This window comes from Sciurus carolinensis, chromosome 5 (assembly GCF_902686445.1).
Source record: "Sciurus carolinensis chromosome 5, mSciCar1.2, whole genome shotgun sequence".
Taxonomy (NCBI): domain Eukaryota; kingdom Metazoa; phylum Chordata; class Mammalia; order Rodentia; family Sciuridae; genus Sciurus; species Sciurus carolinensis.
The window spans coordinates 41052684-41174432 of record NC_062217.1 but is presented as its reverse complement, the minus strand read 5'-3'; the positions used below and the strand labels follow the sequence as shown (position 1 = coordinate 41174432).

General features: G+C 39.9%; 1 pseudogene; it reads right to left on the bottom strand.

The window, feature by feature from the left end:
* Positions 1-2333: 2333 nt before the first annotated feature.
* On the bottom strand, positions 2334-87298 carry LOC124985560 (5-hydroxytryptamine receptor 2A-like; annotated as a pseudogene).
* Between the last annotated feature and the right edge of the window lie 34451 nt (positions 87299-121749).

Genomic DNA, 121749 nt, shown 5'->3' with positions numbered 1-121749 from the left:
TTGCAGAGCATGCTTAGATTCTAAACCCAGGCGTAAGAAAAAGGATTTTTTTTTCCAGAAATGTCATTATTATAATGTCATTACCCCAAGATTGGGTCATTAGGGAATTGAGTGAGCTGTTGGTTCAGTGTGACTTGCTTCCTTATAAGGAGAGCAGGGTGGGATGATGGAACAGTTGCGCTTTTGTCCTTAGGGTGGGAAGCTGTTTCACTGGGACTTGTGTCCTTATAAGAATTGTGGTCCAGGCTGCGAGTTCACTGGAACTGGATCTTTACACAGAGAACAGTGCAATCTCTCAAATCCCTGTGACTTTCATCCTCCCATGATTATCTTCTCTCCTAACTAGTTCATTTGGTAGTGAAACATTTGAATTCCCATCCCCTGCATTTTGGTTATGTTCTCCAGGTATTTATTTTGTGGATCCCATGAGAGTCCCTTTAACTTGAGAAAGAGAAACCAGTCAGATGCGAACATATAGCAGTCTAACTTCAGTAACATGAAGAATGCTACTTCTATATATCTGCATTCATCTCCCATGGTTCTTGATGTCAGGAATATAACAAGTGTATGCCTTGTGCATGGAACCAACACTAAAGTGGCCTCTGAGGACCTCTGTACCTTTATATGTTGAAACAATATTTTAGGCATCCTCTGGGTCACTAGAGGATACCATGATCTTTATTTCAAGAAATATTCTCTTCTGTATCTTAGAGTAGGCCTCCTTGAGTATGATCTTTCAAATTCCTGAGATATTCTCAAGGCATTTCCCCTATAGGGTTTGTGCAATGAACTTAGCATCTCTTTAGGGTCTGTGATATCTTCAACCAGTACATCTAAGTAAGCCTCAGCTTTGTACGTGCTTTTCTGTCCAAACTGCAAGTTTCAAAAATGCTTTAGGTGTGTTTGCTGCCCTAAAAGTTTTCAGCAACATCCATGCCTGTGACTAAATGTGCTGTCTTGAAATTCCCCTCACCTGATTAATTTGTCCATTGCTTTAAATTCATACCTCAAGTCTCAGGATATGGGCAAAGTTCAAGCAAGTTCTCTGACCGAAAAAGATACAAGGGGCCTCTAGTCCAATTTCACATGGAGTATTTTCTTCCGAAAACTCATTATTAGTATGGTCTGCATTTCTGTTGGTATTCTGCTCTTCTGAGCTCCACCCAGAATTGCTCGTTAAGCTCTGCTTAATACATTCCAAAACTTTTCAGTCTTGCCTCTCTAAACTGTGAGAAATTCTTACTGTAAACCAGGTCCAAAAGTTTCTGATTCTTTGGTCCAGTTGTCCTAGCAATGACCCTAACTGTTGGCACTAATTTCTGTTTCAGCTAGCTTCATCTGGTGCAGTAACCACACTTCACAGCAAGAACAACATATGTAGGAAAATGTTAACTGAAGCTCAGGATTTCAGAGGTGTTAGTGCATAGATGACTGAAAACATTGCTCTGGGCCCAATATGAGGCCGCACATTATGGGGCAAGGGCCAAGCAAAGGAAAGCTACTCCCTTCATGGTAAAAGAGAGCAGAAAGAGAGGAAAAGAGACACAGAGAAGAATCACTCTTTCAGGGCATTACTGCAATGACCCACCTCCTCCAGTCTTATTGCAGTGTCTATAGTTTACACCCAGGTAGTCCACTGAAGCAAAGAAGGCCTGACTAGGTACAGCTCTTGCAATAAAGTCATTATACCTTTGAATATTCCTGCATGAATGCAGCAGCTTTGGGGGAACACCTCATATTTAAACCATATTGGCTCTAATGGTATTTGCCCCAGACACTGAGGTAGGGGCAATCACATGTTCAAGTCCTGCTTGAGCAACTTAGTGAGATCTTGTCTCACAATAAATAGGCTGAGGATGTACCTCAGTGGCAGAGCACTTGCTTAAAGTGTGAGAGGCTCTGGGTTGATGGGATGAGTTGCACGTGTGTTCAAAAAGTAAGTAAATAAATAAAAGGAAAAGAAAGAAAAATGTTGGGGGTTTCCTGAGGCAATGTATTCCACTCTTCTTCTCTACCATCGTGTGAGGACACAGCAACAAAGTGCTTTGACCTTGAACTTGCTAGTCTACAGAGCTGGGACTAGTTAATTTGTTAGTAAATTACCCAGTCTAACGTATTTCCTTAAAACAGCATTGAGGACCCAGTCATCTGAGAATGCCTCCATTTCTTCCCGTTCTGTGAAGGACACGCTATTGTTTCTAGGATTTTTGGTTTCCAGGCTTTTTCCTCTATCACCTTGACTATTTTCTCCCACTGTGTTTTATGCTCCAGGGTTTCTAATGAGAGATCTGATGAGACCTTATGGGGAAATTATGATGAACCCTTCCTCCCTCTCAACCCTGTAGGTGTGCATACCGTGTTCTAGAGTGTCTTAGGGAACAGTCTTCTGTTATATTATCACCATATGAGTGAGGTGCTGCCATCTTTTCGACACCTATATTCAGTGGTGGACGAAAGAAAAGGAAGTGGAATACCATCAGCATAGATTCGTTAAAGTCTGTCAAAGACTAAGTTATCGGAGACTCTCAGATTTCAAATGAAAAGTCCATGGAAGTACTGTTCAATTTTTAATATTTAAAAAATACATATCAGTTTCCATATGGCATTGAAGAAATAACTTTTGGAGTCGATTTTTATTCTTACTCTGAAAGTGGAAAAGGTCCTGTAGACCCAAAGGGAGATGGCCAGTGGGGGTGATGAGAGATGTGACTGTGTCATTACTTGCTCTGACCTCACAAGGAGCCATTGTGAGGGAATGTCAAACACCAGGTATATAACTGACTGGCTGAGGCTGGGTCTTTGTCCATAAGTACAGGAAGCTCTTGGTGGTGACCTGTCGGACTCCCAGATAGTTAGTGCGTTTGGTGGTTGGCGGTTGGTGGTTGGTGGCTGTGGACTTTGGAGATTGGTTCTTTGATTTGGGTTTTTTGTTTTGTTTTGTTCTGTTTTTTGCTTTTGGTTTGTTATTTTTTTTTTTAGCTAGCATCCTTAGTGGGTGTTCCTGCTTAGGATGGCTAGGAAGAGTAGAGAGACTAGTGTAGTGGTGCAGGAGGAGGCCTTCACAGACCGTTACCAGGTCTTGAGGGCCATTGGGCATGGGGCATTTAGTCAGGTGATCCTCGCCCGCCATCTGCTCACTGGGGCAGAGGTGGCGGTGAAAGTCCTGGAAAAGAGAATGTGGAAGAGTTTGGCCCGCTCTGAAAAACGGGCATTGATGACCCTGAACCACCCGAATGTGATCCAGCTCTTACAGGTTATTGAAACCGACCAACATGTCTACCTGGTGATGGAGCATGGAGGCAGGGGATCGCTATTTGACTTCATCCCAGATGGAGGCATGCAGGAGGAAGAGGAGGCCAGGAGACTATTTAGGCAGATCACGTGTGCAGTGTGCTACTGCCACAAGATGTGCATCGTGCATGGAGACCTGAAGCCCGAGAACATTGTGCTGGATGCCAGGGGAGACATCCGACTCATCGACTTTGGCTTAAGCACCGTTGTCAAGCCTGGGCAGCAGCAGAACGAGTCCTGGGGCTCTCTGGAGGGCCCCGCAGAGGACGTCTGGAAACTGGGTATCATTTTGTATTTTATGTTGACAGGCAACCGCCCGCTTATCATCTCCTACATTGAGTTGGAATTTCCCCAGCACGTGTCTGCTGAAGCACAAGAACTGGTCAAGAAAATCCTGGCAGAGGACCCTGAAAGCAGGCTCTCGGTAGGGGACATCTTGGAGGACCCCTGGCTGAGTCAGGGTGAGGAGAACTCATCTTCCCATGACGAGCCCCTCCCCAGCCTCTCAGACCCCACAGTACTGACGGTCCTCTTTGACATGGGCTTCGACCCATACACTACCTGGGTGTCTCTATCCAAGAGGAGGTTTGACGATGCCATGGCTGCGTATCTCCTAGTGCAGCAGCAGATAAGCCAGGGGACAGGCTGCATGAAGCCTGTGAGGCGGAGGCTGGTACCTCAGCCGTGCCCCAGGGATCCTTCCGTGTCCCCTGCCCTCCCAAAGAGGAGGGCGAGTGAGCCTGCCCTCCACACCTCCCCCTTGCCCTGTGAACCTCAGCCACCTGAGGAGGCCGAAGAGTCAGGGCAGAAGGTTGAGAGAAGCTCCAGCGTGCCTGCCATTAGACTCCGCTTCCTGCATGACAAGACCCCCACTCCCAGCCTAGCCTCCCAGCCTGACTCTGTGTGCGACAAACCCGGACCCTGCATATCAGCCGACAGCCACGTCTCCCAAGATGCCACCACAGCCCATCCCCAGGGCCACAGGAAGCGCTGGAAGCGGGTGAGGCAGAGGATCGCCACCTGCCTCCGCCGACTGTGCTCTTGCATACCCTCCTGTGTTAGCGAAGACGAGGCCGAGACACAGGGAGACCAGAGACCTGCTAAGTTTGGAAACCGGGTGGTTCCTATCTAATTCAGACCTCAGACGGACCAAACGAACACACAGCCAGCCAGAGGACACTTTGCTCTGTGGATGCTGTTGTCACTATGTGGACATTGGTCACATGGACTGAAACAGCTGCAGGACTGAGTGTGCTCACTGGCTCGGGCTTCTCCACGTGGGGTCCAGCCAGGAGCACATCTGGATCTACCTGGACATCAGGTGTCTCCCCTGCCCCTACCTGGGAGAGACATCAGATGAGACTATTTTCCCTGGGACATTTCCCCTGCCCTGCTCTTCTCTGTCCTTCCTCCCATGCTCCTGGGAGGGCAGAGATATTTATTAATAAATCTATTTCTCTCAAATGGCATAGTCACATTGATGTTTCAAAGATTAAAAAAAAAAAAAAGACTGATGTAAATAAGTGGGGGAGGGGGTTGTCCAAGTGAAGCTGGAGCCCACCAGGCGTCCTCTCCAGGCCTGGATCCCTGTGCCTCCCTCTCCTGTTAAGTGTAGATAGACTTGATCACCTTGAGCCAGTGTAGATGGGGCCTCAGTTGCCTTAGCTGGTGTAGAGGGTCTCTTTCCTCTAGCCAGTGTAGATGAGCACTCACTTGCTTTGACCTAGTGCCTTGGATACTTGCTCCCCTTAACCCAGTTGAATGGAGGTTTTGCCCTAGATCCAGTGTAGACATGACTGAGTTTGAAACAGTCAGTGGGCCCTGGCAGAAGGAATCCCTCCCTGAGGTCTGTGGAGAGGGTAGGTGGCCACTGTTGGAGGAACCACATCTGAGAAGGCATTGGAGACCCAGAGTGTTCTATGGCATCATCCCCTTCAACCTTTTTGCAGGTAAGGGAGAGAAGGGTCAGGGTGTACGGTGGACCTGCCTGCAGCAGGGACTGTGTGCCTCACCACCTGCCATGCTGCCTCACTACCCAAAGTCACTTAAGGGTCCCTGTTGAAGGTACAGAGAAGGGAGCACATGGGTTTGGGGAGTGGAGGTGACAAGTCATCTCATGGATCTAGTTATATAAAAGCAAAATGTACCCATTTTGGAATTGCTCTTTGCTTTAAGTTCTGGGGTTAGGTTGAACATCTCTTTTTGAGGGAAGGGTGATTACCCTACCTACCACACATGTCCACTTCTTTGTGGTTTCCTGTTGCCTGAGACATTGTAAGTTTTTCAAGATCTCGCCTTTCCTCCTTGGTTGGTTGAACTTGTGATTCAGCTATCTGTGGCGTTCATCACAGGCCATGTCTTTTATGGCTAATATCTCTGTGTGTGTTCTCTCAGTAGAAACTTCTCTCCTTTCTATGACTTAACCTTCAAGACTGGTCAGATGTGAGTGGCTTTGAAATCACAGGAGAGAGAGAAATGTTACTTCTGTTTCCATAGCACCATGATTACAGCACTTACTGCGTTGTACAAATGCTTTTGCTTCATGTTTGTTTTAACCACTAGTCTGTAATGCTTTCAGGGGCACAGTACATATTTTATTCAGTTTCACTTTTCTTCTATCTAGTGCAGCATCAAGCACACAGTGAGTCTTTTAAAAAACACTGACTGAATTTGTTATTGACCACTTGATTTTAGTGGTAATGAAGATGCACACTTTGAGCAGCAGTTACTCTCATTCTAAAGTGCAATGTAGGGAGGAATCCAGACTCATTGTGCTTGGGTCAGTATGGACACCAGTTCTGAAATCAGAATTGTCACTTTCAGCATCAAGGTGGAGACAGGCTCAGTAATACTGCCTAGAAGAAGTAAGTGTCCTATTATGACCTTTTCTACATTATGAAGTAAGAGCGTAGACCTGGGTGTCATATCTAGATGATCTTTCTAAGTGTCCTAGTAATCTCTCTTGGATGACCCTTTAGTCATTTATTTATTTACAGTGATAAATTCAAAAAATTCTTTTCATACATGTATATAGGGTAATAATGTCTGTCTCAGTCTACTCTTCTTCCTATTCCCACTTGAACCACACCTCCCCATGCTCCCCTCTGTACAATCTAAGGTTCCTTCATACTTCATACTTCCCTACCTAGCCCCAAGATGGATGACCATGTGCTTATCAGAGAAAACATTCCACCTTTGGTATTTTGGGATTGACTTATTACACTTTGCATGATAATCTCCAGTTCCATCCATTTACCTGGAAAAGCCCTAATTTTATTCATCATTAAGGCTGAGTAATATTCCACTGTGTATATGTACCACATTTTCTTTATCCAATCATCTGGTGAAGGGCATCTAGGATAGATCCATAGTTTTGCTATTGTGAATTGAGCTGGGGAAACATTGATGTGGCTGCATCACTGCAGTTTGTTGATTTTAAGTCCTTTGGGTATAAACCGGGGAGTGGGAGAGCTGGGTCAAATGGTGGTTCCATTCCAAGTTTTCTTAGACATCTCCATACTGCTTTCCAAAGTGGTTGCACCAATCTGCAATCCCACCAACAATGTGTGAGTGTACCTTTCTCCCCACATTGGATGGCCCTTTTATGACATACTAGACACAATAGGATTCAGTTTCTTTCTAAGCTATTTATTGAGTGCTTAGTCCACCCCAGTTCCTGGTTGAATAAGAAATGGCTCCTATCCTGAGAGAATTTCACTGGGTAGATTTGCTGTTACAGCTTGGTAGATTTAACCCAGCTCTTACAATCCATGATGCATTTGTCTTTTCCTTCCTATGAAGCACATTTGAGAAGATAGGTAACAACTTCAATCAACTTTGAAAAAATGTGGGAAGGTCATTGTTTGGGAAACATACTTGATAGAGATATGCTGCTTTGACCAGGAGGGAAATCTAAGTCTGGCTAATGTCTCCATTGCTCATTGAGTTGACTGGCTATATTTGCCTCCTAAAACCAATGAGATGTCAGAAACCACTTTACATACTTTTGATTTCATCCTGTGTCTCTGCAAGCAATAGCAGAATGTCGAAGACTAATCTACTTTCTAACATTCAAAGGTGGTTTGGATCTTGTGATTCTAGTCTTGCTCTTTGCTCTCTCCCCTTCTCTGTGTTTGCCTTTCTCTTTCTTTCCCTTTCTTTCTTTGGTTACCTCTTTGCCTCTTAGCCTGCATTGACACCCCTACTTGGAAGTGCAAGTTGATCATAGAAGTTTTCCTTAAAGTAATGAAGAAAGAGAAGAGTTTGATATGTCCTGTTACGGAAATTTAAGAGGCAGATTTTGTCCTGGCATGTTGCCTAAAATCCCAAAAAACTTGGCAAGCAGAGGTAGGAGGATCACAGTCTGAAGGGCAGCTGTAGCAAAATAGGGATCCCCTGTCTTAGACTAAAATCAAACAATAATAATAATGAAACAGACTGGGGATGCAGCTCAGCGGTGGAGGACCCTTGGGCTCAATCTCCAGTGTCTCTCTCTCTCTCTCTCTCTCTCTCTCTCTCTCTCTCTCTCTCACACACACACACACACACACACACACACACACACACATACACACAAACACACATAATTTTGTGTTAAATTAACATTTGCCACACTGTAGTTTGGTGTTTTCCAATACTAATGTCACACTGACCTCTGTCTTTGGTGTTTGTGAAGCAGCAGCAGCACAGGGCTCATCCCCCGTGGACACAGTTTGTAGGTAAACCACGTACTGTCTGATGGTTCTGTGCTGACAGAGAACTAAAGACTTTGTTTCCTAAAGGTGCATCATTTATTGATCAGTTGACAGCTTTTTATTTTCCTGCTTGTTTCTTACACTGAGGAAACTTTTTTACTTTTGTAGAAATCTATGAATTTCAATAAACCTCGGTTAGGACTGCAGACATGAGTGGTCTTTACAGCATTGCCCACCTCTCTGATTTTGTAAAATTCATTCCTAAAGTGAATCACATGACTGAAATATACAGAGATTTGGTCTAATGTCTCTTTACATGGAACCTTAAAGAGAATTAGTTTATATGTAATATACACGAGTAGGTGTAATAATGATTTTGATGATTCCTATTCTGTAGTTTAAAAGAGAGGTAGGTAGTAGGTTTAGAAATAGTTGATCAGAGACCTTCTATAGGTCCCATGATTGTAGTTATAATTTCTAAGTTAGAAGTGATACATTTTAAATAGCTATGTTGCATTATTAATTATTCATATCAGAAAACTTTACTGATTTACATGGATTGACAAGTTTTTAAATGTTCTAGTGGATCACAATAAGCCTATTAAGTGCAATACCATCTTTTGTTGCATTAACATAATTTAAAAGAACTTTGTATATTTTGGTGTAAGGCAGATTTGTGAATATTACTATGCACATTGAAGGTGGTAGCAATATTAATCATTCTAAATCATTTTTATTAGCCTTAGAATATCTGTATGAATATCCTTTGAATACAGAGTGGTTGAAAATATACTAGGAACACACTATTGAAGGCCTATTGGAAGTTCTACACAAGAGGGCTGAAGAGCACAGATTCTCCATGCACCTCAATGCTGACCAAGTTCACTCTCAAGTGATCCTGATATGTTTGATTTCAAGCTTCCCTGTTGCCTGTGAAATAAGAATAATACGGAATAGGATGTCAACAAGGCAACCAGTTAAGTGGATGCTTAGGTGTCCTCATGAGACATGAAAGCAAGATATGAAGTTCCTACAGGCAGTCTGTCTATGCTGGTAGTGGAGGGTAGACTCTTTGCTTTTGAAGTAACATCTTGATTGGAAAACAGTCACATCCATTTAACTGCTTTTAGCTATAATAGCAGGCAGGTTTCAGTCTTTTGGAGAGAGTATCTTTCCTATTTATGTGCATTCCTTATTTAGTTATCCTATGATTTTATTGGACAGAAAAGAGAAGTAGAAAATCATCTTGACAGGAGACTGCCAGTGTCAATGACAAAGATGGTTGCTTTCAGAATTTCTTTCCTCTTCGAAACATCAAGATAATGAAATTTTGTAAGTGGTTAGACTATTTCAGAGTGCAAATAAAGAAAATAGATTTTCATCAGTGTATGTTTGTACTTAAATTTATTTTTTCAAATGATATATAGGAACTTAAAAATCATACACACAATAGGGTGTCATGTGATATTTTGATACATGTGTGCATTGTGAAATGTTTAGATCAAGTTAAATATATCTATTTCCTAGACACATTCTTATAACTAAAAAAAACACATAATCTTCTTGACTTTTGCTGATACACTGTTCATAACTGTTGTCTGTAGTTACCCTGTACTACAAGAGCACATCAGGTGTCCTTGCTCCTACCTTAATTGTGACTTGGTGCCCTTTGATCAACACTCGTAAGCAGCATTCTATTTCCAACTTCTCTGAGATTAACTGTTCTAGATTCCTCATATCTGTGTGATCTCACAGCACTTGTCTTCTTGCATCTGGCTTCAACTAATCCTTAGTTTCATCAGTGTTGTCACAAGTGCCAGGATTTCATCCTTTCGGTGACTGAATGGTATTCCACTGTGTCTATTTACCACATTTTCTTTATCCACTCATCAGCTGATGGATCCTTAGATTGTTTCCCTATCTTGGTTGTTGTGAATAGTGCTGCAACAGTCATGGGGGTGCAGAGGTCTCTATGACACACAAATGTCATTTCTTTGGATACATACCAGTAGGGGGATGGCTGGATCATGTGGGAGTTCTGGTTTTGAAGTTTGAGGAACCTCCATACTGTTTCCATGACAACCGAGCTCACCAGCCACTCCCACCAACAGTGTGGAAGGTCCCCTTCACTCCACATCCTTGTCGGCACTTGCTGCTGTCTTTTTCATTCTAGCCATTGGTTCTAGAGTGAGGTGACATCTCACTGTGGATTTGACATGTACTTTCCTCATCATTAGTGATGTGGGACACTTTTTCTGTGTACTTGTTGACCATTTGTCGTCTTCTTTTGAGAAATCTCTATTTAGGTCTACTGCCCACTTTTCATTGGGTTGGGTTTTTGCCTTTGATTTCTGGGAGTTTTTTATAGATCCTGGACGTTAGCCCTTTTCCAGATGTAGAGTTTGCATATTTTCTCCCATTGTTTTAGGCTGGTTCTTCACTCTGCTCATTTTTTATTTTTCTGTGAAGAAGCTTTTGAGTTTGATGCAACCCCATTGTCTATTTTTAGTTTTTGTTTCCAGTGATTTATAGGTTCTTGTTCAGAAAATTTTTGCCCACTTCCATGTCCTGAAGCATTCTGTGTTTTCATGTAGTAGTTTCACAGTTTCAGGTCTTACATTTAGTCTTTAATCCAGTTGGAATTTATTTTTTTAAAAAACCTGGTGAGAGGTAGGAGTAGTTTCACTCTTCTGCATATGAATTCCCTGGTTTTCCCAGCAACATTTACTGAAAAGTCTGTCTTACCTGCACTGCATGTCTTAGCACTTTAGTTGAAAATGAGACAGTGATTGATTTTTTGGTTTACTGTAGGCCATTAATTCTGTCCTTCTGTCCTGTTTGTCTGCATGTCTGCTTTCATGAAAATATCATGCTGTTCCTACAGCTTTTACTCTTCTTTAGTTGGAAATATTTTACCTTACGTAACAAAAGTAATATTTTCTGATATGTGACTTAAGCTTGTTTTTTCTTTTTAATGTCCTCTTATTACTTGATGAAATTTTGTTTCTAACATCTTACTGTTCAAACTCTATATACAACATATGGAATCTTACATACAAACACATATAACATATATAAAGAACTACACACGTACGAATCCTGTTATAGCTTTCTCCCCTGTCAACAGTTTCAGAGACTGATTATTATCATTATATTATTTATTTGTCTAGGCTTCCAAATCACCAGTGAAATAGGGTATTCATTTTTATCAAGGTTTCTTCTTCTATGGTCAAGGTGAGCTGATGTCTAGTGGTAACAATGTCCTGCCAATTTAAACATCATGATCATATCAGTGTTTTTTATAGAACTGGTGTCATTTGGTCAGGATGGAAATATTCATTAAATGAAAAAAAAAAGAGAAACATTCATTAAACTTATTTTTTAGGCAACTGAACTCTGAAACCTAGGAAGTGCTTACCATTTAGTGAGTTGTAGTTTAGTAGTTTGGGAAATTCTCCTACAGCATCCCTTTTATGTTGATTAAATATTGTCAGTAATCTTTTTCTTTATCAATGTGCATCTTTCCTCAACACATCTTCATTTTTTTTGCCCATTTTTTACATTTTTAAATAGTTCAAGATGGGCTTATCCCGTGGTGTGCTGGTAAACGTTTTATAGTCAGATTCAGGTGGATGGTGGGTATAATCTGGTGGTTTTTGACAATTCCTGTGATCTAATAGTTATTTTGCTATGAATGACTTCAAGTCGCACACAAGATGCTACTGAAATGGAGTTTTTTTTTTTTTTAAATTCAAATAATTTTAAACTGTTTGCCTTCCTACTGCCACATGCTTCTTTGTGTACTTCTCCCTAGCAGGAACCCTTCTTCCTCCTTACTGAAAAGTTGGGTTCATTTGTTTTGTTGGAAATGTTGGAAAAATCAAAGATGATGACAATCTTTAACACTTCATTCATAACTGAAGAATAGATTTTGGACAGTCTTTCAATGCCCAGTTTTGAGGCGAAAACCAAATTCGTGTAAAATGACTCTCATTACAGGTCTTTTTGCTCTCATGTCCACCTGCCTGGATAGTACTCAGGACAGAGTGACTTGAAGATTGAGGAGTTGCTAAGTCAGAGATTAGTCCGCTGTTAGGGTGTTTCACGGAGGCAAGCCCTGTCTCCCCAAAACCATCACAGTGACAAATTATAAAATGTCACTGACAGAAGATCTTTAGGGCCTAGAATACCCCTTTCCCAAACCACTTTGTTGTACCCCTCTACAGGAAGTATTGTGCAAGTTGAATCATCCTGTAGTCTTGTTTTCCTCCTGAGAAAAATGCAGATGCTCAACCCCTTTCATCCGTATACAGGGCTCCCAGCAACCCTTCTCAGTGACTCTGAAAACCATTCAGTGCTTGGAGAGTCTCTCAACATTGATAAACAGATTATTCCCCGGAATGAAAGAGAAGTCCTGATGATACGATTCATTTAGTTCTGGGCAGCAAGGAGGAAAACGGGCATCAGCCACCAGGACGTGGATATTCCTAGGACCAGGGCATCTCAAATGGTAGCCAGGGAGCTTTCATTTTTCAGCAAATACCTGAGCCTGAAAGCATTTCCTGAGGCTGTAGGAATCAATCCCCTGGTTCTTCTTATTTGCACAAGATCTGCACATTTAGAAACACTTTCACATTCCCTTTCTCCTTAATGTTCTAATAGGTGATAATCCCAATTTAAGGGATGAGCAAATGCATGGCTGAGGCACAGCTAGTGAACAGAGAGCTGGAACTGGAATCCACTCTGATTCTTCTCTGTGTTCTTCTGTACTTGGGGTCTGCAGTTATGCCCTGTGGGTCAAATTCTGCCAGCTTCCTCTTCTTTTTGTTTTTATACTGGGTAAAGGACCCAGGTGCACTCAAACACTGAGCCACATCCTCAGCTCTTTTTTCCTTTACTCCGAGACTTGAACTTCCTAAGTTGTTTAGAGCCTCACTTTGTTGCTGAGGCTGTCCTTGAACTTGTGGTACTCCTCCCTCAGCCTCTAGAGTCACTGGGATTATGGGTGTGCAACACGGTGCCCTGTTAGCCTCCACTTTTTATTTTAAAAAGTTTTGTTTTCTCAATAGCTGCTTTCTGATTACAGTGCCACAGATACCTTAGAGCTCTCAAATCCTACAACATTCACTTTTCAAATCCTACAACATTCACTTACCTAGTCCTTCACCAAAACAAGTTCGCCAGCACCAGAAGGCCTTCTAAAGCCCAAAGGCTCCAGTTTTCCATGCATCATCCTCTTTCTTGAACAGAAGAAAGGCACTTGAGTGATCCCACTTGCCTCTGGTTGTCATCCTGAAGTGGATGATTAGCAGGACATTTGCAGCATTTTGTTCTCATTTAGTAGGTTGGGACACTCACTCTTGTGGCTGTCACAGAAACGTTTGCCTTCAGTGCCGCAGTAAGAAAGCACATGGCAGATGTGGTGCTTTGTTTGAGGCTGGTCACTGCCAGGAATGGAGGGGCTAAGGGTTGCAGAATGGATGATTCAGCAGGAGGTAACTTCTGTACCTTCTTCTCAGTTGTAACGGAGGAAGACCATTTTAGAGAAGCAATGCTGATCTTTTTCAGATGGTTTTGTGTATGTAGCAGGAAGTTGGGGTCAGTTGTGATAAGTCAAGATGTGAACCCGTAATTCTAGTTATGGCTCCTCTCCTCTTTCTACCCTCTTTGCCTCATTGTTCTCCACTCCAGTGGCTCTCCTGTGCTCTCTCTGGGGATTCCTCCCATTTCCTCCAGTTCCTCCAGTAGCCCCTCATTAAGATAAAACCTGCAAGAACTCCCACCACAAGGGTCCTTCTGCTGTTGTCCTCATTTATTATAGAATTGTTCTAGGTTTTATTTATTTATTTATTTGCAGTACTTAACACCTAAGCCCTAGGATTGTTTTGATTTCTTAATCTTTGAACTTCCTTTCCTCCATTCCCAATGACTTGCTGTATTGCAGGTGCTGTTCAAATCAGGGGAGGAGCCATTTCTTGGACTTCCTTCTCACCAGAGCCATTTGTGCTGCCTGCTGACATAGAAAAGGTGAATGCTTTCTTCTTCTGCCTCTCAGTTGCAGTCTCCCAAATTTGTGTTTTTCTGTCCTGCCTCTCTCTTCCACGTGTTGGCTCCATATGGCTGGGACCCACTGACCTTGTCCATCTGGTTGACCCTCAGAGCCTGTAACTTAGCACTTCATTTCTGGATGACTTGAAAGCACTTTACTATCTCATGGCTGATATAATCACAATGACATAGATAACCTCTCACAGAATATGTTAAATTAGTCATCTTATACTCCCTTACAACCTGCTTCCTTTCAAAAAAAAAAAAAAAAAATCAAAAACTGACGATTACTTTCCCACCATTACATCTGCAAAGACTCTTTTCAATAAAGCCACAACCACAGGTTCTAGGTGGACATGAATTTGGTTGGGACACTACTCAATCCAGTACAGTATTTACATCACTTATATGTTTGCCTTCCTGTGAAGCTGACAGTTTTTAACCCTCTTTCATATTTTTTTAAAACCTTATGTTACGAAAATTTCAAACATACTCAAAAGTAGGCAAATTATTATTAGGAACTCCAAAAGACAAGGTCTTTCACTTAATTGTTAATCTCTGAAGAATAGGAAAATGGCTTCCTGGTTTTTTATTCCTAGAACTGAATTTTTAAAAAAATTAATATCTTAGCTCTTTCACTCCTCACTTTCTGTTTAACTGGGTGTTACAGGTTGCAATTTGTTTTGTCGGTTGTTTTCTGTACTACTGGGATTGAACCCAGGGCCTCACCTGCTAGGAAAGTGCTCTACCATTGAGCTACATCCCCAATCCTTCTTTCTCTTTTTGATGGTGAAAATCCCCTTCCCTCCTTTCTCTAGGTTGTGCGGTGTTACAGGTCAGCCCGACTGTTGAAACGCCTTCTCACCATAATGTGGTGCACGAGGCCTACAGATGTGACTCTGATGGGTTCGTTATTGTAGGTAAGGTTTGGATCTCGTTGGCTCTGCTGGCTGCCACCCCCACACCCCTCTTCACACACTTACTAACACGTATTACACACAGCACCCCACTTAGGGACGTGCAAAGAAATGTCTCCCAAAATCAAATTATGTCTCTGATATTTTTAAAAGTTATTTGTCTTGTTGAATGTCTTCATAGCTAGTCCCTCATCCTGCTTGTAGATTGAATAAAAAGCAGATATTCATTAGGATCTAATGATCTCTCAATTGTATTCTGGTGAGATTTCAGATGAAATCCCATCTATGGTCATTGGCCGGAGTCTCATAACAGAAACTCAGAAGAAACTAAACTATGGAGACAGGGAATAATTGGTTCTTTCTGAGAAGCAGGGAGTTGTTCTTGTGTTCTTCTTGCTAAATTGACTATTATTAATTGAAACAGACTGAACTATCTGACTACTCTTTCTTTCATTTTCCCACAGAAGTTGGAGAGTTTAATGACATCCGAGAAACCTGTAGCTGTTCCTACAGGTCCTCTAAGAGGTAACTGTCCTCCATAGGCACTGAGGCCCCTGGCTGGATATCTTGGAGGCTCTGTGAACACTGGGTCTTAGACCAGTTTAGCCAGCTCTGAAGATGGGGGTTACCATCTAAATAAATCATCACCCCTCCCCACCACCCCAGTAGGGGCTTTGTGTTCCTACAGCAAAGCAGCCAAGTCAACTAACTTAGAAAACATTTACTTAACTCACAGTTTGAGAGGTGAAAGGCAGGGGAGCTGCACAGTCCTCTGGTGAGGAAGGTGGAAGGAGGGACAGCATGGTGGAAGTGTACGTCAGGGAGAACGTTCACAACTTAAGCCCAGGGCCCCACTCCCTTCTGAGGGCACACCCCAAGTGACCTAAGGACTTCCCAGTAGGCTCACCCTCCAAGAGTCCATGCCTCTGGACTGTAGTGCCACCCTGGGGGCCAAGGCCTTAGCCGTTGGAGGACTCTACATGTATTCAAATCATGCAAGTCCCAAAGTTTCCACGAGGTTTTACAGCATGTGTGAGGCTGTTGTGTACTTTCTCACTTGATCCTCATGAGCCAGCTTGCCAGGTTTCTTATTTTTAAACCTCATTTTATAGACATAGAAATTAAGGCCACAGAGGATGTGTCTCTGGTCACAGTGCTGCTATGTAGCTGAAGTGGGCTTCACTCAGGCCTTGTGACTTGAATTTAGTGTTTTCTTCACCTTCAATTCTTAGGATCCTCAATACATAAATGATGCTCTGCATGTCGTATGAATGATCTGTGTTGCTTAAGATACCCAGCCAGTGATTGATAGTGCTTTCACCCAACAACCTCCCTGGAGCTGCCGGTAGAGAGAACTGTTGGAACCTGAGGAAGACTCTGAGCCTGTGCCTCATGTCCATAGTCACCCAATTTTTACTTCTCTTACGTTTTAGTGTTTCTTATGAGACAGACTTCAATTCTGCCGAGTGTTAGCCAAGAGTTGTACCGAGTATTCCAGAAGTGCTGCATGTTGTCAGCAGTTAAGTGTCAGCGGGCAGATTCCCTGAATGCAAGTGACTCAGTAGTAAGTATTAAAGTAAACTGACCTTAAATCAAATGTTCCTAAATTCTCCATTTACGGAGCCCATTCATTTCAAATATTTATGTTTCCTTATATGTATCCCTCATGGGGGAGACTTGAAACCAAAGATGAAACCAGCATGTATGAGTGCTAATTGTGGCCCAGGGACTGTGCTTGTGAGTCACATTTTTAATCCCATGTGTCCTATCAGGTAGATGCTCTTATCTTTGTTATTTTAAAATGCTGGACCAGGACTCAGCAGGGCTGAGGGAGAATTTAATTTTATCAGGGAAACCTGGGAAGGCTGATTGGCAATTAGTAGTTCTGGAGCACACTATGGCAGGTAGGAACATGAGATGATGGGTATTTTTGGCAAGGGGCAGCAGTGGAGAGACCCGGTATCCTACTGAGCAGGGTGACTTGTGATTTGATAATTCATGTTTGTGTGCATCTGTGGGTCGGGGTAGAGGGGCGGTGATCTTATGGGAATAAGAATGGAATGGCTGTGGTCACATTGTGCAGGACTCAGGAGGCTAATCTGAGGAATGGCAGTGGGAAAGTGTAATGCTTCAGAGTGGAGCCACTGAACATTGATAGGGCAGGAGCATCTGAACAGAGCTGTGTCTAGGGAGACAGACCACAAGAGGGTGCTGATTGTCAGCACCTCCCAGTCTGTTGACTGAGGGAGGGAGGCTTCTGTGTCTTCTGAAAAGTATTCCAGGTCAAAATGACCTACATACAGTAAGTTCAAAGTCTGGAAAGAAACTAAAAGTACTACTAAGAAAAGTGAGCTTAGTAGGTGCTCTGGGTGTGAGGTGGATGTGGAGGGTCTTTGCCATGGTTCAGGTATAAAGTTCTAATTCTCAGGATACTTTTTAATATAGGAAAACATTTGAATGCTTTTTATTTAAACTCTTAAATATGCCTATTTAAGGTTTTCCTAAATTCTCTTATGTGGTATGCAGGTTGTAAATGAAAAAAAAGTCTGAAAAAACTTTGAATCCTGTATGGATATAGTATAGGACATTAAATTTAAGTCTAGGATCAAAGGGACTGAAGACTGGGACTCCCTAGTTTTTAAATCATACTTAATCTTCATCCGCCACTCAAGTAAGTATAGACTGCTGCCTGGATCCCAGTCCAAGAGAACAGATTGTGAGAGAACCCACCAATTGTTTTTTCTTTTCTTTTTCAATACCAGGGATTAAATTCGAGGGCACTTAACCATTGAGCCACATGTCCAGTCCTTTTTATTTCTTATTTTGTGACAGGTTCCCATTAAGTTGCTTACGGCCTCACTAGGTTGCTGAGCCTGGCCTTGAAATTGTGATCTTCCTGTCTCAGCCTCCAAAGTCAGTGGGATTATAGGCAAGTGCCACCATGCCTGGCTATGCCAATTCTTTAATGAAGTAGAGGAATGAAAAAATAATATGCTGAGGGACACAGGGAAATTTGGAAAAGGATAGTTGTGCATATTTACTGGTTTAATTTTTCTGACACATTCATTATGGGCTTTTGGGGCTCTACAGGTTTTGACAAATTGAAAATGAGACTATGCATCCTGAACTATCAGTATTCCATAGCAACTGAATATTAAATAGGCTAAAAGGATATTTTAAAGTGGTTAAAAAATCAAATATTATAATTTGAAAGATTGAACCATTTCATTTTTCCAGTGCAATTAGTGTGTCCTAAAAATGAATGACTAAGTTTTCAAAAAAGAAAAATTTAATCTTGAGGAGCACTCCTATAATTGAGAAATGTAGTAGAATATAAATAAAAATATCTTCATTCTTTAAGAAATAGTAAATTTGAAAAAGACTAAACATCTAGAATGATGCAGTAAATAAATCATACATTCATATGAGTGCACACACGTGCACGCACGTGTACACACACACATACACACACAGTAGTTGTAGGTTATTTCTAATTTGTTCTGAGAGTATATGATAGATTAGAGCCAAAGACAACAGAATAAACATTTTCACCAAGTCGTTTTCCCACTCCTCTTGCTTTGTGTTAAATTTGGCAAGCCCATTCCAGAGGGTCATAAAGGGACAATGGAGCCTCGTTGCCTTGGCCCCATGGAGGTGACTTATAGACTCATTCTGTAGTCTTTTTCTTTATACAGGATGGCAAGAAGGTATCTGGAGCTGCTTGGGCAGAGGAGCTCACTGGCTCTCAAGGCCTTGTGAGAGGTCATTTTTCCTTGGCATGGGTTATCTTTTCTGTAGGAATTCTCTAGGTCTTCTCTAAGGTAGATGGGCAGAGATTTAGGCATTAGCCATTTGCTGACCTTGAACTCAAATTCAATTTTAACCATTTTGTCTGTATTCCAATCCCAGTGAAATTATAGTTCAGCAGGAAGCATTTTGATGGAATAATTTTCATAAGAAATGTTTGATACCTTTTTCTTCCATTACCTCCTTTCATTGAATTTCTTTGGATCCATTTGTGACCATTCCAAAGACATCAATCATATTTTGGTTTCTTTCTTCCTGAGCTATCTTCCACTGTAATGTAGCATAGACTCCTGTGCATGGGTGGTGAGAAGTTCTTAAAGACCCTTGGGTAGAGTAGAATGTGTGATTCTGACTTCTACTTTAAGGACAGAAGAGAGTTTAAAGGGTTCCAGCTTTAAAAGATGCAGATAGTTCAATTAGAAAATTTTACTGAGTAAATCTAACTTTTTTCCAAATGAAGAGTGACAAAACTAAGGTCCCAAGCTAACAAACACATTATGAGGTCCATTGGTGAAAAATGTTCCATTGGCCACCTCTGAAATGTAATTTTAACCATTTTCTGTCCTCAGGAGGGAGCTGGTGATAGTAGTCCAGATTTTTTTTTCCGTGCTGGCTGTGGAACTCCAATAGAGCCTAGTAAGTATAGATAATGGATGGCTTGTCTATTAGGCGATGATAGAGCAACCACAAGGTTGCGTGACTGACCAGGAACCAGAAGGACCAGAGTCCTAGCTATCTCCCCACTAAGCATTTAGCTCCAATCACATGGCTTCCCTGTTGTACCTTCAAGGGGGCCAGCTCACTCTTAGTGATTTGTATTTCCAGATTTTCCCTCCAGCATCCACCCCACCCCACAACATACTTATGGCTGTGACATAAGTATGTTGCTCCACATACTTCTTTGTGACACCTTTGCTGAAAAATCTTGGGGTCTTCCCTGGCTGCCCTATGGAAATGCCCAGCTTTCCATACTGGCTATAAGCAATTCCATGAATACTTTGTATTAACTGTCATTATGTTTTATTCTAGCATGTTCTTCCTAGAATACTTTATTTCACTGATTTGTCTCATTAACTATCTCCATCACTACATTATAATCTGCAAGGAAGATATGTTGCAGAAGAGTGCTTGGCTCATAGCTGGTCCTCAAAGGTTTTCTGTTGACAGAATGAATGTCTTTCCAAGGAGCTGGCTAGCTTTTTGGAGAGAGTTGGGGAGGTAGTGTGAGGGAATCATTTCTGGATTGAGGTCTACAAAGTCAAGCTTTCCCCTGCTAAAAATGCAAGTTTCCCACTTGGGACTGGAAATTCCTTTCACCCCGTCAGGCGCTGTACCTTAAGAGATAAAAATAGAAAGCAGAAATCTGTCTGGACTTCCTCTACTCTATTGAATGACAGTGCTGACAGGCATCACAGTTATAAATGGTTTTCTTTAACTGACTAATTTAAGTCTAGCAGGGACCATGTCTGTTGGTTACCCTCTATGTCCTTGTGCCTCAGTAAATATCAGAGCCATGAGTCAAAAACTATAAACAGGTGACTATGAATCCCATTAACTCTTAAAGTACTTCCTGAGTTTGCTTACATTCAGAGCTGTGTGTCTACAGAACTGGCATGGTGGCGAATCTTAAACAGTCTTGCCTTCATGGAGTCCACATAATCATCAGCCATGCAAGGAAAACCAAGGGTGCTGTGTGGAAGGAAAGAGAAAGGCGAGACTATTCTGGGATTTACAGCAAAGGAACTATTATCTCACAGTTTTTAATTGGTGCATTATAATTGTACATCATGGTGAGATTGATTGTTACATATTTGTAAATGCACATGATATAACAGTATAATCTGGCCAATCACTCACCAGTATTTCTCCTTTTCCTCCCCTTCTGCCTCCTCCTGTTATCTTTCCCATCCTCTACAGATCTCCCTTTGATTTTTTATGAAATGCCCCCAGCCCTCACCTTTCTTTTACTTATTCCTCTGTCGCCTCCACATATGAAAGAAAACATAATGGCTCTTGACTTTCTGACTTTGGCTTAATTATCTCATAATTGTCTCCAGTTCCTTTCATTTCTGCCAAAGATATAATTTCATTCTTCTTTGTGTCTTAGTAAAACTCCATTACAGCAAGGAACTTATCTGGGCTTGGGGTGGTGGTGGTGCTGGGAATGAAAGGTTTTAAAGAAGGGATTGTCCTCTGGAAGGTGGGTGCTCATCACATGCAGAGTGTGTGTGGCAGCTGAAAAGAAGCCCTGCATGACAGGAGAGTGTGAATGAGAGAGAACACATGCTGGAGAGGTAGGCAGGAGCAGATCGTAGATGACTTTCACAACTATGGGCTTAGTTGCTAATGACCTTAACAATTTGGGACTTTTCCTGCAAACCTCCTCTAGCTTTTGGAATAATTTTTTAACTTCATATTTGGAGATTATTTTAGATATGTAAAGTATTGTAAGAATAGTAGAGAGTTCCCAAATTCCTTTTACCCAGCTTCCCCCAATGTCCACATCTTATGTAATCAGAATATAATTATTAAATCTGAGACATTAGTATTGGTGCAATCCCACTAATTATAGATTTTACGGATTTTTCTTCAGTTTTTTTACCACTGTCCTTATTTTTGCAGAAACTAATGCAGAATATCACATTGAATTTAGTTGTCATTCTTATAAGTCTCTTCCAATCTCACACTCTGACCCTGACATTTCACCCTTTACTACTTCAGCATATCCTAAAAATGAGGATGATAAATCAAAATGAATAATAATAATTCAGTGTTTTCTGTGAGTAGTCCATTTTTTTTGTGATGCTCCTAAGATATCAATTATGGCTAATTTTTCCATTCAGATTCCAGTGAATTTCACTCCATGTATTTAGTTATCTTTAAGTTAGCTGTATTCTAGAACTTCTGTACCCAATGTGGTAGCCACTTGCTCATGTGGATAAGTAAAATTAAATGTAAACTAAGTAAAATTTAAATCCAGTTCCTACTCACACTAACTGTATTCCAAGTGCTCAACTATCACATGAAACATGTGGCTAAGGTGTTGGAAAGCACAGATACAGAACATTTTCAGAAAGTTCTATTTGGACAATCCTGTTTTAGAATATTTCCCTCTTCGTTTTTTCTATGTCATTAACTTTTCATGATAGAATAGTTGTCTCTTCGAGCAGGATTTCTCTACTTCAGTGCTGTTGCCTTGGTTGTGGGGAATGTTCTGTGCCTTGTAGGATATTTTACCAGCATCACTTGACAGTAGAAGCCTCCAGTAGTGACAACTGAAATGTCTCCCAGCTATTTCCAATGTCCTGAGGACTGAGAGGCACCATTTTAGGACATTTTGTTCTGTTTTAATTAAAAGTCTTAGAAGAAGTCAGAAGAGATGAGCATAATTTATTCTGTATGGGTAGAATAACACTTGGTATGGATTCAATGAAGTTTGATGAATCAGCAAACAGTATGGAGATGTTAGGGTCTTGGATGGTAGGGGAAGATGAATTGTATGAGGAAAATCTATTGGTCCCTTGTTTCCTTTTTTCTCCCTCCATTCTTGCCAAGTTTGATCAGGAATGTAGAGTGCAGGAACCAGAAGATACCTTTTGTGGTTTACTTCCTGCCATGTTTGTAGCATTTTTGTGATTTGTTGTTGTTGCTGGTGATTTCACTGTTTAAAATGACCCCTGAGCATAGTGCTGAGGTGCTAAGTAGTGTTCCTAAGCAAAATAAGGTTATGACTATTCTTACAGAGAAAATGTGGTTTATAATGCTTTTGACCTGAATTCTATGTTATGAATCAACCAAATACATTAAGTAGGGTATCTTTAAACACAAATATACATGAAATAAGATTATAAATTGATCAGTTACTGGAGGCATAATTACCAGATATTTGTGGGTGCCTGACCTGTCTTCCCCAGGAGCAGTGGTTCAGCATTGGCAATTCAGCATCACGGCACCTTATGGAGCATAACTAGCTGGCAGGTTTGGAGCTTTAACGAGACTCTTTGGGTTCTTTTAAATTCACATCTCTATGGGTCTCTCACCTGGCCTTACACTTGGGGTCACTGTCTCTATCCGGATAACTGATGCTATTTCTAACACAAGGCTCAAATAGGTTTTTGTTTTGGTTCCTAAGTCCTGAGATCATGCAGGGTCTTTGTCAGGTTGGTTTCAGATGTGGACCCCTCCAACTCAGAAAAATGAACAAACAAATCCCCCTCCCAAACCAAAAGGAAAAATGAAAAGAAAACTGTTGTCACACAGATAAGCTAAATTCTTAATCAGATAGCATCCCTCCACACTACTTGGAGGTGTAGAGTGCAGAGACATGTTTGGGTAGCCCTAGGATGGCGGCTGGCATTGATTCAAGTGGTGGCGCATAGTTAGTGTTAACACAGCGTGATCTACTTTTGCCTGATTAGTTAATGTCTCCTCTGCGCTAGTGATCAACAGATGTTCCTCATTCTTTCTTAATTGGTACCGTGGGGCATGCTCAACCATGCTAATATACCGTGCTAAGCTGATGGCTGCCTTAGGTATATAAGACACACACCTATAGGAAGCACCTCTGATAAGCAGCACCTCTGATAGATCGCAGAACGCAGGACTAAGCAGACAACTCTAGGTTGCAGATCGCAGAATGAAGATGGCAGGACGCAGGACTAAGAATGCACCTCTAGCCCTCACCTCTAGGTCGCAGATCACAGATTGCAGAATGTGGACTAAGCACATATCTCTAGGTCGCAGGTTGCAGGACACAGGCCGCATGCCGCACCCCTCACCTCCAAGAAGCGACCCCACCTTTAAGAAGCAGTAGACCTTTGATAAGCGCGGCCTCTCTGAAACAGTAGCATTTCTAAAATTAAGCAAAGTCTTTCTTCCTCTAAGCAAAGTCTCTCTTCCTCTAAGCCAATTCTCTTTTCCTGATAAGTAAAGTCTCTCTTCCTCTCAAAGCCTCTCTTCCTCTAAACTAAAAGTAAGCAAAGCCTCTTTCCTCTATAAACTAGCGAACAAGCAAACAAGCAGGAAGTAGCCTGGATAAGGTAATAGAAGTAGTTCAGTTCCAGTACACCTCTGATAAATTACTGCGGGATTGTTGCTGCGGGCAGCAACAGTTAGAGCACCCCTAACTAGCAATTCCTTTTTCTAACCTGAGCTAAGCTTATCTCCCTCTTGTACTACTACTCTTTCTTTGCGCTCCTACGATTCTAGAAGCTTCTTTACAGTTTCTCCATTCATCACTCAACATCTGAGGCTTTCAGCTGAGGGAAACCTGAGATAAAGAGCTTTATGTTTTTATGTCTCACAAACTGTATTTGCAGCAAGCAGTACTAAAGCCCCTACTGAATGAAATTTCATTTACTCTGCCTTCTACAAAGTTCTATATACCTCAAAACATTAGTTCAAGGATTTGGAGGCAGAAAAAATTTTTTCACAACATTGGTGAAGTATTTTTGTGGTCTGATTTCTGTGTGTAAATTCTGTCTTCCCCAGTATAAGTAGGCTCTTAATTTTTCAGAAAAATGCACTGACTTCAGGCTAAACACACAGCTTTGATGGGAAAAGTTTATCTGGTTGCCATTGAAAGGATAGTTTATTGATATTTTTGAAGAGCCACAATAGAAATAGCTTAGTGTTTATTGAGTGAAGCAGCTTTTGACCGTTAATGAAACAAGATAGAGATATTAAATCCTGATTAAGTTTCTGCTGATAGGTAAAAAGTGGGAAAAAACCCACCTTTATTAAGAAGTGTCTTGACACTTTGCAGGTTCTCTACAACATGTTGGCAAATTTCATTGCCATAAGGAACTGATGAGGCAGGAATATTCATTTCCATTTTCCAGATGAAATTAAAGGAGGTTTTCAATATATTCTATTACTTTCTCTAGGGCCTTGTAGTTCATAAATAAATGAGTTAGGATTGAACCCAGTTCTGATTTTTTTCTTCTGTACCTTGTGATTTTAGGAACTTGACCTCATGAACTGTAGTTGAGTGCGTTTTTTTTTTTTTTAAACTACCCTATTGCCTTTCCATGCCTGTCATAAGGTGTTGTCATTCATTCTTTTTGCAAACGTGAGATCGATTATGTATCTTTTTTGATAGTTTTTATTTGCTATCTAATACTTTCAGATTGTAAGGATTAAGAGGTTTATTTGTGAAGAGCTTTGAGACACCTCTGAAAATCATGTGAGTCCTCATATCACTTAAACATGGCCCATAGGGACAGAAATGGGACACAGGAAGCAGAAACAAATAAGACCCCCAGGGGCAGCACATTGCCGTAGTAAGCAATGAACAGCTTAAATGTCCAGCTACCAACTTAGCCTCTCTGGTAGGCCTCTAGTGGGCATCCTGCTGTAGAAGTCTGGATTGCGACTTTGTCCCCATCTTCCTTATCCAGTAGATGGTACATCTAGACACACTACTTCTACTACTTCTGAAACACCAGTTTATGTTCAAATTCTCTTTCCCTATTCCCACCGCCACTCTGTAATCTAAGCCATTAAGATTCATGTCTTTCCATTCCCACTGCTTCTGATGGCTTCCACTCTTGCCTGTGTACCCCTGGCTTAAGGCTACCACAGACCCCAACTGTACATAAGGTCCAAACTCTCCATCCTGGTTCCAGCCCTCAGCGACTGGGCCTGGCCTCCCTCTCCTTCCTGACTCACTCTCTCCCCTTCTTACCATGCTACTCTCTTGTTCATCAACCCTGTAAGCTCATCCCCTCTCTGGGCACTTGGACTTGCTATTCCCCTGCCACAAACCTGTTCTCCATGATATTTCCAAGGCTGCCTCCTTTTTATTATCCAACATCCCAGGAAATTCCTCTCCTCAGGAGCTCTTCCCGACACTCCCACCTACATTGGCCTCTGAGACTCGAAATCCGTCCACAGCCATTGTCCTGATTTGTTTTCCCTTTGGCATTTGTCTCTATATGACATTATTTTGTTGATTCATTTATCGCTTGTTAGCTGTTCATCTCCATGAATGTGAGATGAACACCATCAAAGGAGAGACGTTTCCTAAGGTCATGTCTGGTACATAGTGTTTAAAATTAAACACTAAAACATACAGGTACAATAAATGTTGCGAGGATGTGGGAAAAGGCACAACTCATATGACACATTGCTGGTGGAACTGCAAATTGGGGCAACCACTATAGAAAGCAGTATGGAGATTCCTCAGAAAACTTGAAATGGGAACCACCATTTGACCCAGCTATCCCACTCCTCAGCTTATACCCCAAAGACTTAAAATCAGCATACTACAGTGATGCAGCCTATGAACGTTTATAGAAATTCAGTTCAGAATAGCCAAGCTATGGAACCAACTAGGTGCCCTTCAACAGATGAATGGATAAAGAAAATGTGGTATATATACATGATGGAATATTACTCAGTCTTAAAGAGAATGAGATTATTGCATTTGCAGGTAAATGGATGGAGTTGGAGAATACCATGCTAAGTGAAATAAACCAATTCCCCAAAACTGAAGGCCAAATATTTTCTCTGATATGTGAATGTTTATTCACAATATGGTGGTGGAAGCTAGGGAAGAATAGAGGTATGTTGGATTGGGCAGAGGGGAGTTAAGGGAGAGGAGGGGGTAGGGGGATAGGAAGGATAATCGAATGAATCAGACATTAATACCCTATGTGCATATATGACTACATGACTTGTGTGATCCTACACCATGTACAACCAGAAGAGAATGAGATATATACTCCATTTATGTATGATGTGTCAAAATGCATTCTACTGTCATGTATAACTAATTAGAACAAATTAGAAAAAGATGGTGGAATAAATGAAGAAGGAAACTGCAGAGGATTTTGAGAACCCATGCAACATAAAAGGAAGGGAAGAGAACACAATTACAATTTAAATAGTAGACTTACTCATTATCTTAGTTATAGAGCAAGGGCAAGGGATTGTCCAAATATAGGTCATTCGGGGAAATCAACAGATCTGAGAAATTTGGCATTTATAGAAAATGAAGGTAAAGATACTTAATTTGAGATCTCTCCACCACACCTGTCCTTTCTCTTAATCCTTGTTAATAACAATTTTTAAAAATTTCTACACCCTAGCACTGCACCATATATAGCAGTGGTAGTGATGATACTCAGAAAAATTATATTAGCAGCAAATACTTATACAAAGTTTACTAGTTCCAGAACTGTCTTAAGGGCTTTGCATAAATTAACCCACATAATCCTCACAGCAATTCTATGAAATAGCATTATGATTATTTCCATTGAGTGATGAGAAAACAGAGGCACATGTAGGTTAAGTAACTTGCCTAAGGTCACAAGCTGAGAAGTAGAAGTAGAATTTTGAGCCATAGTCAGTCTGGCTCTGTAGTCTGTACTCTTCTCTGGTCCTCAGCAGTTTAGCCATCAGGGCTCAGGGGTCAAATTCTCTCATTTCAGAAGAGATGCTGCTTAATAAGTCACCGTGCTCAGGCCTGATTCTTGGAGCCCGATTACCAGGCTTTGGACCCCAGAATTCCTGCTGGCCCATGCAATACCTCTATGAGAATAAGCCTCCTTTTGTCTGTGCTTGTGCCACAAGAGCTATTAAATTTCCCATTTACCCATAAAAGTGGGTTTTTCCCACTTTTTACCTATCAGCAGAAACTGAACAAGGATTTAAATTGGTTATGGGTTCCCACAGGAGAGATACAAAGTGGGTAAGATATGGACAGAAGAGATACAAAGTGGGTCAAGATAGGAACCTAGCTTTTAGGAACCTACTCTCTTTCTTTTTAGTTGTAGATGGAAACAATTACTTTATCTTATTTATTTTTATGTGATGCTGAGGATCGAACCCAGTGCCTCACACATGCCAGGCAAGAACTCTACTACTGAGACACAATCCCAGTCTGCAGGAGATTGATCTTAAGGAGCAATTATCTTTTACTGTAAGCCTTTAAGGCACAACTCCAAATCAACATTTTTTACTTTTTAGATTACCATTTCCTCCACTATCTTTTACAATACTGCTTTCTTTGATGAGTCCAGCTAATTGGAACACCATATCTGGCTGATGGTGAATGTTTTTCCTCAACTTGACCTTCAGATGATGTCCAGATGGAATGGGGAGGGGTAGACAACCCTTAACAATGAATGAAAAAGTTTTAGTTCACGTGACTATACATTTTCCAGGAAGGCCTAATTTCTCCCAATTCTTTGTAACACATGGAAGATTCTGGATCCACTGGACCTGGATGTACAAAGGCTATGTCTAGAGTATGTGCCTGTGTTTCCTATTAAAATCATAGCTTTATAGCTTATAGTCTCCACTTCTTCTGGAGAGTACTTTTTTCTGAAAATAGGAAGAAATTATAATTTCAAAAAAAATCACAACATGAAGAAACAAAAGTCACCGTCAAAATGTAATGAGTCAGAGAGTTTGTAAGGAAATGGAGCAAAATTAAAGAGGATGAGCTCCTTGCTGAATTGTGTATCTGGTCCAAATTCACAAGTGCACTGAAGCACACATCACATGTTCAATTTAACATGCTGGGGAGAGTTCAATTTGCTGGGTTACGTACACATGTATTAACATTGAAGTGCTGATTGAATAAGCCAGGCCAGGGAAAACACTTTAACATGAAAATCTGTAGAACTGCAAATAGAAATTTCTGAAAAATCACTTCAGGTCCTGTGTAAGGACAAGATGGGTTTAGATTAACTGGAGAGCAGTGCTACTTCTAGCAATATCCTGGGCACCTGGGGCAGTTGCAGATACAGCTAAATGAGGGGCAAACTTCTTGATAATACGTGCCATTTTTCTAGACCTTGTGATAGTAAAACGGGAGCTGTTTACTGAACTCTGATCTGCTGAACATTTGAACCTGATATATTTTATAGTAGGTAGAACAATGGTACCCCAAAGATGTCCAACACCTGGATTCTGTAAATATGTTGTGTTACACAGTAATGGGGACTTAAAGTTGCAGATGGGAATTAAATAACCAAATGAGCTGACCCTAAAATAGGCCAAGAACCCTGGATTACCCAGGTGGCCCCAATGCAATCACAAGTTTCCGTAAAGAGGAAGAGGGGCGTGGGAGCGTCTCTTCAGGGTGATTCAGTGAGAGGACTCAAGCTTCCCTTGGCTGGCTTTGCAGATGGAGGACAGGTACCAGGATCCAAGGAGTACATGTGGCCTTTACAAGCTGGAGGGGCCACCTACCATTTTTTCCCTCGAGCTTCCAGGAAGAACACAGCCCTGCCCACACCTTGGTTGTGGCCCAGTGAGACTGACTGGTTTTGGACTTTTGGACTCAGAACTGTAAGTAGTAAGTTTGTGTTTTCAGCCAACAACAAAAATGTTAAGTTTGTGGTCACTGTCACAGTGGCACCAAGAAGTTAGTCCTCATTTGCTAGACTCACTGGGGCTCCGATACTTGATACTGCTGTGTGGGTGCACCTCTGGGAGATCTTGGGGCAAGAGGGTCTCACCAGCTGTGATGTTGCAATTTTTCCACTTGAGAATTCCCTTAATTTCATGGCCTCATCGTAGCACCTGTGCTGTTGGAGAAGCATTCCTAACAAAAATTCTTTGACCAAGGGGACACACTTGATGAGTTCTGATACCATTCAGATGGATGTAGTACCTTTGAAACCTTTCTTTAAGCAAGAGAGTTGTTCTAAATATAAAAAGCATTGCATACAGTATATTTCTTTGTACTGGTAAAATGCAAGTCATGGCTGTGGCTAAGTCAGGGTGAAATAAGAGAGGGCCAAAGCTCTGGTTTCTCTCCTTGGTCCTTCCACATGGAGGCTATGGATGTGATGAACTTCCTTCTTCCATACATGTTTTAGAACACCTTTATCATATTTCTCAAAAAATATTTTAACATTTGGACTAACCTGTTGAAACTGTCAATGAATTTTAGGAAAACGAAAGGTTTGTAACTCACAATGTTAAATGATCTCATTTTGAACATTAAAAAAAAAAACCAGGTCTTATTGGTTCTACGACAGTTTGTTTTTTTATTTTTTATTTTTTTATCTATGAAGGTCCTGGTGATTCTTATGTTACTTTGCATCCAGTGTTGTAGGCTGTGCCAATCTGATGTTTTGCTCCTCTGCATAGTATATCACTTCTGATTGTGGGTGAAAGTTGCTCTGCTCTTCTTTGTTAGAGATTGTGATTCTCTCGTGCCTGGGAATGCTTCCTGTGACTTTAAGTCCCTCTGGGAGTATAAGCTTCCTGAGAGCTACTGCACACCTGGAGGAGGGGCTATAGGTTAGGCCCGGACTGTGACCCTCCTGGCATTCTTGGTTAGGGAGGAGGAAGGCCCTAGGCAGGGATCTCTAGCATGAAGTGTGTGCTACAGTCTACCATTTGCCTACCTCTTGCTAGGATACCTCCATGGAATACTCCTGGGCAGCTGTAGCTCACAGTCCCCTTAAACTGACCACATGTAGCAGGAGGAGAAAAGGCTCAGGACAGCTGCTGGTTCTCCTTCCTCACTGTGCTCCCAGTGGTTCTGGGAAGCACAGTGGAACAATCTAGGAGCTTTAAAAATACTGACACCTGGGCTGCTTCTCATTCTCTAAATGGCCCACATTCTCTCTTCAATGTGTCCTCTCTTCAATGTTTTCCTAAACCTGTTGGTACCACTTGAAAAAATCCTGGCACCTGGGTTGATTCCATGAGGATTCTGATTTTATGAGTCTCAGGGAGGGCCGGGCTGAGGGCATCGGGTGATTCTGATGTGCTGCTGAGGTTGAGATCTGCACTTCTACTCACTTCCTGAAGACATTCACTGGCTGGGGAGGACGCTGGGCCATCACTGCTGCCACCTCTCTGCTTTTGCCAGGGTCACCAGACAGGCAGGCCCTGCCCAGGGCAGTGTGGACACTGCTACAGGACCCCATTTACCCTGTCCATGGCTCTCAGCCCTCCTCCTCTCTGGATGGCACATCTCTCCCCCACGTGGACCTAATGCCCTTCTGGCTGCTGAGAGCTTCCTTGCCAACTGTCAGATTTGCCAGTTTCTTTGTTTGGCAGAGGCAGTTTGCAGTCCCAGTCTGCATGACTTCAGAACAGGACTTAGGAGCTCTCCTGCTCCTACAGCCCTGAAAGACTAAAGGGAAACCCAGCCTGACTAGGCCAGGGGTTCCTGGTCCTCAGAACCATGTGTATTTGCTTTGAATCTTTACAAAATAGTGAGGAAACGAGGACAGTGGACTTAAGAGTCCACTCTTAGTCTGAGATGTGATTTTTAAAAAAAGTTTTATTCCCATAGAGTGGGAGGATTAAATGAAATAAAATGGAAGTGTACCCAGCAGTGATAGGTTTTAGGGGATGTTCAGACATTAGCTGAGTTTGAAACCTTTTGGGTTGAACAGGACGGAAACATTAACTGGTGTTGACAGGAGAATTGACCATGGAAGAATTAAAAACATCCAGTAGGCAACATTGCGAATAGCAGAGTCTTGGGTGTTCCTCAGTGTCCTTGAACCACACCTAGGTGCTTGTTCCCCAGTTAGGATTTGTCATTAGGCTTTGTTAGTACTTACCTTATTAGACTTCTATTATGTGGCAAGAGGGGCACATTATAGGGCTTGTCCAACTTAGTTCATTTTAGGCTGGACCAGCTAAGAGTTGATGCTGTTGGAACTGATTTTTATAGTCTACTTCTAATACTGACTTTGGGCCCATTATTGGAATAAAATATCATCCTAGGTCTGTCCCTATCTGACCTCAACTCTTTCTAGTCTAAAATTTGCCTTGGGGTTTCTAGCTCTCCAAGACTAATAACAAAAGTCAGCAGAGATGCCTAGACATAGGGATATGGTAAGATAATTAGCATATTCTGATAGCATTCAAAGTAGTAAAATAGATTTGACTGGGATAGTGATTTTGATTGTAGATCCCCATGACCCTGTTATGGGTTGAAGTGCTTTCCAAAAAGATGTTAAAGTCATAATCCCTGATAGCTATAAATGTGATCTTATTTGGGAATAGATTCTTAGTAGATGATCAAATTAAAATGAGGTCTTTAGGATGGTGAGAGTACAGTATGACTGGTGACCTTATAAGAAGGGGAAATTAGGAGAAATGAGCATGCACACAGGCTATTATGTGAAGACGAAGGCAGGGGTTAGGTGACATCTACACACCAGGGTAACCCACACACCTCCAGAAGCTGAGTTGGGCATGGAACAGGCCCTTCCCTCACAACCTTCAGAAGGAACCAACCCTGCCAATACCTTGATCCCAGACTACTGAGCTCCAGAACTTAGACAAATTTCTGTGTAAGCCAATGACTTTGATATTTTGCTGCAGAAGCCTTAAGAAGCTAACTACCTTTTCTCCTGCCTTCCAAGAGAATGATGTCATACATTTGTCAAACTTAAGGGTTCTCACTGAATTCTTGGGTTGAAATATTAAAAAAAAAAAGATGATTAACCATTTTAACCTTCAGAAAAGGACAGTTTCACAAGGTGCAACCTAATATATTTAATAGTGAGTGGACTTGTGTGAGACATAAGTAAATCTCCTTGGGTTAGGTGGAGGGATGTCTCTTTCAGTTTCCACTTCCTGTTTGGAGCAAGAGGATAGGGAAGTTGCTCCCACCTGGGAAACATACTGGCCACACTGTGTGCCTGTGTGTGTGATGCTGGGATGGAACCCAGGGAAGTAGTCTACCACTAAACTACACTCCCAGCTGCTTCTAAAAATTTTATTTTCAGACAGGGTCTCAGTTGCTCAGGCTGACCTGAACTTGCAATTCTCCTGCCTCAGCCTCCTGGGCATCTGGGTTTATAGGTGTGTGCTACCACACCTGGCTCATATTGGCCACTTATTTTCCTTCGACTTTTCCTTGTGCTTTTGGGGTGGTGTTCATTCCATGTGGGCAGGAAAAGAATAAGTGGAGGAAGAACCCAAACCTTTTCCTAAAGAGGTCAGTAGTAGTTTGGAACATTTGGTGGTATGCAGGGTCCTTGAAAATTAAGACTTGGGAAAAAGGTATTGATCCAAAATACAAAAAATACAATTGTAAAATTAGCAAACATTACTTAAATATCTAAAATATGCCCACTGGATAGATGTGCATGTAAGTCATGTGTAATGTGACACATGAATGTATAAGACATGATGAGAGTGGACATGCCTAAAGTAGGAGTACTCAATTCAGTGGAATGAGACAGCCTTGATCAGGGGAGAAAGTGGTCTTTCCTCTGCTTACCATGGTCTTGTATTTAAACCTTGTTCCTGACTGTTATGTCCCTTACCATATTAAATGGGGAAATTGGAGTTTTTACCTGGGTTTAGGACACTATTTATTTTGTCCTAAAGCAAAATAAAAGAATAAAGCAGTCCTTTGCCTTTCTTTGTCTCTGGTTATACACTTACCATGGAAAGATTGTTCTAGACACTGGGCTGAGAACGAGAAACAGGCATTCCCTGGGTCCCTGCCAATGCTATCTCATCCCGTTTGTGAGAGTATCTAGCTTAAATAATGTTTCTTCATAAAATTCACTGAAGAGCAAAACATTAATCTCATAGATTTATAATCAAATTGATATACAGTTTAGAAAGGGCTTGAAGTAAATGGAAATACCTAGGTAAAGTATTCTGTCTTTCCAAAGAAATTTAATAAGTCTAATTCCTAACCTTGATTTTTCCTAACAAAGGCAGGTAGGAAAATAAGAAAATGTTCATTCCATACCTTAAAATCTCATGAAATTCAAGAGACAGAAATACAGCAGGGTTTTACATAGGGGAAAATGCCTTTGAAAGTGATGTGAAGCTTGGTTGTCTGAATGCTTTATGGAGTATGGGCCTTTTAATTGGATTTGAGTCTTGGTTATACCTTAAGTTTGTGAAAGTGAAGATCAGCAAGTCCTTCTCCAGCTTTCTTGAATTCAGTAACAATGTTAGACTGAGAGGCCATTAGTAAATCAGGGATGGTGATTCTTACATACTTTTGTCAGTTATCTTAATAAAAGACTTGTAACTTATGTTACATTATTTGATTCCATAACTAATTCAACTAGCATATATTTATTGAATATCTTCTGTCAAGCATGATGCTAAGCACTGAGGATGTAGCTTTGTCCCAAACAGCCACAGTCCCTGTCACTGTGGAGTTCACAGTTGAGTAGGGGGGCCTTTATGATTCAATGTGGTAGGTCCTAGGACAAGGACAGTGCAAGGTACTGTGAGGAGTGCTAGCATCTTCGCCCAACTGTGTTGCTCTAACAATACCACAGACTGAGTAGCTTATAAACAGTGGAAATTTATTAACGTTCTGAAGGCTGGAAAATTCCAAGATGGAGGACCAGGAGATTGGGTGTGTGGTTAAGAGTCAGTTTCCTGGTATGATAGATGGTGCATTTTCACGGTATCTTCACAGGGTAGAGATTTCTGGCTGCTTTTACAAGGGTACTAAATCATGAGTGCTCTGCCTTCATGATTTAATCACCTCTCAGAAGCCCTACCTCCTAATATATCACATGGATGATTAAGTTTCAGCACACAAATTTGGAGAGAGACCTTCAGATTGTTTCAGCTAGGGAGGGACACTTAACTTGGATTTAGGAACTGATCAAGAAAGCTTGCTTAGAAAATGATAGACGAGCCCTCAAATATGAAGAGTTTATTCAGACAAATTGGATAAATGTCCCACAGGCAAGAAAGCACAGCATATAATAAGGAATGAAAGTAATTCAATATGAGGTAAGGGTGCTCAAGAGAGATGAACCCGGAGTGGTATGCAAAAGCCCAATCTTGAAGGCCCTTGCAAGTCATTTAGAGAAGTTATAACTTTATCCTAAGGGCAGTGGGTAGTTACTAAATGATTTTAGGCAGAGAGTGGGAATGAGATAAATGGCTGGGCTGTGTGGAGGATGGATTAGGAGGGAACTAGACCAGTAAGAGGATGCTGCAGTGAACAAGGTGGGTAGTGACAGGCAGCAGTGGTGGGGGGACAGGGAAGTGGGAGTGAGAGTTTCCTAAGACCAAGAGAACTGGCAGAACTTCGTGATTAGAGATACAAGGGAGAAAATGCAGACGAAGTTTTTGGCTTTGTAGAGTGGTACCTCTCATGGATCTTAAGAACTCGGTAGAGAAGCAAGTTTTGGAGGGAAGGTAATTCAGCTCTGGACATGCTGATGTGGAAGTACTTGCTGTATATCCGAGAAGAGCTGCTTGGTCAATACATACCTGTGCCTAGAAAAGGAAGATGCTAGTGATTCCTTCAGGAATCTCAGCGGGGGAGGAGCATCAGGAGAAAGTGAGTGCTGAGCTGACTATTGAAGGATGAGTGTTAGTAGTCAGGTGATGAAGAGGGAGAGACTCCCTAGGAAGCAGAAGCATGTTGGCAAAAGAGATCATAATGCCATCAGGAATTGCAGGTAGTACAGAGGGGTAGAGAAGGAAGATGGGATACTTCCTGATGGGCCTTGCAGGTCATGGTTTATGTATGCAGAAGTAGGAAGGAGCCAACAGAAGACTTTAGGCAGGAGATCTGATGATGTGTTTTAGGAAATTGGATTGGCACTAGTATGAATGTGAACAGGAAGTGGGAATGAGCCAGACCAGTTAAGAGTACATAGCACTTTTTCTTTAAAAAGATCAAATTCCAAGTTGGGGCTAAGGAAGAAGGAATGGAGAGGAATGCAAGGGATTTTGAGGTTGCAGGAATGATATGTAATGGATTAAATATGGAAGGCAAGGAAGAGGAGATGGCAGGATGTTACTCTGGATCCCGATTTGGCTAATGGTGGGTCACCGTGTAGACAGGCAACCAGCTGGGGGATGGCAAGAGGTAGGTGTGAGAAAATGGGACAGATTGACCATAAACACTGTTTTTTCCACATCCTATGAAAAAGTCACTAAAGTATTAGAATTTGTGTTCTTTATAAGAACCAGCAATAATATCATTTTCATCTGCAGTGAAAAAAAAAACCTGTGGCCTCACTAACCTCTTTTCATCAATTTTAAGGTCAGGAATTAGTTCACTCTTTGCAAAACTGCCTTGTCTTTTAAAAGAAATGGCAATACTCAAAATATTATAAATTGACAAAATATTATTATGATTCAGTATTTGAAGGACATCTTTCTTTCCCAAATAATAACAGCTACTTCTCTGCAACAGATTTTTAAATTTGTTCAAGTCCTCAAGATGCTCTCGTAATGGATGATTTCTTGTCATTCCTCAAGCTTCACCTGAGATAAAAATGGTCAGAAAAGACTTCCCTGAGCACCTTCTGTAAATAGGTACCATTGTCACTGTTGTGGCACCACTGTCCTATTCATCTATACCTCTCTATCCCCCTTAAAATACATAGTGTTTGTCCACATATCCATTGTCTTTCTCTTCCAGTACGTGTCTAGGTCCTTGAGGGTAAAAAACTTCCGTGCTTTTCCTAGGCATAACAATGGCCACATTGTGTCTGGCACATGATCACCATTCCGCAAAAAACTGGTTAACCATTAGAAAAAGAGTCACAATCCCTGTTGTTGGGGCTCTTTTCAGTCAGCATCATTCTGTAGCCACACTAGTTAAATTTTGAACTTCTTGGACTGGGGTTGTGGCTCAGTATAGAGTACGTGCTTAGCACGTGTGAGGCACTGGGTTTGTTTCTCAGTGCTGCATATAAATAAATGAATAAAAACAAAGGTCCATCAACATCTAAAAAATTCTTAAAAATATTGTAAAAATATTTGTAAAAAATTTGAACTTCTTCTGTTCTCATTAATCAATAGCCACTGATGGGAGCTGTAGAAGTTCCCAGAAACTTATCCATCATTTATCTACCTTCTTCTGGGAGTCCTTGAAATTTTTCATAATCCACAACTTAAGGTCTGATACCTGGTTCAGCAGACCTTAGCTCTGGGGTCAAGAATGGAATTTTTTCAACTTGGTATCTGTGTTGTACATGTTTATATTTTTGACTGTCTTCAATGGAAACCACTATTCTGAATAATATGCACCAATAAAATTTACAGAATAAATCTTAAAAAAATATTTTGACTGTCATCCTTGGCTAGACTTCCAAGCCAGAATCTACTTGTATCTTGCTTTATAACTCATTAGATTATAAATAATTAGATAATTATAATAATAATTAGATTAATATAATAAAAGATTCCTGCAAATGATGAACAAATTATGTTCACATTAAAGTAAAACCATAGCATTAGATAATATAAGTAGATGTTGGGTCTGTGTATGAGTTTGCTTTAGGGTCAGGATTTAGATCTGGGGCAAAGGAGGATTTTAGAACAATCACCTTTACTTTCTTTCTGATGGAAGACAATGTTTTCTCCAATGAAAGATAAGATTTATTGAATAGGAGAAGTCAAAGTTCAACTGTGTTGATTTTGCAATATATTAAGAGGAAAGATCCTGAATGAGCCTTTTTCCAAAGCTGCCTTAATTGGATTCCAACTGGGCCGAATGGATTCTTAATCAGAATATATTTTATTTGCTTAAAATGAATATTATTGCCATGACTATCAACAAAGAGGGCATTAACAGTCATCAGTGGCTAACCTTGACAGGTTCCATTACTGAAATAATGAAGTCGATGGGCTACTATTATTAACATTGGCTAATGGTTTTGCATTGCTGAGTGTGAGACTGGAGTGAATAGAGCTTCCTACTCAGGCAGGTTGGCCACAGGGAGAAAGGGTGAGAGGGAAAGTAACGAAGAGCACCCGGAGCCTGATGGAACCAAGTGGCTCCTAGGCAGTTTCTACAAATGGAATGCAAATTCAGATAGATATCCTTTAATCACCACACTGAAAAGGTTGATTACTTAACTCACCAGATGTTTTTGTTGTAGGCAGAGATGGGAAGCTAAGTGGGAAAATAAGAATTTATCCTTTTAAAAGGTCCCGGCTATTTCATAATGACTGATAGGAAGCTGAAATGATAAATTGAAAGCAATGAGGTTTAAAGAGGAATGGATGAGAAAAGCTCAAGAGCAAGATCAGGGGAACCAATAAGATGAAATCCTTCTGTGTGTCAGCACTTAAGAAATTTGGAGGCCTGCTAATTATGAAGGAGGTGATTTGTTGTTTTCCTGAAGGATTCCTTGGTCAGTCACTTCCTTCTCACTGAAATACTTTTAGATTGTAAAAAATTTCCTTCCATTATTTTTCAAGTCATTATTACATTTCCATCATCTTCAAATTCATGACATTACAAACATCAGCCAGCACATGTTATTTTCCTGGGCAGAACCAGCTGTGGAAAAGACGTGAACTTGCCTCTGCTGTAAAGTTGGGGAGATACTGGAAAGGGCTCTTCCAGCTCAGATTATTTCCCCATCTTCCTGAAATTTTCCCTTCACAGACTCAATTCTCTGAATCTATCTAGCATTTCGATCTTTCTGGCTCCCTGTTTAAAAGGCAAGCATTTCTAGAAAAGGTGGTAACTTACAATCCACTATATCTTATCAACTAGAATCTTAGCCTGGATAGAAATTTTATAGGGACTGAATCATGTGGAGTGTACTACTTTGGAAAAATTAGTACCTGGAAGAGGGGAAACAGTACTCAAAGGAATTGGCAAAGCCCATTTTTGATTGTATTACAATTCTGAGGAAGAGGGCCTGTCTCTGGCTGAACTGATCACTAAAACAAAATTTTGTGAGTCACTAACTCACCAACTAAAGTCAGGGTAGGCATTTTTATCCCTCTATATCCTAAAAGAGCCCTGGATAAGGAGAAATATTGAATGTACACCAGCCGGGATAGCCACCTTTTATTATCTCTATGACAGAAATAGATTCTGTCTGGATGTATTCTTTAGTTCCTGGGTCAGTGGTCCAGGAGCGTGATAATTTCCTACATAAAAAATTTACTTGTGAACCTCAAAATGACCTCTGTCTAAGCACGCAGAAATACAGAACCAGATCTGACCTCCTTGCTAGATCTGAACCATTATAGTGAAATGAGCTGCAGTATTTTCGTAAGTGTACTTAACCTCAACAATCAGTTCCTGGCACATAGAAAATGGAGATGCAGAGTTAGGTTTGGATCTGGAATGTCCCCCAAAGGCTCATGTATTGAAGGCTTTATCCCCAATGCAGGAATACTCAGAGGTGGGGCTTTTGGAAAGTGATTGGATCAGGAGGGGGTCTTAGCTCATCAGTGGATTAACCCATTGATGGATTCATACTTGAATAGACTATTGGGAGGTGGTAAAAAGATAGGAGGTGAGTCCTCAATGGGAGTGGGTCCTCAGGGACTCTATCTTTTCCTTTCTCTCCTTCTCTGTCCTATCCTCTTTGAGTCTCTTTCCTCCTTGGATGCCATGAGGTGACCTGCTTTGCTCTGCTACACTCTTCTGCCATGTTTGGCCTCATCACAGCCCAGAAAAAATGAAGCCAGTTGACCAGACTGAAACCTCTAACATCATGAACCAAAGTAATTTTGTCTCCTTTAAGTTTTTTTTTTTTTTTTGCAGCATTTTGTCAGTGACAAATTGTTTACTAACTTGCAATTTTGAACCAATCAGTTGGAGCATATCACACCTTAGGGGAAACAGACTCAAAGCAAGTAGTTCCCTTTAAAAACTTCTTCTAGGAGAGGGGATCCAAGATGGCGGACTAGAGGGAGGCTGCGTTCCTTGTCGCTCTGTAATTCCGGTTTCAAGCAGAGGATATCTGTTTCTCAGTGAGGCAGTTTTTGCTGCTTATCGATCCCCTGCTGTTTACCCCATTTGTCTGCTGTGATCACCTGCAGTCTGCCAGCATATCGACGCCTTTCTTGAGTGCAGATTGCTCACTGTCAGGCATCTATCATCCACCATTTGCCTGCCTCTGGCCTGTCCAGCGCCTGCCTTACACCTATCCATCACCCAACGCACGAGGTTCACGTCCCGATTGTCCGACAACAGTCAGCAAACTGATCGCTGACCTCCAGTGAAGCACCAGCTGCCTGCTGTTGCCTGGAAGTTCTCTGTTACAGTACCTGCAGGTTTGAATACACGTGCCTGCCGCCATTTTGAGACAACAGCCAGGCCCCATAGGACCCCTGGCCAGACTGACTGAGCCCATCTCCAGGATCCCTCAGCTCCGACCAATCACTCCCTGCCTCTGGGGCCCTCACATCGACTGACTGCTCCCTGCCACCAGGACCCCCAGACCAACTGACTGCGCCCTATCACCAGGACCCCAGACTGACTGATTGCACCCGGCTCCAGGTTCCCACAACCACACGAAACACACCCGACCTCCAGGACCCTGCTAGACCAACCATATCCGTCTCCAGGACCTCCAGCTGACCACGTCCACCCCTGAGCTGCAGCTCCCATTGCCAACATATTTCGAAGACAGAGTGGACATCTGGTTAATCCTTGAAGCCATAGTTCGATCTTTGGGTGGGAAAATCCCATCCTGAAATGCCTGCTGGAGCTTGAAGCTCATTGTCAGGTACCTCTCATGCATCAGGCCACTGAAGACTGGGCGGTTTCATTAATATATGACTGTTATACTGTAGATTTTCTTTTTTCTCCATTTTAAAAAATTTAAGTTTTTATTTCTTTACATTTCTTGCTTTCTTTCCCTTTTGTTTACCTCTTCCCTCAGAGTCTCTTTCTCCCTTTTTTGCGTGTTAACATTCGATTTCTTTTCAATACTCTCACACTTTCTATTTTCTAGAACTTCTGTATATTCTTTTCTTATCCCATTAACAGCCACATTCTACATCCCTCTGCATCCTCTTTGTCCTCCATTAGAAACTGCAGACCTTATTGCAAACCTGTTTGTTTTACCGAAGATAATATTTGAAATCATTCTGTTTACAATGACAATTTTGTTATTGTCCCTATAGGGGCTACTTGGTCTAGGGTTGCATAGTGTCTGATTTGAGCACTACTAATATTGATCTCCCCTTAAAGAAAAGATTTTGGAACCTATAGGGCACTATAAGTCAATAGGAGGAAATCTGCAATACCCCAGATCTGCCACTGCTAGAGGGGAAGATACATGAACAACATGAAAAACAAGGGAAGAAAATGATACAAACAAATCTAGATTCTATATTAAAAGAATCCAATGAGAGTATGGTAGAAGAAATGTCAGAAAAGGACTTCAGATTATACATGATTAAGATGATTCGTGAAGCAAAGGATGAGATAAGAGAGCAAATGCAGGCAATGAATGATAATACCAATAAGCTGAAAGAGCACCTGCAGGAAGCAAAAGATCATTTCAACAAAGAGAAGAGATTCTCAAAAAAAAAAAAAAAAAAAAAAAACCAAATGGAAATCCTTGAAATGAAGAAGCAATAAACCAAATAAAAAACTCAATGGAAAGCATCACCAAAAGACTAGACCACTTGGAAGACAGAACAACAGACAATGAAGACAAAATATTTAATCTTGAAAATAAAGTTGCCCAGAGAAGATGGTAAGAAATCATAAACAGAATCTCCAAGAACTATGGGACATCATGAAAAGACCAAATTTAAGAATTATGGGATTGAGGAAGGCACAGAGATACAAACCAAAGGGAATGAACAACCTATTCAATGAAATAATATCAGAAAATTTCCCAAACCTGAAGAATGAAATGTAAATCAAATACAAGAGGCAACAGAACACCAAATGCACAGAATCATAACAGATCCACACCAAGGCACATTATAATGAAATGGCTAACATTCAAATAAAGATAGAATTTTGAAGGCCACGAGAGAAAGGCTCAGAGTACATATAGGGGGAGATCAATATGGATAGCAGCAGACTTCTCAACCCAGACTCTAAAAGCTAGAAGGGCCTGGAACAACATAATTTCAAGCTCTGAAAGAACATGGTTGTCAACCAAAAATCCTATACCCAGCAAAACTAACCTTCAGATTTGAAGATGAAATAAAATCCTTCCATGATAAACAAAAGATAAAGAATTTACAATAGAAAGCCTGCGCTACAGAATGTTCTCAACAAATATTCCATGAGGAAGAATGAAAAACAACAATGGAGGTCAGCAAAGGCAGGAACTACCTTAGAGAAAAACCACTCAAAGGAGAACCCAAGCCAACTTAAAAACCAAAATAAACCAAATGACTGGGAATACAATCATATTCAATAATAACCCTGAACATTAATGGCCTAAACTCATCGATCAAAGACATAGACTGGCAGAATGGATTAAAAAGAAAGACCCAACCAATATTCTGCCTGCAAGAGACTCATCTCATAGAAAAAGACATCCAAAGACTAAAGGTGAAAGGATGGGAAAAAACCTACCACGCACATGGACTCAGTAAAAAAGTGGAGGTTTCCATCCTTATATCAGATAAAGGGGACTTGAAGCCAAAGTTAGTCAGAAGGGATAAAGAAGGACATTTCATACTGCTTAAGGGAACATAAATCAGGAAGACATAATGATAGTAAATATGCCCCAAACAATGGTGCATGCCTATACATTGAACAAATCCTTCTCAATTTCGGGAATCACATACACCACAACATGATATTTCTGGGTGCTTTCAACGTACCACTGTCACCACTAGCTAGATCTTCCAAACAAAATCCAACCAAAGAAACCATAGAACTCAATAACACAATCAAGAACCTAGACTTAATAGACATATCTAGAATATTACATACATCAACGACCAGATTCACTTCTTCTCAGCAGCACGTGGAACCTTCTCGAGAAAAGGCCATATGTTATGCCACAATGCAGCCCTTAGGAAATGCAAAAAAATAGAGATACTGCCTTGTGTTCTATCAGATCATAATGGACTGAGAGTAGAAATCAATTATAAAATAAAAAACAGAAATTATTCCAATACCTGGAGAGTAAATAATATGCTACTGATGAAACATGGATAACACAAAACATCAGGGAGGAGATAAAAAAATTCTTAGAGGTCAATGAGAATGACGATACAACATATCAAATCTCTGGGACACTATGAAAGCGATACTAAGAGGAAAATTCATTGCTGGAGTGCATTCCAGAAAAGAATGAAAAGTCAACAACTAAATGACCTAACATTACAGCTCAAAGCCCTAGAAAAAGAAGAACAGAATAACATCAAAGTAGTAGAAGACAGGGAATAATTAAAATCAGAGCTGAAATCAATGAAATTGAAACAAAAGAAACTATTCAAAAATTGACAAAACAAAAAGTTGGTTCTTTGAGAAAGTAAACAAAATAGACAAACTCTTAGCCACACTAACAAAGAGAAGGAGAGAGAAGACTCAAATGAATAAAATACATGATTGAAAAGGAAATATCACGACAGCACCACTGAGATATAGAACATAATGAGATGCTACTTTAAAATCTGTATTCCAGCAAAATAGAAACTACCGAAGACATTGACAAATTTCTAGAGACATATGCTGCTCCCAAACTGAACCAGGAGGACATACACAATTTAAACAGGTCAATATCGAGCAATGAAATAGAAGAAGCCATTAAAAATCTACCATCCAAGAAAAGCCCAGGACCAGATGGATTTTCAGCCAAGTTCTACAAGACCTTAAAGAAGAACTCATTCCAATACTTCTCAAAGTATTCCAGGAAATAGAAAAGCAGGGTACCCTACCAAACTCATTCTATGAAGCTAATATCACCCTCATACCCAAACCAGGAAAAGACAAATCAAGGAAAGAAAATTTTAGGCCAATATCCTTGATGAATATAGATGCAAAGATCCTTAACAAAATATTGACAAACCGTATCCAAAAACATATTAAGAAAATCGTGCACCACGATCAAGTGGGGTTCATCCCTGGAACGCAAGGATGGTTCAACATTCGTAAATCAATAAACGTAATCCATCATGTCAATAGACTTAAGGATAAGAATCATATGGTTATTTCAATTGATGCAGAAAAAAACGGTTGACAAAATACAACACCCCTTCATGCTCAAAACACTAGAAAAAATAGGGATAGTAGGAACATACCTGAACATTGTAAAGGCTATTTATGCTAAACCCATGGCCAACATCATTCTTAATCGAGAAAAAGTGAAACCATTCCCTTTAAAAACAGGAACAAGACAGGGATGTCCTCTTTCACCACTTCTATTCAACATTGTCCTCAAAACTCTAGCCAGAGCAATTAGGCAGACCAAAGAAATTAAAGGGATATGAATAGGAAAAGAGGAACTTAAGCTGTCACTATTTGCTGATGACATGATTCTATATTTAGAGGATCCAAAAACCTCCTCCAGAAAACTTCTAGACCTCATCAATGAATTCAGCAAAATAGAAGCCTGTAAAATCAACATGCATAAATCTAAAGCATTTTTAGACACAAGCGATGAAACAGGTGAAAGGGAAATGAGGAAAACAACCCCATTTGCAATAGCCTCAAAAAAAAAAAAAAAAAACCTTGGGAATCAATCTAATCAAAGAGGTAAAAGATCTCTACAATGAAAACTACAAAACATTGAAGAAGGAGATTAAGGAAGACCTTAGAAGATGGAAAGATCTCCCATGTTCTTGGATAGGCAGAATTGATATTGTCAAAATTGCCATACTACCAAAAGTGCTATACAGATTCAATGCAATTCCAATTAAAATCCCAATGACGTACCTTACAGAAATAGAGCAAGGCAATCATGAAATTCATCTGGAAGAATAAGAAACCCAGAATAGCTAAAGCAATCCTTGGCAGGAAGAAGGAAACAGGGAGTATCACAATACCAGAACTTCAACTGTACTACAAAGCAATAGTAACAAAACAGCATGGTATTGGCACCAAAAATAGACAGGTAGATCAATGGTATAGAATAGAGGACGTGGACACAAACCCAAATAAATACAATTTTCTCATACTAGACAAGGGGCCAAAAATATGCAATGGAGAAATGATAGCCTCTTTAACAAATGGTGTTGGGAAAACTGGAAATCCATATGCAACAGAATGAAACTAAACCCCTATCTCTCACCCTGCACAAAATCAACTCATAATGGATCAAGGACCTTGAAATCAGACCAGAGACCCTGCATCTTATAGAAGAAAAAGTAGGTCCAATCTTCTCCTTGTTGGCTTAGGATCAGACTTCCTTAACAGGACTCCATAGCACAAGAAATAAAAGCAAGAATCAATATCTGGGACAGATTTAAAGTAAATAGCTTTCTCTCAGCAAAGGAAACTATCAGCAAAGCGAAGAGAGAGCCTACAGAGTGGGAGAATATCTTTGCCACTCATACTTCAGATAGAGCACTAATCTCCAGAATATATAAAGAACTCAAAAAACTCTACATGAAGAATACAAATAACCCAATCAACAAATGGGCTAAGGACATGAACAGACGCTTCACAGAAGAAGATCTACAAGCAATCAACAAACATATGAAAAAATGTTCACCATCTTTAGTAATAAGAGTATTGCAAATCAAAACTACACTAAGATTCCATCTCACCCCAATTAGAATGGCGATTATCAAGAATACAAGCCACAATAGGTGTTGGAGAAGATGTGGGGAAAAGGTACACTCATACATTGCTGGTGGGGCTGCAAATTAGTGCAGCCACTCTGGAAAGCAGTGTAAAGATTCCTTAGAAAACTTGGAATGGACCTACCATTTGACCCAGCTATTCCACTCCTCAGCCTATACCCAAAGGACTTAAAATCAGCATACTACAGAGATACAGCCCCATCAATGTTCATAGCTGCTCAATTCACAATAGCCAAACTGTGGAACGAACCTAGATGCCCTTCAATTGATTAATGGATAAAGAAACTGTGGTATATATATACAATGGAATATTACTCAGGTATAAAGAATAATAAAATTATGGCATTTGCAGGCAAATGGATGAAATTGGAGAATATCATGTTAAGTGAGATGAGCCAATCTCAAAAATCCAAAAGACGAATGAGCTCAGTGATAAGTGGATGATGACACCTAATGGGGGGTAGGAGGGGGGCAAGAATGGAGGAAGGAGGGACTGTATAGATGGAAAAGAGGAGTGGGAGGGGTGGGGGGAGGGAAAAAATAACAGAATGAATCAGACATCATTACCCTATGTAAATGTATGATTATGCAAATGGTATGCTGTTACTTCATGTACAAACAGAAGCAACATGTATCCCATTTGTTTACAATAAAAATAAATTTTAAAAAACCCTTTTTTACATATCACTTTAATTATGGAGGACTTCCTCTGGTAAGTATCACAATCCAAAAGTACAAAGATAAGCACTGTGTATAATATGGGTCCACTCTAAGCAAATGAATGTATTATTAGGGGATTTATGCTCTATTTTAAGACCACATTTAATAAAACAAAAAATAAAATTAGCTGGTTGGAAAAATATTGAATAAGCTATTCAGGGAAAGATGATAAATAGCTTTAGGGAACAGAGTCCCTAATAAGGAATATCCAAAATAGGAAAATGAAAATTGGTTGGTAACCCTTGTTGAGAAATGATTATTAGTCAACTCCATTAAATGGACTGTTTAGGAGGCAGCTTATAACTTCTGTTTGGTCAGTTAAATTTAGAAATGTCTTCTGGTGGGTAACAAATAGCTCCAGTGGTGTGCACCACCACACCCAACTGGGGGCCCAGACCCAAAGGAAGAGTCAGAAATGAAGACTAATTGGGGGTAGAAAATGAAATTTCAACCCTGAAACAAGAGAGCCCCAAAACTGGGGAAATTCTACCTGGGCCTGAAACCATGGAGATAGGTAGGAAGTAAGGTGAAGCAAGGAAGGAGCTACAGGTGCCTGACCTTTCAAAACCATCCTAAAGGCAATGGGAACTATAAAAAAATTATTAAACAGTCTTTACCTGCATAGCACTTATCTCTAAAGTACACTGAATACTTACAAGAATGAATCAATCACTATTTATTCAGTCAGCTGTTAACTACAAATCAACTGGATTAACTGTACATTTTTAAAGAGTATTTAAAGTCTTAGAGCTGTCCTGATCACTCGATTAGCATTTTAAAGTATTTTATAGGAGAATGAAATGTGCATTGGATATGTGGATGGCCAACTAACTGGTCTTAGAAGGAATAATGGTATGATTCTTAACTTTCTTAAATCAGAATTTTATCAAGTGTTGAAAATGGCTTTTAAAATTGGCCAGGCATGGTGGTGCACGCCTGTAATTCCTGTGGCTTGGGAGGCGGAGGAGGCAGGAGGATCGCAAAGCCAGCCTCAGCAATGGCAAGGCGCTAAGCAACTCAGTGAGACCCTGACTCTAAATGAATATAGGGCTGGGGATGTGGTTGGGTGCCCCTGAGTTCAATCCTCGGTACCTCCCCCAAAAAGTGATATGGAGTTTTCCTAAATTATGATAGAAGTCAGCAAGAGCATATTGTTATATGCAAGATTTTCAATAACACAAAGCAAAAATCTATATACCAAGGCAATAAATAAGAAATTAAGCTATTCATTTTCTTCATATAATACAACTTTATTTGAATTCCACTATTTTAGAACATATAAAATATGTACTACTTATAAAATGGTATTTGTCTTAAACATAGTAGAAAAATAAGTTATTAGGGCAAGTATCAGTGTTTATACTGTTTTCAGATGCCTTTCAGTCTTTTCTGCATGCATGACTTAAATCACTAATTTAAAACTGTTTCAGTTTAACTATCACAGAAGATGTCCAAGGACCTCCACCCACTGATGCTTTTTGTGGTGTACAACTCAGATTACTGTGTGCACTTGAAGAAAAACTCTCTTAAATAATTTGTGAATTTTTAATTGAGACTTAATTTTAAATTATCAGTCAAATAAGAGGATGTTCTACAAAACCTTTATGAACATATTCCTTGTGTAAGGGTACATACAAATAAAAAAATAAGAGGCTTCTCTTAAAAGTAAGGCAGTTCTTTTCTTAGAGCATTTTCTTTTGCAAACTTAGAAATTCTCTGTCCTCAGATATAAATCTTTTTAAAACCCTTTACAGGGCTTTCAATCTGAGAGTCTTTCCCAAGACCCAAGGAGTCATCTCTTTGAAATGTAATCATCAAAGGAGACACTATTACTGTCTCCCAGTTTCAGTGGAAGGGTAGAAGCCTAACTTCCAAGTGTGTGGGGGGGCCTCCAAGCTGCAGAACTCTCTCTTGCCATTAAAATGCAAGATATTTGTTTTTCCTTTGTATGAAGCCAATTAGCTAACACAGATGGTCACCTCAATTACCAGGTAAATTTAGGGTGGACTATGTGTAAGAAATGGTGCTGTCAAGCCCTCATAACTGATGAGTTATTCTTTATCTTGAGAATGTGCATGTCATATTACTTGCACATGCTCAGCACTATAAAAATGTGGTCTTTCTGTCTTTGCAATTTCTTTGTGGATTGCCTATGATGTGCATCACACTCTGGTTAGTGTGAATTCAATGAGAGAATGGTTTTCTTTCTCTACCATCTTTGTGGAGAAATCTTCTAGGTCAGGAGATAATTTTAAGTGTCCCCAACATGACCTCATATTGATTATATGGATGGATTTCACTTGCTTATAAAAATATTCCCCCCGGCAGATGTTAATGTTTAGTTTTATTACCTATGGGTTAACCATCAACGTCAAGCTTAATTCTCCTACCTCCAAATAGCATCGAGTCATGCTAGAACATGTTCTGCTATTCTTTCCTACCCTCCACTGCATTGTTTTCAATGATGTTCTGTAACCTTAACTCAGACATAGAGGGTTAATTTTATAATATCTCAAAGAATGAGATAACAGGAAGATGGACAGTCCTAAGCTTCATGTGGCCAGGAACTGTCAGTTAGCTGTGGACAAGGACTGTGAGGGGTGGGGAGGGAAGAGAGGCTCTGCTGGCAGAAATTCAAGGTCAGGGAATGGATGACAGAAAACAAAACATTCCATGACCCCAAAAAGCAGGATGAGATGAAGCAATGGCTCCAAGTTCAAGAAGTGGAGAAGAAATATCAGGTTTAAGTTCTGGCAGCAGATTGTTACAAAACGGTTCTTGCTCTACCAGGTTAAGATCAGACCAAAACCAGTCCTTCCTCATGTAGACCATACATAGAGCAGCATTGTCCAGTGAACCTTCTGCAATGATAGAAGTATTCCATATCTGTACTGTCCAGTGTGCTAACCACCAGCCAGATGTTCTATTGACCAGCAAATGTGGCTAGTGTGACTTAATGTTTACTCTTATTTTAATATCAATTTTAAAATAGTAGTGTCTACTCCACTGAACAGTATAGCACTTTGAAGGGGAAAAGATTTTTGAGTCATTGACTTAAGAAAAAAATGTTATAATGCCTGTACTCGTGGGGGTGGGGGATCTCATGGGATGCTGATCTGCGCTAATCACTGGTGGAGGATGTGTAGAGACAGGAGTTGAAGTGCTCCTAAAAGTTGTTAGCACTGATGGGAATATTTGGATGCTCAGGATGAAATAAGCTTTTCTGGGTTCTCTCCAGCCACCTGAGACCTTTTTACAGTCCTCTTTTACACATCTCATTATTTTCAAGTTCTGCTATCTTCATCTTGCCCACATCCTGGGAATTCTAAGAGGATTCTATTTGTGAGAGTTTTATAAATTGCTTTGTAGATTAAAATTCTATATAAAGTGTCTCTTACTACCAGCAGTCCTGACTTAGAGAGATTAGACTCCTGACAGTTTCCCTTTACAGGGTTTGGAGCGATGAATCTGCATTATTAACCCAGGAGGCACACTCGCACAGATACAGCCAGAGCAGAGGTTCTGCTTCCCAGAGGTCTTACCCACGGTGCTAGCCGCCCTGTAACCTCAGCCTGGCCTCACAGCTCCTCCCTTTCCTGCCCATGTCCATCCTTTCCCCTAGGAAAGAGGCCCTATCTCAGCTTCTGGACAGAACTAATCTAGACCTTTGTTGGGGGATGTGCCGTTAGCTGGGACATCTAGGTTGGCTGAGTTGTGAAATAAGAATTGCACAGTGGACACAGCACTGGACTTGAAGTCAGAAGACCTTTGCGTCCCAGTCCTGCCCTCTGGGTTATGAAACCATGAGGGATACTTGATGTCTTAGAGTCCTAGTGCTTTCATTCACTAAACAATACTAGATACCATTATGGACTAGGCATTGTGTCAGTGCACTAAACTGATAAACCTCTACCCTTGTCAAACTTGAATTTCCAGTGGAGGGAACTGAAAATAAAATGCAATAAATGCATTATATAATGTATAAGAAGATAAACTGAGGAGAGGAATGGGAATGGATGGAAGAGAATATGATTATAATTTCTATGGGGGAATCAGGCTAGACCTCACTGAGAAACAGACATTTGAGCAAAGGGTTGAAGGTAAATGCCTCATTTCCTATCTGGAATGCAAGTTTGGTCCAGAAACTTGAAAAGGAAAGAGAAACTTGAAGATAAGCATGGTTGATGGCCCTCAGCTGGAGATAGTAACAGCCACCCTTGAAATGCCACTGTGTGCTAGGTGCCAAATACTTTGTCTCTGAAAGCTGATGCTGACTGACATTGTTCACCCTGGAAAAATGAAGGCTAACCCCAAAACCTTGACGAATGATCAAAGTCTCAGGAAAGGGAGCATTTTAAATGTGAATCATTCCATTTCCTAGTGTGAGTTTATCTCAATATTATGGAATGGGCTGGTGCCTAGGGGTATGTAATGTGGTATAAAACTATTAGGAGTCATTCTCCATGGGACTCTGAGTTGCTGTTCCTCCAGAATCATTTCAAGGATGTTTGAATAGTGAATCATCTCAGAACACAGAGATAATGTCCCCATCTGGAGACAAGGGCAGGCTTGCTTACTGCTTGTCATAAAAGATTTAGCTTCACTAAATTTAGGTTGCTTTCCTGTAATGTAATCCACTGTGTTTGTAGTTGTCATCTGGCCTGCTCTTCATCACCCTGTGGGAAATGGAACTTGGGCAACTGGTGTAAGAAAGTGATTCACCCTATTTTACTGGGGTGACTCTCTAACCCAAGAGTCTCTCATCTTTGGCCAACATCCACGAAACTGGCAGGAAAACTTGTTCACTAGCAAGTAGAATAGAACCAAAGACCCGAGCTTTAGTCATGGTAGCTATTTGAGTTAGAGATTTTCCTAGGAGAATCTTTAAAGAAATTTAAGAAGGGATAATAAACATGTTACAAACATATGTTATCTAAATTAGCTTCTTTCCCATTTTTAAAAATCCAGATTATAAAGTAGAAAATAAAAATGGTTTATTAATTTTCCCAGCACTTCTGGGATAGTCTAGTCTTAGCAGGCTTCCTTAGGCATTTGGAAACACATAATTTTGTGACTTTAATTAGTCATTATTAGAGGTACTATTTTCATTTTCAAACATTTTTCCTTCCATCCTTTTAAAACTCTGGGGATGTCCTTTCTCTAGAAAGGACAGACATTAGGAAGCGCATAGCATTTGAATAATCTGAGAGCTCAGCATTCTTGAATGTGCAAAGCTGCCAGGGTTGGTCAGAGAGTCAAGCTGAATGGAATTATCAAAGGCCACTGTGCACCTGGAGAAGCAGTTTGAAGATAAAATGGAAAGCAAAGTTCTGATAGCTGGGTATTGAGATTGAACATTTGTACAAGGTCCTTGAGGGTAAAGGCCCTGACTAGACAAATAAGACTATGTGGAAGATGGTGGTTTTGAAGAGCCATCCATATGACCAAAAACAAACGCCAATCAGAATTATGTGCTACCTAACATTTTCCAAACCACTGCTGATTTCCTTTGAAAATTATGGAATTTGTACCCTAAAATGTTTAATTAGTATTCCTAACTCTTCTGGAGGACCTACTTATGGGGAGTATAATGGAAATGCCCTGTTTAACTCAGTTCTTGTTTTATCCCATTCGCTGTTTCACTTGTTTATTTTCAGGCACTCCCCCAAGGAAGTCCAGGGCTGGTATTCATCCTTGAAGTGCACAAATATGCATTCACCAGCTACTCCCACTTCAAAATATGGAACAAATGAGTTATTCACTTGTCATTGCCATACAGAAAAAAATCAAATACTTACCAAAATATTTTTAAAGAATTTATAGAATTTATAGAAATAATTTATAGAATTAAAGAAAAATAACTTTTTGAAAATCATGTTAATTCCCAGATATATCATTTAGTAATACATACTCCAACAACAAGTGAACTCATGTTGATAAAGAAGCTTCAAAGAATCTAGAGAGTAAAAAGGGAAATTAGATTAAAGGAACATGAAAGTGATTGAAGTAGACAGTCCACCAAAGCACAAGCAAGAGGAAAAATAGATAAATTGGACTTCATTATAATTACATTAAAGGATATTACCAAGAAAGTGAAAAGGCAATATGTAGAATGAGGGAAATATTTGTGAATCATATATCTTATGAGGATTTAACATTTAGGATATATAACTATTAAAACTCAACAAAAGAATAAGATAACCATGTTAAAAATGAGCAAAGGACTTGAATAGATTTTTCTTCAGAGAAGTTATGCAAATAGCTGATAAGCACATGAAATGGTGCTCAACATCATTAGTTACTAGGGAAATGCAAATTAATACTACAGTGTGATACCGCTTCAAATGAACTATGATAATAAAATAATGGAAAATAAAAAGTGTTGCCATGAATTTGGAGAAATTGGAATCCTTTTACATTTCTGGTGGGAATGTAAAATGATACAGCTGCTGTGGAAAATAGTTTGGCTGTTCCTCAAAAAGCTAAACCTAGAATTACCATATAGTCTAGAAATTCCATTCATAGGTATAGACCTCAAAGAATTGAAAATAGGACTGAAAGTTATTTGTTCACCAATGTTCATTGCAACATTATTGATAATAAAGAGGTGGAAACAAATGTCCATCAACAAATGAATATTAAAATATAAAATATTTTATGTTTATAGAGTTTTTGTATATAATTATATATAAACATAAAACAGAATTATTCAACCATCAAAGGGAAATGAAATTCTAATACATGTTTTAATTTTTTTGTACCAGGGATTGAACCCAGGAATTCTTAATTACTGAGCCACAACCTGGCCCTTTTTATATTTTATTTTGAGATAGAGACTTGCTAAGTTGTTTAGGGTCTTACTGATTTGCTGAGGCTGACTTTGAACTTGGGATCCTCCTGCCTCAGCCTCCTGAGTGCTGAGACTAATATTTGTTTTATTATGAACCTTGTAAATAGCATGTCACATGAAATAAGCCAGATGCAAAAAAGGGCAAATTGTAGAATTCCACTTATGTGTAATATGTAGAATGGGCAAATGAATATAAAGTAGATTAGAGATTTACCAACAGAGTCATTGCTTAATGATTAGAGTTTGGGAAATGAAAAATTCTGGAAATAGTGGTGGAAGTATACAATGGTGACTTTAATGCCACTGAAATATATACTTAAGAATGGTTAAAATGGCAAAGTATGCTGTATATTTTACCACACAAATTTTTAAAAGGAGCTATACCTTTATTTAATTTTTAAAAGTGTAAATTCTAAATTGGTTAAATAGGTGTTTTTTAAGTGGGGGAAAAGAGAAATAAAGTACTGGGTTTTAAGTAAATATACCTGAGATAATTACAAGCAAGTGGAATTCAAAGGACAAATACAGACTATTATAGGACCAGAAAAGAAAAATAAATTCCAAATTAGTTTTGCATGTACTACCTGATGTCATTTTTGCTAGTCAAACTAGAAACAATGGGAAGAGTACTTAATAGATCATGACGAACAGGAGGGAATAACTCATAGGCACTGGTCATGATGAAGCCCATGTAGAAAAACAGAAAGATGTCAACAGTACAAGGTTATATAAAAGGATCAGAATGTAGGCCAGCATGAGATATTCTCGCAACTTTAAGATACGTTGTATGTGGGAGATGAAATATAAATATGGAAATAGCTGTGCTAGGATTAAAATATTTTTACTGCTGTTGCATTATTCAGCTTTTTAAAAAAGGAAAATGAAAAAAAATAGTTCAATACCTTGCATCTCAATTAGTAATTTGAAAAATAACTCCAGGGTTTCAGGATGTAGTCCCTTTTATCCTATAATTGTATTAATTACATACAACTTAAGACTGTTATGTCTACATTGCTTGAAGTCACTACTTTTCACCCAAAGACAATGGTTTGGAGAAGTTATAGAAACTCCATACTGAGTTCTGCTTGAGATTTCACTAAATATTCTCATTTATTATAAACATTTCAAGGTTCATTAATTTTTAAATATTTTTTTAGTTGTAGGTGGACACAATACCTTTATTTTTATGTGGTTCTGAGGATCGAACCCAGGGCATCACGTGTACTAGGCAAGCACTCTACCACTTAGCCACAACCCCAGCCAGGAATTCAGTAGTTCAAGTTCTTTTTACAGATGAGGAAACTGAGGTATACAACCTGCAAGCTGACAAAAACAGGCAGGAGCCCAGACTGTCTTAGTGCTCTGCTCATTTCATTACTAAGTGCAATCTCTAGTTCATTGTCAAACTCTGCATTACTGTGTATTATAGACCCACACCAAACGAGCTTAATGCTAGAAGACATGTCTTTCAAATGCTACTATCTTGTTACTATTAATTTATACCAAATTAACCAAAACCATGATCCCTTCTCACACTGTGAATTGATCTCAACTTATCAATCATTGGACTTTGGCATATGCTGGAATCCTGATGTGCAAATATGAATGGAACCGGATTGCTATTTCTTATTCTGTCCTTGTGAAAATCTATCCCAAGCCCATAAATTATATGGATCAATTTTGACTGAAATCAAAAGGGAAATCAATCATAAAACCTTGCCTCCTTTTGTGATTGCTATTTATTTAATTCTACTTGAAGTAGAGCCTGGGTTACAAAAGATCCCCTTCTGGCCTGTCAGTCCTCTCCTGGTTTAATTCCATTGCTGTCCTACTTCAGGTTGCTGAGCCACTGGTCAGGTTGTTGAATAATCAATTTTCTGCTCTGCATTCAACTATCATGGAAAAAGAAAACAAAACCAAGCAAACCATCCTGAAAATAGACTACTTAGCATTACTGTTTCAATTCAGTCTATGATCTAGTTTATTCAACCAAGAGAAAACCCTATTTCAAAATAATTACAAAGTATTAGTGGACTTTCCAGGTTGGCAAACAGGAAGAAGGGTTGCAGGTGACATCACGTGTACTGATCAGACCACTAAGGTTTCAGTGTTCTCCCTGCATGCCCAGCTAGCTCTGAAGGTCATGTGGAAATTTCAAGTAGAATTCCTTGCTAACAGAACAAAGCATCTTTGTTCATAGGCATGTTGACAATTTCAGGTGTTGACCTAACAGCAGAAAATGGAATTGAGTACTGAAAAGGATTATCAAACGCAATTTAATTTGACAAATCCCTCATAAGACTTGGGATTTTTTGAACTGTTTAATTTTTCTTTATTGTTTCAAAAACAGTACCAGGTAAATTGCTTTAGTTGTGTCTTATATTTTTTCTCTTGCATTCTGATAGTGTTATTAGTGGAAAATGGTGCTCTTTGAGATGTGAGAAGGTACCTTTCTCACCAACTACAAATAAAAACTCCTTAATGTGGACTTTAAATAAAAGATACCATGGGAGGATATTCTAAAGAATCAAGGCCAATGCTCCAGCTTCAGGAAATCCAGAATGGTTTATCAATAACCATTTTTTAGCATTTATTAAGTGCCTATTGTGATAGTGGTGAGGAATTCAAAGACAGTAAGATACTGACCCTGCCATTGAGAGCTTAAAATTCTAATATGCACCATTACATGGATTCTTTGACCACTCTGTACAGTAACAAAAGTACTTATCTAAGCAAGCAAAGCATATATGAATGCAGAAAATCCTGCAATTTTAAAAACAAGTTGCTGTGCAATTCATATGATGTTAAAATTCTGCCCTGATCCTTAACTGAGAGTTTTCGGTCATATTCTCAGAGCCTGTGGATTCAGATCTTCTGGGAACTAGCTGTAAGAATATGCATTTCTCAGTAATCCTCATGTATTTCCATTACTTTCTTGCAGAAAAGTCATCCTTTACAGGAACAGTGGGTTCTCAGGCAAAGGTGACTTGGTCTTCTATTTTCCATTTGGACTTATCTAAGAATGGTTATTATGGACTGTAGGAAATACTTCACTTTCACAGCTCAGTTTTCTTTCATTAAGTCTCCTGGCTTTTTTTTTTTTTTTTTAACATTCCTATAAATGGTTTGTTCAAACATGATAAAATACCTCACAATAGGCGGTCAGCAAGTGCTGGCTTAAAGTAGTTCACTGAGGAAAAGGCTAGAGGTGGGGGGTCTTGAAGGCCAAACCCAGAACCTATAAGTTCTCCATTCCCCTGAGGAAAATTCCCTATTAAACCTGTCCCTGTAATTGCTTTCACTTTTATGAGAAATGTAAACAGTCAAAAATGAAACCTCATTAATTTAATGAAAATATTTCTTGGTTGAATTAATTAGGTGCTCTACTGCTGAGTTTAAAGTACCAAGTTATTGAAAAGACAAAAAGGGCGACTTAAAAGTGCCAGCTTTTGCCTGGCAGCTGGAATGTGAAATTCTCATGGTATATGTTTGTCATTCTTGGCTTTTGTTGACAACCATCTTTGCCAAACCATCTCCATGGAAACAGATATCAAATCTCTGAAAATACTGGAAAAACTACTACAGAGACGTCCATCCAAACTCTCATTCATTGTCCTTTTCCAAATAAGGTCCCATAGATACGCAGGCAGGCATGAGAGGACATCCTACTTTAGAAATGACTTTGTTAACAGGAAGAAACCAAAAGGGCCTCTTAGGAAACTACTTCTTTCATCTTATTTCCTTGCCCCCCCCTTTTATTTTATTCCTTTTCTTCCTCAATTATTAATTTATTCAACCAAAATAACTGAGTTAGAATAATGGATCTATATATGCATGTGTATATACACATATATACGTGTTTATATTTCATATATAGGTCAGACACTAATACATAGTTACAAGAACAAAACCAATTAGCCAAGTATCTTTCAATACATCTAGGAAGCATGTCTGTTAAAACACAGTGAAGGAAGGACAGGGTTAGTGTCTGAATCACTAGCATCCAACACATAATGTACATGTAAACATGAGGTTATGCTTGGCTGGAATGAGTGGAGAACTGGTGTAGGAATGTGTTGTTGGAGAGTTAGTGTATCTGCGATGCACACACACAAAACTTACAAGAAGAAACCAAAGATGTGGGGTGTCTGGCACATTATGCAAATATACCAGACAATCAGAAGCCCATGCTTAAGACAAAAGTAGTAGACACAGGGCTGGGGTTGTGGCTGAGTGGTAGAGCACTTGCCTGTCATGTGTGAGGCCCTGGGTTCGATCCTTAGCATCACATCAAAGTAAATAAATAAAATAAGGGCATCGTGTCCATCTATAACTAAAATAAAAAATTTAAAAAAGTAGTGGACATAAAACCTCAGTGCCTCAAGCACAGCCAATGATTGAGAATCACTTCTCTATTTCAGATAAGCTTGAATATCTTTATTCAGATGAAACACAGTTAATAAGGAACTGCCTTTACAAAGATGGAGTAATATACCTAGTAGAGAAATGAAGAGCACTCTGGAGTAGACAGACTTGATTTTTCTATCAACTGGGAGGTCTCCAAAGTTTCTATCCCAATTGTATAAACTGAATGGGAATTAGCCTGGTAACCCAGCCTGTAACATGGTCACTCCCATAAACCTTCACAGTGGTTCATTTGGGACTTGAAAAGAATAGGAATATGAAAAGGAATCACGATGAATCCATTCCATGGGACACAGGGAAATGTAGAAGACCAATTAATTCACATTTTAAGAGACTTTAGCTAAGACGATGATAAGCCTCAGTGATTGTTATCCTGAAGGATCTTATGGCCATGTTCAGGTATAAATTGGGCAAAATATGTCTGGGCATCTCCACACTTCACTACAGCTGGTGGTCCTAACTCCTGAAATCAAGCATTAATTTAAAAAATGGGAAAGAAAGATTGGATAAGTAATGGACCTTGAAGACATCAATCATATATTTTTTAAAGTGCCAGTGTACTTCAGTTTTCTCAAATCCTTAAGGTAAAAGTAAAAGCCATTACAAACCTGTAACCAGGGACAGAATGAAAGCCAGAAAATGCTAGTTTTTGGAAAAAAAAAAAAACAAAAACCAGAAAGTTTCATCAGAGAATGATCTAAAATCTTCCTAGAAGTACTTCTATGGAAGAGAGATTTTAAAAATGTTTCTAATAGAAATAGATCTCTGTTCATCCAAGATCCCCAAATACTTCTTTAAAAGTCATCAAACAAATTCTGCCATACAATGTGACCAGTGTGAGCTAGTGCTAATCTTGGAAATATAATATTAAAGGCATAACACTATTTTGATGACTGAAAAATACTGAAAATGATGAGTCCAATAGCTAGGAAATCTTCAGCATTCTTTCAGTACCATCAAAAATGTTCCGAGTCTAGAGAGTTTGTTCTGCCTGTCTTATTATAAATACCCCCAGAGTGAAAAAGAGCATCAGTTTTAGAGTTAGATGTTCCTTAAAGGATATTTTTGCAAGTTTGTACTATTTCTATCCTTTGCTTTTAAAGTCCTGTCATAATGTCTTTCTCCCACATTATTCTCTCTGGGGAAGTTCTGTCTCCTTCTCCATTTCACTTCCAACATGTTCCTTTTCATACAACCTTGCCTCGTCCCTGAACTTCCCAGAGTCCTTTGCCTTTTGTAGTGTAATGGCAAATTTTGCTTTCTACTCTAGGTAGCTATTTCTCTTAGATTGTAAGCTTTTTGCTGTATACATGTATTTTGATTCCTAGTTTTTAAAAAAAGTTCATAAGCATATGCGTTGAACCTTCTGTTAAATGGTTTTATGTGCATTTGGTCTCCACCATGCCCCTCACATGCTTGTGAAGCTTCTAGACCTTTGTGGACTTTAACTTTGCATTGTTATTTATTTTAATTCATTTTTATTGTAAACAAATGGGATACATCTTGTTTCTCTGTTTGTACATGAAGTAGAGGCATACCATTTGTGTAATCATACATTTACCTAGGGTAATAGTTTTTGATTCATTCTGTTATTTTTTTCTTCCCCCCACCACTCCCACTCCTCTTATCCCTCTATACAGTACCTCCTTCCTCCATTCTTCCCACCTCCCACCCCACATTATGTATCATCATCTGCTTATCAGTGAGATCATTTGTCCTTTAGTTTTTTGAGATTGGCTTACTCACTTAGCATGATATTCTCCGATTTCTTCCATTTGCCTGAAAATGTCATAATTTTATGATTTTTTATGGCTGAGTAATATTCCATTATATATATACCACAGTTTCTTTATCCATTCATCAATTGAAGGGCATCTAGATTGGTTCCACAATCTGGCTATTGTGAATTGAGCTTCTAAGAATATTGATGTGACGGTATCTCTGTAGTATGCTAATTTTAAGTCCTTCGGGTATAGACCGAGGAGTGGGATAGCTGGGTCAAATGGTGGGTCCATTCCAAGTTTTCTAAGGAATCTCCACACTGCTTTCCAGAGTGGCTGCACTAATTTGCAGCCCCACCAGCAATGTATGAGTGTACCATTTTCCCCAATCCTCTCCAACACCTATTGTGGCTTGTATTCTTGATAATCGCCATTCTAATTAGGGTGAGATGGAATGTTAGGGTAGTTTTGATTTGCATTTCTCTTATTACTAGAGATGTTGAACATTTTTTCGTATGTCTGTTGATTGTAGATCTTCTTCTGTGAAGTGTCTGTTCATTTCCTTAGCTCATTTGTTGATTGGGTTATTTGTATTCTTGGTGTAGAGTTTTTTGAGTTCCTTATATATTCTGGAAATTAGTGCTCTATCTGAGTTATGAGTGGCAAAGATTTTCTCCTACTCTGTAGGTTCTCTCTTCACATTGCTAATAGTTTCCTTTGCTGAGAGAAAGCTATTTAGTTTGAATCTGTCCCAGTTATTGATTCTTGCTTTTATTTCTTGTGCTATGGGAGTCCTGTTAAGGAAGTCTGATCCAAAGCCAACAAGTTGAAGATTTGGACCTACTTTTTTTTCTATAAGATGCAGGGTCTCTGGTCTGATTTCAAGGTCCTTGATCCATTATGAGTTGATTTTTGTGCAGAGTGAGAGATAGGGGTTTCGTTTCATTCTGTTGCATATGGTTTTTCAGTTTTCCCAGCACCATTTGTTAAAGAGGCTATCTTTTCTCCATTGCATATTTTTGGACCCTTTGTCTAGTATGAGAAAATTGTATTTATTTGGGTTTGTGTCTGTGTCCTCTATTCTATATCATTGATCTACCTATTTTGGTGCCAATACCATGCTGTTTTGTTACTATTGCCTTGTAGTATAGTTGAAGTTCAGGTATTGCGGTACCCCCTGCTTCACTCTTCTTGCTAAGGATTGCTTTAGCTATTCTGGGTTTCTTATTCTTCCTGATGAATTCATGATTGCTTGCTATATTTCCGTGAGATATGTCATTGGGATTTTAATTGGAATTGCATTGAATCTGTATAGCACTTTTGGTAGTATGGCCATTTTGAAAATACTAGTTCTGCCTATCCAAGAACATGGGAGATTTTTCCATCTTCTAAGGTTTTCTTTAATTTCTTTCTTTAGTGTTCTATAGTTCTCATTGTAGAGGTCTTTCACCTCTTTTGTGAGATTCATTCCCAAGTATTTTATTTTTTTTGAGGCTACTGTGAATGGGTAGTTTTCCTAACTTCTCTTTCTGAAGATTCATCACATACATATAAAAATGCATTGGATTTATGAGCATTGATCTTATATCCTCCTACTTTACTGAATTCACTTATGAGTTCTAAAAGTTTTCTGGTGGAACTTCCAGGTTCCTCTAAATATACAATCATCTCATCAGCAAGTAGGGATAGTTTGAGTTCTTCTTTTCCTATTCATATCCCTTTAATTTCCTTGGTCTGTCTAATTGCTCTGGCTAGAGTTTTGAGGACAATGTTGAATAGAAGTGGTGAAAGAGGGCATCCTTGCCTTGTTCCAGTTTTTAGGGGAAATACTTTCAGTTTTTCACCATTTAGAATGATACTGGCCATGGGCTTAGCATAGATGGCCTTTACAATGTTAAGGAATGTTCCCTCTATCCCTATTTTTTCTAGTGTTTTGAGCATGAAGGGGTGCTGTATATTATCAAATGCTTTTTCTGCATCTATCGAAATAATCATGTGATTCTTTAAGTCTGTTGATATGGTGAATTACATTTATTGATTTCCAGATGTTGAACCAACCTTGCATCCCTGGGATAAAACCCACTTGATTGTGGTGCACTCTCTTCTTAATATATTTTGTATGTGATTTGCTAAGATTTTCTTGAAAATTTTTGCATCAATGTTCATTAAAGATCTTGGTCTGAAATTTTCTTTCCTCAATGTGTCTCTGTCTGTTTTAGGTGTCAGAGTGATATTGGCTTCATAGAATGAGTTTGGGAGGGTTCCCTTCTCTTCTATTTCATGGAATACTTTGAGGGGTATTGGAATGAGCTCTTCTTTAAAGGTTTTGTAGAACTCGGCTGAGAACCCACCTGGTCCCAGAATTTTCTTTGTTGGTAGGCTTTTGATGACTTCTTCTATTTCATTACTTGAAATTGATCTATTTAAAGTGTATATGGGGGTTGGGGAGATAGCTCAGTTGGTAGAGTGCTTGCCTTGTAAGCACAAAGCCCTGAGTTCGATCCCCAGCACCAAAAAAAATAAATAAATAAATTAAAAAAAAAATAAAGTGTATATGTCCTCCTCATTCAGTTTAGGTAATTCATATGTCTCTAGAAACTTGTTGATGTCTTTGAGTTTTTCTGTTTTATTGGAGTATAGATTTTCAAAATAGCTTCTAATTATGTTTTGTATTTCACTCGTGTCTGTTGTGATATTTTCTTGTTCATTCTGAATTTTAGTAATTTGGATTTTCTCTCTCCTTCTCTTTGTTAGTGTGGCTAAGGGTTCATCAATTTTGTTTATTTTTTCAAAGAACCAACTATTTATTTTGTCAATTTTTTTATTGTTTCTTGTGTTTAAATTTCGCTGATTTCATCTCTGATTTTCACTATTTCCTATCTTCTACTGCTTTTTTGTTGCTCTGTTCTTTTTCTAGCGCATTGAGCTGTAGTGTTAGGTCATTTATTTGTTGATTTTTTTTTTTTCTTTCATGAAAGCACTCCATGAAATAAATTTTACTCTAAGTGCTACTTTCATAGTGTCCCAGAGATTTTGATATGATGTTTCTTTGTTCTCACTTACTTCTAATAATTTTTTAATTTCCTTTCTCATATCTTCTGTTATCCATTCCTCATACAATAGCATATTATTTAATCTCCAGGTGTTGGAGTAGTTTCTGTTTTTTACTCTGTCATTTAGTTCTAATTTCAATCCATTATGATCTGATAGAATACAAGGTATTATCTCTATGTTCTTGTATTTGCTAACAGTAGCTTTGTGGCATGATATATGGTCTATTTTAGAGAAGAATCAATGTGCTGCTGAGAAGAAAGTGTATTAGCTCTTTGTTGGATGGTATATTCTATAAATGTCTGTTAAGTCTAAATTATTGATTGTGTTATTGAGATCTATGGTTTCTTTGTTCAATTTTTGTTTGGAAGATCTGTCCAGTGGTGAGAGAGTTGTGTTTTTTTTTTTTGACACGACTTTGGTTCTCCTTTATTTGGCTGTTCCTTTAGGGTAATTCGTCCCTTTGCTGATTTACATCACTGTTTTTCATCGCTTCCTCATGGAATATTTTGCTGAGAATGTTCTGTAGCACTGGATTTCTTTTAGTAAATTCTTTTAGCTTTTGTTTATCATGGAAGGATTTTATTTCATCTTCAAATCTGAAGGTAGGTTTTGCTGGGCATAAGATTCTTGGTTGGCATCCATTTTCTTTCAGGGCTTGATTAATGTATTCCAGGCCCTCTAGCTTTTAGGGTCTGGATTGAAAAATCTGCTGATATCCATATTGGTTTCCCCATGAATGTAATTTGATTCTTTTCTCTCGCAGCCTTTAAAATTCTGTCTTTATTTTTATGTTAGGTATTTTCATTATAATGTGCCTTGGTGTGGGTCTGTTGTAATTTTGTGTATTTGGAGTTCTATAAGCCTCTTGTACTTGATTTTCCATTTCATTCTTCAGATTTGGGAAATTTTCTGATATTATTTCATCGAATAGATTGTTCATTCCTTTGGTTTGTTTTTCTAAGCCATCCTCAATCCCAATAATTCTTAAATTGACCTTTTCATGATATCCCATAATTGTTATAGATTCTGTTCATGATTTCTTACCATCTTCTCTGTTTGTTCAACTTTTTTTCAAGATTAAATATTGTGTCTTCAATATCTGAGGTTCTGTCTTCCAGGTGTTCTATCCTATTGGTTATGCTTGCTATGGAGTTTTAAATTTGGTTTATTTTTTCCTTCATTTCAAGGATTCGTTTTTTTTTTTTAATATCTCTAATTCTTTATTGAAATGATCTTTTCCTTCCCGTATTTGCTCTTTTAACTGTCAATTGGTGCAATCATTCAATGCCTGCATTTGCTCTTTCATCTCATCATTCAATGCTTGCATTTGCTCTTTCATCTCCTCATTTGCTTCCCTGATCATTTTAATTATGTACATTCTGAACTCCCTTTCTGACATTTCTTCTGCCATGCTGTCATTGGATCTTATTGATGTAGCATCTAGGTTTGTTTGGGACATTTTCTTACCTTGTTTTCTCATATTGCTCAGGCATTTACCCCTCTAGTAGTGAAACTCTGGGATATTAGATTTCCTCTATTGACTAATATTGTCCTTGTAGATTTCCAATAACTCACCTCTTAGCCTTCAGTAGCCTGAAGTCTTGGAGGAACCTGATAATGCGGTGCTCCACTAGGAAGCTGCCTCTCTAGGGGTGGTGGCCTTCAGGTGGGGTATATTCCCTGTCAGTAGGCAGAGGCGCTTCCACTTGTTGACTGATGGTCAGTCAAAGGGGGACTAGATTGCAGACTGGGGCATGTATGATCTGGGCCTATGTCTCTCATTCTACTGCCCTTGTGGGAAAGCCTCGCCCAGCGGGGAAGACATACCTGGTGGGGACGTTTCACTGGGCAGCTCTCCTCCAGGAAGTTCCCTACGGTCCGGAACTACCACCTGGATGGGCAGCCCTCCTCTGCGATGTTCCCAGGGGTCCTGAGCTATCACCTGGGCTGGGTAGCCTGTCCCTGCGAGGGACTCCCTGGCTGAGTGGCCCTCCTCTGCTATGTTCCCTGAGGACCGGAGCTACCACCTGGGCCTCAGACCCTCACTCTTCGTTGAAGTCTCTCGCTGTGCAACCCTCCTCTGCATAGCTTCCGTTTGACTGGTTCATGGCTCCAGCAGGGGAGTCTCACTAAGCCACTCTACTCCACAAAGTTCCCTGCATTTTGGGACTATTGTCCCATCCGGGGAGCCTGACCAGTGGGAGAGACTCACCGGTGGATCTGAGTTTGTCCCGAGTCTCTCAATACCTCCTCTTCTTGACTCCTGGGTCTAGGTCCTCTAGCCTCCTGTGTCTCAGGAAGTGAGCTGCCCTTCCAATGATGATGGCCACGCCCTCAGGAGTAATTCAAAATGCTGCACCAGCCTATAAAGAAAGAAGCCTCTGGCTAGCTCTGCGATGCAGGCGGGCTGGCTGGTCTGCGGGCTGGTTGGTCTGCCGGCTTGCTCCGTGATGTTAACAGAAGACGGTGTGGTGGTCAGGCCAGGTCGCTCAGTGATGGCGACTGTGCTTGGCCTGGTGGTTGGGCAGGTTGGCTGTCCACCACCTAGCCCCACAAGGCAGGCAAGTTGGGTGCCCGCCTGCTACCTCCGCGATGCAAGTGGCCTAACTCACCCGCCAGCTTGCTCCGCGACTGGGACCGACCAGTGATGGAGCTGTCCTGGCTGCGGGCATTATTAATTACTATGGTCTTCTGAGAGGATTCTCCTACCAAAATGAAGGTCCCATGCAGGTGAATGGACCCAGGAAAGTCTATTACCTACATTTTAAAAAAGTGAATTAACTAGAACTTGTTTCAACTTCCCAAAGTGCAATGACTCTTTGATGAAGGAAAAAAAAATGATAATCTAAACTTGCGAAGTTCATGCTTGGACTGTGGAATGTGGAGATTCCATTAGTATGTAACCAGAATGGTAATATCCTGCCTGAGATGAAGGAGGCCTTCAGCAGATATGTCTTACTCTTAGACAATTTCTTGTTTTTTAAACAATAAATTTAAAGAAGAGGAAACTTCCTGATATGGAATCTGGATTCCGACATGAGAAAACTCAACTTAGAAGTATTCTTGAATTTTTTTTTGTTTTGGTACTGGGATTTGAACCCCAGGAGTGATGTTCCACTGAGCTATACCCCTAGTCCTTTTGATTCAGGGTCTCCCTAGTTGCTGAGGGCTTTGTAAAGTTGCTGAGGCAGACCTGGAACTTGGGATCCTTCTGTCTCCGCCTCCCAAGGCACTGGAATTACAGGTGTGTACCACTGCACCTGGCTTTCTTGAATGATTTCTAAAGAAATAGGAAAAATCTCAAACTAAAGCTCACCAACTGTTAGAGAGTTTTGTTTTGCCTTTTCCCTAATAGTTCTTCCTTACAGCCTCAACTAATGAGGCAGTTATAATGATTATAACATGACTGATATTAAGTAGAAAAATAAAAGCAGTTTAATTTGATATGATTGTTAGTCTTCCATTTAAAGTATAGGAAAGCAATTTAAAAATAGCTTTTGAAATTGAGAGCACAAGGAAATAAAATTTCTTTCAAGAATGCCTTCAGTGTCAGACTCCAGAAATTAATATTTGTATGCCTGTATGCCTGGCTAGGCATTTTCCATTATATAGTTTGGGAGCAAGTTGAAATGCATTTTTGTTTTGCTTTTAATTTCTTGTTCTTTGGAAGCTTGTGACCAAGTGGAGGAATAAACAGGATCGTGACAATAAAACATGTGAAAAGACAGATACATGAAGGGCCAAGGAAGAATCAAAGTAGGGCAGATGTGAAGGATGCTTCTTAGAGGAGGTGGTACCAGAAGGAAAACAGAAGTTAGCCAGGTAAGGGGTTGAGAAGGCATTGCCAGCAGAAAACTAATAAAGACTTAAGAGTAAAATGGCATGTGATGGTCACTATCATACCTGGAAAATAACTGGTGAGACGAAGTGTGGTAGGAGAGGCAGTAGAGGTGTGGGCGGGGGCCGGATTTATGGGGGACTGTGGGTCTTTGGTTCAAGGGTCTGCACTCTACTGGCAGCAGAAGCTTTCAAAGGGCCTCCAGCAGGAGATTTCATGAACCTGAGGTTCACATGGTGGATCTCAAGGGCAGGGTGGAGAAGGAGGGCAAGGAATCTGGGGAGGGAAGTTTCACAGTAGCACAGGACAGATGTTGAAGGGAAGTTTCACAGTAGCACAGGACGGATGTTGAAGGCTGATGGAAAGAGAAGACGGACTTAGAAACAGTGGATAAGTAAAAACAAAAGGAATGGTCACTTGCTTGGATGTGGAGGTGAGGAAGGGGTGAGGCTGGCTGTTGAGAGACTGAGTAGGCATTGATGTTATGTTCTAAGATTGAAACTTTGGAGGACAAGTGGGCAGGCACTGAGTACAGCTTTTGATTTGATAGGACCAAGGTTCCTGTAGATCTTCTTGCTAGAGGTGCCCTTCAGGTAGTTGAAGCCCTGGGGTGAGAGGGGAGGAGCACGGTGAGCCAGAATGTAGGTTAAACAGTTGAGCAGGGTTGTAATGGCCGAATCCATGGGAATGGAGAGGACTCAGCATAAGGATGGAGAATCAGGAGTGAAAAAGTGGAGAATGGTTCTCTGGAGGACTTAACCATTTAAGGAAGAAGAAAAAAAAAAAAAAAAAAAAGAAGAGAAAAAGAAAGAAAAAAGGAGTGTATAAAAGCCAGAGATGATCAGGGAGAGGAGGGAAGCTGAGGAAGGAGACATTTGAAAAGACCCACTGAACTGAATAAAAAAGGAACAGTAGATAATAGCAAATATATTCATATACACTCTCTTTTGTGTGTGTAGATCAAAATTGTTTCTGAGTATGGGTCTCAATCACTTGAAAAACCCACTTAATAATTAAAAAGTTGAGACAAATTAAAACAAATTATAACCATTGAAAAGAAAAAGACATCATTTCATTGGTATTTCAAATACCTCTGAGAAGGAGACACCAGATGGGATCCCGTTTAGGGAGAAGAAACTTAAAGGACTGAAACAAATATAAGACAAAACTGCTTTAAGGCAACTACTTCAATGCAAAGGGTCAAGAATATCCAGGTGGAAGGGGATGGAGGGGCTTCCTCAAAGGGTTGAAATCAGGGGGAGCTTACTTAGGGCACTTGGCTCCAGGTTACCACCATGACTGGATGCCAGTCTAGAGAGGCAGGGAGGGACAAAGGGTCACTTTACTTTGTATCCTCTATAGTCCTGACCTGTTGGCTCTCATCTATAGGTGAGAATGTATTCATATTTACTTGAATACATGATTTAACTTTTGATGCCTCATTAACATATTTATAATCCACCAAGGAGTTGCCAATGAAACTCAAGATAGAGAAATATCATTGTGAAGGCATGCTAAGACCCAACTCTCCTTTGGAAGATTCATGAATATAAAGGGGGCCAAGTGTCAGTGTTTTTTAAAAATTAGTCTTTTAACTTACATTTAAAACATAAGACAGTACATATTTATGGAATAAAGCAAAATGTTTTTGATATGCATACACACTGTGTGATGTTTATGCCAGGTTAAATATATCTTTTTTTAAATTTTTAATTTATTTTTATTGTAAACAAATGGGATACATGTTGTTTCTGATTGTACAGGGAGTAACAGAATACTATTTGCATAATCATACATTTACATAGGGTAATGATGTTTGATTCATTCTGTTATTTTTTCCTCCCCCCCACCCCTTCCACCCCTCTTTTCCCTCTATACAGTCCCTCCTTCCTCCATTCTTGCCCCCCTCCCATCCCTCATTATGTGTCATCATCCGCTTATCAGTGAGATCATTCGCCTTTTGGAATTTTGAGATTGGCTTATCTCACTTAGCATGATATTCTCCAATTTCATCTATTTGCCTGCAAATGCCATAATTTTATTATTCTTTATGGCTGAGTAATATTCCATTGTATATATATATATATATATATATATATATATATATATATATACACCACAGTTTCTTTATCCATTAATCAATTGAAGGGCATCTAGGTTGGTTCCACAGTCTGGCTATTGTGAATGGAGCAGCTATGAACATTGATGTGGTGTATCTCTGTACTATGATGATTTTAAGTCCTTTGGGTATAGGCCGAGGAGTGGGATAGCTGGGTCAAATGGTGGGTTCATTCCAAGTTTTCTAAGAAATCTCCACACTGCTTTCCAGAGTGGCTGCACTAATTTGCAGCCCCACCAGCAATGTATGAGTGTACCTTTTCCCCCCACATCCTCTCCAACACCTATTGTTGCTTGTATTCTTGATAATCGCCATTCTAATTGGGGTGAGAATCTTAGTGTAGTTTTGATTTGCATTTCTCTTATTACTAAAGATGGTGAACATTTTTTCATATGTTTGTTGATTGCTTGTAGATCTTCTGTGAAGTGTCTGTTCATATCCTTAGCCCATTTGTTGATTGGGTTATTTGTATTCTTTGTGTAGAGTTTTTTGAGTTCTTTATATATTCTGGAAATTAGTGCTCTATCTGAAGTATGAGTGGCAAAGATTTTCTCCCACTCTGTAGGCTCTTTCTTCGCATTGCTGATACTTTCCTTTGCTGAGAGAAAACTATTTAGTTTGAATCTATCCCAGTTATTGATTCTTGCTTTCAGTTCTTGTGCTATGGGAGTCCTGTTAAGGAAGTCTGATCCTAAGCCAACAAGTTGAAGATTTGGACCTACTTTTTCTTCTATAAGATGCAAGGTCTCTGGTCTGATTTCAAGGTCCTTGATCCATTGTGAGTTGTTTTTTGTGCATGGTGAGAGATATGGGTTTAGTTTCATTCTGTTGCATATGGATTTCCAATTCTCCCAGCACCATTTGTTGAAGAGGCTATCTTTTCTCCATTGCGTATTTTTGGCACCTTTGTCTAGTGTAAGAAAATTGTATTTATTTGGGTTTGTGTCTGTGTCCTCTATTCTGTACCATTGATCTACCTGTCTATTTTGGTGCCAATACCATGCCGTTTTTGTTACTATTGCTTTGTAGTATAGTTGAAGTTCTAGTATTGTGATGACCCCTGTTTCATTCTTCCTGTTAAGGATTGCTTTAGCTATTCTGGGTTTCTTATTCTTCCAGATGAATTTCATGATTGCTTGCTCTATTTCTGTAAGGAACATCAATGAGATTTTAATTGGAATTGCATTGAATCTGTACAGCACTTTTGGTAGTATGGCCATTTTGACAATATTAATTCTGCCTATCCAAGAACATGGGAGATCTTTCCATCTTCTAAGGTCTTCCCCAATTTCTTTCTTCAATTTTTGTAGTTTTTATTGTAGAGATCTTTTACCTCTTTGGTTAGATTGACTCCCAAGTATTTTATTTTTTTTGAGGCTATTGCAAATGGAGTTGTTTTCCTCATTTCCCTTTCAGCTGTTTCATCACTTGCGTATAAAAATGCTTTAGATTTATGTGTGTTGATTTCATAGCCTGCTATTTTGCTGAATTCATTGATGAGGTCTAGAAGTTTTCTGGAGGAGTTTTTTGGACCCTCTAAATATAGAATCATGTCATCAGCAAATAGTGACAGCTTAAGTTCCTCTTTTCCTATTCATATCCCTTTAATTTCTTTAGTCTGCCTAATTGCTCTGTCTACAGTTTCGAGGATGGTGTTGAATAGAAGTGGTGAAAGAGAACATCCTTGTCTTGTTCCCATTTTTAAAGGGAATGGTTTCAGTTTTTCCCCATTAAGAATGGTGTTGGCCATGGGCTTAGCATAAATAGCCTTTACAATGTTCAGGTATGTTCCTATTATTCCTATTTTTTCTAGTGCTTTGCGCATAAAGGGGTGTTGTATTTTGTCGAACACTTTTTCTGCATCAATTGATATAACCACATGATTCTTATCCTTAAGTCTATTGACATGATTACGTTTATTGATTTACGGATGTTAAACCATCCTTGCATTCCAGGATGAACCCCACTTGATCATGGTGCACAATTTTCTTAATATGTTTTTGGATATGGTTTGCCAATATTTTGTTAAGGATCTTTGCATGTATATTCATCAAGGATATTGGTCTAAAATTTTCTTTCCTTGATGTGTCTTTTCCTGGTTTGGGTGTGAGGGTGATGTTTGCTTCAAAGAATGAGTTTGGTAGGTTACCCTCATTTTCTATTTCCTGGAATATTTGAGAAGTATTGGAATGAGTTCTTCTTTGAAGGTCTTCTAGAACTTAGCTGAAAATCCGTCTGGTCCTGGGCTTTTATTGGATGGTAGGTGTTTAATGGCTTCTTCTATTTCATTGCTTGATATTGATTTGTTTAAATTGTGTATGTCCTCCTGGTTCAGTTTGGGAGGAGCATATGTCTCTAGAAATTTGTCATTATCTTCGGTAGTTTCTATGTTGTTGGAATACAGATTTTCGAAGTAGCTTCTCATTATGTTATGTTTCTCAGTGGTGTCTGTCGTGATATTTCCTTTTTCATCACGAATTTTAGTAATTTGAGTTTTCTCTCTCCTTCTCTTTGTTAGTGTGACTAAGGTTTTGTCTATTTTGTTTACTTTCTCAAAGAACCAACTTTTTGTTTTGTCAATTTTTTGAATTGTTTCTTTTGTTTCAATTTCATTAATTTCAGCTCTGATTTTAATTATTTCCTGTCCTCTACTACTTTTGCTGTTATTCTGTTCTTTTTTTTCTAGGACTTTGAGCTGTAATGTTAGGTCTTTTAGTTGTTGACTTTTCATTCTTTTCTGGAATGCACTCCATGCAATGAATTTTCCTCTTAGTACCGCTTTCATAGTGTCCCAGAGATTTTGATATGTTGTATCATCATTCTTATTGACACTTAAGAATTTTTTTATCTCTTCCCAATGTTTTTTGTTATCCATGTTTCATTCAATAGCATATTATTTAGTCTCCAGGTGTTGGAGTAATTTCTGTTTTTTATTTTGTCATTGATTTCTACTCTCAGTCCATTATGATCTGATAGAACACAAGGCAGTATCTCTACTTTTTTTTGCATTTCCCAAGGGCTCCTTTGTGGCATAACATATGGTGTATTTTCGAGAAGGTTCCATGTGCTGCTGAGAAGAAAGTGAATCCGCACGTTGATGGATGGAATATTCTATATATGTCTATTAAGTCTGGGTTCTTGATTGTGTTATTGAGTTCTATGCTTTCTTTGGTTGGATTTTGTTTGGAAGATCTATCTAGTGGTGACGGCAGTGCGTTAAAGTCACCCAGAATTATCAAATAGTCACCCAACTATTTGATTCCTGAAATTGAGAAGGATTGGTTTGATGTACAGGGATGCACCATTGTTTGGGGCATAAATATTTACTATCATATGCCTTCCTAATTTATGGTTCCCTTAAGCAGTATGAAATGTCCTTCTTTATCCCTTCTGACTAACTTTGGCTCGAAGTCCCCTTTATCTGATATAAGGATGGAAACCTCCACTTTTTTACTGAGTCCATGTGCGTGGTAGGTTTTTTCTCATCCTTTCACCTTCAGTCTGTGGATGTCTTTTTCTATGAGATGAGTCTCTTGCAGGCAGCATATTGTTGGGTCTTTCTTTTTAATCCATTCTGCCAGTCTATGTCTTTTGATTGATGAGTTTAGGCCATTAATGTTCAGGGTTATTATTGAGATATGATTTGTATTCCCAGTCATTTGGTTTATTTTTGGTTTTTAAGTTGGCTTGGTTTCTTCTTTGAGTGGTTTTTTTCTAAGGTAGTTCCTCCCTTTGCTGACCTCCATTGTTGTTTTTCATTTCCTCCTCATGGAATATTTTGTTGAGAACATTCTGTAGCGCAGGCTTTCTATTCATAAATTCTTTTAACTTTTGTTTATCATGGAAGGATTTTATTTCATCTTCAAATCTGAAGGTTAGTTTTGCTGGGTATAGGATTTTTGGTTGACAACCATGTTCTTTCAGAGCTTGAAATATGTTGTTCCAGGCCCTTCTAGCTTTTAGAGTCTGGGTTGAGAAATCTGCTGCTATCCATATTGATTTCCCCCTATATGTAATCTGATGCTTTTCTCTCGCGGCTTCAAAATTCTATCTTTATTTTGAATGTTAGGCATTTTCATTATAATGTGCCTTGGTGTGGATGTGTTGTGATTTTGTGCATTTGGTGTTTTGTAAGCCTCTTGTATTTGATTTTACATTTCATTCTTCAGGTCTGGGAAATTTTCTGATATTATTTCATTGAGTAGGTTGTTCATTCCTTTGGTTTGTATCTCTGTGCCTTCCTCAATCCCAATAATTCTTAAATTTGTTCTATTCATGATGTCCCATAGTTCTTGGAGATTCTGTTCATGATGTCTTACCATCTTCTCTTTTTGGGCAACTTTATTTTCAAGATTAAATGTTTTGTCTTCATTATCTGAGGTTCTATCTTCCAAGTGGTCTAGTCTTTTGGTGATGCTTTCCATTGAGTTTTTTATTTGGTTTATTTTTTCCTTCATTTCAAGGATTTCTGTTTGTTTTTTTTTTGAGAATCTCTTTCTCTTTGTTGAAATGATCTTTTGCTTCCTGCAGGTGCTCTTTCAGTTTATTGGTATTATCATTCATTGCCTGCATTTGCTCTCTTATCTCATCCTTTGCTTCACGAATCATCTTAATCATGTATAGTCTAAAGTCCTTTTCTGACATTTCTTCTACCATACTGTCATTGGATTCTATTAATATAGAATCTAGATTTGTTTGGATCATTTTCTTCCCTTGTTTTTTATGTTGTTCACATATCTTCCCCTCTAGCAGTGCAGATCTGGGGTATTGCAGATTCCCTCCTATAGGTTTATAGTGGCCCTATAGGTTTCCAAAACCTTTTCTTTAAGGGGAGATCAATATTATCAGTGCCCAATTCAGACACTGTGCAACCCTAGACCAAATAGCCCCTATGAGGTCTATAACAAAATTGTCAGAATAAACAGAATGAGTTTAAATATTATCTTCAGTATAACAAACAGGTTTGCAATAAGGTCTGCTGTTTCTAATGGAGGACAAAGAGGATGTAGAGGGATGTAGAATGTGACTGTTAATGGGTTAAGAAAAGATTATACAGAAGTTCTAGATAATAGAAAGGGTGATAATGTAATCAAAAGAAATTGGATGTTAGCATGCAAAAAAGGGAGAAAGAGACTCTTAGGGAAGAGGTAAACAAAAGGAAAAGAGAGCAAGTAAAGAAATAAAAAACAATATAACAGTCATATAGTATTCAAACCTCCCAGTCTTCATTAGCCTGATGCATGAGAGGTACCTGTCAATGAGCTTCAAATCTTCAGCAGAGGTCTCTGGATGGGATTTGCCTCAACTAAATATCAGAGCTATGGCTTCCAGGATTATCCAAGATGTCCACTCTGGCTTCCAAATGTGTTTGCAAATGGGGAGCTGCAGCTCAGGGTGTGGATGTGGTCAGCTGGAGGTCCTGGAGGCAGGGTGCGGTTGGTCAGGCAGGGGTCCTGGAGGTTGGGTGTGTTTGATGTGGTTGTGGGATCCTGGAGGCTGGGTGCAATCAGTTGGTCTGGGGTCCCGGTGATAGGGTGCAGTCATTTGGTCTTGGGGTCCTGTCGGCAGGGAGCAGTCAGTTGATGTGAGGGCCCCAGAGGCAGGGAGTGATTGGTTGGGCTGAGTGATCCTGGAGACGGGGCTCAGTCAGTCTGGCCGGGGGTCCTATGGGGCCTGGTTGTTGTCTCAAAATGGCAGCAGCCACGTGTAATCACACCTGCAGGTACTGTAACAGTGAACTTCCAGGTGACTGCAGCTGGCAATCCACTGGAGGTTGGCGACCAGTTTGGTGACTGTTGTCAGAGGATCAGGAGGTGAACCTCATGCGCTGGGTGATGGATACGTGTAAGGCAGGCGATGGACAGGCAAGAGGCAGGCAAGTGGCGGATGATAGGCACCTGACAGTGAGCAATCTGCACTCAAAAAACATGTGGATATGCTCACAGTCTGCAGATGATCACAGCAGACAACTGGGGTAAACGACAGGGGATCGATAAGCAGTAAAAACTGCCTCACCAAGAAACAGATATCCTCTGCTTGAAATCAGAGTTATGGAGTGAGAAGGAATGCAGCCTCCCTCTAGTCCGCCATCTTGGATCTCATCTCAATGCAATTCTTAAAAATAGTTATTTTACGATCCCCAGCACCAAAAAAAAAAAAAAAAGAAAAAAAAAGTTATTTTAGAACTGGATAGAAACTGATTTCTAAAACACATAAGGAAATGAAAATGTTCAAGAGAAAGCTGAATAAACAATGATATACTAGATTTGAGACAATAAAAAGTATATATCATCAAAAGTATACTACAGATGAATGAATGGACTGATCACATAGAAAAGAAAATCTAGGAATACACCAAATATCTATGGGAACTTAGTAAAAAACAAAAGTGGCATATGAAATCATTGGGGAGACAATAGGTGGCCAGGAAGGAAAAGTAAATTAGGTCACAGGTTAAAGTTCAAATGGTCAGAGGTAAGTGTATGAAACAACCATTCAAGTGATAGGGGATAATATGGGAAAATTCTTTGTATCTTTGCAGTGGGAAAGCAATTTTAAGTCATGATTCTAAATTCAGACAGCCAAAGAGAAATGAACATTTATGAATGAGATTATTTAAAAAAAAAACCATGTGGAATGAATGAATAATGTCAGGTGACCACAAATTGGGAATATATAGATAAATTGTGATAACACAGACAAAGATCTAATTTCTAAATATATCAGTTAAGGAAAAAGAAACAACTTTATGGAAAGGAGTTCAAATATTGTTAAACTTATGTAATTATTACATGATCAACATCATCTTTGTTCACTTAATCCTTAGGATAACTTCACAATGTAGGTACTGTCATTGTGTCCATCTTATTACCAGGGATCCAAGACAAGGGAGGTCGTTGACTATTCCATTTTTCCAGTGTCAGCTCATATCTCTCCAAACCATCCCAAACTTCCTTTCTATATTTAATATCAGACATTTCTCCACTTGAATAGCAAAGAGTTCCAACTTGATATTTTTAAGAGCTCCAAAATATTTTGTAGCTTGCTCAAAGTCGAAGAGCTTATCAGGGTTAGAGCCAGATTCAAATCCAGGCAGTCCAGCTTTAGACTTTTTGCTTATAATCACTAAGTTCTACAGTAAAAGCCATGAACATTCAACTGTAGGAAACACAATCTAAGTTTGCTCATGAACATGAAAAGATGCTGAAATTCCATATGAAGACAAAACTACAGTAAGATACATTTTTACTATCCCTCAAAGCTTCCTTACAGACACACTGTCCTGGAAGACTTGCATCTTGACCTGAATAAGGGAAGAGGCTCAGCTGAGGACCTAAGCTTCCAGTTCAAGATTCTACACATGGCATGACAGCTGTGAGGCGTGAAGTCCCTGTAAGACACAACGTGCCTTTTCTCTTATTACAAAAGCAATAATGCAGAAAATACATGTTTAGCCTTGAGGGGGGAAGTCATGGTTACCTACCATCATAGGAATCAGGTTGATGAAGGGAAAGTGAAATCCATCAAGAAACCAGGATGATTCTTAGCATAATGCCTCATTCTTTTCCCTCACTTTTTTTCTTGGAGAGCTCACCAATGGAAAACACAATTGATTTGTAATTATGCTCAATTTCCTCAGAATTAGATGGAAGTCTAGGTAAGCAATAAAATGACAACACTGTAGCAGCATATGGGGAAAAGAAGCAGCAAATGTCAGGAATACCTAGTACAAGAAAAGGAGAGTAGTGTATGATGTGGTTATCGAGGTGGCTATTTGCTAGATCCCAGCACAACTTGCAGGTCAGCCACCTCCCTGGGATGCCTAAGCTGACCTGATAGAGGGAGTATTTTATTATTGATCATGCAAAACACTTTGTAAATAGTACTTGTGCTAAATAAAGCCATATAGAAATGTATAAGGGAGAAAGTAACAATCCTGCCATCCTTTTAAATTTTATCTTGATAAGTGTGAAGTCTTAGAGTTTCAGTGCTAGTACATACATATGCCCATACACTATGACTGTTTTATCAGAATTGGCTCATACCGTGTGTGCACCCCAAACTTCCTTTTTTAAAAATTTGATATCATAGACATCCCTCCACTTGAATATCAAATAGCCCCAACTTGATATTTTCAAGAGCTCCAAATTATGCTATAACTTAGGAAAACTAATCTATTCAAACAGAACCCAACCTTTCCACTTTTCTACCATTTCAGAATTGTTGCACTAAAGATTTTTATATGCACGTTTGGTTTTCTATAGAATAGATTCTCTCAAATGGAATTGGAAGGTCACATTTCAGCAGCACTTGTTGGATTGTCCAAGAGGCAGCAATTCACATTTGCCGAAAACGGACATGAGAACGTATGGCACCAAGTCCAGAACAGCACTGGGTGTTTTCACTCACTTTATTTTGCCAATCAGATGGGTGAAAAATGGTCTTACATGATTGCTTTAAATTATGTTTCCATGACTGTTGAAGATTTGAGCGTTTTTTCAGGAGCCTAATTGTCCAATTCAAATTACATTTCTGTGAATTGTCTGTTCATTTGATTTACCTATTGAATTGTCATCCTGTTTTTTTTTTTTTCAAATGTAGGTGCTCTTTGTATCTCAAAAGTATCAATCTTTGGTCTTTGTATCAAATATGTGTCAGATTTTTTCTTTTGGGAATTTGTTTACATTGATTTTAACCATATCAAACGTCTTTTATATAATGGACAGTCTATAATAGTTTCTGCATTTTTAAATTGTTTAAAAACTTCTGACCCACCAGAAGGTTGCTTAAAAATTATTTTAAAAAATCTTGCGAGGGGGTATCGCGATACCAGATCTTCAACTCTACTACAAAGCAATAGTAACAAAAACGGCATGGTATTGGTACCAAAATAGAAAGGTGGATCAATGGTACAGAATAGAGGACAGGGGCACAAACCCAAATAAATACAATTTTCTCATACTAGACAAAGGGGCCAAAAATATGCAATGGAGAAAAGATAGCCTCTTCAACAAATGGTGCTGGGAGAATTGGAAATCCATATGCAACAGAATGAAACTAAACCCATATCTCTCACCATGCACGAAACTAAACTCAAAATGGATTAAGGACCTTGGAATCAGACCAGAGACCATGCATCTTATAGAAGATAAAGTAGGTCCAGAGCTTCAACATTTCGGTTTAGGACCAGACTTCCTCAACAGGACTCCCATAGCACAAGAAATAAAAGCAAGAATCAATAACTGGAATAGATTCAAACTAAAAAGCTTTCTCTCAGCAAAGGAAACTATCAGCAATGCAAAGAAAGAGCCTACAGAGTGGGAGAAAATCTTTGCCACTCATACTTCAGATAGAGCACTAATCTCCAGAATATATAAAGAACTCAAAAAACTCTACACCAAGAATGCAAATAATCCAATCGACAAATGGGCTAAGGAAATGAATAGACACTTCACAGAAGAAGATCTACAAGCAATCAACAAACATATGGAAAATTGTTCAACATCTCTAGTAATAAGAGAAATGCAAATCAAAACCACCCTAAGATTCCATCTCACCCCAATTAGAATGGCGATTATCAAGAATACAAGCAACAACAGGTGTTGGCGAGGATGTGGGGAGAAAGGTACACTCATACATTGCTGGTGGGGTTGCAAATTAGTGCAGCCACTCTGGAAAGCAGTGTGGAGACTCCTTAGAAAACTTGGAATGGACCCACCATTTGACCCAGCTATCCCACTCCTTGGCCTATACCCAAAGGACTTAAAATCAGCATATTACAGAGATACAGCCACATCAATGTTCATAGCTGCTCAGTTCACAATAGCCAGATTGTGGAACCAACCTAGATGTCCTTCAATTGATGAATGGATAAAGAAACTGTGGTATATATATACAATGGAATATTACTCAGCCATAAAGAATGATAAAATTATGGCATTTGCAGGCAAATGGATGAAATTGGAGAATATCATGCTAAGTGAGATAAGCCAATCTCAAAAAAACAAAGGACGAATGATATCGCTAATAAGTGGATGATGACACATAATGGGGGGTGGGAGGGGTTAGTGTTAGGGTTAGGGTTAGGGTTAGGGAGGGGGGCAAGAATGGAGGAAGGAAGGACTGTATAGAGGGAAAAGAGGGGTGGGAGGGGTGGGGGGGAAGGGAAAAAATAACAGAATGAATCAAACAACATTACCGTATGTAAATTTATGATTACACAAATGGTATGCCTTTACGCCATGTACAAACAGAGAAACAACATGTATCCCATTTGTTTACAATAATAAAAAAAAAAGAATCCTGTGAACTGGGATTTGGGGTACATGAGAAAATAATTCAGTCTAATGAAGTAATTTTGGGGTGAGACTTACTTAGAAGAGGAATAGAAAAGTCCAGCAGAAATTCAAACTAGGTGGAATGCGATAAGGGCATTCCCTGGAAGGAAATGAAATGAAAACATTTGCAAGAAGACATATGAAAATGGGGGTAGGGGTGGGAAGAGGAGCTATTACAAAGAAAAATAGATGGCAAATATAAAATGGAATAAAGCTGATTATGTTGAGTGTCACAGTAAACATGGACAGGTTGAATTCCAAGTCAAAAAGCAGAGTGTCAGATCTTGTTAAAGTTCCTCTACAAATTATGAACATGCACATAAAGCAAGGAAACTAACCTATTAAAAATGAAGAGATGAGAAATGATATGCTGGAGAGATTTAAACAAAAAGGAGACAGGGTAATATTACTATCAAAGTAGAATTTGGGACCCAAGCCCTTTGTTTGGGGCTAGGGAGATAAAAACCTGTCCTTGCCAGGGATACTAAGGAGGCCAGGAGGCCAGGATTTGAGGTCAGATTCTGAAGGGAAGGGAAGAGCAGAACCAGAAGATGGTGGTATGAGCCACCTTTCTCCTTGAGGCATCTGTCAGTTGGTGAGGGAGGCTGAGCAGCAAGAGAGTCTGCAGCAGTCTCATGGGGCTGAGGATATAAAAACTGCATTTCAGAGCTCGCAAAGTGGAGACCATGTGGGGTTGTCATCTGGGATCCCGAAGGAGCCCAGTGTAGATGTGAGAATAAACTTGAACTAGACCAGCTCTTACAAAAACCCTGTTTAAAGTAAGCTCAGTCCCTGACTTGGTTAAGGGGACCTGTATTTTCTATGTCTAAAGCTAGACAATTCCTCTATGCAGAAAGATAACATCCACAGGGTCCAATAGTCAATTTAAAAAATTACCAACTCTACCCACTGACAGAATCCAGGTGAGGGGGAGACCCAGAAAATAGAAATTCCCAGGTAATTCAGATATCCAGATAGCTGCAATATTTACGAAAACAGATGAAAATATAGAGAATTATTACAGAAAACTGAAATCTATAAGATTCAAATGGAAAAAATCTAGACTAGGAATATAATAACTGAAATTAAAAATATAATAGATGGGTCTAGCAACAGAGTAGAAGAGAGGATTAATAACCCAGAAGAAGAGTCAGAAAAATTACCCAGACTAAAGAGAGGGGCAAAAGGTGGGGAGAAATGAAGAAAACTGAGTCAAAAGAAACTTGGGTAAAAGTTCATTAACACACAAACTGGAAACCCAGAAGTGAGGGTGAGAAAGAATGGGTCAGAAGATAATGGCCAAGGGATTTCCCAAAGTGACAGAAGATAAATTTAAGAATCAACACCCTGTGCAGGATAAAAACAAACTAACCTGCACCTAGGCACATCATAGTCAAATTGCTAAAATACAAACAAATTCTAATGCAGCAGGGGTAGTGGTTTTTAGGGAACAGCAATAAGACTGACACCTGGGTTTTCACAAAGTAATCCGGAAACTTTGGAATATCACCTAGAAAGTGCTGAAAAAAGACTGCCAACTTTGATTTCCGGGCTGAGCAAAAATGTGCTTTAAATGAAGTCAAAGTAAAGATGTCTAAGCTAACAAAAACTGAAGAAAAACACCCCGATATTCTTAAGGAAGTTCTTCAGGCATAAGAAATAGGAAGCCAGGCAGAATCACAGAAATGAAAAGGCAATCACAGGTCAACATGGGAAATAAACAAATGCCAACAGAATGTCTGTGGTGCTAATGGGTCTTAGAAATGCTCACGTAGAAAACAGGAAACACAGTGCAGCAACAGGACAGGTGGAGTTAAAAACGTTCTAAAGGTTTTGTATTTACAAGATGTGTTCAAAGAATCGTTTTAGTCTCTGAGATCACAAAGGTCTGTTTTAATCGCTAAAAAGAATGGATAGCTAACATGTTTACAGGAGGGGATTGTGAATTAACAATTCCTGGTTAGTCCAAAAGAAAGCAAGAATGGAGAGAGATTAGAATGTAGAACAAACGGGACCACAGAAAGCAAATTGTAGGAGAGTGGATTCAAATCTAGTATTGACTTACACTGAATATAAAAGAGCTAAGGAATCCAATTAAAAGAAAGTTTGACTGGATAAAAACAGCTCTTTATTTCATACAAGTAACACATTTAAAATATAAAGCCACAAAACTTGAAAGTAGTGAGACAGAATGAGGTATATAAAAAAAAATCATAATCTAAAGAAATCTGGCATAGCTATACTAATATCAGATGGAGCTGACTTTTAAGACAAGAGACATCTCCAGATATGAAGATGATTTAATGGTTAAAAATCAACATAACAGATAACTTAAAATTTATATGCACCTAATAACCCCCACCAAAGGGAGAAAATGTATACGAGATAACTACTGAAGAGGTTAGAGATGTAAGTAAGAATACTATTTTAAAAAGGGACCAGGATCAGAGAGATTTAGAAGTAAGCTCTACATACTTCTCAAGCATACATAATTCCTACTTATATAGTTAAAGACCTTAGGGAAAAAAATTAAAAAAAAAACTTTTAAATTCATTTAATTATGCTAGAAAAAGAAACCTTGCTTTAAGAAACAATCCAGTCAACCAACAAAGTCATCCAAATCCAGTATTTGTGCATTTATTTTAGGAATGCAAGTACAATCTAACAGGAATTTATCAAGAAAACTGAGTATCAATAGATTGAAGGTAAAAACTAATTATATCAATAGATGCTGAAAAAGCTAATTGTTGATAATCAAAAATAAGTGAGACCATATGCAAATAGAAACACTATATTATAGAATCATAAAAGAAATCCTGCCATTTGTGATAACATGGATGTACCGTGAAAGCATTATGCTAAATGAAATAAGTCAAAGATACATACTACATGGTCTCACTTGTATGTGAAGCCTAAAAATGTTAAATTCTTAGAAACAGGATAATGGCAGTTACCAGGGGCAAATGAGGGAAAGTGGGGAAATGTAGGTCAAAGGGTACAAACTTTAAGTTATAGGAAGTACTGAATTTCAGGGGATCTAATGTACGGCATGGTGACTAAGTTAATAATATTGCACTCATTCTTGCAATGTATTTAAATATTGTCACTACAAAACAAAAGGTAGATGGGTGAGATGATGAAATTGTGGTATACTTATATATTTCATGAACTGTTACCAATCACATTGTGAAACTTAAAATCCATCAATTTGTAAGTTATACCTCAGGAAAACTGGAAAATTAAAAAATTCCAACTGGACTAAGGATCTAAATTGAAAACGGAGCAAACAGACCAAAAGATAAAATCTTGAACAACAAACAAAATAACAACCATAGAAACAGAAATACTAGAAGAAAATTCAGGAAAATATTTGTGCTGAGTCTCATCAGGCTCCTCAATAGAACTGACGTTTTCATTTTTACACTTACTACCTGCTCCCTCCTCAGCCACACATGCTGCAGACTTCTAGAATAGATGCTGAGTAACTCGTTTTATGTGTTTGCTTAACTCCTTCTCCTACTACACTGTGAGATTTTGAATGTGTATTACATTCCTCAGATTTGCTTTAGAACAGGAAAGCTTTAGTATGCCCAGTGCCAAGGACATAGCAGATACGCAATAAATTTTTTGTTGGCCAAATGGATGAATGATGACCCTTGGCTGGCACCCCCACAACTATTCCTGCCTGACTCCTGGGGTGATAGCCAGAAAGAGCCAGAAGCAGACTGCCTTATTGGGTAACAGATAAAGCCTAGTCTTTGGAGGCAAACTGACCTGAATTGACTTCTGATTATCAACAATATCATGTGCAATAGCTGATTTTCTATAAGATGTTTAGGACATTTACTGGGTCTGTAGTCGATGTTTAGAAATGGTTAGCTTCATTAATGGTACTATTATGAAGCTTAACTAAGATGAGGGAGTTGGTATGGCAGAGAATAAGAGATGGTAGACCCTCCCAGTTGGTCTCACCAACGGGATAGTGTATGGGGTAAAAGTAGAGTAACTTTACCAATTACTTAGCTGCTTCATTTGCCTTATACTTGACCCTCCTTTGCTCATGTGATCTCCCTCTCTGGCAATCTGTCTCAGTGGTCCTCATCCCTGGCTCTACATAAAAATCATTTGGCAGTACTCTGGACCAATTAAATCAGTGTTCTCCAGGGGGCTTATATGTGCACCCAGGATTGGAATGGTTGTCCCTTCACTCTCTTGCTCCTAGTAGAATGGATCCTAGATTGCAGAGGCCCAGAAACCACAGCACTTTCCTGGAGCAAAAACTCTTTCCTAAGGAAAGTGGTACTGGCAGCAGAAAGAGCAAGGATTGGTGCTAGAAGCTTAGAGTCCTAGCCATGACACAAGTTGAAGGTGTGACTCAGAAAGCCACACAAGTCCTCTGTCCTCGGGTTAACTAACTTATCAAATAAACATGGTAGAATTTTCTACCAAAAACTATAATGTGAATTTCAAACTGGAAAACAGTTAAAACTTTTCAAAAATTTGGTAATCGCTCAATATAACTTGTTACTGTTCTTATCAGATTTAAGAAAATCCCACTATATACCTTACCATCTGTGGGGCTATGCAGAAACTATCCTAGTTTCTCCATCTATGAAATAGAGATATCTACTCTGCTGAGCGCATATTCACTGTTTGCAGGAAAAAATGGGAAGTAAACACAAGAAGTTGTATTGCTGTACTGTGAATTATTGATTGGTATTGTTACTACAATGTTGTATCTTTACACAAGTTCGTGAATTTCAACTTGCCAACAAATCCCATAGTCTCTCATAGAAGTAGAGAAGATCGCTCATGTGACCTTAAGTGAATATGGCATTTCCATCTTAGGAGCTTTGAGACTTTGTAACAAGTCTCAGGGAATCTTTGGTTACAACCAAGGTTGCTGAGGTGATGGGTACAACTGACATTGCTGCTAGGGAGCTGTCCCTTCGGTTTCCATTACCTGGGCTTTCCTGACTTAAGCATGTGATAGATGATCAATACTGTCAGGAAGTGAATGTATGTAATCAACCTAACTGAAGCGTTTTGAAATCCTGTGGCCTGTGGTATAAAAACAGTGAAGGGCCCAGAGGAACTGGGCAGGCTGAAATGCGTGGCTCCTAACCAAGTCCTGCCATTCTCTGTCCTCTCCTCCTCTGGGTTGCAGAACCTGGAATCTTTCTCCAGAAGCCTTATGTTCTCTAGTATGGGCATCTCTATTGACCACAAATCCAATTATAATAGCTGAGGTTTCTGGAAGATTCAGTTTGGAATAGTGAACTTGAAAGTGAGAACTGGGGAAAACAGCACAAATATTCCTAATTTCATCCCTGCACAGAGCTGTTTTTATTCTTACCTGGGCAAAGCAATACAAATAATATAGTCAGCCAGTGACATAAACAGATTTTCTTTTCCTGTGGCAAATCTGATAATTATTATGTTGGGACATAATCTTGCAATACACAAAATAAGAGATTCAGGGGGATGTCAGGTTCCAATGCAAGGAAACAGAACAAGTCTCCAGAGAAGGCATGAACTGTCATTTCAAACACGACTCTGGCAGATGCTCCTACTTACCTACAGAGATGGTCCAAACAGCAATAATTTTCAGAAACGCCTTTGTTCTGGAGTTAAAGCGGCTGTGGTGGGTGGGATTCTGGATGGCGACGTAGCGGTCCAGGGAGATGGCACAGAGATGCATGATGGAGGCCGTGGAGAAGAGCACGTCCAGGTAAATCCAGACTGCACAGAGCTTGCTAGGCAGAGGCCACCAGTACCCTGCAATGCAGAAGCTTAGCATCAGCCGGCAGCCTTGTGCCTCCTGGGGCAATGATTTCCATTTTGGTGACAGGCACAAGTGGTGGCATGGGATGATACAAGAAAATTTCAGTATCTGAATAAACCCTAATAGCTACTGTATTTAACTGCAGTACTGTTGCCCTGGCTGATGAACATGAGTTTGAACATTTCTGGTGTCTGGAATTATCAGTGTGGTATGGTTAACTTGGATGGTTCCTCTTTAGGGATTCTCCCTGCCCTACTCACATAGCAAAACTGCTTTTTCAAATGAATTATGTCCAAAGTTGCAATTTGCTTGGAGTTCCTCTATTGGAGTGCTTCTCACACTGAACTATCATTATATTTTTCTTCAGGTTATAGGTCCTAAGGTTAGTCCCATCTTATTACTATAACAATCATCCAGTGTCACACAGTGATGGCAATAAATAGTATTGGCACAAGTGGCTAATTGGTTAAAAATCCAGATGGGGCCTATGTCTTTATTTGTAAAAATGATAAATTATTTACCAATGATGCTTTTGGTGTTGACCTCAAACTTGGGGAAATCATGTCCTTTCTCTGAGCTTTGTTTCAGGGCAGTAGTTCTCAAACTTTAGGGAACAGGTGACTCAGGTGCTTCTTAGAACTGGGACTGCTGGACCCACCTTTGGAGGTTCTGATCTAGTAACTCTGGAGCAGGCTGAAAAATTTGCATTTCTACCAAATTACCAGGTGATGCTGCTGGTCCAAGGACCACACTTGGAGAACATGGACAGTTGTTCTCACTCCTGGATGCCACATTAGGATCAGCTGGAGAGCTTTAGACATGGCTTTGATGCCCAGGCCAAACAGTTCAATTAAATAATTGAGAAGGATGGCCAGAAGTGGGCTGCAAACATCTAAGGGCTTTAGAGCCCCCCAGAAGATTCCAATCCAGGCAGCACAGCAGACTCCCTCCTGTGTTAGGAAGATAGAAGATGCCTTACAGACGTGAGCAAACTGTTGTGTTTCTGTGTGTGTGTTCTGGAGGGAACCAACGGCTATAAAAAGCGTTAATTAGTTTTGCTAACAGTGTAAGTAATGGTGTTAGATCTGCCTGCGTGAGAGGAGGAAAATTGTAAAGATCACTTTCCTTCACGATACCACAGACCACAAACCTGAGCAAACTCTCCGTATGTAGACATACTCTGTCTACCAAGATGCCACCAGGGCTAATTTAGAAAAGGAAAGGGTGCATGCAGGACACAAGCCTAATTTGGAGACTTTCAAATGCATTTGCAAAGAGCTTGAGCAGAAAGCAGCGCTTTTCTTTAGCAGAGCCCCAGCTCAGGGGAAGCAGGCTCTGCCTGCGCAGAACTGGTGTTGACTGAGTGGTTTTTTTTTTTTCCCCCGCTTTCTGGAAGGAGGCTGCTGCAGACTTTAGTTTGGGTTTTAGGTGGGGATGAGGGGACATTTCCTCTTGCGAGATGCTGGGCGCCCCTCTGGCTGCAGGAGGTATAGGGACCAACCAGTCCAGAGCTGGACTCCCAGCGGAACCAGTCATGAGCTGAGCGGCAGCCGCCAGGGGGTGCCCCTGCATCCTGAGCGGGTAGCGTGGAGGGGTCGCTTTCCAAACCTGGCTAGTGTGGTCCCACCCACCCTTCTGGGTCACCCCGCCCTCCTGCCAAGGTTTCTGCACAGTCACCCCAGACACCCGCAACCGGATTTTGTCTTTGAGGGCGGGGCGGGTTTTAGGAAGTGAGAAGTCCTCCAGAATGTCTGGGAAATGACAGGCACATTTAATGAAATTATTTAGGTGTGACATTTGCACGGTGAAGCCAGGGTTAGCCTTGTAGCCATCACAGTGACCTTGTACAAACTGATGCCTGCTCTCACCTCTTCACTTCCTTCCTCCTTCACACTGTTCAGGGATAGGTGAATTTTAAAAGAAAACTTAGACTTTATGAGTCTTGGCTAGAAAATCCCCTCTCCTGGGCACCCTCATAGCCCATCTCTAAGGTCCAGCTGATTGCTGATGTGCCGATGTGGGCAGCCTCTAGGTTCTCTCCCTCATTCTCTGTTTAAGGAGAAATATGGCTGTATTACTCATATTTTAGAAAGAATATCATTCTCCCCAGTGAAGCCGTCCCAGTGTTTGCCGACTTGCTGAGAGGTTTGACTGTGTCAAACTCTGTGGAGAAGAAAGCAAAATTAATCTTCCATTTCTTTTCCACTCTCCTCCAAACCAGACTAGAGGAGTTTTATACATTTACATTTTTAAAGAGTTGAGGGTATAATTCAAAGGCACTTTTCCAAATTATCTTCTCTGGGCAGGGAACAATTAAAACTGGAGTAATTCATTTATTCTAATGGAGACTTTGAACGCTTTAACATCAAACCCACTCCACCACTAATGTTCTCTCTGCAAATGTTCCAAGGTAATTGGGAAGGTTTTACCACTCCATTAGAAGTGCTGAAAACTGTGTGACAAAGATAAAACTGTTCTTTCCTAAGGCTGGAATAATTGGGTGGGAATATAAAGAACCAAGAATCAAGTGGTTTCATAATGATGGTTAAGTTATTGCTTGATGATGGTATTGGGATATTTATAATCATTACTGCATAAAATGTCCATGTTTTAAAGCACAAAACTTTATCATTATCTTGCTACATAAAATGTATGCATAAAGCACCAAAATGATCAGCTAATATGTTTTCTTTTTAAGTGAAACATCATTTAAGGGTTAAAATTTAAGTAACTAGCACAATGTGATGGTAGACCCTAGTCTATAAACAAAGCTATTTAGGGTTCACCCGCTGAGCCCCTGCTCATCTGCTAACTGCATGCACATGCTCTTTGTGATCAGTGTGGGTACAGCTGGGAAACTAATGCCACTCACCATACAGGATGGTTAACATGGACACAGGCATGACAAGGAAACCCAGCAGCATATCAGCTATGGCAAGTGACATCAGGAAATAGTTGGTGCGTTCTGCAGCTTTTTCTCTAGGGACACTGTCGTGATGACGAGTATGTTTCCAGCAATGGTTAGAATAATCACTACAGCTGTCAATAAAGCAGACCAGTTTTTTTCCTGGAGATGAAGTAAGGAGAAACATGTTGGTGGGAGGCACCCTTCGCAGGAAAGGTTGGTTCGGTTTTCATAATCTGTTGTCCAGTTAAATGCATCAGAAGTGTTTGCTTCTCCGGAGTTAAAGTCATTATTATAGTGCCTTGGGTCATCATTTAATTGCATTAAGGAGTTCGGAGTTGAGCTCAAAGAAGAATTTTCTTCACAAAGAATATCCATGTCTGACTCGGAACTCGTAGCAGATGAAGTGTTGCAAGACTGACAAGTTATAGCCTCTGCTCACCGTTCATCTTTCTGTCCCTGTGCTCTGTTGTGCTGACGCTGGTGTACATGTGGGGCTCCTTTGCAGGCTTTCCCCTCTCCCATTATTATGAGAGTAGTTAAGGAATGGCAGTGCTCTCTAGATTTCCTGCTGTCCCAATTTTAGTGGAGTCTTCTGTTGGGTTATATATTTTTTCCACCAAAGAAGGACAAAATAAACAGAATGAACTTTTATCACAGAGGCTGCAGAGTTTTGAGAATTCAGGGAGTCAAATGTGGTCCTGGCCAAAGAAGAAAAGTTTTGTAACTACTAGGAATCTTTTATAGTTATATCTGATGCATTTAACTGGACAACAGATTATGAAAACCGAACCAACCTTTCCTGTGAAGGGTGCCTCCCACCAACATGTTTCTCCTTACTTCATCTCCAGGAAAAAAACTGGTCTGCTTTATTGACAGCTGTAGTGATTATTCTAACCATTGCTGGAAACATACTCATTTGATTGGATAGGCTGGTCACCTAGTTTGGCCACAGTAATGTTAAAATAGCATGCAATCCAAAACAGCGAGGTTGTATGCAGTTGGCATTAGGAAAGTCCATTAAAAATGCATCCAGAGTTAATCCCATAGTCATGGGCTATACTTTGGGTTATAGTTCTCTGTCAGTCTTAGGCTGAATTGCCATACCTGCTATCAGGAATTTCAGCTTGTATTATATTGCTTAGTTAACAAAAGGAAAAAGAAAAAGTCCTGAAGATTAGCAGACAACTTTCCACACCAGAAATTCTCATGGAAATGATTACATTTTGGCCAAGCTTGATTTCAAACCAGAGAGAAAATTACACAGCAATAAAATACAGCAGCATGAGAACTTACATTTGTCTCCAGGGTCCACACGGCAGACACACTTGGCTGTTCTGTGCCTGGCTGCATCTGGCATGGTAATTACGTCGGTAGAGAATCCCCTGGTCTTGAGCTTTTAGCAGCATAACATGATAGTAATTTGATTTCTCTTTTGCTGACTTCAAAAACTGCATGCGAGTGTCGAGCCCGTTCCAGTACTGTGGGGTCCGTGTTGGCTTCCTCTGCCACCACTCGGCTTGGGTCCTCCCTCCCTGTGGGGCTGGCCTGGGCAGGCACACATTGAGAAATCCTCCACAAGCCCCTTGCAAAGTCACACAAAAGAACCGCACGGGAAAGGAGGCAGAGCCGCCTGCACAAGGGGCTCCTGGTTTCCACGGGAATGGAGCAGCTCTCCGCTGCCTCCTTCACTTCATCAGACCTCCCTCTATGTGTATGTCATAAACTGCAAGGTAGCAACAGCCAGGGAGGGCGGACCAAAGAGGATTTTTTTTTTTTTCCTTTTTGATACATGTTAACATTGGGAAGTTTTTCTTTGCTTTAAAAAAGAAACTGGAGAAAAGGTCTTTTGTACAGATTCTTGGTGAGGCAGGTAAACCACACAGTGATAATCTTTTAGCTTGAAGGGTGAAGCAAGAACATAAATAAGAAAATGGAATGTCCTGAGAGCTGGAGGCATACATCACTGCCATCCAAAGCCAACTGCGCTGCAGCCAAGTGGAATTACTTGACTTCTGCAACTTGGGCTCAGAGTGGCAGGAAAAGCAGTAACCCCGATAAACTGTTAGTGCTATTTTTATTTATGGTCAAATACATACACCATTCAGCTAGATAAATTTTTTTAGCAGAAATGTACCACCTGGAAGTTGTTCAAAACTTCACATATGATAGAGGATGCGTTATTTTTTTCAGAAATAACTCTAATGACATACCTTATACGTAAGTTGTTTCCTAATGAGGATTTTTAAAAATTTCTACATTTTGAAACATATTTTAAAGAAGGCAGATGTAGCTTCTTATTTTTACAGATGAGAAAATGAATTTCTTCCTGAAGAGTTGGGACTTTCTAGGTTTCTGTCCACCACTGCCTTTTCTTATTCTTCCCTTAGACAACCACGCTCAGGTCTTCAAAATGCTTGTGGCCAAATTTTGTACCTTCATAGGTAATTATTTCCTTCAGTTCCAGACCTAAGTATCTGGCTGCCCTCTGAATTCTTCCATCTGCAGCCTTGTCTGTCGTCCTCCCTTCCCCACTTATATCTCAGGGATTGTGTCCACTTCTTCTCCTGGTTCATGGAATCCCCTCTTTATACAGCTGGTGACAATACATGACTCTTCCTACCTTCTCATGACCAGATCCCACCAAGTGTCCAGTGCTACCTCTGTATGCATGTTTCCCCAAGCTGCTCCAACCCATAGAAGGTGGATGCTCTTTGGTTGAGGGGTGCTTCATCTGCATCCTGGGCTGCCCTGGGGCCGTCCTCCTGCCCCACCACATCGAACACATGTGCCATAGAGCAGGCAGCTGAGAACACAGCATTGGAGTCACAGTTGCTTAGATTTGAATTCCACCTCTTGAACTCAAAAACGGGAGACTCTCAAACAATCTGGCGGCTCCCTTTAAAGCTCAGCCTTCTCCCTTCTACAATGCAATAATAGTAGTACCTTCTTCAGCAGATGGTAGTGAAGCTAGAATGAGAAAATTTGCAAATATTTAGCAAATAAGTTATAGGGTGCTCTCAGTGCATGTTAACCATTTTATTTTTATTAATAATCTTTCTGACATTATAACATAATTGGCAACACCCCCTTGCCTCCGTTCTTCCAGTCTCTGCCTTGTGGCTGTATGATTCCTTTCTCAGTCTGCTCCTCACCCCACCCCCCAGTGCCCTTACTTTTCAGGCTTTAACTCTTGCTCCTCTCCCGAGAAGCCTACCTGCAGACTGGTGTGTTTCTGGACATTTTTATGTCTGTAAAGTTGCAGTTCCGTGTCTGGACTGTTCTCACTGCCCCTCCTGGTGTCCATCTGGCAAAGTCCTACTAAGTTTTCAAGGCTCAATTCCAAAGTTATCTCCTCTGAGAGTTTCAGATCTGCCACATGCTGCTTTTTAAACTTAAGTAAGACTTCAGCTCCCTTTTAAGCTTGATGAAGCTATTTAATCTATGTTTTAGTTTCTTCACCTGCATATAGGGAATGTTATTAATAGCATACCTACCTCAGGATTAATTTGAAAGCTAAATAAGTTGCTAGATGTGCCAGGCACAGTGTAAGTGTATAGTAGGCTAGTTGCTGTTGTTTCTCAGCTTATTCTATCAAGCTTGCTGTGGGCCATCTTCCCCAGTGGGGACACAGGCTGCAGCCTCTTCTGTCCCCATTTTAGTACCCCTCCTGCAGCATATAACTCCATAAAGGCAAGCGTTGTCTCTCCTGTTCATGGGCACATGGTTGGTGCTTAGATATCCTCGAATGAATGAATGAACAGATGACTGATTTACAATGACCTGTTTACATGTCTGTCCTCTCTTCCACAGAGAATTTCTTGTTCATCTCTGTACCTTTTTAATATGAAGTGTGGTGTCTCAGAAAGGATGGTACTCAGCACATATGCTTAGATTGAATTGTTGACAATATTATAAAGGAGAATCAGGGAGAAACCTAGAACCTTTTTAAAATGACTTTGTCCAATGTGATGATTAGTCTTGTTAAAGAGGACAAAGGAATGTGATTTTTAAAAAAAAATATTCCAATCTCAAAAAACCAAAGGAAGAATGATCTCGCTGATAAGTGGATGATGACACATAATGGGGGGTGGGAGGGGTTAGTTTTAGGGTTAGAGTGAGGGTTAGGGAGGGGGGCAAGAATGGGGGAAGAAAGGACTGTATAGAGGGAAAAGAGGGATGGGAGGGGTGGGGGGAAGGGAAAAATAACAGAATGAATTAACCAACATCACCCTATGTAAATTTATAATTACACAAATGGTATGCCTTTACTCTATGTACAAACAGAGAAACAACATGTATCCCATTTGTTTACAATAAAAAAAAATTTCCAGTGTTAAGACAATTACTCATATATATATATACGTACACACACACACAGACACACACATATATATGTGTGTACATTATTTTTAATGTACCAGTAATTGAATCTAGGGGTGCTTAACCACTGAACCACATCCCCAGATCTTTTTTATTTTTTATTTAGAGACAGGACATCCCTAAGTTGTTTAGGGCTTCACTAAGTTGCAGAGACTGGCTTTGAACCTGTGATCTTCCTGCTTCAGCCTCCCAAGCTGCTGAGATTACAGGTGTGCACCAGCACGCCCAGTCACTCCAAATTTTTTTAAAATGAAATTGTTTTATGGATTTCTGATCTCCTTAGAGAAGTCTGATGTCTCATACCATTATGCCTCATGAAGAACCTTTAAGCTTCTCCTCATGGCAAAACTAGATGACTAGTTTGTTATATGGTTTGCATTATGAAGTAGAGTTATTAGTAACCATCTAAGATTATTTGCAGTTTTACGATTACTTGTTATAGAAAAATCTACATGAATACAGTCGAGGACTTTGGCTACTGATTCTTAAACAGCATTTCCATTAGCAGCAAGAGTGTCAGACTTGGTAGGAATGGTTTCTTGCAGGTCTGAGACTCGTTTTGAGTTTGGTGGGACTGGGTACCTTGGCTGCCGTTCTAGATGCTGATGTGCCGTCCAGCTCTCCCTTCATGACTCAGGCACTCACTCTCCCTATTGCTACAAATGGTTCTTAGTTTTCTGAAAATTACCCTCAGTCAAAGAGAACCCCTCGCCCATGGTCCATCGCTGGCCAGCATGCAAGGACTAGTCTGATGTGAGGATGCAAACATCTAACTCTCTTGTCTTGAGGTCGAATAACCCTCAGGGGCCTCCCTGGTTCCAGAGCCTGCACAGGATCCCTGAGGTCTTTATTGGGAATGAATCACAGATAAAATGCCTCTCAGACCCCCTCAGTGTCCCTTGCTCCCCTGCAGGGGGTGATCTGTGAGCTCTTCCTAGTGAACCTCCCACACTCAAGTCTGTCTCAGAGCCGACTCCCTGGGGAACTCAATCTAAGATTTCTTAAGCTTGGGTTTTGATGCCTCAATACCACCTCTGGATGAGATGGATGTCACGCAGGGGACAGAAAAATAAGCGTGGCCTGTATCTTGATGGCTGCTGCTGTTGCATAAACTCGAGTTCTTCAATTGATGACTGACTTATTTCCGAATTACAGTCAGAGGAATTTAAGGTCGACAACTCCAGAAGTAAATATATTGTTCTGGGCAGAATGCCACCAGGAGTTAATTGCGCCTTACATATGGGGGTGCATTTTACAATTAGTTTATTCTGGAGAGTTCCCCAGAAAGTGATTGCTTAAAATTAGATGTTGATATATGTATTTATTTATTTATGTATTTATTTATTTATTTTGAATGGCTGCAGTAGTATTTGTAGTCCTTAAATGTCTTCATGCTGAAGTTAGTGGGTTCCTGAAACATTAGCGCCTTATAGATGTTGTGTACGAGGGAATAAAGTCACTGGAGGAAATAAATCTGTAACATATTGCATCCTATAGCCTCCTTTAAGAAATGTATATTGCACATTAGCATCTTAAAGGCTGTGAGAGATCCTGCAGTAAGGAAATTTGCTTATATTTGTCTTACTCCTCCTCATTGTAGGTTAATTTTATTAGTTTAAGTTGTCCTATTTTACATTCATTAAAATGTAAAGATCTTAAGTACACAGTCCAGTTGTCGGGGTTTCGGCCGGACCCCTGGCCCTAGGTGTGGCAAGGCTAAGATGGCGCCTGGCAGTGAGCCAGAGCAGTTAACTTTTACACAAACAACTGACATTATTTTGAGGAAGTTCCAGGGATTGGCTAAGCTCCCTTATGGACAGTACAGGTCCACTGTATGCCTGCCTTTGCTGCCTGTATCTGTTAATGCTCCCCCCTCGTGCGAAAATGCTGATTGGTTACTGTACTATAGATATTGAAGTGTAAGTTCCTCAAAGAGAAGAACAAAGAGGAGAACAAAGAAAGAACTATGAGGAAGTAGACGCGGGCAATAAAGAGCTGAAAAGAACCAGGTGTCGTGTCTCTCTGCGGGCAGGGAGTGCGATATCCAGTGATTTTTTTTGTGTGTGAAAAACGTATATTCCCTGTAACCATCACCTAAATCAAGATATCTACCATTCCCATCACTTCTGAAAGTTCCCTCATGCCCTTTTTTGACCTTCACTTAAGACAAAAATATACCATATATATCTGATTATGTCTGATTTCTATTGCTCCATAGTATGCTTGTGAGATTATCCATGTTGCTCTGAGAGAACTTCTAATTTTTAATTAATTGTAGTCTGAGAAACACTTAAATAGTATGGACATTTAGGGAATCAACACTTTGTTTTGTTTTCTTGTTCAAAGGAACATAGACGAGATCCTTGTTCTCTCTGTCCTTCATAGATGAATTTTTCAAGATGGTGCCAACACGAATCTCCATTCAATTGTGTCTGATTTTGTAGCATAGAATTCTGTTAATCCATTTTTTTTGAGGTGCTGGAGATTGAACCCAGAGCCTCAAACATGCTAGGCAAATGCTATACCACTGACCTATATCCCCAGTCTTCCATTTTGTTTCTTAAAAATATATCCAAGATTTCATTACCCAAATCTTACAATGGCCTGAGAATAAGAAAAAAATATTCAGAAGATTTTTCTGAGTGATATTTAATCCATTGCTTCTTTTGGCTGTTCTAATTCTTGTGTTTGGAACAAACCAGGCTTCATGACCCCACTGTACCTGGAATAGACAATGTTTTGAAATGCCATTGACTTTTGTCAAAAGAAACGAGGACTTGTAATGACCTAATGACAGACATCCATTTTGAAAATTTTCTGTGATATTAAGTTTAACAGTATTTATTAATTGAACAGATAATTGTGTCAATCACTGTTTTATGAGCTGAGTATAACTATGATGGTGGATAAGGATCCTGCCTTTTTTAATTCACTTCACTCAAATAATTGGCAGCAGCACAGGTGTGTTTAGAGATAAACGTGGTAGTTGATGTTATTGCTGGTATTTAAAGTATGATACTGAGTGAGATCATCTAAGTGAGTCGAGATAGAGAAGGCAAGAGGTCTGAGGACTGAGCTCTAGATTTTAGGGCAGGGACCTGTGGAGGAAGGAGTCACGTAGATTGAGAAGGGGCACCAGGGATGAGGGAGGGACACAGAGAAAGTGGTATCTCAGAAGTTGAGTGAAAGAAAATACTATCAAGGGGAGCGCACGATTAGGTCAAATGATCCTGGTAAGTTGAATATCATGGGACTGTGCAGAATACAAGGAAGACGGAGGACCCTCACGTGTCAAAATGGTAGTCTCTGGTGGCCTTGATAAGAATCTTCCCCTGGAATGACTGGAATAAAAGCTCAACTAAGGGGGTTCAAGAGAAAATGGGAAGAGAAGAACTGACATGAGTGTGGCCGATGACTTTGAGGATGACTGGAAGCAGCAGAGACATAGAATGGTGGGTGGAGGGATGAGAGGCACAGTTTTTTTTTTTTTTTTAATTGGATAAATTATAACGTGTGTTGCTGTGAACGATCCAGTAGAGAGGGAGAAAGAAAGTGGTGGTGCGCTGAATGCAGGAGAGAATTGTGGAGAGGAGGCTCTTGAGTAGATGGGAATGTGCGGGTGCACCAGGGGAGGGCCGTCTCTCTCAGAGCCAGAGATGAGGCAGCACGTGTGTGCACAGTCCTCGCGGCTGGTGGAGGCGGTCACAGATGATGTCCCGGCCTTTGAGAGAGTCGTACTCTAGTTTTCAGAGACAGTAAATAGGTATTTGTGCACGTTATGTAAGTTCTATGAAGGAAATTAACAGGTTCTGTAATCAAGAATGTGGAAGTTTAAGGAACAGCTTTTCGAACAGTGGTCAGGCGAGAGGATTGGTGGCGGGGAGGCAGGGAGGCTTCAGCGGAGCCTCACATAAGCCTCCTGGTCATGGTCCGGATTATATTTCAAGTGCAGTGGGAAGCCACGTAGGGCCTTAGGGAGTGAAATGATTTCCAAGTTATAAAAAGATTGTGGCTGCTGTGTGGAGCAAGGGTGGCGGGCAGGAAGAATGACAGCAGGAAGTTGGTTAATGGTCGTTACATCGCTCCAGTGAAGGAGGCTGAGGTAATGGAGATGGAGACAAGTGGACAGGAATCATTTAGAAGTAGAAGCTCCAGGACTCTGGCTTATTGTGAAAGGGAGAGATTGGGCGGGTGAGGGAATAAGGGCTCGGAACAAGGATCACTTTCAGGGTTTCAGATTGAGCAGCTGGGTGGATAATGGCATCATTTATGGAAACGGGAAAGAGTGCATGGTTGAGCTGGAAAAATGACCCACTGTCAGCGGAAGGCGTTTCTCTGCTCATGCATTTTTGTTGTGTTTTATTCGGCCACGCTGGCTCTGGAGCCTGACTCGTACATAGGTGCTTCTATTCAGGTCACGGGGGCCATTTGGTGCATGATTACTCTGGAGGTAAATAGCACTCCAGTCGGTTAGTACCCTCGGAGTGTAAGTGGACTTCCTGAAATATCTAATTTACTATCAGGCATGACCTGGGTTTGGGAGGAATGAATATATCATCACTTAGCTTCTCATTATAGAGCAAGATGATAACATTTCTCATAAAAAAGGAGTACAGGACTATTTGAAGCAAAAATATTTTTTGGTAGTTTCACCAAATTTTGAAGGTACTTATTGGTTGAATCTAAGATATTTAGCTGTGATCCCAAATGTTGTTTTGGCATCAGCTGTCAGGGGTCTGTGGTGTATGCTAAAGGAATATTTGAGACATATTTACTTCTTTCCCCTAACTAGGGCACATCAGGGAACAGACAGGATCACTTGGGCTCCCGTGATGGCTTGAGAGCCATGCTGGAAGCACGTTGGGCCTCTTCTGAGCCCCACTCTGGCTCCCACCTGGTAATTACACTGGGGCTGTGGAGATGGGTTGAGGTACCTTCCAATTGAGAGGAACCTTCTGGACCAGTTTTATTAAACAGCGCTGTGAAACAAGGCAGCATATGAGAAGAAAGAAATGACCTAAAAGGAAAATAACCAGCGCTCATTATTCAAAGGATAGATTTTTAACCTCTTTTCTTCTTTGTAGGAAGACTATGTCTTTTAGTAGTCTGGCCTGATTGTGTCCTTGGTCTTGACCTATGTTGGCATCTTCCTTCCTCAATGAGGCATGGCAATGAGGAGTGAAGGAAATCTTGAATTTTTACAGGATGAAATGCATGGTGGACCACACCCTGGGTTCCTCCATTTTCCAATGGGTTCAGTAGCCACACAGTCCATACAAAGTACTACCTTTTCAGAAGAATGCCATTAGATGAGAAAAGTCAGATTCTCACCTTCATGAGACCACTTTTCAAATCCAAGTTATTGTTTTCTGTTTTCTACCTTATATTGTTGATTCAGGTAAGTTAAGTCCCTCAGGGCTTTTTATAAATAGTCTCAAAAGTCACTGAAATGAACTAGAACATTACTTCCATTTAGTTTCTCCTGAAGTCACACTATACATTGAGATAAAATGATTCTTCTTGTCTATTTTCCATCTTGATGCTCAATTATGCTGTTCAGAATAGTTGTATGTCAGTATGCTTTGTATTAATCTGCTTTCCATTACTGTGACAAAATACGTGAGATGAGAAACGGATAAGGAGAAAAGGTTCATTTAGGCTTAAGTTTTTAATCCATGGTTGCTTGGCCCTGTTGCCTAGGTCCTAGGGTGGTACAGTATATCATGGTAGGAATGTGTGACAAAAGAAGTCGGAAAAACTCAGAATATGAAGCAGAGAGAGAATAAGGGACTGGGTCCCATATCCCTTTGAAGGGCATATCCTCAGTGACCTAACTTTCTTCAACTAAATCCCATCACTTAAAGGTTCCACCATCTCAATGGTGCCATGACTGGGACCAGGCTTTTAACACATGGGCCTTTGGGGAGCATCTTGAATCTAAACAATAGCAGACCTCCACAATTTTGGAGTCAAAAGGATAATCACATATTTTTTTTGGTCAAAGTTAACCACTTGAGTTCCCATCAGCCCTTAAGACAGGATGTGTCCTCCCCTGCTATGGACTCCTCCACATCTTCTGAAATTGATGAAGTAACAGAGAGTCTTGGACTTAAGAGGTCAAACCTGCCTCAAACCTCACATGGGAGAGAATTGATCAGGCCACAGTTGCCATTGCTCCTTGCTGCCACACAGTGTCTCTGTTGAAGCTTGTTCCACCCTTAAGAACAGTCATGGAGCCGCCCGTGTTCCATGGGGTTCTCAGTAATCAGGTAGTCAGTGCAACTCTTAGTTTATACTCATGGGTAGTCATTGCATCTGGAGTATTTGAGTTGTTTCTGGGGGTCCTCCTTGTCCCTTGGAGGTTGTGAATCGGCTGAGGCATCAAAGATTGGACAGCTGTACTTAAAAATTTTAGAGAAGACATGTTCACAAAATGAGTTGACTTTTGTGTTCTTTATGTTCCTTCCAATCCTGATATTGTTTGATTTTGTGAATCTAAACAAAATAAAAAGATTGATATCTTAAATTTGGTTTTTATTTCATTCTTAATTATAAAAAACACATCATAAAAACAGTGGGGATAGGGAAGAAAGAGGTACTGTATATTAGGCAGAAGAGAGTGCGGGGGGGGGGGGCGGTATGGGGATAGGAAGGATAGTAGAGTGAAACAGACATTATTACCACATGTACATATGATTGCATGACCAGTGTGATCCTACAATATGTACAATCAGAAAAATGAGAAATGATACTTCATTTATGTGTGATCTATCAAAATGTATAAATGCATTCTACTGTCAAATACAACTAATTAGATTGATTTTTAAATTTTTTATTCTAGGTAGGATTTCTCTTCTAAATGCCACATTTTATTTCCTTCCAGTTATCTTATTTGCTTATCTGCAAATGTTTAAATTTTTGTGCAATTGCATCAGTCTGATTTACATGTGGTATTTCTGAAACTTCAACATAGAAATGGTAACAGAATTCAACTGATGCATATGCTATAATTCACTTAGTTGGTCTCTTTTGACAAATAGGTTAAATATAGTATTGGCATTGCAAGTACTAAATTTTTCAAAGATGCCACCAAATAGCTAACAGTATGCTAACTTATATTCCCACCAACTACTACTTAGTATTTTCCTCACACCTAACATAGGGTTCTTTAAATGGGTAGTTCTAACACCTTATAAACCACCATGAGGTTACTCTAATTAAACCTGTGTCAGGCTATGAAACAAAATTCTTATTTCTAATGAAGTTACTTAGGAAACATTCCTGTCATTTATGTATAAACTTCTAAGGCCTAAAATCATGGCAGGAATTTTGGAAGCCACTATCTTAATAACTCATAAAAACCCTGGTTTCCACACATAAAATCATGCCACAGTTTGAGATATCTGGTTTTTACCATTTTTATTAGTGCTATTTTAATTGCTTTATTTATTTACTTATTTATTTATATTTTTTGTGGTGCTGGGGATTGAACCCAGAGCCTTGTGCATGTGAGGCAAGCCTTCTACCAACTGAGCTATATCCCCAGCCCTTAACTGCATGTTAGCAACTTCTTTCTAGATAATTTCTTCACAAAGATTAAGTGCTTTTCTGTACATAATTTACATATGAAAAGTCAAAGTCCAGAACATATTTGCAGAAAATATTTCATCTACTAATGTCCTGTGAAAATTTGACCTACAGATTGCACAGAACTGTGACTGACAGTCTTTACAGGTCTTCTGAGTATTAAGTAAATGTACACCTTTACTACTTGATTTACCCTCTTCAACAGCTATAAAAGAAGAAAATCATATTCATGTTAGTACCTTCTTTCCTACTTGTCCATCCAATTGTTATTTACATTATTTTTAAACATTTCTAGGGCCGATAACAGTAAATCTGTTTTGTGATCACAATCCCTACATCTCTTCTGGTCCTAGTCCCATAGTTTGATGGGATGAATGCTGACCATCATCTATGTTGCTATAGAAGTCCAGTAAGCTCTGCAAAAGTTTTTTAGTGGTGATTTTAAAAACAAGTCATGGAACCATTTTTACAGAGTGCTAAAAAGTTAAAAAGCATTCAAATGTTATACTCAAATAACATTTGAATAGTTTCAAGTTCTCATGTCACGTTTTCTTTTCATGAGGACACTATAAATATTAGCTATCTTTTGGGGTTATATATGGATTCAGATAAATATAAGTACAGAGATATTCCCTCACCTTCTTAGGTGTCTTAAGATGTTTGGATGTTCTAAGGTGTCCATTTGTTATTTTGATTTAAGCTTTTTTTTTTAGTCATGTTTACCAGAATATATGTGTATATATTTACGTACACATATATTTATAAACACATGAATGTTTACATTTATATGACTGGTATTCTGTGTCAGATTTTTCTGGAACATTGTCTTTTATGTATAGATTAAATTGTTCTTGAATGTCTCTCAAATTTTCTAGAATTTTAGATTTCTGATTTGAATTGTCTTTCTTAGAGATGCCAAATATGAGTATATTATGTTGTCTTTATTCACTTTTCTTAGCTTTTCCCAAGGCTTCTGTCTTTGTCTCTTCCTATGTTTTAGCAGTGTCTGTGTTTCTGCTTCCAGTGTGGCCTACATTTCTGTAACTACTTTTTCTTCTCTTCTAGAGCCAGCTCCTGTTATATCTCCTAACATCCCTGCGAATCTTATTTGAGATACTTGAGAGTTAGTCACTACTTGAAGCTCCTGTTTATGCAAGAGATTTATTAAGGTCATCACATTCATGTTTGGTCAAACTTTTAATCTCCATGGAAATTTTCCAGGAGTTGGAGTATACTTTGTGAGTTGCTTTTTTCCTGTTCTTTTTTTTTTTTTTTTCCTAGATCAGTTCTCCATTGGTCCTTCAGGGCCAGATCCTGGTCTTGTCTAGTGGATTTTTGTCTGACATGGTCAAGTTCCAGATCATATTGTTTGTGTGTGTAAAAGACACTTGAGTCTTCACATCTCCCTAGCCAGTGGAGACTGATGCCGCAGGACAGCCATCAATGCAGATATTGTCCTATAGTCACCAGGTCCACTCACTAACAGATGTCTCTCGATTTCTGAGTCTTGCCTTTTCTGTGCCAAATGGAATTAGGAAAGCTCTTGCCATCAGCATGCCTACTCCATTCTGCTGGTTACAAAAATGGATCATCAGTCTTCCCTCTCATAGTTTGTTACCTCTTGGAAAAAAAAAAAGGATGCTGCCAGCTTTGAGCAGACATCCTTTGCTACCTTCCCACACCGTTCTTCAACCTCTCATGAATTTGGCAGCCCTCTCTCATATATGGTAGTTCAAGACTACCAATTTTGTTGAAAATGGAGTCTGCATTTGTTTCTGTAGGTATCTTTTTTTTTTTTTAATAGTACCATTGAAACATACGTAGACAATGTTTTTGTCTATGAATTTTGGATGTCTTATTGCATTGGAATGAATCATGTTTGAATCAGTCACACAGACTGGATTTTTTTCCCCTAAGAGTTCTATTTTGTGTCAAGGCTTTATCTTTCATTCAGTAGATCCTATACTTTCTCAGCTTAGGAAAACAGATATAATGTGTGTGTCAACTTCAAAAAGGTCTTTTAAGTATAAGAAGACTTGAACAAGAGCTAACATTCTAGGAGACATTAGTGATCAAGTTTTTGATGTGGCATGGACAGTTGATACCTTCTCATGGTCAGGTTTAAGAAAATGTTGACATATTCCACTTAATAGGAGGTGATCTTATCTAGAGCTGGGACCTTCACACCAAATACCACTTGTTGCCTGTTTTATAAATAAAGCTTTATAAATGAACCAAACTCATCCACTTATACGTTGTTTATGGCTTCTTTCATGATCTAAAGGCAGTGTTGAGTATTGTGTCAGAAATCATGTGGCCTACAAATTACAAGATACTTGGCTATTGTTATGGCTTGGATGTGAGGTGTCCACCAAAATCTCACATATGAGACAATGCAGGAAGGTTCAGAGGAGAAATGATTGGGTTGTGAGAGTCTTGACCTAATCTGTGAATTTATCCCTGATGGGATTAACTGAGTGCTAACTGGAAGCATGTAGGTGTGACTGGAGGGAGTGGTTTATTGGGGGCATGGCCATGGGGTATATATTTGGTGTCTGGAGAGTGGAGTCAAAATCTGTCTCTCCTTCCCTGCCTTTCTGCTTCCTGATCACCATGATGTGAGCTGTCTCCCTCCACCACCCTCTCCCATCATGATGTCCTGCCTCACCTTGAACGCTGAGGAATAAAGCTGGCCTTCTATGGACTACGACCTCTGAAACTGTGAGCCCTCAAATAAACCTTTCCTCCACTACAGTTGTGCTAGTCAAGTCATTTAGTCACAGCAGCAAAAAACATCCATTTACAGAAAAAATTACACCTGTTTTTAGGATTAATTATCTATGAAATGAAAATTAAAACTATGCTGAGATTTCATCTCACTCTAATAAGAATGGCAATTATCATGAATATAAGAAAAAATAAATATTGGTGAAGACGTGGGGAAAAAGGTATACTCATACATTGCTGGTATGAGTGCAAATTGGTGCAACCACTCTGGAAAGAGTTATGGAGATTCCTTAGAAAACTTAGAATGGAACCACGATTTGAGCCAGTTATCCCACTCTTCAGCATATACCCAAAGGACTTAAAATTGGCATAGTATAGTGACACAACCATATCAATCTTTATAGCAACTCAATTCACATTAGCTAAGCTATGGAACCAACCTGGGCACCCTTCAATAGATGAATGAATAAAGAAAATGTGGCACAGGTACACAATGGAATATTACTTAGGCATAAAGAAGAATGAAATTATGGCATTTTCCTGTAAATGGATGGAACTGGAGAATATCATGCTAAGTGAAATTAGCCAATCCCCCAAAACCAAAGACCAAATGTTCTCTTTGATATGCTGATGCTGACTCACAATAGGTGGGTGTGGGGGATGGAGTGGAGGTTCATTGGATTGGATGAGGGGAAATAGGGAGAGGGATGGGAATGGGAAAGACAGTAGAATGAACCAGACATAATTTTCCCATGTTCATATATGAATACATGACAGTGTAACTCCTCATGTACAACTATAAGAAAGGCAAGTTATATTCCATGTATGTTATATCAAAATATATTCTACTGTCATGTATAACTAAAAAGCACAAATAAAAGAGAAAATTCTCTATTATCTTACCACTCTCTATGTCTACCTTTTTTCCTTTGGCGTCATTCTAAGAATAAAACAAAAGCCTCAATCTCCCCTTACTTTCCTCCTAGTAGACAGCATGTGACAGTTTGGCAAATAAACAGAACTTATTCCTTAGCTACAGACCTGACCACATTGTTTCTAAGTGACCAATTCACTTTTTGGAAGATGCCAAAAAAAAAAAAAAAAATGAAGTTTCAAATTCTTACGAAGAGTGAAGTTATATTTTGCTGTTGTCTTTAGTTGCCTTTTTGATATTTAGAAGACTATCTTGTAATATATTGACATTTCATAGCTGCGTGACTGTCTCCAAATTCTATTAGCATCTATTTTGGTTGATCACGACCTGTGACTTTTTGAGTTCCTTGCAATTGACCCTAGTAACCAAGTACAGGAGAAGATTTTAGAATATAAAACAGGTTTATTTACCCAAACACTCCTTTCTCTTCCATTCTGCCTCCATTTCTAGGCATGCTTTTCTTCAATCATCATCAGAAATCACAGTGATTACATCCTGCCCACGTGCACTGTTAGGAAAGAGCCAGTGAAGGAGACGTCATTCTCGCTGGGAAAGCACTGTGGAACCAGTAGTTAGAACGGCACAAACCTGCAGCAGGTCCTTTGCTGTGTTTGATTTTGTTGATCAGGCACTTGTTATTTTCCCTGTTAATCCTTGATCTTTTGATTCAAACACAGATTATCAAAGTGCTCCCTATGTTTCTTTGCCTTGTGTGACGAGTGCTGGTTGGTTTGAAGTTTTGCTTTGTTGTAGATTTCCACCTTTTACTGTCTACTCCAGCACCCCTATTCTCTTCTGGAGTCTAGATGACAGCTGGTGGTGAGGGCAGAATCTTAACCCACAGTGGCCATTTGGTCAAAGTGCTGTGACTAATAATATGCCAGCTACCCTGCAGCATCTGAAGATGAGCTGCTTTTAAATGGAAACGCGCTCATGCTGACTCCCATTCAGCTAGACATTCTTCAGTATCCAGATATGGTTTTTCTCTCTTGCATTTGAACTTGGCTGCTGGAGTCTGATGTGACTTACTTCTGTGACATATTTTAGTGACACCCCACTGAGTCAGGATCACAGCTCCAGGAGTTGAAAACAGTGTCGCAGCCAGTGTTCTTTAGACGTTACCTTGTACACCACAGGTACGGTTGCCAGGGAGCACGTCCTTCTGGTAGCTCAGTCACCATCTCCCATTTGCTTTCCTACCCCAGAGAAGTGCAAAATTGGAAATGTCTAAAAATCCTCTGGAACTATCTAATCTGAACTGGCATAAACATACCATTGTAGTATGTTTGCTCACAGAAATACTGAGTTACACGCTGGTTATAGTCTTACTTCATTCAAGAACGTAGCAGTTGATTTTGTATGAATCACGTTCCTGTCTGTTTTGAGTCAAAGGAGGGAGATGAAGGAATGCTAATGGAACCCTCTGCTGAGTGCAGTGGTTTGCGTACACAGGTTACGTGGTCCTGGCAGCAATGATGTTACTTTTACATCATTTTTCTTTGATGATGTATTAAAATATTTTTTTAATGTCCTGATTTCAAATTTTTACACTTCCTAAGGATCCCTGTTTGCTATGGATGTTTTAGGTTTACTTGACCTTTTTAATTAAATTGCTTTTTAAATTAAATTTGATATTATATATATTATTTTAAAATGCACATAATCTAAGTATGCAGCTGATTATATTTTCTAAATTGAATGTTCCTGTGTTATCAGTTCAGCTTGAGAAACAGAAAAATATCGGCATCCAAGAAACCCTCTTCCATCTCCCTCCTGTCCCTCTTCCCTTACTCCATGGGTAGTCACTATCCTGATTCCAATAGCAGGAGTGATTTTTCTCTTCTGGAATTCTGTGATACTAGGAGCATGCAGCCTGCACTGTTTTGTGTCTGGTTGCTTTTGTTCAGTATTTCATTTCTGAGATTCCTGCTCATTACTGAGTGGAGCTGTAGATTGGTTTGTAGCATCGTTGCCTGAATAAACCACAACTTATTTATCCATTCTACTTCCCTACGCTTTTGGTTTGTTTCTAGTTTTGGACTTTTAGGAACAGTAGATTATGTCTTGCAGTAAATGTTTTCTGTTTGGTGCATACCAAAGTGGAATAGCTCTTTTCTTTTTTTTTTTTTTAAGAACAATTTTAATAGGGATTCCCAGTCATTGGTACATTCAACAAATATTTCTGGAGATTTTTGAAATACATACATGTGAATTCTACCTGAGAGAGTTACTAATATTTTTTTGTGTGTGTGTGCAGGACATGGCAGCTAAAAGTTCTTTAGATACCTTTTCTTCATACAAAAGAGATGTCAGGTATATATATTCATGAATATGATATCTAATGGTACTTTATGTAAATGTGATAAAACACATGATTTGTACTTCAGCTAATTCTGTTATCTTTTATTTTCACAATGAATGAAATGCTTCCTCAGTTCAGTTCTACTCTGGTGCTGCCCTGAGCCCTCCATGTGTCCCTCACTCCAGGGACTCAGTGTTTTCATACAGCAGGTGTTTCTATCAGACCCAGGATTTGATTTTTTTTTTTTTTTATTATAAAAGGATGAATGCATTCTCTTTGCAAAAAGAAACCAAGTGGTGGGTGGAGAGGGATACAAAACCAACATGGAAGTTCTGCTCCAGCACCCAACACCGCTGGTGCTGGCTTCTCAGCCCCCTCGTAGTAGGCAGTGGATGAGGGCTATTGACATGCTCTTCATCCTCAGAGTGGAACCTTCAAGGTCTGTCACTTGTTTGGCAACATGGTAGTCTAGTTTGGGACTTTGGACTGGCCCAGTTGTTTCAAGCCTCTGTTTTCCTTTTCTATAAAATAGGATGGCAATACCTCAGAGGATTATTGTGAGGCTTAAATGTGACATCTTGAAGGAACCGAGTGTACTACCTGGTGTGTCATAGGCACTGAATAAGCTGGGCAATTGGGTTATGATTATGATAATGGCTAACAATCTGCTTTCACAACAAAGCCCTTTAATGAAGGAAGAAGGGAGGTGCTTTGTATGAGAACTCCAGGCAGCATTTCTCACTTTATTAAAAAGTCTATTCCATTTTAATCATTTCCACGGAAGCAAGTTGGAAGCTTGTCCCATTCACAGAAAACGCCAGAGATAATTTTTTTTGAATTTGCTGAGTTGCAAATATGCCAGCCTGCCTAAAGGTCAATTTCCAGCATCCAGACGTCTCACTGTTGGGGCTATGACAAGGTTCCGTCCTTTATTCATAGCTGGTGTGGCTTTGAGCCTTTTGGTCTGCCTTCCCCTGTACAAGGCTCTGTTGCCTCAGTACGACACGAGGTTCCGACTTTCTTCAAGAGGGGTTGCTTTTTGGTTTGATTTCCATTCTCTGTAGAGCCCACTCCTGACGCTCTTCTACGAGGACGTCTTGGTAGCGCTCACAAGCTGTGAGACCGTCCTGCGGGTCCTGGACCAGTTTCTGAAGGACGTGATCAGAGGCTCACCCACCACTCACACACAGCCGCACTCCTCTTCCTCGGGTGGAGTGAGCTCTGCAGACACCCTTCCCGCGTCCAGCGTGGGCGTCCTGGTTTCCCACTGTGAGGGCCGCGTGGTTCACAGCCCCACCGCGGTGGTTCTCTCCCTGCGGGTCCGTCTTCAGGCTGCTGCATGTGTAGATGGAGCCCAGGGTGTGACAGCGAGTCACAATTGCACTGAGTAGACACAGGGATAAACAGGGCGTGCCTCGGCGTGTGTCAGGGTGTGCTCTGAGTGGACGTGGCTGAATTTTATAAGTTTGAATTTTATGAGCAAGAAAGGTAATTGGTTCGTTTTAAAAATCTGAGTTAAATGCCTTTGAGAGGATTGTTGAATCATTTCTCCTTAAGAAGGATCAGAACTAACTTCAGGCATTTAACTGAGGGTCGCAGTAAGTGTCAGAGGAACTTAGGCAGAAGAGCAGAGAACTGGCTGTCACCGTGGTCCACGTAGCCTGATAACATAACTGGACTACTGCCCTTGGCGTCCAGCTTGAAAAGCAGAACTTCTCAATACTCACGTTGCTGGTCGATATTTCCCTTTTGTTTTTCTAAGTATTGAATATAAGCCAATTTAAGGAAAGTGAGAGCAGCTTAAAACAGCTTAGCTCAACTACCAGAGAGGCAACTCAAGAGGGTTTCTCACTGAAAATGGGACATCGCCAACCAAAAGGTTAAATATGTAAATTACTATCTGCAGGTGTATTATTTACAATCAGGATGAATACTGGTAATATTATGAATATTTCTATGAATAAACTATCTCACACTGTATTGGCCTTAATAAATTAGATACTGCTTTGAACCAAAAACATAAGGGAATCTACCTGTGATATATTCTGTACATATTAAGAACTTTAATTAGTTTGTTTTTTGGTACAGGGGCTTGAACTTGGGGGCACTCAGCCACTGAGCCACATCCCCAGCCCTAGTTTGTAATTTTTTTTTTTTTTTTGAGACAGGGTCTCACTCTGCTTAGCACCTCACTTTTGCTGAAGCTGGTTTTGAACTCACAATCCTCCTGCCTTAGCCTCCTGAACTGCTGGGATTACAAGCGTGTGCCACCAAGGACTTTAGTTTTTACAGCAGATTTAGATTCACAGAAAAATTAAGGTACAGAGATCTCCCCTCTGACCCTCTATCCCCACACAAGCACAGCCTCCCCCTGTTATCAGCATCCCTCCAGGGTGGCTCATTTTGAAACAATGTTTAACCTAGACGTCATAACTGTGCACTGTTCATAGTTCACCTTGGGGTTTCCTCTTGGTGCTATGTATTCTATGTATTTGGACATAGGTATAAAACACACCTGTCATGGAGGTATCACAGTATTTTTGGTGCCCCCCTCCATCGTCTGCGTTCTGCCTGTTCATTCCTCTCTCCCACACCCTGGCGATGTCTGATCTTCTCGCTGTATCTGTAGTGTTGTCTTTTCCAGAGTGGAACTTTGATAGAATCGTACTGTGTACAGCTTTTTCAGCTTGGCTTCTTTCACTTAGTAACGTCCACTTACGGTTCCTTTATGACTTCTCTTGGCTCTTTTCTTTTTGGTGTGAATGTGTGGATATATCAGTTTATTCACTGAACGAAGGGGCATCTTGGCTGCTTCCAGGTCATGGCAATGACACACTAAGCTGCTTATAAACGGTCACAAAGGACTTTTTTGGACGTAAGTTTTCAACTCCTTCAGTTAAACACCAAGGAGCAGCACTGCTGGATGGCATGGAAAGAGTATGTTTGGTTTCACTCTTTTTTATTCCATTTTGTTCTGAGAGTTCAGATCATTGTGAAAGTGGCCGTATTGCTTAGGAGTTGGGCAGCAAGAAATAGAACTTATCTGAGCTAGCTTGAGCCCAGAGGAATGTCAGCAGGACAGTCTCGCAGACCTCACTGATGGTGCGCTGTGCCTTCTCCAGGGCATGTGGCACCCTGACCTCTCCTGTCCAGAGGCATCGAGGCTGCTCTCTTGAGGGGCTTCTTCTCCGTAGTAACCTGTTCTTACCTCACTTGCCTCCTCTGCTTTCATTCTCCACCATTTTCTGCCAAGGATTTTGCTGTAGCCTTGCTTGGTCCAACTTGGCCTCCCCAACTTCCACTAAATTACCTGCCACTTCCTGTAGCCAAAAGGGACTTGCTGTTCTTTTTAAGTTTCTTAAATGATACTTTATATTTTAAGATAATTGGAGATACATATGCAGGTGAATGGACTAATAAAGAGATTTTATGTACCCTTTACACGTTTCCCCCTATAGTAGCATCTTACAAAATAAGGTTATCATAATCAGAATATTGATTTTGATATCAAGGTGCAGAACCATTTCAATGCCATGAGAATCCTTTGTGCGGTTCTTTTTATAGCCATGCTCATTCCTCTTGTCTCCACGTCTTCCTTAGCCCCTGGAAACCACTGATCTGTTCTCCATTATTATAATTTGTCATTCACAGGATGGCAGCAAACAGTTATACAGATTTCAATAATTGGCATTTTTACCCAGCTTGATTCTCTGGAGAGTCAACCTTGTTTGTTTTCTTATTTTGGTGCATCAATAATGTCTTTTTATTGCTGAGGTGTGGTCTTTGGTATGATTATACCAGTGTGACCATTTACCTGTCGAAGGACATCTAGACTGTTTCCAATATTTTTTTACTATTACAAATAAAGTTGCTGGAAACATTCATGTACAGGTTATTGTGTGAATGTAAGTTTTTATTTTTCTAGGATAAATACCCAGTAATGAAATTGCTGAGTTGTAAGGTTGGTTGTATGTTTAGTTTTTTTTTTTTTAAACTGTCAAACTACAGTCCCCAGTAACTGTCCTGTTTTTCATTCACTTAGCGACATCTGAGGGATTTGGTTTCTGCACACCCCTGCCAGGATTTGGTTGCTGACACTACATTTCATGTTAGTCATTCTGATAGGTACGGAATGACATCACAGTGTGCTTTTAATTTTCGTGTCCCTAGTGTTTAATGACAATGAACAGATTTTCTTGTGCTTATTTGCCATCTGTATATCCTCTGCAGTGAATGTTTGTTCACCTCTTTTGCTCATTTTTAAATAGGATTGTTAGGTTTCTGCTGCTGGGTTTTGAGTGTTCTTTATATATTCTAGATGCTGGTCCTTTGTTGGATATGTGGGCTTGTAATTATTTTTCACATTCTGTATATCTTTTCATACTATCAATAGGACATTTCTATAGCATATAAGTTTTTAATTTTGATGAAATGCACTGTATACAAATTTCCTTTTGGATAATGATTTTGATGCACTAATCTTTTCTCCATTATTATAATTTGTCATTCACAGAATGACAAATTGAAACTCTTAGCCCTAGACTGCAAAGATTTTTCTCCTATATTTCTCTGAAGATTTTTAGTTTTTCATGTTACATTTATCTGTGATCCATTTTGAGTGGTGTTTGTATGAATTGTGGTTATTAGGTAGAGGTTTATTTTTTTGTCTACAGATCTCCAAGTGCTTCAGCACTATTTGTTGCAAAGATTATCTCTCCTTCATTGACCTATTTTTGTATTTTTGCTAAAAATAATTTGGGCATATCTGTATGAACTACTTCTGAATTTCTTAATTGTTTCATTTTTATGTGCCTGTCCCTCTGCCAATACTACACACCTGAGCTACAGTAGATACATAATTCTTGATCAAGTGAACTGATTCCTCAGAATTTATTCCCTTTCAAAAAATTTAAAATCTTCCTTTGTATTTTCATATAAATTTCCAAGTAATCTTATTTATAAAATTCTTGCTAGGATTTTGGTAAGAATTATTTACCAAATTTTTATATCACTTTGGGAAGAATCGATACCTTTAACATGTAGTGCCTTTCAATCTATGAAATATCTCTACTTTAATTTAGATCTTTGATTTCTTTCACCACTGTTTTGTAGTTTTTATCATGAGTCCTGTTTTTAATTTACACAAAATATTTCCTTTTTTGAGTGATTATAAAAGATTGTTTCAAATTGATTTTTCTTTTACTTGTTGCTATGTATAAGCATAGAGTTGGTTTTTGTCTTTTATTGTATGAACTTTTGAACTTCTTTCTTCTTGGAGTGTTTTGTGAAAATTCATTGGGAATTTCTGTACAGACTACCATGTCATTTACAAATGGGGGTGGATTTGTCTCTTCCTTTATAATCCTTGTGCCTTTTATTTCCTTCCTTATTGAACTGGCTGAAACTTTTAGCAAGATATTGAGTTAGAGTGGTGAGTGACATTTTTGTCTTATTCCTGTCTTTACTGTTAGGTATAATGTTAGCTGTATGTGTTTTGTAGCTGTTCTTTATCAAGACAAAGAAGTTTTCTTCTATTCCATTTTGTATTTTTAAATCATGAATGAATGTTGAAGTTTGTCAAATGCTTTTTCTGCATCAGTTGATATGATCTTGTGTTTTTCCTTTAGCCTGTTGATAAGGTATACTACATACTATCAAAATTCCAGCATGCTTTTCAAATATTAAGTCAACTTTGCATCCATGAAGTAATCCCAACTTGGTACAGTGTATAATTTGATAAAGAATATTTGTGTTGATATTCATAAGGGATTTTACTCCATAATTTTCAGTTTTTTTGGGCCATCTGGTCTGGTTTCAGCACCAGGGTAATATATATATGTATTTTTTCTTTCAGTACTGGGATGAACCCAGGCCCCTGCACATGCAAGGCAAGTGCCCTACCACTGAGCTGTATTCCCAGCTCAGTAATATTAACTGGTAACATTAACTTCACAAAATCAATCGGAAGTGTTTTCCTCCTTTTCTGCTTTCTGGAATAGATTGTGCAATATTGATGTTTATTGTTATTTAAACATTTGGTAGAATTCTCCAATGAAACCATCTGGGGCTGAAGTTTGTCCTTTTTGGTGGGGGGAGTTTTGAAAGTAAGAATTCACTTCACATTGGGTGAATTGTGATAGTATTTTTCAAGAAATTGGGCCATTTCATCTATTTTAGTAACTTTATATGTGTAGAATTGTTCATTGTATATCCCTAGCCCATGTGCTTGAAAATAATGTATATCTTCTGTTTAGCGGTGTGTTCTATAAATGTCTATTATGTGGATTGGTGGTGATGTTGAATTCTTCCATATCCTTGTTGATCTAATAATTTCTACCAATTGTTGAAAAAGGAGTGTGAAAGTCTTTATATATAATCATGGGTTTATTTCTCCTTTCAGTACTGTTACTTTTCGTATAATTTTTATTCTGTTGATTGGTGCAAACATGTAGGATTGCCATATCTTCTTGGTGTATTGCCTTTTATCACTTAACAGTGTCACTTTATCTGGAAATTTTCTTTACTTAGAGTTTGTTATGTGATAAAATATAGTTTCTTCTTACCTTTTGATTCATGCCTAAGTGACAAACATTTTCAATCCTTTGACTTTTACCATGACTACATCATTGTATTTGAAATGAATTTCTTGTTGACAGCTTAATAGTTGGGTCACGTTCTTAAATTCACTCTACCAATATCAGTATTTTAAATGGCACATTTAGAATATTTATATTTAGTGTATTTATCAATTTGTAAGACTTAAGTCTTGCATTTTATTTTGTTGTATTTTCTGTTTTCTATTTCCTAGTTTTATTTTTCCTGCCTTCCTGTGAGTTACATGAAATTTTATTGCCATCATTTCTTGATTTTTTTTCTTAATCATGATTTTTTAACTTATCTCTTTGAATAGTTCCTTTAGTAGCTGCTATAGGTATTACATTGTATGTACATATTTTTACAGTTTTCTGGTGTCATAATTTCATCAGTTCCACCAAAGTTGAAAACTGCTCTTTTTGTTCTCCAAACTTACAAATATCTTGAGTATTTCCTCTGCATACATTTAAAACTTCATAAGGCAGTGTTACAACCTTTTATTTTTGCTTCCACTGTCAATATAACTTGGACAAATCAAGAGAAGAAAAGTTCCTATGTTTACCCATATTTTTGTTTCCCATATTTTTCCCCCTCATGTTGCAATTTCTTTTTATTTATATTTACGTAGATGGTTTCCTTTAACCATTCTTTCAGCGTAGGTCTACTGACAACAAAGTCTTGTAGTTTTTTTTCATTTGAGTGAGTATTGTCTTCATATATCTGAAGGATATATACATAAAAGAACGTAAAATTCTGGGTTGATCTTTTGGCTCTTAAACCATTTTCTTCTGTCAATGATTTCTGATGAGATATCCATTGTCATTAACATTGTTATTCCCTATAGATAAGGTTTCTTTGATTTTTTTAGAACTTCGACTTGTAGTATCTTGATGTGGATATATTTGGGTTTATTTTGTTTGGGGCTCACTGATTCTTAAATTTATAGATTGGTCTTTTGCCAAATTTGGGAAGTTTTTTTTGCATTATTTCTTTGAATTCTTTTTCAGCTTAACTCTTACTCCTTTCTCTCCCAGACTGATAATGATATGAATATTAGATTTTTTGCTAGGGTTTTACAGGTCCCAGAAGTCCTGTTAATATTTTCTTCCATATGTTTTATCTGTTCAGAGTGTATAATCTCTATTGTTCTATAAGCCTACTATTCTTTCCCCATCCTCTTTATTCTGCTGTTGAGACTATTGACTACATTTTTGATTATTATAGTTTTCAGTTCTGACATGTTCGCTGGTTCTTTATATCTTTGCTGAGACTTCTTACTTTTCATTTGTCTCACATATTTGAATTTTCTCCTTGGAGTATCTTTATGATGGCTGATTTAACATCTGTAAGATAATCCTAACATCTGTCATCTAGATGTCGTTGTCTATTTTCTGTCTCTTGGATTCAGCTTACGGTCTTTCCATTTCTTTATTTGATGATTTCATGTTGAAAGCTGGTGTTGGGATATATTGTTGTGATTTTGGATTTTATTTACACCTTCTGTTGTAGTTGGCTTTCTCTGACACAATCCTTGCAGGGGAAGGAGGTGGGAGGTAGCACTTGGTTATTGCCATGTAGAGGTCAGGGTCCCTCTCTGGCCACCATTGACTCCAGAGAAGGTGACTCCTCATTATAGCTGACTGGGTAAAACTACAGACTGCCCTTCAAGATTCCTCCCTGGATGGAGAGGCAGCAGCGTTCATTAATGCCTCCCACATGGCCTCCAGTGATGCCATGGAGAGTAGTGGCCTCATTACAGGCAGTGGAGAGCATCGACTATCTGCTGGACCTCCTCCTCCTCTTACACCAGCCACTGGGGAAAGAGGCTTCCTCGTACCGTGCTCTTGAGAGGTGAGGGTAGAAGTCCAGGCTCTTCTGTGGTTTCCACTGACACTGAGATGGGGTGACCTGTTATCATCCAACGAGGATAAACATCCTGGCCACTCAGCCTTTTCTGATGTCTCCCTGATGGGGCTCTGGGTATCTTAGTTCAGCTTGGCAAAGGCAATGGTTTAGGTTAACATTCATCATTTACTAGGTGGAACCAGTTTTTCAGTGGTGTTTGATTGGAGAAGAGTGAATATTCACTAAGTTTTCTGCCTTCTTAAACTTGCCCTTTGACAATCTAGAGAGAGTTGTATAGTTTTTTTTGCCTGTTCTCATTGGAGTTTCCTACTTCTGAAACACCAAGTCCGAGATACATGGCACCCCAAGAAAACCCAGGAAAACCACTGCTCTGTTGTTCCTTGGGTCATGAGAACTCAGCCAACTATCGGCCTTCTCTCCACTGCTGAGAACCAGTGCCTCCTCACACCTCCCCAACCTTTCTACACACACACACACACACACACACACACACACACACATGGATTTTAGTTGTACTTAGCGGAAGGAATAGAATGAAGTAGTCTTCTCTCTATTTCTGGAAATAGAAATTCTTTTGCTGGAGGTTTTAGAAGACCATTTCAGAACTACAGGCAAAGACCATCTAATGAGTCAACTTGGGGTGAACTCTCTGCCTCTCTTGTATTTGTCTGTGGGATAGGCAGCAGTGCAGTGGTTGTTAATAACTCAGCGGGAATAGTGGAAGCAGAGTTTCTGAAAGAACGTTGGAGTGGGCAGGAATTCTAGGAGATAGTTTACTATATAAACTCGAGATTTAGAAGAACTGTTATTTCTTAGTTTTGACCCCTCTGTGAAAAAAAGATGACAATTATTTAGTTTAGCCCTACCAGGGTGGCATGAAAAGTATGTATAAATGAACAACACAAAAAATTAAATATGAAAGAAGATGAGAAAAGAGAATGAATATTTTGTAAGACAAATTTTTAATTATACCTTTAATAATAGCCTTTAATAATAAATGAGGAAGAAATACCACTTAACATGAATGTACAAAGATAACTGGAAATTATCAAATTCCACATGCATTACTTAAACATTAGTTCCAAGATGCAATCTATTAATTGTAGCCTGCTCAGTCATAAGATGCTCATTACATATTCCTGACAAACTTCAACTGTCATCTTCCTGTCAGAACTTTGACATTCTTTGCCGTGTTTGCTGTGCCTTTTAACAGTATTTAAAAATCAGTTAGATTCCTGCAAACATAATTAGGTTGGAGATGTTCTGTCTCTAATAAAAACCCTCTAATTGAACACAGGGATGTTTTCTGTAACCTCTTTTCAGTTCCAGTTACCCTGACAGTTCCTCATTTTTTCCCCATTTGCTCTTAAACAGCCTCTGGCATTTTCCTCCTTTGTTAACTCTTTATTCAGGGCTTCCCATTAACCAGGCACCGCTCTAGATGCTGGGTCTGTAGGTGTGAGAAGCTGGAGTGAGGTCCGTCCTTTACAGAGTTTCCATTCTATTCACAAAGGCGGGTCAGAAACAGATACACAAAATAATTTGCCCAGGGCCAGATGATGGTGACCGCTTCAAAGAGCTGTAGAGCTGTGGAAGAGGTTAGAGGGTGCTGTATGGTGAGGGTGGCGGTATTTTGCACAGCCTGAGGAGAGAGAATCTTTCTTAAGAGATAATATTAGGAAGGGTTAGCAAAGTGGCTGTAATGAGAACTGGAGCGAGAGATTTCCAGGCAGAGGCGAAATCAAATGCAAAGGTCTTTGTATGGAACATTGCTGAAGTGAACCAAACAACTCCCATTTTGCTTTCTGACCCCATTTTGTGAAACTTATAAAAAACATGTTGTTTGCTGTGATAGATCAAAACAAAATGTGTGTGTAGCATTAAGATAAGTAAAGTCACGAGCAGTGACGCACACAGTGACTATGCAGTCACTGAGAAAAACATTTGGCAGTTTGTTTACACCAAATTTACATTAGTTTTAATGGTAAAACTGGTAAAAATATTTACTAGATGAATTTGCAGAATTCAGGACTTGAAAAACAAATGAGGTAATGTGTGAACTTGTTTTGATGTGACTATATAAACTGCAGACTGATCAGGAGCGAGCGGGCACTACTCCACCGACAGAGTCTGTCACTATGTCCCGCTGACAAGTGACAAGATAGTGCTCCCCAGCTCGAGGCCCCTGGTCGCTGCATGCTGTTACTCCGATGACTGATTGCCGTTTGCTGTGAACCAAGCATCAATAAAACCTCATCTGAGGACCAACGACCGGCTACGTGAGTGTTATCTTATTCCTACCCGGTTCCCGATCCAGTACAGGCCGCAAGTGTTACGACGTGCTCGTGACAGTTGGCGTAGTCGGCAGTCGGACGCCTTCCACCCTGGCTCCCCTACATATCACTGTGCTCCTGGCCTGTCTTGAATTGATTATTGACCTCCTCGACATTCTTATCGACAGCAAAACCCAGGAACTTCGCGACCTGTTGGACTCCAACTTGTAAACCTGGTAGGCTTTACATTTCTCTTTTATGCCTCGGTGCTGGTTAAAATCTAGACTCTGTACTCACCTCCTTACCAAATACGATTGCCTTTTGCATACACTTGTTTGTTCTATTGATAGTGCTAGCACTCTAAAGTGGAATTGGATTTTATTTAAACTTTATTGTACAAGCCGCTTGATAAAATGGCTCCAGGACTAGGGATAGATAAGCTCTTTAAGAAGCTCACATTTGGCAAGTCTGATAAACATGAACTCAAACCACAATCTCCATGGAGGCAATGCGAACGCATTGTACAAAATAAATTCCCTAAATATGATAAGGGAAACTCTGTCCAGGTCTGCCTTAGCAGTCCGGATATTGTCGAGCCTATTTTAGCCCGGGCAGATAAACAAGAGATCCCTAGTATTTTGTGCAAAGTAATAGATGATGTTGATTCTGATAGACTTAAAGGCAAACGCTTGGTAAGGGAAGTGCTTCAGAAATCTAAAAATCCTTTCCTGCAGGACATATATGACTCCCAAGATCGATCCATTTCTGAGACCTTAAAAGTCACCTACAGCTCTGACCCCGTCTCCACAATTAAGACCTCTACACCTTCTCGTGGTCTTTCTCTTGCCGGCGCTGACCACGTAGTGGAGACTAGAGAATTATCTAGAAGTGAACTTATGCAGCTTAGACAGGACTTTTCCCAGCGTAACCTGTCTGATGCAGACTTCCTCCTCATGCTATGGCAGAAAGGTGCCCATAACATCCGCCTTTCAGCATCTGAGATGAGGACTGCGGGAATAACCATTGAGCACCCAGCAGTCTGTGAAGCCCTTATGGCTTTACTGGAATCTATGCCCACAGATGTGCATTCTTTGTTTGACTGGATAGCTATGGCTTGGAAATTGGCTTTTCCTCATTTGGATCTCAGTCAATTTGATAGCCATACTCGCTGGCATACACCTGCCGATGGCATTAATTTGCTACGGAAGCTTGGAGTCCTCTGCAAAATATATAATCCGGACCCCGAAATTAACCCACTGCGGGTCCCACTTACTCCTTCCATTCGTCGTCTTATCTTGAAAGGAGCACCAGACAACCTCAAATATATGCTCTCTACGGCTCTTGCAGGAATGCACACCCTGTTCGAGGTTTTTGAACATTTCAAACAGTGCAGAGACCTTCAGATGGACCATAAAATGTCCTTCCCAGTACGTGCTTCCTTTCAGCAGATGCCCCCATTCACCTTAGCTGTCCAGCGAACTCCCCCACGTCCCTTCACCCCACGCCCTGTCCCTCGTGGGCCGTTTCGGAACATTGTTCCAAAAAACGGTGCTCGGGCGCCCCCGTCTGGCCAACGTGGAGCAGCCCGTCCAGGGCCATTATCCCCCCGCCACCAGGGGCAACCCTTCCCCCCTCAGCAAAGGTTTCGCCCACCTTTGGGCTTCCAAGTAAGGAATCCTTTCCGGAGAAACCCCGGGATACAACAATCTTTCGGGAGAAGGCCCCAGGGTCGGAATCGCGATCGCAACCCACCCAGGGCCCCCAATACCTCCAACGGTTGGAACCGCCCTTCCCGGCGCTTCCCACGAGCATTTCCTTAGACGAGAACCGTCCCTTTGTTCTTATCTCCGGTGTCTGTGATAACATTCCCTTCTCTTCCCGCTTCCTTATTGACACCGGTAGCCAGATTACAATAATAGATCCTACTATCATCCCTCAGGCTCACATGGGCAAGGGAACCCCTGCACAGGTGCAGGGCATCTCTGGCACTATACTTACTGCTTTTCATTATAATGTTACCTTGTTTATTTATGACAGGCAACCCTTACGTTGCACTGTGCTTGTCCTCCCTAGCCCCCATTGTATCCTTGGTATGGACTATATCCCGTCCTTTTTTGGAAAATGGCTGCCCCTTAAAAGACTTAAATGCTGCAGTGTTACCCTTCTACCCACTGTGGCTATACAACCTATTCATTTTCCCCGGATCCCGCCATCCTTCACAAAGCAATATCCACTTAAAGGTGGCCATGAAGATATTTCTAAAACCTTGTCAGATCTCCTCGCTAAAGGCATAGTAGAACGCACCCAATCCTTTAATTATAATAGCCCCATATGGCCCGTCCGCAAGCCTAACGGGTCATGGCGATTTACAGTGGATTATAGGAATATTAATAAGCTGTCCCCTCAAATGCCCGGCTCCTTGCCAGACATAGAAGGTATTTTTCAGGAAATTAGGGATTATGCACCTAAGTGGTTTGTAGCTATTGACCTCTCTGACATGTTTTTTGCTATTCCCTTACATGAGGACTCTAGGGAGTATACCACATTTACGTGGAATGCTCAACAGTATCAGTTCACTAGAGTCCCACAGGGGTATAAGAATAGCCCCATTATAGCACATGGTGCTATCCAACAAACTATGCCATGGAAATCACTTCCTTCTGATGTGAAGGTCTTCACCTATGTGGATGACATACTTATTTGTGCACATAGCAAAGAGGCAGCAGACAAAGCTAAACTGGTGGTAATTTCTACTCTTACATCCAAAGGCTGGACCATAAATCCTGATAAAGTGCAAGGCCCACTGGAATCCGTTAAGTTTTTAGGTGTCCAGTGGTCCTCCACAGGGCCCTCCGTCCCCCACCCGGTACTGGACAAACTGCAGGCTATCCCAGCACCCAGAAATAAAACTGAAGCCCAACATCTTATTGGCCTATTTGGGTACTGGAGACTGCATATCCCTTTCTTACAGCTTATACTTCAACCTATGTATAAAGTAACTAGAAAGGCTTGTGATTTTGAGTGGGGGCCAGCACAGCAATTAGCTTTTACAACTGCCTTGGAATATATTTCCCTGTATGCACAATTATATGTCCCACAACCAGGTGAAGTCCTATTATTGGATATTTTGTTCATGAATGATTATGGTAACTGGGGGATATATACTAAAACCCCCGGTGTGTCACGACCGGTTGGCTTCTATTGCAAACGTTTCCCATATGCACCCACCAGATACTCTCTATTTGAGAAGTATATCTGGACTTTATGTCAAGCATTACAGGCAATGGGCTTTTCTCTTATTAACAAACGCCTGATTATTAGAACTCCTGTCCCACTCATAAACTGGATTAAAATGAGTGAGGACCAACTAAAAGGCCTTCCCATTGAACCTAAAGTTTTACAATGGAAATGGTATCTTCAAAATGCTCTACAAGATTCTCTGGTTCAGTCTAACACTGCAATTGGCAGGTTGACTGAGGAAATTTGTGCCCAACCCCTGGTCAAGTTGCCCATTTCTCCAAAGGAAGAGCCCTCCTCCCCTATCGGTCATTGGGGAGCTTCAAACAGCCATGCTAATGCTTGGTTTACGGATGGCTCCTCCTCTGTGGTTAATGGCAAGACCCATTGGAAAGCTGCGGCTTACCGCCCAGCTGATAAGACTATCTTGACAGACCAGGGGGTGGATGATTCTGCACAAATGGCTGAACTTGTAGCAGTAAATTTGGCTGTGAAACATTCACTTATGGAAGGCCGAAAGCACATTCATATTTTCTCTGACTCGTGGTCCGTTTGTAATGGCATAGCCATATGGTCAGCTAAGTGGAAACGCACTGACTATTGTATCAATGGAAAACCCGTTTGGGGTCAGACTGTATGGAAGGAATTAGCAAACTCTGGTATTAAGATATTTGTAACACATGTAGATGCACATACAAATAGATTGGATGAAAATTCTAAAAATAATGATCTAGTAGACAAAATATCCAAAATTGCAGCTATAAGATTGACTAATGCTGCACCTTGGAAGGTTGTAAAACATGAAGACACCAAAGTAACTTTAAAAAGAAAATCGCAGTGGGAGGTGCACAAACCTCCGGTAGATAACCTGGAGATTTTGGGCCCTGAACTTACAACACTCCATAAACAGATGGGACATATAGGCACCCATGGACTATACCAATGGTGTAATGACAGAAACCTAAAGACCACTTGGAGGGCCTGTAAGGAGGCAATAAGGCGCTGTCCTAATTGCCCTAACCTATTGCAAAGGTTTAGGAGAAATCCTCCATCACACTTATCATCTCCAAGAGCATTTAATCACTCATTACAAATAGACTTCATAGGACCCATCAGGCAGAAACACTATGTTTGCACTATAGTGGATTGCTGCACCGGCCTGGGGTCTGCTACCATGTCCTCCAAGCCTAATCAGATTGCCACTATATTTGCCCTTTGGACATGGATTGCTCACCATGGGATCCCCCATGTGATTAGTTCTGATCAGGGCACACACTTTACAGGACAATTGGTACAGAAGTTTGCTGTTGATCTCAATATACAATGGAACTTCCATGTGGCATACAATCCAACAGCATCTGGACACATTGAACGTTTCAATGCACTGTTAAAACTTAAGCTATCATCATTATCTGACACCCCACTGCATAAAGCCTTACTTATAGCAACCTTCGAACTCAATTCTAGACCACGAGCTTACCGCCGCTCCCCTTTTGAGGAAACTTACCCTCCGGACGTCCAGCCTCTCGACGGGACCACACCCGATCCACCACCTTCATCTGACAGAATCCTCATCAAGGACAGACTGGACTCTAGTCTCACTCCTGCCAACATTGTTGCCTCAGGACCAGGGAACTCTTATTGGACTACCTCTGGTAAGGGTGATCTTCGCCTTACCAAGGTGAAAGACGCTACTCCAATGTAGATATGCCCCGTTCCTGTATTTGTGCACTAGCATTTGGGTGTAAGCTTATTGTGGTTACTACTCTTTTACTGGCCGCTGCGTGGCTAGCCTCTCACTTCACGTGGTGCAGGTCCCGTGACTGCTCCACCTACTCCCCTGCTCCTAACTCTTGTATCTCCCCTGACCATTCTCACTCACTGGGCTCTTATCAGCTTAATTTTTCTGTGATTGCCTGCCTCGATCCCCTGTGGTACAAATGTGGCTATCTCCCAAACAACACTTTATGCCTAGGATCCTCATCCTCTTAATTTTTTCATTCTTTGTTGTGATTCAGGGCGATATCACCACCCCGCTCCCCACACCTCCTCCCACGCGATGGTTCCAAAACCGCGCGGACTGGACTAGCATCCAGATGGTACATAGGAAATGGATCCACCATTACCTGAATTTATCCAGACCTGACTCCGTGTTTCCATGGTATTTTAGGAGTCATCAGTGGCTCAGTAATGAAACAGCCACGGCCCAACTGTTTTGGAATAAATATGCCTTTTGTACTAAATACTCCCGCAGAATTGCACCAGACCAATGTAGTGAATACTATAAAGCTAATGTTACAGGTGAATTTTCACCTGTCTGGCATGCCACAGATTCAGACCCCACCAATATAGATATTGGGGACACCAATGTTTTGGAGGAAAACCCCCTTCGATGTCATTTATTGGAAGTTGTCAGGGAGTCCTGGGCCCACCAGCCTCAATATGTGTACTATTATAAACATCTAACCCCTTATTACTATATACATAAGGTGGCACTCACTGGTTGCAATGTCACTATTCTGCAACAGTTTGAGGATAATGAAGGCCACTTTACATGTCAAAAGGCTGCCCAGTTCTCCTTGGCCGCCCAGACCTTTGAGTTATGGAATTCCTATAACCCTAGGGGTGATACCCAGAAAGATGATGTGCATAAGGAATACTTCTATGAGGATAAGGAAGATAATGATGAGAAGAAGGACACAAGGACTGCAAATCCTATTGATACTCCTACTGTTACTGCCCCTATCCCCGCCTCCACCGAACAGGTCCCCACTTTTAAGTCCTATGATATGTGTGCCACTGGCACTTCCATTGACTATTGCAAACCCACCTTCCGATGGCCTCCTATGTTGGAGGAACCCTTTGGAACTTACTGCCCTATTAACATTTCAGCTTTTGTGCGGAAACTCCGCCTCCCTTATAACGC